The sequence below is a fragment of the Chelonia mydas genome, chromosome 3, assembly GCF_015237465.2.
Source record: "Chelonia mydas isolate rCheMyd1 chromosome 3, rCheMyd1.pri.v2, whole genome shotgun sequence".
Lineage (NCBI taxonomy): Eukaryota > Metazoa > Chordata > Testudines > Cheloniidae > Chelonia > Chelonia mydas.
Genome location: NC_057851.1, coordinates 115662468 through 115781145, shown reverse-complemented (window position 1 = coordinate 115781145; position 118678 = coordinate 115662468). Strand labels below are relative to the sequence as shown.

General features: G+C 40.9%; 1 protein-coding gene across 2 annotated transcripts; it reads right to left on the bottom strand.

Annotated features, from left to right (window-relative positions):
• Positions 1-23020: 23020 nt before the first annotated feature.
• SNX9 (sorting nexin 9) lies at positions 23021-117255 on the bottom strand. Of its 2 annotated transcripts, XM_043544257.1 has the most exons (19): positions 116877-117082; positions 82947-83033; positions 79039-79113; positions 78027-78149; positions 67526-67609; positions 62921-63095; positions 60098-60251; positions 55505-55589; positions 53628-53753; positions 53108-53225; positions 50201-50331; positions 48403-48506; positions 44989-45092; positions 42109-42186; positions 34375-34451; positions 32380-32469; positions 31038-31152; positions 29606-29697; positions 23021-24930 (listed from the first exon to the last, which is right to left on the bottom strand). In XM_043544257.1, exons 1-19 carry the CDS (start codon positions 116886-116888, stop codon positions 24883-24885), a joined length of 1878 nt encoding a protein of 625 aa, XP_043400192.1. In that variant the 5' UTR covers positions 116889-117082; the 3' UTR covers positions 23021-24882. The 2 variants fall into 2 exon arrangements, with proteins under 2 accessions (XP_043400192.1, XP_037750981.1); XM_037895053.2 differs by lacking the exon at positions 67526-67609 and having other exon boundaries at positions 116877-117255.
• Positions 117256-118678: the final 1423 nt, after the last annotated feature.

The following is a 118678-nucleotide window of genomic DNA, read 5'->3' as shown; positions in this document are numbered from 1 at the left end:
ATACAGACTAACACGGCTGTTACTCTGAAACCTTTACCATTGAGAACTTGGGATGGTCCTGTCTGCACTGGTGGAAGTCAAGCTCCCGCCTGCCTAAATTTTTCAAGAGAGACAAGGTGGGTGAGGTAAAATATTTTTATTTTTAGTTGGTCCAATAAAATCTTGTCTTTCTAATATCCTGGGACCAACACCGCTACTATGCTGCAAACAACAATGGTAAATTTTCCCATGCAGTTTTGTTGTATTGCTTCTCACTTCCTGTTCTAAACAGCTGTGTAGCCTTATTAAACAGCTCCCGTATTTTTCTCCAGAAATGGCTGCAGTTCAGTGGTCAGGTGACTTATATTTATGTAAGTAGATACTAGAATTCTTTGCACACTCAAAGTGAATGCCAGCTCTGACCCCTAGTTTGTAAAATGCTTTGGGCTGAAAGATGCTATATACATGTATGTTATTTTATAATTAATAATTCTCTTGTTTCTTCTAACAATGTGCAGGAATAGAACTTGGCAAAAAAATTAAGATGAAACTTTTTTTGGAGAAAAATGCAGATTCGGTGACAATGAACTGTTTTTTGCAAATTTGTTGATTTTGCAAAATTGTTCATTTGGAAAACAAATTTGTTTCAAAAGTTCCTTTGATTTATTAAAAAGTTTGAAATCTACAGTTTTATTCAGCCCAAAATGTGTGTGTGGTTTTGTTTTTACTTTTCAGTTTCCCAAAAATTTTGATTGATTCAAAATAACTTTTTAAAGAACTTTTTAAAATTGCCAGTTACTAAAAAAAAAATCCATTATTTGCCCAGCTTTATCCAGGAACCTCCTTCGCTTTCTAGTAGTGCAGTGTTCCTCCCATATTTCCTTATTGAGTCATTAAAAGAAAGCTGCCAGATTTTCCCAGAATGCAATAATACAAACAGATAGCAAGGCAGGTGTGGGTGGATATGCAAATATGCAAACACAGCTTTGCTGGCTGTGTGGAAACAAACAGAACTAGGTTACTTAACCTCAGTTGAGGTGACTGTGCTTCTAACCAGTTACAAAACAATTGTGGCTATAGTTGTAGTGTGGATGAACCCCAACTTAAGTATTCAGGGAAACAATGAAACGCAAAATGCTGCCTATTATTTGCTTTTTATTAATGCCTGGGGACATTAGTCAAGACTCCATTGTGCTAGTCCCTTTATGGACACACAGTGTAAATACAGTCTCATGGAGTTCAACTTCAACAAACTTCAAAAAGAAGAAATCTGTTTATAGAACTCTAAGGCCATATCTACTCTACCATTTTTATCAGTAAAATTTATGGTGCTCAGGGGTGTGAAAAAAACCACACCCCTGAATAGCATAAATTTCACCAGCATAAGTGGTAGTGTGCACAGCATGATGTTGGAAGGAGAGCTTCTCCTGCAGACATAGGGCATGGCTACACTTGCAGATGTAGAGCGCTTTGAGTTAAACCCGTCTTCGTAGAGCACAGTAGGGAAAGCGCTGCAGTCTGTCCACACTGACAGCTGCAAGCGTGCTGACATGGCCACATCTGCAGTGGCATAAAGAGCGGTGCATTATGGGCAGCTATCCCACAGAGCACATCTTCCCATTCTGGCACTGTGGCTTGTGGGAAGGGGGGGGCATTCTGGGTCCTGTCCTAACACCCCGTGATGCATCGGTTCGCATCCCAGCAATCCCTGTGCTTCCGTCCACATTTGGCACCATCTTTCAACGTTTTTTGTACTGCGCGCTCTGTCTTCCCTTTCGGTCTGCGGGAATGGAGCCTGAACTGCTGAGGAGTATGTTGATGAGTCTCGCCAGCATGTCACGTTTGGCAGTCGAGTTACTCCTTAAGATCTAAACTGATAGTGAGTCGATATCATGATCGGAGCCCTCAAGTAACACACATGACAAGAGTTTGCTTGTGGCATTCACAGACATGCTCACCACCGTGGAACGCCGCTTTTGGGCTCGGGAAACAAGCACTGAGTGGTGGGATCACATCATCATGCACGTCTGGGATACGAGCAGTGGCTGCAGAACTTTCGGATGAGAAAAGCCACTTTCATGGGACTGTGTGAGGAGCTCACCCCTACCCTGCAGCACAAGGACACGAGATTGAGAGCTCTCCTGACGGTGGAGAAGTGGGTGGCTATTGTAATCTGGAAGGTGGTAAATCCAGACAGCTACCGATCGGTCGCTAATCAGTTTGGAGTGGGAAAGTTGACCATTGGAATTGTGTTGATGCAAGTTTGCAGGGCCATTAATCGCATCCTGCTCAGAAGAACCACGACTCTGGGTAACATGTATGACATTGTGGATGGCTTTGCGCAAATGGGTTTCCCTAACTGCAGAGGGGCGATAGATGGCACACACATTCCAATTCTGGCACCAGCCCTCCTAGCCTCAGAATACGTTAATCGGAAGCGGTATTTTTCTGTGGTTCTCCAGGCACTTGTGGATCACCGTGGGCGTTTCATTGACATTTACGCAGGTTGGCCTGGAAAGGTGCATGACATACACATCTTTCAGAACACTGGCCTGTTCAGGAAGCTGCAAGCCGGAACTTTTTTCCCAGACCAGAAGATCACCATAGGGGAAGTCAAAATGCCCATTGTGAGCCTTGGAGATCCCGCTTACCCTTTAATGCCGTGGCTCATGGAACCCTATACAGGGAGCCTTGACAGCAGCAAGGAGCAGTTCAACAACAGGCTGAGCTGGTGCAGAATGACTGTGGAGTGTGCTTTTGGCCGTTTAAAGGGCCACTGGTGCTCTCTGTATGGGAAGCTGGACCTGGCCAATGACAACATCCCTGTGGCTATATCTGTGTGCTGTACCTGCCATAACATTTGTGAAGGGAAGAGTGAACGATTCACTCAGGCACGGAACTCGGAGGTTCAACACCTGGAGGCTGAGTTTGAACAGCCAGAGAGCAGGGCGATTAGAGGGGCCCAGCGTGGGGCTGCAAGGATTAGGGTTGCCTTGAGGGAGCAATTTGAGGCTGAAAGCCACCAGTAATCTCTGGTGCCCTGCATGGGAGTGAAGTGCAGAGATTCCAGTGTTAGTAGGAATCTGTATTTGCTACGCTGACTTGCAGTGCCTGTTTCTTTCCTGGGCTAAGGTATCTTTTACTTTATGGAATAATAAAAAATGTTTTCAAAGCCAAAAAATCCATTTATTGAAAAGAAACACAACTGCTTGGGAAACAGAAAGGGCCAGGGGGCGGGGGCGGGAAAGGTACAATCACAGATTTGCATATGTCCTGTTATCATACTCAGCCTTCCTGTCTGGAGTGCTGTGCAATGAGTGCTGCACTTCAGGGTGGCTGTACTGCATGGTGATGGGGGTTGAGTGCAGCGGGTAAGAGTCGTAGTTTTCAGGGCTGGGTGGTGAAGCTGCAGGTGTTGGAGGCAGCTGGTGGCGATAAGAACCCAGATGTTGGTGAAAGTGGGTTGGAGGTGACATGGGGGCACAAGGGAAAGAGTTTTAGGACAAGGGGGGTGGGGGTGGCGTGGGCACAGTAGTGCTCTGCCTGCATGGCTACGAGTGCCTGGATAGAGTCCACTTGGTGCTCCATGATTCTTAGCAGCCGATCTGTGCTTTGCTGCAGGAGCTCCACACTTTTGTGCCGGCATTCCTCATTTTGCTGGCGGATCCTCCTTTCACTGTCCCACCACTCCTGCACTTTTTGATTTTCATTACTTGAATGATGCATTACTTCATGCAACATGTCTTCCTTGCTTCTATGTGGCCTCTTTCTGATTCTTCGGAGTCTTTTGGCCGGTGATAACACAGATGGCTGAGATCTCAAGGTTGCATTTGTAAAGGCAAAATGTGACACTTAACAGAGGCAGCATTGTTCACACCAGACGGAGCAATGATTCCCCTGTACTTAAGGGCAAGCACAGTCTACACAATAGCATAATTTGCCCATCCCAAAGCGAGCGCACCTAACCCACGGGAGGCCCAAAATGGGAGTAAGCACAGGGTCAAGCGTGACTGATTGTTTCACAGCTGTACTGTCCTCTGGGTTTCTGTGCCTTGGGGAGAGCCAACAGTGGCAGGGGGCCTCTACACTGAACACTGTACCCACATTTTCCATGGGAGTTCGTCCTGGAAGATATCTCACTGCTGAGGGTGACCTGGGAATCAAGGGAGGGTCTTCTACTGCAATGCGGTTTCCGCCCTGGCCCATATGCAGCTTGCCTTTGTGCAGCAATGGTCCCCCCACCCCTCACTGCACAGTGGCGCAGACAAATTAGCCTGACTGAGACAAGGACCACAGTGGCTCTCCCGAGAAACCTGCGCAAGCGCATTGCCCAAGTTCTGGATGAGACCTTTGAAGAGATCATGGAGGCCGATTACTGCGATGTGAGAGAGCACATCAGCGCCCTATTCCGCATCTAGGCATACATGCAGCCCTAATCTTCCTCGCTCCAAGAGTCCACACTGAATAACTTCCTTCCCAAAATAATAGCCGCTTACTGGGAACCTCCTCTGGTGTTTGTCCTTCCCCAAGCACCGGCCGCCATTTGTTAAGGCGGTTTTATGATGTTAATGGGAGAGAGCTCTCCTTTTGGGATAAAACAGCTACACGAGCACTCTTACAGTGGTGCAGCTGCATTGATACAATTATGCCGCTGTAAGGTCTCTAGTGTACACATGGCCCAACCTGAGCAATGTAGTTATACCAGTATAGGTCTTTAGTGTAGATCAGACTTTAGTAGCAATAGTTAAAAGAAAAAGACAAAAAAAAAATCACATTTAAGTTTATGCGGCCCCTTCAAGAAAGAAAATGGTAATGGGATCTGGTGGAAACAGTAGGTTTCAGTGTTAAATTTGGCATTGTGTCTGGATTAGGATTCTTGGGACAGTATGTAGGATTAGGTGAATGAGTGAAAGCTAACCTATAGGAAGTCACTCAAATTAAATGCTTTGTGGGGTATGTCAGTGACCAGGATGAGAGGATATACAAGTGCAGCTCAAAGTTTGTTTTCACTGGATGTAAGAAATGCACTGAATAGTATGAACATTTCACATCCTAAACAGAACAGGGACATTTTTCTTACCATGGGTTTTTTGTAGGGAGACAGGCAGGCCAAGAATCTATTTCCATCTTTGTCATCTTTCCCCATGATCTTTTTTCCCTAGTTATGATTAAGTGGCAGCAGTCTTGCGTGTGGGATCAGAGTTGCCTAATAATTCAGTATCCTAGATGATGAGGGAAGGTTGATTTATAGGTAACATACTCTTTTGTAAATCTGGTGCTGTCTCATTCACTTATGTATAAATGTGTCTGTTGCCTTCAAGGAATGATTGCTAGAGCATCCTATTCTCATGATTAAACTCTTCCCATACATCATTAGGAGTGTACTGTCACTTGGAGGACAATGACATGTCAGAGATTCAATAGTACCTGTGCTTGTAATTCATTTGTACTTGCAATTTGCAGTAGAAAACAGTGACATGAAGACACCAGTCAGGATTATTAACAGAGAGCTCAATGTCTGAATTGTTAAAGAAAATACTTGCTTGGCATAGGACTGGGGTGTTAACAATACATTTTCTTTTAAGCACAACAAATCAGGTTCAGAGAACAAAATGTAAAAGCAGAGGCAGGTGAAGATGGAGTATTGGAAACAATTTAGCTGTGCAATACAGTTGAGCATGGTGTATAAATCTGTTTTTATGGGAGTCTTACTTCATGTTTTGGAAAGGCATTAGTTTCTTTAAGGGAGCTCACGTTCTGAGCAGTTCTCCATTAACACATTCTCTCACTTGATGGATACTTTGTTCGTGGGTGGGATGGCATGTTTTTTTTTGGTCGTTGAAAAAGTAGTATGTCCTTCAAATAGATTTTGTGTTCAAAGGCAACTACAGTGGAATCTTACATTGCTAAGAAAGCAACTAGCATAAGCTGCTTAATAGAGAAAAGTGCTGAAGAAAGCTGGACAGTTTGTTAAAATATATATTGGAACCGTTTGCAAAGGTTTACTTTTTTTTATTTTTAGGGTACAAAATCAGAATATCTGAATAACACAAACCTTGTCTTATGCACTGTATGTAAATCCATTTTTCATGTAATGTAATGAAAACACTGAGGTATGAAGTTTGCCTTGTAATTGACATTCTGACACCAGCTATCTTTGACTGTGGCCCAGTTTGTATATGGGTATTGTAGCACATGACTGGGTTCCATATTCAAGGGAAATGTTCCCCATCTTAGAAATGCTCCCTTTCCCTCATCCCAAAGTGTCCATTCTCATCCATGCCACATCATCCCTGCTCCTCAATGCCTTATTCTTCTCGGTTCATCTTCCATTCTTGGTGGTCTTCTTTTCTTCAACCTTCCCTTATAGACAGCTCCCCTCCTTCCACCTCAGTCCACTTATGTTGGCTCTTCTTCAGCCCCTTTGTGTGGTTCTCCATCATTCCTCCTTCCCCTGGCAGTTACCCCCACCCACCCTCTTTTCACCATCGTTTACCAGCACCCTTGCTAGCTACGAGGGAATAGATGTAGAGAGCATCACCAGCTAGGTGGCAGCTTCAGGTGTAACTGGCACAGAGGGAATCTCAGGCTGAGAGAGAACAGATGAGCAATTTTACAGGAGTGTCTCTCTCTCATCCGTGTGTGTGTGTGTGTGTGAGAGAGAGCGCTTTCTTTAGCTCCTTTTAACAAACTGTTTAAACACATTTAAAAAATAATAATCTTTGCATGCTTTTAAAAACACAGTTCACCCTCCCCGTCCCTGTTTACTCACCTGTGTTTCCAAATCAGTTTTGCTGCAGACAGGTTTGGACTGTGTTTCAACAGGATTTTAAACACAGTTCTTCAGCTACTGTGGGCAATGCCGCTATTATCTCAGCTGAAAAACCAATGGGTGTTTAAAGCAAAGCTGCCCAAGAGAAACTGTAATTTACAGTACGTGTTCCTCTGGGTCATTCTTCACTTTGGTTCAGATTTCCATACCCCTTCACTGTGCACCTCTGAAGCACCCTGTGCATTATAATGACTCCCACCCTGTAGCAGCAGAGGTTCATCAGGATCTGTTGCAGAGCCACTGGAGACAAAACAGCCAATTAAAACAGTCAAGCTTGCTGGTCTTCATGCATACATTGCTTTGTAGGTATATCAGAAAGCTTATGAGAGGCCCAGAAATGGAACAGCAGCAGTGCAGGAATTAGCAGAGTTAGAGAGAGCCTGGGGGCTCATGCTGGAATAGTAGGGAGCCTTGGTTAGCATTCTGGTGGGCTGGCGTGGCAGAGCTGTGTGAGTGCCACATCCTGGACTAACAGTACTAGTATTGTAATGCTGCCGGGCCATGAGCCTTGACCATCTGTATATGCGCTATTAAATAGCCTTTGCTAACACAAAAAAAGATGCTTTAATGTTTAAAATAAAAATTGCAAACTAGATTGTAGTTTGCATCAAGCTTTACTCAGTTAGGAGTAGTGACAATTCTTTTGAACTTTGAAATTAAACATCAGTGATCAAGTGCTGGAGCATTTCCTAGAAGGGGTTTATGGCCATATGATTAAGAATTCCACCAGAAAACCTGTGTGCCCACAATATCACTGAAATGTTTTCCTTTTCCCAGAACTTTTGCCTTTAGTCAGCTGGGGAGGAAATGAGGCAGAACAGCTGTTCCTGAATAGGACATTGCAAGAGAATGAATAACCAGACTGCCAATACACAAAACTATGTATCTTAATTTTCTCGGCTAAAGAAACTGACCAAAATTTTACTCTGAAAGTAGCTGTATTTAAAAAAATGAAACCTCTTCTGAAATATATTAATGTGCAATGAAAGTGAGGAAAAGTCATTTCTTTTCCGTCTGGTTACAGTTGTTTTAGTTGTGCACAGGACTTTCTGTGCAGAAAATATCTGTTACTTTGTTATAGTTGCAGTCTAATACAGTTTGATCTAGGTCACTGCTTCTCAAATCTTCTAGGTTGATAATCCCTCATTTGAAGTCAGTGGTCACAATCATCTTACATTTGCTATAAAAGTAAGAGTAAAAAATGTTTATAGTGCTAAAGCTGTATAGTGTGCGTGCATGCCCATTTCAAGAGACTGACAGAGCATACTTGATCTTGCAAGGTAAAGGTGAGCTGTCTGGGTGGGGAACAAGATTTTCTTTACTTTTGATTATGACAACATTTTCAGCTCTTCATGACCACCCCCGCCCCTGCTTTTTGTGAACCCCTGAGGGATCACAACCCACTGTTTGAGAAACACTGATCTAGGTAATTCATATTAATACTGCACTTCGCTCAAATAACTTTTGTGGATAGCAAAACAGGGTGAGGCCCAGTTCAATAAGGTACTTAAGAAGGTGCCTAACTTCAAGCACATGAGTAGTCCCACTGACTACATTTTTGAATCAGGGCCTAAAGGCCCAATTCTGCAGGCTGTTGATGGTCTACTCATGTGAATAAGCACTTAAGGTTCAGTTGCTAAAGATGGTTGGGTTGGAAGCCATTTGGCTCCAGAGTCAGACTGGCTTAGAGGCCTGTCTGGTTCCAGATTCAAGTACTGGATCTGTGGTTTATCTGTTTTTGGATGCAAGCTTGGAGCTTTTACCAGAAATGACTATGATATGCTCTGGTAGAATGCTAGCTATTTGATACCATTACTAATAAGAAATACTGCCATTGTAGTTTTTCTCTTTCACCTCTTTGTCCATATATTTTTAACTCTGTGTGTACAGTACTTGAGAGGGAGAAGCAGGCTCACTCCCCTCACAGATGCAGCCCTTTTCCTATTAAAAGACTATTTTCAGTAACAGCAGCTGTTTTAAAACTTGCCTTTCTTCATCCCAAAATTATGTGCAGATGAGCTGGCATTAGCCAGACTTTGTTTATTTAGGCAGTAATAGTGAATGGATAACCAGATTTTGTTGTTTGTTTGAATATCCAGACTGGCATGTTTATAATTAGCTGTAGGTGTGCCTGTTATGTTCAAAGGACTTGGAAGCCACAGGGGTAGAGAGTGAGGAGAATTTTTTCCACTGCTTCGTGCCTAGTTTCCCAAAGCACTCTAAAGAAAAAACTAAATACTTAGCTCCAAGTGAAATAGAATCACCAGCTTTAAAGTGAATTGCTTGATCTTCACACACAAAGACACAGTATTTAAATTGGCACTTTTATTGAATGGGGCTCTTTTTCTGATAGACCGTGAACACCCCTAGTACAAAAAGGCAGGTGCAGTAGTGTCTAATGGATTGCCCCAGTGGTGGTGGTTGGAGGTGGTCATTTTTTTTTTTCTCCATGAACCAACCAATCAGAAGAAAATTCTAAGAGAAGATTGTGCCAGAATTCTCCATTATGGGTTTTGCACTTTCCTCGGTAGCATCTGTTACTTACCGTTATCAGAGATGGGATATTGGACTAGATGGACCATTGGCCTGATGCACTATAGCAATTCCTCCACTCCTGGGTTAAACTACTGAATTTCCATATTTTGGGAAGTAGAGACACATTTACTGACTGTTCAGAATCTGCACGTTGCCCTGACAATTAAGGTACCTTTGCTAGCTAAGCAGCCAGAGAAAGGTGCAGTCTGGAAAATGTCAAGAGTAGTGCAGGAAGCAGATTACAATGCAAAGAACTAATCAAAAGAAGTAGTTAACTTTTTTTTTTTTAAAACTATCTTTCAGCCTTGACAACTCATGGATATATTTTTAAAAAAAAGAGAGAGAGAAGAAAAAGAGTAGTGAGGGTGCAGCGGGAGTAAAGTCAAAGCAAGATATCCTACAGAGGCAGAATTTTTGTGATGCAGTAAGGTTTAGTTCTTGAGAAAATGTTTGCCTCAGATTCTTCCAGATATGCTTCGGAAATAAATCTTAATTATACAGGTATCCTGTATTGCCCTATAATAGACCATGCAGAACTCGCATCGCAAAGACGGAACAGATAAGTCCTTAAAGAGACATTTAAAATTGAGTGGGATGGGAATGAAGCTCTCATTCTTCACATAAATAGCTCCCATTTATGTTCATTTATTTAAAGCCCATTGAGTTATAGTCTCCTCTCCAAGTGAGTGTGCATTCAGAGAATATCTCCCACTGAGCTTCAGTGAATCAAGATTAGTGGATGTGATTCAAGAAAATCAAGAGGAGAATGAACCCTTTTAAGTGAAAGAGACATTTTCAATGCTGGCTTTCTATTTACTTTACTGTTGTAGTATTTTTTTGGTTGTATTTTCTTCTTATAGCTGATCGTATACTGTGTGTGCTCAAATATACACGCATGATTTATGGGGTCTGATTTTTAAAAAGTAGAGTCTCACTTCATGTACACATTTTTTCTTGCACACTTACAGCTCGCCTGCAGTAAATTTGGGGATTTTTGTGGACGGGTGGCTAGCTGGCCATCTATCTAGTCACATACATTCTGTGCAAAAATCCCTTGTAGATGCATATGCAGAAGATGTGTGCTCAAAATAGTAGATGCTGACATGCACTATTAAAATCAACCCTTAAGTCAATAGATTTATAGAGAGAAGGACTAAACTTCAAAAGGACCAGGCTTAATGCCAAGGAATGCATGAGCTCAGTGCTTATATTTATTTTTTGGAGGATACAGAAAAAGAATTCCTCTTTGCTGGAGCACTTTGGCCATGAGTCTTATTGGGAAGAAGAAGGGGAGGGGGGAAACCCACAATATTTTCAATTACTTTAACTTAAATTCAGAAGGATCCCACTGTGCTTTAAAACCAGTTTATATACAGCATTATAGGCAGTACTGATAAGCACTACTGTGTGGTGGAATACAACAGCTAACTACCAATAGCAACATTCTACACTGTACAGGGCAGGAATCTGCATACACCTATGAACTAGGTGCCATTATTTCCCACTACCCATGTACTATGTATATGACCCACTGCCTCATTTCTTATAAAAAGTGCCATGGAATCTTTATGGATTGCTATGTCCAGGACTTAAAAGCTATATCTTACCTGACAGATGGAATTTCCAACTACTACCATTAATATCATGATGAACTAATGGAGACAGATATTGCAATCCCATGATATCTTTGGGGACCAAATTGTATTAAGTTTGTGTATCACCAGATGTATGCAACTTCATGGTGGGTGGGTTGCCACAACTCCTCCAGGAACTAAAAACAGTTGTGATTGTGTGATTTAAGGTGAATCAGATAAGTTGTAACCCTCCAAAGAGGTACTACCCCCTGGGGAAGCTTGCACGTACTGGTTAAAATGAGTTTTTCCAGGGATAAAAGACAAAAAAAGGGCTTTTGGCAGAAAAAGGCTGCATTTAAACTGACTCAGGGACTCCTTTTTGATCCCACAAATAGGCAAGACTTTTTGGTTTGGCAGGAGCCCCCTGGCATGGTGGAAGGGTTGGAAAGACTTTGGTCTCACAACACTGATGGGTAACTCCTGGCATGTTTAGGGTATGATTAAATCTAGGTATTGTTTTTATTATGTTTTCTCTGGAATGCTTTTTCCTTAAGAATTAATGTGCTTGCTTAAAAGGAGCTGTGTGTTAACTTGTAACTGCTGGCAGTATGCTGCTCATAGCTAGGGGCTCTACCAAATTCACAGTCCATTTTGATCAATTTCATGGCCACAGGATTTTAAAAATCATAAATTTCATGATTTCAGCTATTTAAATCTGAAATTTCATGGTGGTGTAGGTGTAGGGGTCCTGACCCAAAAAGGAGCTGTGTATGTGGGCAGGTCACACGATTATTGCGGAGTATTGTGGTACTGCTACCCTTACTTCTGCAATGCTGCTGGCAGCGGCACTGCCTTCAGAGCTGGGCAGCAGGAGGGAGGCAGCTGCTGGCTGGGAGATGAACTCTGAAGGCAGAGCCATTGCCAGCAGCAGCACAGAAGTAAGGGTGGCATAGTATGGTATTGCCACCCTTACTTCTGCACTGCTGCCTGCAGAGCTGGGCCCTCAGTCAGCAGCTGCCACTCTCCGGCCACCCAGCTCTGAAGTCAGTGCAGAGGTAAAGGTGGCAATACTGCGACCCCCCCCCCCCCAAAATAACCCTTTGACCCCGCTGCAACTCTCTTTTGGGTCAGGACCCCCAATTTGAGAAATGCTGGTCTCCCCCCATGAAATCTGTATAGTATACGGAAAAAGAATACAAAAGACCAGATTTCATGATCCATGATGCATTTTTCATGGCCATGAATTTGGTAGGGCCCTAGTCATAGCCCTCAGAGAGAAAGCAAGGCACAGGTGCTGGCCTTTAGGCAGACTGGTTTGCTAGGGACATCACAGTGTAAGGCAGGGAGCTGTGCCGCCTTGAAACCCCTGGTCAGAAGTGACTGGGACAAGGGTCCCTGCCCAGAGACAGGTCTCCAGCTCTCACCCATCTAGGCACTCCTGCAGTGGACCACAGAGGCAGGGGGAGATACAGGTTCAGTTACCTTGAAACTGTGAGACCAACCCAGAGGGAAGATTGCTTTGGACTGGGGATTCAGTATGTAGCAATCAGTGCTATCATACACAGTTACTTTCTTTTGTTGTTAAATGTCAATATTTATTTTTCCAGTTTACCTGTGGCCAATACAACGTACACATTGGTTTTAAATTCAAGTTGGACCTGTTTTTCTGGTTTCCTTTTTACATAGTGATTCAATACGGTACTTCTGCCTCTTCCCAACTTACAGAGCCCTCACCATGGACTTGACATGCAGGAGTTTCTGTAAACCCAGTGGCAGGGAGAGAACAGGGCAGAGTTATAGGTCTTCATTTACATTAGTGGGCACAGGGTGGGGAGAAGAGAGTATATCAGCTTAAAAGATGCTGTTTAAATACTGACTGTAGTAATTAGCTGCTATTTCTGTACATTTGGAAGAAGCTTATAAAATGGATGCTGAACTATAACAATTTAGATCTGAGGTGATCCCACCTCTGAACAATGGTATAAAAGCTAACTACTTCTACTCAGTGGTTTGAAGTGACACATGGGGCCAGACCCTCAGTGGGTATAAATCAGTGTAGTAAGTCAAGCTACTCCAGGTTATACCAGCTGAGGACTGTTGTATTAATTTAGATGGAGTGAATGGGCCAAAGGTGTTAACATAACTCAGTCACTATCCAGCATTAAAAAAGGTTCAGGGCTTGGTATAGAGACCTCAGCCTGCTTAATACCTGGCGCAAACACCATTAAAAATCGTTTTAATCTTTTATTAAAGATAAAGAAAAGGAAAATCAGTTACAGCATTTGAAATGTATTGAATAAGGCTTTTGTTTAAAAACCATCCCTTGTTCCCTTTCCCTTGAGCTGGCAAGTTTTTAAGGGGAGAAAACCCCTTGTTTGACAGTCTTAGCACCTTCCATCTTTGATACCATCTAAGTTTCCTTTTGTGTGTGTGTGGGGGGGGGGGGGGAGGTGTTACTTGAAATGGCCTGGACTCCGCAATGTTCCCTCTAATTTTTTACGTCCATGTGCAGAATGAATTTTGCTATGTGCACCAATATGGAGGTGATGTGTGGCAGAGGTGGTGGGGTGGGGGTGAGGGCTCTGGCTGGGGTGCAGGCTTTGGGGTGGGACTGGGGATGAGGGTTTGTGGTGTGGGAGGGAGCTCAGGGCTGGGGCAGAGGGTTGGGGTAAAGGGGTGAGGGCTCCGGCTGGGGGTGAGGGGTCTGGGGTGGGGCCAGAGATGAAGGGTTTGGGGTGCAGGCTGCCCCAGGGCTGCAGGGGGGTGGGGGAAGGACTCTCCCCAGCCCTCTCTTGCCACAGCAGCCCATGGCCGGGGGAGAGGCACCCCTCCCTGCCTGCGCAGCCCTTGATAGCCTGCTGCACGGCCATGCAACTTAGAGGGAACTTAGACCTAGAGCTGTTCTTGTTGCTTATTTTGTTTTGTTTGAAGTCTGATCCCATTTCATCTCAGGTGGTGGTTGGGATTCAGCTGGAGCCAGCAGAGGTGGTGCTGTTTTATCTGGGTCCTTGTCTCTGGTTAGGACATCTCTCAGGATTAGGATGCAGAAGGTCTGGGGTCCCACTGAGGTGACAACCACAATGGTGAAGCTCGCTCCAGTAGCCAATTTTTCTCCCCAAAGTCTCTTTCTTTAAGGACCCACTAAGGGAATGGTGGATAGAATATCCCATCCCCTCATTCATGTGCCTGCCAGTTAGATCTAGTTTCCCACATACAAATTTTGGCTCACTGATTTGATCCCATACTTTTCTTGTTTCCCAGGCGTGATCTTAACAGTCCTTGAGTTATGTCAGTCAGCCCTTTTGTTTGGATTAGTTGAGTCCGTCTCCATTTTGTACCTTTTCCCATCAACATTTGTTATTATGGGTTACTGTGACATCTTATGAGCTTTCACATACCCTTTTACAGTTGAGCTCACAATTAGGGTAAATATTTAGGCCCAGTTATCACTGCAGGACTTGGCCCGTAAATCAGAATGATGTGGACTGAATTAGCCATATAAATGAAAAGGAGGGGTCAAATTACACTATAGCTATTAAACTTAATTGAATCTATAAGGAGATGTACATGGTGAAATCAGAGGCATGTGGCAGAGTGAAATTAACATAAATGAACAAGAACAAGTTAAAACCACAGAGCTATAGAAAACAATGTTAACTACGTCAATACGGCTTATTTTAAAGAGCTGTCCAGTTATCCTGAGTGCAGAAAAAGGGAGGAGAGGAGTGGATGAGAACAGAGGACAGAGGATGACAGAGGAAATACTGTATTTTTATACTATTTTTATATTATTTTATTATTATTATATTTGAACAACCAATTTGGCTTGTTAGAATATTTCTGGCACACCAGTTACTCATACTGCACATAGTGTGATTTAAGTGTAGATACGCTTTTCATTCTGCTCACTAGCCAAGTTTAGTATTTGGCTGTTTTATTGTATTACAGATGGGTTTTTCTATTTCACTAAAGTGTCCCAAAATCTTACTGTTAAAATAGTGGCTAATATTTTCGAAACCCTTCATGTAGCTACAAGTAACACAAACTTTCAGGGTTCCCATTTTGGGAGATAAGGATGTTTCTAGATCCAGAAGTGCGTTCTAGTCCCACATCTGAGTTCAGAAGGTTTCACTACATTGTTTCTATAGTACACATGTGTCATACCAGTATGGTTCTACCAGGACTATCCTATGTAGGAGGTAGAAAGGCCTGCATGAGTCTGTCCTATGGCTGTTGATGATACTACGTGTAACAAAAGAAAAAAGTTGAGTCCCTGTGGGTAGGTGCCTGGAGGAATGTGTCTGTTTTTCCATTGAAGGGTGTAAAGAATTTAGAATTTGGTTCAAGAGAACATGAGATCCGTGCTGTAAAAAGAGCTGTGTAGGTCTTGCTTTGTAGACCTTGGCCTCTGAGCACCTGGCCAAGCCAGAATACTCACATTGTGATTTTTCACATGCTAGTGTCTGTCAGCCTGGGCTGCGAGACTCACTCCTAGCAGCTGTGCAGACATACCTTAAGAGGCAGCCATGGGGAATGGGTGCGGGGCCCTAAGGTGGCTTTAAGCTACCTTTTTGTCCTCCTGATCCTGGACTGTGTTGGGGCCTCCAGCATAAATCACATAGCTCTGGAGGCTTGTCTGTTATGGCAGCCTCCCAGGTATGCTCTTGTGGCCACAGCGGTGCCCAGAATCTCTTCACTGTTGTATGCTGTAACTCTAACCTGACAACTCTCCGTCATGACCGGGATACGGACATTCATGCCTAATGGTAGGAGCAGGAGTCATACCTGTGATTAGAACAGAAGTCAGTAGCTGTAGATGCCAGAGCCAAGGGTGCTAAGAGTTGGAGCCCCCGTTCAGATTTGGGTTACCTGAAGTGAGGAAAGGCAGGAGCAGGGCTGGGACCAAGGTGGGCACAGGAGCTATCACAGCCTTGAGCAAATGCTTTAAGCAGCTGGTGAACTGTTCCTGGTGGGCTTAAGAGCCCGTCTGCTGACTCTTCCAACCAATCAAGCAGTGCAACCAGTCAGGCGCCCTGCTGCAGCTCAGCTGTGCTCGTGAGGTTACCAGGATGCCACCTTTGCTGCAGGCCCTGATTGCTGACAAGCATGCCACCTACACAAGGGTTTGCAAGGAGGCCCTCAGAGGGAGCCCTTATGGCTTTCTCCACAGTGCCAACGGTGGGAGATTCCTCCCCAAACCAGCTGTGGGTCTTTTAGGGCCCTTTATGAGGCTCCAGACTTTTTACCTAGCATAAAATGCCAGGAGTGGGGTTGAGGATCTCACCTGAACTTTTTAAGTTTTCCTAACTGTAACTGATCTGCCCACAGTGACAGAGCGGTCCCTTTCCTGAGGGATTACAACTAACAAAGGCACATCTACACATTCTACCAAATGTGAATAGGTAGCTTCAATTGCGCCCTTTAATATGAAATAGCTAATATTAACCTGCATTGAATTTCAGCTGTCCTATTGTTGCTTACGTGGCCAATCCTTGACATACTATTAGTAACCTCTTTCTGTGCTGAAAATTGGCCATTGACTGCCCCATTCCTTTCCTTTATTAAACAGTTTTTAATTGATGGGCTGGAACTCAAACCATAGTTACCAAATTTCCTTGCAGCCTCTTGTTAGGGAAGTTGTTACTTAAAATCCTTGGAAAGTGTAAACAAATTTTATCTCCTTTTTTAAATAATCTTTTTCAAAGAATTCAGAATGATGAGAGAGGCATGACTGGCCCATACACACTCCCTATTAGTCTGAACATATTGTACACATTTAGGTACTTTAAGTGTCTTTTAAGCAGTCTCACAAGTACTGATCCTGGTCTGGGGGATGGACACCTTATTGATCTGTAATTCCTATGGTCACCTTCCATGTCTTTTTAAAAGATGGGTGCAATGATGGTGACGCTCCTCTCTTCCTGTAGCGTAGCTGTGTTAAATAATAAATTGTGCACATCTTTGGTAGGAGTTCAGTAACTTCTTCCTTTAGCCCTTTCAGAACTTTGGAATGTATACCATCCGGTTCTGATGATTTATTATAATTCACTTGGAAGGGCCCAAAAACTAGGGTAAATCAGTTCCATGTGGAAAGGCGAGGCTAATAGATCCTGCCTTCAGAAGCAGTTTCAGGATAGTTAATCCACAGAGTATTCCCTGTCCTTATTTAGAGGAGTAAAACAAATAAAAGAAAGTAGTTCTTCACTCAGTGCACAGTCAACCTGTGGAACTACTTGCCTGAGGAGGTTGTGAAGGCTAGGACTATAACAGGGTTTAAAAGAGAACTGGATAAATTCCTGAAGGTGAAGTCCATTAATGGCTATTAGCCAGGATGGGTAAGGAATGGTGTCCCTAGCCTCTGTTTTTCAGAGGGTGGAGATGGATGGCAGGAGAGAGATCACTAGGTCATTACCTGTTCAGTTCACTCCCTCTGGGGCACCTGGCATTGGCCACTGTCGGTAGACAGGATACTGGGCTGGATGGACCTTTGGTCTGACCCAGTATGGCCATTCTTATGTTCTCATGAGTAACTAAAATCCTTTAATAAAGGTGAGATTTTACTGATAAAATAACATGTTCACTAATTACAGAGAAACTAGTATAAAAGACAGCCCTTATTGAGCAACCTTTAGCTTAAGAAGCAGCCCTAAGCATGCTGAGAATAGTTAATGGATTTATAGATTTTTAAAGGCAAAAGGGACCATTATGATCATAACATAGGCCAGAGAATTTTACCAGTTGATTCCTTGTAACTTGTGGTTCAGCCAGAGCTTAGAAAGTCCTACTCCACTTTGATGAAGGGTCACCCCAATGAAACAGCAGATCTGTGTCAATCTCTTGAGTGGTCTCTTAAGACTGGTTTCACTGTGTTCAGGGAATGACCAAGACAAAAAATGGGAGCCTAAAGTTGTCTCTAATTCTGTATTTAGGGGCCTAAATAAGTGACTTGTGTCATGAAGTCTGAGCACCCGGTAGCGCCTGTTGACATCAAGGCTCCCATTTAAAAATATCTTGGGCCAAGCCTTCTTTTCTGATGCCAGTTTGTACTTTAACGTGGTGAAGAAGGGAAGTGAGAGAATAGAAGATGGGATAGGAAGAAGTCTTTAGTTGTTCCTCACAAATGTAGGAGTACATTTATCCTCAGATCACTTCTCTGAGAGTTAAATCCATCTAATCGAAGTGCAATGCTCCAACATCACAGTGTATGGTACTAGGAGACGGCAGTGTTTTAGCTTTCAGCATTTCCTCTGCATTCTTCAAAAGGTTTCCATGCAATCTCAGGGGACTCATATGATCTCGCTAACTCCTGGGGCTTCACTACATTGAGCTGCTGTATCTCGCATTTCAGAAGTGGCGTCTCCTGGTCCAATATTGCTTAGTACCTTTCACTCCCTCTGATTAGTGCTCTGCATGAGGTAAAACTGGGATCATAGACTGTTTCAAAGCAGTATTGGCAACACTCCCAGAACATGAGAAGGAAACAAAGAAGGGGGTAGGAAGACACTGGGGAATGGGATGATGAGCTAAAGGAGACTGAAGAACAGAGAAGAGTGTAAATCTAGGAAGAGGCAAGAGAAGAGAACAGGAAAAAATGCCCCTGGTTTTAAAATACAGGGCTGATATTTCCTAGATAGCAGTGTGAGAGGTGCATTAAAATGGCTTAGGTGGACAAAGATAATAGACAAAGGTGGGAGTTCAGCATCTCCCCCCTGCCCCCCCCACACCTCTAGTTAAATAAAAGGGGGGGGGGGTAGCTAAAAGAAATAGCCTTGCAGCAAACAGGCAGGGGACAAGGGTTAGGTGTCATTTTACAGACAATACAGAAAAAAGCACCCCTCATCAACTGTGCCACCCTTCCTTGTACTGAGTAGCACCACTGAAGTCAGCGAGAATGACACTTCTACAACCTATCTTGAAGGATGACCGAACACACTCACAAATCTTGGGAGACAGGCCAGTCCTTGCCTACAGACAGCCCCCCAACCTGAAGTGAATACTCACCAGCAACCACATACCACACAACAGAACCACTAACCCAGGAACCTATCCTTGCAACAAAGCCCGTTGCCAACTGTGCCCACATATCTATTCAGGGGACACCATCACAGGGCCTAATCACATCAGCCACACTATCAGAGGCTCGTTCACCTGCACATCCACCAATGTGATATATGCCATCATGTGCCAGCAATGCCCCTCTGCCATGTACATTGGTCAAACTGGACAGTCTCTACGTAAAAGAATAAATGGACACAAATCAGATGTCAAGAATTATAACATTCAAAAACCAGTCAGAGAACACTTCAATCTCTCTGGTCACTCGATTTCTGATCTCAAAGTGACTATCCTTCAACAAAAAAACTTCGAAAACAGACTCTAACGAGAGACTGCTGAATTGGAATTAATTTGCAAATTGTATACAATTAACTTAGGCTTGAATAGAGACTGGGAATGGTTGAGTTATTATAAAAAGTAATCTCTTTCCCCTTGTTTATTCCTCCCCCACCCCCCCCACACACCCACACTGTTCCTCTGACGTTCTTGTTAAACCCTGGATTTGTGCTGGAAATGACCCACCTTGATTATCATACACATTGTAAGGAGAGTGATCACTTTAGATAAGCTATTACCAGCAGGAGAGTAGGGTGGGGGGAGAGAAAACCTTTTGTAGTGATAAACACCCATTTTTTCATGCTTTGTGTGTATAAAAACATCTTCTGTATTTTCCACAGTATGCATCCGATGAAGTAAGCTGTAGCTCACGAAAGCTTATGCTCAAATAAATTGGTTAGTCTCTAAGGTGCCACAAGTACTCCTTTTCTTTTTGCGAATACAGACTAACACGGCTGTTACTCTGAAACTTCCTTACAGAGTAGTATGCTTCTGTGTCAGTAAGAGCAGCAGATGGGGAAATGAGTGCTTTATGGTCAAATCACTTGCAGATTGAAAAGTCTGATCTAACTCCAGTTCTGGATTGCTCTCTGCAAGGCCTGGCGTGTTTTCACAGAATGTCAGCATGTTTTTTTCGCAATCCTGGTCCTGTCTTTATTCACAAATTGTAAAAAAAAAAAACCTCATCTAACACAGCTGTAGCACTAACACAACATAAACAAGTCAGGCAGGAACTTGGATGGACAGCCAGCCACCTGGGAATAAAAAGTGCCTTTCTACGCTTTCATTGTTCTGGGTGCAGGACCTCTACCCTCCCCAGAAGCCCTTTTTCATCTCAATGAACTGCCCTCCCATTTGCTTTCAGCACTAGCTTTATAAGGGCATGGCTATACTTGCAGATGTAGCGTACTTTGAGTTAAACCAGCCTTCGGAGAGCGCAGTAGGGAAAGCGCTGCAGTCTGTCCACACTGACAGCTGCAAGCGCGCTGGCGTGGCCACATTTGTGGCACTTGCAGCGGCATTGGGAGCCGTGCATTATGGGCGGCTATCTCAGCATGCAAGTGGCTGCAATGTGCTTTTCAAGGGGGGAGCGTGGAGTGTGTAGTATAGATGGGGGGGAAAGAGAGTGGGTTTTTGAGAGCATGTCAGCATGTTGTCTTGTAAGTTCAGACAGCAGCAGACCCTCCCCCCGCCTCGCTCTCTCACATACACAGCATGCCACACTAATGGTTGCTTTGTCTCAGAGGAGATAAGCAGCCAGCTGTCAGAAACGGAGCTTTCAACGGGCATTCCTACAGCCGATTCCAAACAATGACAAGAGCAGCCACTTGACTTAAGGGGATTATGGGACATTTCTGGAGGCTGATCAGAGCGCAGTAAAGCAACACCTCTTCCACACTAGTGCCGTGGCGCTCCAGCGAGGGTGCAGCAAACGTTATTCCACTCGCCGAGGTGGAGTACCAGCAGCGCTGTAGCCGCAGAGTCAAAGCGCTCTATGTGCCTTGCCAGTGTGGATGGGTAGTGAGCTAGTGCGCCCGGGGCGCCCTTATTGCACTGTAACTCACAAGTGTAGCCAAGGCCTTAGTCACAATCTGCTTACAGCTGTCTCTAGCTCCATTAGCTTTAGTGGAATAACTCACGCTTTACACCAGTATAGAATCAGAGCTAAAGCTTTTATATTTATATTGGATGTTTATTTTCAAGTACAGCAGCTCCTTGATGGCAGACTGCAAGATGATCTCTCCTGTGATTGTGAAGCTTACAGTCATGCTGTTTTCTCTGCCAGAGCTAAGAGTAAGTTTATAATCAGCATCTAGAAAGGAAATAGCAATAACTGTCTTCCTGTGTAAAGTTTATCTCCTGCTAAATAAGAACACATTCTTATTTACCATGGAAGCAGTTCTCCATTTCCATCTCCTCTTTTGGTTTGTACATCTAGACATGAAAACAGGTTAAAGTAAGTGATTCCATCAGGTCTTGGCCCCTGAAGGTCAGATGAGGTCAGTGCTCACATGAGAGGATTCTTTGGTGCTGCAGAAAGCAGTGAGGATTCAGCAGTGGCACCCCTTTACCTGAGTCAGTGCTGAACCAGGCCCCTGGAATGGCATGTAGGGGGTTCTCTGTATTACACCTCACCAAAGAACAGCACTTGCAGCCAAAGTCTTGTGGGATGAGCTGTAGTATAGGTGTCCTAGCCATGTTCCACTTCTAGTAACTATCGTAGGCTCTGCCAATCTAGAGTCCTAGCCCCTTTCATTTGCCATTGTGCAGCATGAAAGTTTTTCCTTCTCTCTAGAACAGTCAGTATGGCTCAGTGGAGTCTACCCTGGAAAACAAGAATAATTTTAAAGGGTGTCTAGGACTAAGTCCCTGCAGTTTCAATTGCTTATGGTGAAATTCTTCACTTCCTGGACACAGCTGTTTTGCACTGTTAAATAGCTGGCATGTTCTACTTCCTAGATTACTGCATTTTGATGGTGGAAGAAGTGATCCCTACCCAGTCCTTATTTCCCTTTGAAGTCAGAAGTAAGCCTATTAACACTTAAGTACGGAGTTGCTTTATGGCAGGTGGGGGAGAAGTTCCCATCAATAGTATTTTTTTCCTTTAGAATTGTGATGTCATTGCAGACAAAGAAATTATGCAGCTACTGTTCTCCAAGGAACCATTTGTACATTTATGTTCATATTTTTGCTATACTAGCACTTGGAGAAAGGGGGACTACCCAAATCACTGCACAGGATAGCATTTGTTAACCAACCTGGCATTAAATCTAACTCCTAAAAGGTGCTAAATGTTTTAGGAAGTGGCTTCAAAATTTGACACACATGGAGCTGTCATTGTTTGATAGGATGCATAATTTATTAATTATAGGAAAACATAATATGCCAAGAAATGCATTTCCAAGGCATTTTGGAACTTCCGTGGGTATCATTCAGCCTCATCCTACTACATAAAATGTGCAGTGATTGCACAGCAGTGTACTCTTCTCACATTTTATTGATTATAGGTGGGCATGGTGAGTGTTAGTGCTACAGCTAGGAAAGTCTTGCATTGCTGTGCTCTCCCTGATGCTAACTGAATGATCCCCTCACTTCCCATTTAACTAATTAAGCCAAGAACCTCCCAACATTTTCATTCAGTAGACCACTTCCTTCTCATGGACCCACCTTCCTCTAGCAATACCAACGTACTGCTTGATTGTTTTTTTTAACTCACAGGCAGCAGAACTGAGCAGTCGGGTATTTGCCTTCTCTCCTACATTCTTTATGGAAGAAGTGAGGATGCTTTTTCATTCCTCTGCTGGCCAGGTTGCATAACCTGATGAAGCAAAGCAATGTAGGACACATTTGCACCTCAAACTACATCTTCAACTTAAGAAGCTGTATGATCTTCTCAAGAAAACAGTCTTATGGGTATACATAAATATATATTAGTCTAAGGAATTTATTTTCTAGGACTTAAACAGATTTGCTTGTTTTAAATAGTTTTATATGTCTGACATAGGTGTTACAAACACAGCTTCCCCACACTGGAAATGCACACATTATGCTTAGATTCCCAAACCATCTCCACTAACAGATGCACAACCTGCAACTTGTGCATCAGGGTCAGCTCAAAGCTTGGTAAAAGAATTCCCCCCAGCTAAGAACCAGTTACAAAGAACTTTCATCACAGAAAAATGAATATACAAAGGCTGAAAAAATGTTAGTTTGAAAAGGTGCTTTCAGAATTTACTGTACACGTCGTAACAATTTATTTTATAAGTTGCTTCTACATGCAGGAAAGATCTTACATTTGGTGTAAAACATTTATACACATTCTTTACAATTTGTACATATATTTAAATGGCTGTATCAAATACTGCTCTATGGAATTTGGAAGAAAACTAAATTGAGGGAAAACAAAGTATTTATAAAATATGAACAAAACCTGTGCTACTAAAGAGCATCTGGACTCAGGCTTAGTGATTTTTTGTTTTCATGTTATTCAGGCAGATCCAGATTTTTCTTTTATTGTAAAAATATTTCACAAAAATAACAGCAATACACAACATAGTAAGGCAACAATAGAATCAGCAGAATGTACCCGTCACTTATCATGGCTTTGTGGGTAAAATAAATTATTCCTTAAGTTGTTTATATTTGAGGGAAGATTCTAGCAAAAGCTGCAGTTTGGCATCCTGGCTTGCTTGTGGCATTAAGTGAAATACTGGATGGTAACTATCAGAAGTTTGCCTAAAGTGTAGTTGTTTAGTGGCACTTCGTTAGTAAAGACAATAACTGTGCCATTCATGTGCGGTGAACACCATACCTCATTTGCACCTACAGTATTATTTTTAATAACTTATTTGCCACACATCCTGGATTTTATTCAACACCTCAGAGGTCATGCTTCAGTTTGCACTAGAATTTTTCCCCCCCCCCCCTCTTCCTTTTAGTGGCTGTGGATTCATTTTTTTTAAGCTGAATGGGAGCCAGTAGCATGTTGTACTACTGTGTGAAAACCTGAGTTGGGTAGTAATCTGGGGACTCCTGTCACTTGGGGTCAGAAGTGACTGGAAGTGTCATCTCTGCAGATACTCTGACTTCTGTATGGCAAAGGGGAAGATGATGGCCAGGACACAGCACTAAGTACCCTATTAGAGGTAGCCCATGGCTGAATAATATTTAATGGAGTCAGACTGCTGGTGTGAAAGAATATTTTTCCAGTTTCCTGGAATGGCTCTTTCCTTGGTTAATGTCTCTTCTTTGCACAGTGCATGGCCAGGAAGGGAGGGAGAGCCCAACGCACACAAGCTCTAAGGCTTTGTTCCACAAGAACGGAATATTAAGTAATTATGGAAAAAAGTGAACAATTTGCCAGCCATCATGTTATGGAGACTGTGCTGGAAGTACATGTTGGAAAGCATAACCGTATAGAGCAAAATGATCACCGAACAAAACAATCTTAAGAGATTATCTTGAGTGTGCAACTGAAACATACACAAACTTTACATAACTGCTGAAAGGAATTCCAACAAAAGGCTGAATGGTATATAAGGAAAATAAAAAATATAAAAACCATCTTTTTCAGGCTTATTCACTTTTTTTAAATGAAAAAAATACCTCATGATCTGACACTAGTCAAGAGTAAACTGGAAGAAATTATGACAAACCATGAATCTGTTTGTAATCCATGGAAATGCAGACTAGTTTTACAATTTCGAGCCCTACAACTGAGAGCACTTGCTAGCAAGAGACAGCTTTTGTTTAAAAGATAGATATGGAGGAAGAGTGTTCAAGATAAATATATACCTAAATAACTGGTGCATTTAGACTGAAGAAGTAAACATCAAATTATTTCCACTCTTTTTGCAATTCAGATTTTGTTTTTTTGGCTGGCAAAGACTAATGCGGAGAACAGTAAACATCTTAAACTATTAACTGTTTTTTTGCAATTCAGATTTTTTTCCTTTTGGTGTGGTGTTTTTTGGTTTCTTGGATGGCAAACACTAAAACTTTTTAGTCGCATTGCCCCCAAATCAGAAAAGCACTTCGGAGTTGTTCTTCATTATCCATCCCAGTTTATTTCTACATCACCGGAAAGCGGCCAAGTGCCTGCCTCAGTTTTTGTGCAATCTGGAACAAACAAAAAGAACACATGAATAGCATGACTACTTTACATATTTACATTACATAGCTTTCATGCTCATCTTAGAGCTCTCTGCCAAGAAAATTTCAGTTGATTCATTCCTCAAATATTAAATGTTCAACTTAGAAAAACAGTATTAGTGGATGGAGTGCTTTCCTACCCCAGTTAACGATTCTATGTATTTATAGTGTTCATGAAAGAGATCGGATTGACAGCTCTGGACTCTCCATACCTCTAGCTAGTGACAGAACACAAGATGGCCAGTGCAAGGTTCCTACACTGTTGTACCAATGTGCCTTAGCCCTGACTTGGAGGGACACTGGCAAGAGGTTCGATAATTCTTAAGGCCCATTCGGTGCTTTTCTGCAGAGACCCCATAGTTGCCAATTAGCGCAATTTGATGGGATGCTCCAAACCATAACAGTGTATTGTTTCTTCAGTATTTGGACAATTGTCATTTGCTCAGGCAGTGATGCAACTTTGTTTAAATTAAAAAAAAAATCTCACCCGTTAAAGCTTAACTCTTTAGGCTAAGAAGGTCTTGAGTTCCTGCCAGCAAATGTGGATGCAACTTACATTACTACTTGGTGGATGGGAATTCTTGAACTAATATCAAAAAGGGGGACACACACATAAACCCATTCATGCTTGGATTTAACACACTGGCTAGGTGTGATCTGTCATGCACACTGGGTGGTTTTTCCAAACACACACACACACACACACACGACCGTAATGTCTGGACAATAATTTTAATCAGTTAGGTGTTTCTGAGGGGGTCACTTAGCTGCCAGTTACTATTTTACTCAAGAACATACCATTATTGCATGTTCTCATGTGTTATTCATAGTATTAATAGTTAGTCTGGCCACTTGCCATTAAACTCGTAGGACCCAATTCTCATTTACGCTAAAGCTATTTTACACCAGCCTGGCAGTATGGGGTGGGGGGTGGCGCTTAATTTGCAGTTTTGGCCACATCACCCTGGAGAGAGCAGGGGTAATGCTAACTACACATATCCCTGAGCCTGCTGGGGCAGCTGCACCAGAGAGTGAAATCACCTTGCTGGCAGATAGGGGATCATTATCACTACCTTTCTCTCTGTGATTCTGTCAGACAGCTGTTAAATCTGGTAGCACTACCTACTGAAGTTGCCCAACACTGTAAGACCCTGTTTTTCAGTTGTATGCCGAACTTTAACCACTTGGGCTGAAATTTCCCAGGCTGGGTTTCTGTCACAGGCTGAATCTTTTTGAAAATTTCAGTGAAAATGGTTTAGCGATTTCTAGGAATGAGCTGACATAAAAATACATTGTTATGCACATGTTAAAAAATTCTAGCAACCTTTTCTTTTAAGAGCTCATGCTTTGGAATGGAGACTTAAAATTAGGCAGTGTTTGGTGTTTTGTATCAGGAATGGGCCTTTTGCTGTCCCCATGAAAATCCAACCAAATTTGGTAAAACTAAGCCTTTGAAGTTGCAGTTCACGCATGCCCACTAGACATGTAAAAGTTTAACAGCTAAACTCTCTGAAGATTCAGTCCTCAATGTGTATGTTCAATCCCTCCTATCTCCTAGTGCTCCCCTGACTGCATCACCATCCTTACAGGGCAACTGAGCTTGCTCCAGCCATCAGGGCAAAATCTGTAATAGCTGCTCCTCTGGCCCAGACACCAGAACAGAGCAGGGAGCTGGTCTCTTGTGCTCCCAATGATGACCCTACTGGCACCCAGGCAACAGGGAGGAGGAAGTGGTCTGATATGAATACAGAGGGGGGAAAAGCTGGACTGGGGGAAGGAAAGTAGGACAGTAATAGTTTAGGACAAAGAGTCTCGGAAAACTGGGCTGGCGGGGAGGAGAGAAACTCTGACTGGGGGATGGGAAGAGGCTGGGAGATGGTGTGGAAATCATGGGGGGCAAAGCCAGGAACCAGTTGGCAGGGGAGTGGTCTCTAAAATCAGATTCGGAGATAGGGGAGACAGACTGTAAACCAATAGGCGGAGGAGGGGCAGAGGAAAAGGAAGACAGATTTGACAAGCAGATAGGGTGCAGACTCAGATGAGGGAAATGGGCAGTGGGGAGAAGACAGATCTGATGAGGAGCCTGGGCAGGAGGCTGAGTGGGACTGGGAGCTGGGAGGGGGTGGGGACAGGAGAAAGGAACTGGGACTGTCTGGGCAAGGAGACTGGGACTAGGACAAGCAGACTGGGAAGACAGGGAAAATGGGCCTGGAACAAGAAGCCCGAAGAATGGAGACTGGGACTGGATAGGCAAGAAGAATAGGATTGGGACAAGGAGTCAGGGGTGTGGAACAGGCAGAAGAATGTTCCACTAAAACACTCCCCCTTCAGAGCCTGAAGAGAAACCCAGGTTTCTTGAGACTAACCATTCTTCTACTGTCAGGAAATATCCATGAAATCCACTGGCAAAGTGCGTTTCTCTTCACCTTTTAGTGCTGGTCTCCACGGAAAATGACAATTTATTACTGCTATTAGTTACTCCATTAGTTCAAGTGGCAATAGTCTATGTGCTGTGAATATAAAAGGCTCCTATTCTACTGATGACTCATGGGAGGGGGGGGTCAATAAGATGCCACATGACGAAATTTCTGTCTTATCAGTTTGTATTTTGAAAAACCCTAATAAATTATGTACAAATACTACATCAGATTTGTTAAGTGAAGCATTCAAAAGTTAGAAAAAGCCAGAATTAAGGTCGCCTGTGCAAACTTAGCAAGACCTTTTGTGCGTATGCATCATTGTACAGTCTTTGATTACATGATCACATACTAGTTTTTCCCACAGGATCCTACCTCCCATTCAGTGCACTGGATGGATGGTACTCACTGAATGAGCAACTATTCAATATTTAGTTTTTTTCCTTGTTGGTCAATGTATGTTTCTAGGACTTATTTACTGCACACTAGTCAAACACTAATTAATCTATTTTCACAATGTCTGTGTGTGATGAGCGAGGGGTATTATTCCCATTTACAGACAGAAAGATGAGACACAGAGAGATGAAGGTCAAAAGTAGCCACAAATTTTAGGTACTCTATTTGAGATGCCTTGGACTTGATTTTTCAGAGTAGTTAGCATAATATAGCACTTTATACATTCAAAGCATAGCTCCCAATGACTTCAGTTGAGCACCATAGAAAGGTCCATGAGGCAAGTCTGCCTTCACAACAGGGTTTGAAGAGCGTGCAGTATATAAGGCGCGTGGCCCCATACTGAACAATAAAGAGAAAAAATTTACTCCTGAGGGAATTCTGCACCAAAAAAATATTCCACGCACAATATTTTACAATTCTGCAAAATTCTGTATATTTGTCAAAACACCACCATTTTCAAATTTGCTGACAAATATTTTGAAATAAATTACCAAAATAATTGAAAATGGTGTGATTATATTGTGTTATTTTGACAAATAAAATATGCAGAATCTTGCAGAAATTTAAATTTTTCAGTGCAGAATTCCCTCAAAAGTACCAGGGTTCTGTGTGGTGCAGTCTGGGTGTGGGCAGCCCAGTGGGCCGTCTGGGTGCAGGGGGGAATCTGGGTGCACAGGGGCTTGGTGTGAGGTTCTGGGTGCAGGGGGAATGAGACTCTGCCGGGGGGGGGGGAGGGCACGAGGTGAAGGTGGTTAGGGCTCAGTGGGGCGGGGACTGGGACTTGGTGGGGTTGGGGTTCGGGTTCAGGGTGTAGCTAATTGGGGCTCAGTGGGGTGGGGGGGTCTGGGGTCTCCTGATGCAGGGGATGAGGCTCAGTGGGGTTGGGGAAGGAGTTCTGGGTGCAGGGAACTCCTGAAATGGAGGGAGCTTGGTGTGGGTGTTCCAGGTGCATGGGTGGGGAGAGGGGTCACTGTACAGGGAGCTTCCCTGCCACCCCCACTCTGCACCTGGAACTCTCCCCCCGAGCCTCACCCCCACACAGGCACATCCTCCCCCCACGGTGCAGAGCTTCCATCAGCCAGGGGAAGTTTCTGGGGCTTGATCTGACCCAGCTCTGGCTGCTCCATGCAGGGAAGGAGGAGGTGCAACTCCATCTCCATCTTCCTCCTCCTCCTCCTCCCCCCCACCCCTCCAGCTGGGACTAAGATCCCTGGGTGGCCAGGACATCACCAGACCCCTCTTCCCCGAGCTGCTTGAACAGACGTGTCTGAGCTGCCATGAAGGGTGAGTGAGCACTGGTGCAGGTTCTCTTTGCTTCCCCACAGAAACCATTTCCTGCAAGGAAGCAAAGGGATTCTGCAGGGGGCAATTTTCTGCTGCATTGCAGTTGCGCAGAATTTCCCCAGGAGTAAAAATATCAAAGAGCTGTTCATTAAGTGAGCATAAGCATTTCCTAACTTCCAGTGCTTGACTTAGCAGCTTTAATAATGTTATTTTAAAGAAGTCAATCTGAGTGTAATATATTATACGTTAAGTTCCATGTGCTGCAAAGTTTTGGTTTTGGAAGTCTCTACAGAAAACGTTCTTTCAGTTCATCCTTTGTCCCTGTACTTTTTTGTTAAATTAAATGTAAAATTGCCTTTCAAGCAACTGCTTTCAAAGAGATGTGCACATGCAGAATGATTAATACACAGCTAATGTTTCTGACAGATAAAATAAGTGGCCTCACAGCATGCACTAGAAACCAGTATTGATATGCTGCAGCTTACCGTTTCATAAAACTGTGCCTGCTGTTCCAGGTAGAGGCGGATCACGTTATTGTAGTCATAAATCCGGTTACTGTGGAAATGATTCATCTCCGCTGTAGTCAAAACACAGGATACAAATTAATTTAGAAAAATGCTCATCAACAAGAGCAGTTTCATTAGTTCAGATTAGTTACTGTGTTAATTAGGAGTGCAGCCTTTTTTTTTTTTTTTTTTAAACTCAATTCAGCACCAAACGCAGTCAGTGCAATTACTCTGGGAATACTATTACTTTGCACTTTTGTAGTATCTTTTCTCCATGGAGCTTACATTACTTTACAAACAAATTAAGTCACACAATAGGGATTCATCAGTCACTGAAATGCAGCCACGTTTGGTGTCAATCAACAGTTATATAATAGTACACAGCAACAGAGTTTACTAAATGAAATAAAAAGGATATTATATCCAATTTAAAAATTGTAGGCAAAAATGGGATTACTTAAACTGGAATTTGGCAAGGATGTTGGGGTTAACATCCACACTCTTATGAAAAGGGAAAAGCAGTAATTTTTATTAATTAGTGCAAAGATTGCTGCTGTCAAGCGCTGTCACCCAATACTGTATGGAAACATTGGTTCATTGACTCTGAGGAAAGAGCATCACTTACTGAATCCTCAACATCTTGAATTGCAGCATCTTGGTCTCTCATTCAAATACTGACCCAGCCTGCCTACTTAACTTGCAAGATCTGAGAGAATCACAGAATTTAGCAGTTTGGCTTGTGGCTAGGTATGGAAGTAATTCTATGGAACACAATCAATACCCAGCAGATAAGATCTACCCTCAAGAAACAATCAATGGCCTTCATTAGTTTTATATCCTGATTCAGGCAAGCACTTAAAAGATTTTGTTTGGGCTGGAAAGTTTTCCGAGTACAGCTCTCTCCCAATAAAGGACTCCAGCTACTCCTGTTCTTTGAAACTAAAATGTACTTGAACCAACTCTAAAACTTTGGCTGTAAAAAACAAGCACTTTGGTACGAAGTAAAATACCATTTGCTTTTTTTCAGACTCGAATTCTCAATAGCAATGGCAGCTGGGGATATTACCTAGAAGTAAATTCTACTAGCAAACCTCCTAGGGAGGCAGCATTGCCTAGTGGCTAGAGTCCTGGACTGAGACTCAGGAGGCCTGGATCCTACTCCTGACTCTGCCACTACCTGCTGATGACCTTGGGCAAGTCACTGTCCCATTGTACCTCAGTTTACCCATCTGTAAAATGTGAATGTGCTGACCTAATTTGTAAAACTCTTTGAGATCTATGGATGAAAAGTGCTACATAAGAGCTAAATATTCTTATTCCTAGTGCAGCACAGGATTTCCCTTTAAAATTTTCCTCTTAACTAGTCTTTCAAAGTCTGTAACATTGTCACTGAACTTCAAATTTGTTTTACCTTGTAATGCATAAGCCATGGTGCTTACACGCTTCACCATGTTCTGCTTATCCTGTGGTGTTATTTTACTGGTTGCGACTAATTTATCGCTTTCCTTCACTTTTTCTATTGCTCCCTGTTAAGACCAAAATGCAGGATGATTAAAACAATAATCAATTAAAGGTTATCATATTAGCTTAAAACAGGGGTTCTCAAACTGGGGGTCAGGACTCCTCAGGGGGTTGCAAGATTATTACATATTAGCCCCCACCCCAAACCTTGCTTTGCCGCAAACATTTAGAATTGTGTTAAATGTATTAAGAAGTGTTTTTAATTTATGGGGGGGGGGGGGTTGCACTCAGAGGCTTGCTATGTGAAAGGGGTCACCAGTATAAAAGTTTGAGAACCATCGGCTTAAAACAAGAACTCGACAGACCCATAGCATGTGTACAAATCTGATTTTGCCTTTCAGTACTTTCCCCCAAAATGTGTTGTTTAATTTTAGATATCTTCTGATTATGCCAGTGGGGGGAAATGCCAGAAGACATGAGCACTGATTACAAGCACACTGAAACAGGGTTTGATACACAAAAGTTAACAATCATATTTATAGGAGGGGATAATAGGCCAAGCTTCCAAAATATAATGGAGTTCTAGATGGACCATATCTAAACACTTACAGCTTCCAAATGCTTCTAGGACCTATTATCTATTCATCCAAGATTTGTGCAATGTAAACTGCTTCAAGAGAACTTATTTCCCAAAAGGACCCATTTACTATCAGTGACTTAATGACGTTTATGTAGCCTTTGACTAGTAGGAATATTTAGTCATTTGTACTTTATTTGTGGGAGAATTAAGGTGTGCCTGGCAAATCAGCTACTTAGAATGAGCCCCTTTTTTGTGCTCATACAATTCTTTATACTATAATTTTTTCTGTATTAATATTGGTCTATTCTTATATCAGATGGTCACATTAGCTTCATTAGTTGTATAAAGGTAAAGGACATTACGAGCCTCCACCAGTATATACTACTTTTAAGGTTGAATAAATGCTGATGAAAAGCTAGAAATTTCATGATTATTGCTAAAAGAACAATAGTTTTGAAAAAGGCCTTCAAAAAAAAAAATCCCCTCCTCCCCTGAGAATTTCTCATTTGCAAAGATTCCGTTGCTATCTTCCTACAGGTTTCCAGCAATACGGACATTAGGAGTATGGGCAAATTAAATATCTGAGTGCAGGACAAGCAAAGTATTGATTTTACACATGCACATCCCTCCCTTTTACTCCCCACTATGCCCCCAACTTCATCTATCCTGTGAACTCCTCTCCCATCCTTACCCCACCCCCAAAAACAGTTACCTTGTGAGCTCCTATAATGTCAGGGAAGCAACCAAGAAATCCCTTGTATTCATGATTAGTTTCCATCAGAAAATGGAGATCTTTCCTTGGCTAATAAAGAGAATTCAGCAATTATTAAGAAAGAAATATTTATGTCATATTAATGTCAGAATTTAATAGAAAGTTACACATATTGAACAAGAGCTGTAAGGCCAAAAAAATATCCAGAGGCAAAAGAAAAAAAAATTATAACATGAGAAAAAGGTTATTGTATTTAAAATTCGCTGCCACCCAATGTAAAGATAACTAGTTCTAGATAAAGACAAGAATTTATGGATTTTAAACACACTTTAATGTCCAGTCTTTAGCTGGAATACATGTAAAGGCAGTGAAGATTGTCCCATTATTTTTAATATATAAGGCTATATCAGGGAACAGAAGTTCGGGGGCCTCAGTGAACATAAAATCAATAGGGTAAACACTCAATGCCACTTTTAAAAAGCTTGTGTTCCATATTTTACTTAAATTATTGTAGCTAGTAATCTCAAGGTTCCACTGAAGAGTTTTTCCAACCACAGCAGTGACAAAACAAATCATTATCCACAAATACAGTGCAGATAAATGTACCCAACCAGCTATTACTTTCAAAAAGTTAAGGTGTTTTAAAAAAACAAATCACTTCCTAATGTAACGATGGATTTGAAAATAACTTTGGACTCTGGAGATTAAGCATTACATGAACAGTCAGCAGGTCCTAAACAAAGCCAAATTTAAGGCCTGAACACTGAGGCAGGTACAGGATCCATTTTTTAAAATTAGGGACTTAAAAGTTAAACCCAATGAAGTAATGAGACAAAACAATACATATGAGGGGCAGCATGATCTAGACCCAAGCCACTGTCCATACTAAGAAAGTTTTTGAAAAATTTCCCATCATTGCTTAATGGCATTAGTAACAGTGGGAGACCTAGTAGACAGCCTGTGCTGACACCACAAAGTCGCATTTAATCAGTTGTGGAGATAATCAATTTGATCTATTGAAGGCCAAGATGTCTGATACAAAGGAGATCCTTTTCTAGCATCATTCTTTCAGCTGACATAGAGAAGAGAAATAATTTATAATGCAAGTTATTTCTCCTGGGGGAATTCTGTGCCAATGCGCAATGCAGAATTTAATGTTGAGTGTGGAGAATTTGGTTTCCCCCGCAGAAGTGGGCTGCAGTGCTGCTAGCTGCCACTAGGGGATGGTGGACCTGGCAGAGCCCAGCTTGTACATCGAAGATGCTGTGTGTGTGTTTGGGGGGGGGGGGAGAGGGGAGAGAAAGGGAGGGAGGGAGCTAGAGGGTTCCTAGCAGCTGCAGTTCCCAGCATGCCCCGAGGGACGGAGATGGCAGTGTGCAGGGAAACTCCATGCAAGCCTGGGACCAAGCATCAGGCTGTTTCTCCCTCTGGATCCCTGGGCTCTGTGGGGGGAGGGGTTTCTGGTATCTGGGCAGGGAGGGGCCCTGTAGCTGGGCTCGGCGGGGGGCAGGGGGGAGAAGGGGACAGAGAAACAAACTGGGTTGTCATAGGAGTTTCTTTAACTCTCTCTCTCCCCCCCCCCCGCCCAAGGAGTGTGGAGAGAGAGAGTGAGTGTGAGTGTGTGAGTGTGAGTGTGTGAGTGTGAGTTGTTTCAGACCTACTTGCTGACAGGTATTTTGAAATAATTACCAAAATAACTGAAACCGGTGTGATTATGTGGTGATATTATTTTGACAAATAAAATTTGCAGAATTTTAAAATATTATCCACAGAAATTTTTCATTTTTTTTTTGCGCAGAATGTCTCCAGGAGTAAAGTTATTAAAAAACTTAAATTATAAGGCAATTTTGAAATATTGATTTTCTTATGGATGTAAAAATGTATTAAGTAACTCTGCAAGAAAGTCAGAGCAGAAGGAAAACGTGATCAAATCCCATTGTATGTTGTCGTGTAATGTATATTGGATTGACTTGCATTCTATTAGAGTTTTTATACCTGTTCTGCCACCAGACTGGCAATTTCTTCATACGTTTTTCCCGCTTCTGTTATTGCTTCATTGAGATCAGATTCTCCTAAAAATATATTTCAAATTAAGGTGGAGTAACAAATTCACAAATACAGTTGCTGAATAAACAAATGGATTTCAAAATCAGGCTAGTTTTGAGTAATGAAAGCCTGTGCGCTGCTGTAGTTATTATATATTTACAAAAAATATACAAAAGAGAAAGGGAGCAAACATTGTTCAATTCTGGTATACTGGTATCATTAGCGAGGGGATGGCTTTTAAATTACTAACATGATAAAAAGGCATATTTACATATTCGGCATTCACCTTGCACAAGTTAACTACAGTGACCGGCGCTTTGTGTTTAACATTTTTATTAATATTTAATATTTTTAATATTTAATATAACACCTATTTTTAAAATATTTAATTACTGCATTTATAAGGAAGGATAGGGATTGTCAGAGGGTAAGATAAGCCGACTAAAGCAGGGGAAGAACCTGTGTAGACACATTTTATTAAAATTAGGAGAACAAAAAAACCAAAACCCTACAGTTAAAAAGATGTGTCTCGCAGTTAATAAATATAATGACTTTTCTTTGATGGTCTAACTAGCAGTATTGCTAATCCCAAGCATTCAAAAGTAATGAATCAGGCCCCGGAAAATCATGAGATTTCCAAAAAAAACCCCCAAAACACAAAACAAAAAAACCCACCCTACACATTTTGGGTTATTTCTTCTTTGCCATCTGGTTTCTAAGCCTTTAGGATACACTTCAGTCACATTTTCAAACTTTGCTCTTCAACCATGAGGACTAGAGACTTGTTTTTAAAATAAAGGTTGAGATTCTCACGATTGCATGCCTCCCGGAACTGGGGCTTTAAGAAAAATACCAAATACTGTATGAGCTGGTAACACTCAGAGCACTACGCAGAACAAAGAGTAATAACCATGAAATTCTTCTTAAGGCATTTTTGAGTCTTCCCAAAGAATGATTGTAATGATTTTCCATCCTGGCCTTAGCTTGTTCAAGTCTTCTTGGCCAACGGAGAGTTATGAAAATGAGCTGGTGGAGCATATCTGGCAGGCTACCAGTAAGCATTATATAAGAGCAACTGCACACTATCCCCTTCTCATGAAAAGGGATCCCAACTATCTCCTTTTTTTTGGCCTGACAAATGGTTTGACAGTATTATTATGGATACAAATACATTGAATATAGGGGTATTTCTCCATTTTCTGAAGATCTTATTTACTAAAGACAGAACCTATTATTAATAGCAAGGGCTTAATGTTTGGCAACTGAAGAGATGCACCAGAATAAAACTAATTTATGAGTCATATTTTTACTAAAAGAACCAATTTGAAATTTAGCAGCTGCTTTGTCTCACCTGTGTGAACTGATCAGTGTTAAGAAGAGGGAGAGATATTAAAGTCAGGGTATGTCCTAAAGGAGGAGAGGAAATAAAGGAAGACAGAGTGGCAATCAGATCCAATGTTCAGACTGTTTCATTAGCGTGATTTCAGAAACTGGAGAGCTCCCAGATGTGCACTGCTATAAGCTGCAGAACTTGAGTAATATCTGAATTTCTGGACTTTGATAAGAATGGTGTCTGAAAAATGTTTCTCTTTCTCCAATGTTTTAAAAATGTTTAGTCATGCCATTTTCTGCCTGCCTGGAGTTCTGAAATAATTTTGAAGGTAGATACCTTCACAATAAAAGACTTCAAGATATGTAATTCAGAGGAGATCCCTTCAGAGGCTTGAACTACAGGGAAAATTTTCAAGGACTGCAATTTCCTAGTTTTGCAATTCCATAACTGCACGGGGGAATCTTTCTGAACATAAAGACAAGCTGCTGTTTAGGTACCTTTCTCCTGGGCTATATTTGAGACAGAATGGAGCACTGGTTGAATTAGAAAAGGAAGTTCTGGGTCGTGCTTCTAATGAGGGCGGGGGGGGGGGGGGGAGAGAGAGAAGAGTATCACAAGTTGATTGGCTTTTCAGAACGCTAACATTTGCCCCTTCCCATCTTAGCAAGGGAGGGTATATGCATGTGTATTTCTGATTGGGTGGGCAAGGTTATCAAGGACTGCTCCTCACTTTCCTCTTCCTTGTCCATAATGCATCCAAGAAACCTTCATGGATTGGAGCTGGGGAGAGTGGAGCAGAGCATAGCACAGCTATAGGGTGGTGATAGGGCATCCCAACCCACCTCTTTAGAGAGGAATCAGGGTGTGGAAGATGGCAAGGTACAAGTGGTGTCAGAAGGGGTTCCACAGGCTACCATCAGCAGAGGGCATGAGGTCTTGCCTCTATCCCAACCAAGCTGGTTCACATGATCCTTTCAGTGATAGGAAAGCACAAAATACAAGGGAGAAGGAAATGTTTTTATTCCTTGTGCAAAATTAAGCAAATGTTTGGAGGCCCCCATAGCACTCAGTGATAGAGGAAAAGCTCATTTCAGGGGAAAGGAGGGTGATCCTCAAGTCCAAGGCAGGACCAGGAGATAGATATGGCAATGTTACAAAAATCCCCATCTCCATTAAATTAGATACACTGGTTTATTCCAATAGGGCAGACAGGTCAGATGTTAATGGGCAAGTTTTTAATCCCTCATTCTGGGAGAGAGTTCACATTTGGGCCAAGAAATTAAAGCCAAATTGGGGGCTGGACCACGTGGTTAGGGCCAAACACAAACAAGAATTTGTAGCTGAAGTTGGTGGGAAAGTAGGAGGAGTTCCAATGCCAAATCTTTGGTTATTCCCTTTACAGGTGGGGCCTCACAGGAATACTGTTTTATTCATCAAGGCTCCTTAGTGAATCTTCTATTGTGCTTGGTCTGCTACTCCTCATTAAATGCTTTTATGTGCAAGGTTAAAATAAATGTGGCCGGGGTGCTCAACTGACAAAGGGTGAATTAGGGGTGAATCTGCCTGAGGGTAGAACTAAGACTTTAGTCTGTGTGATTTTTCAGATTAAGGGTTGTTATTACTCAGATATGGCCCTGCCCAGGAGCTGTCCATATCACACCCAGCTTTTGAACGGTTTTGTATAATGCGGGAATGAGCTGTTATTTGTGCAGTGTGTTTACCCCAACTGATTACTATTTGAAGCTTCCTGTTCACTAAAGGAGATATGGGCCAGGTGAGTGTGTCCAGCTACATGGAACCTTTCAGCAGATGGCAGGATGTTTGGGGTTCCCTTTAACCATAAAGGAAAGAGAAAAGGATTCACATGCAACAACTGACATATTTAGCATAGAATTAGACATAGCAGAAGGGATCCCTCCTCCCTGGGGATAATTAGAGGGCTTATGGGTATTGATTCAGGGAACTAAAAGTTCTTAAAAGCAGCAAACCCACTAAAGAACAGTTACAGATGATCCTAAGGGATCCAAATTTGACTGTAAGGTGGAAATGCCCAGCAGGGCATTCTGTGAAAACCTAGTAGCTGCCCCCACAGGTGTTAAACAGCCCTTGTTTGTCACTGTAACAAACAAGATATGAGAGGAGGGTGGGGCAGGAGAAATGGGGGGGAATTCCTGAAGGAGTTCAATATAGTGTCATATTAGCAAGCCAACTGGAGATACATAGATACATTTGGTGTTAACTCAGGTTTTACATTATCAAGAGGATTGATGTATTCAAAAGTGGCCTAAGGGGTGACTTGAAATGGGTGTACACATTAGCTGCCAGTTAGTAAAGTCTGTGCAGCTAATGCAGAGGTTATACGCCTGTGTGTTGCACTGTTATTAAATATCTTTTCACCACAAGACAAATTCTTTGTATTGATACTGGTTTTGCCAATGCTCTCAATTTCAGAAGGGCAGATTCTGGTAACTAATGCTGTTTGCCAGTCAAAACTGGTTACCAACACCCTGTTCTCTGTGGAACCATAGCTACTGACAGCCTTAAACACTGGCAGAGAACTCCATTGACTCAAAGACATTCTAGGTTTTCACGGCAGGTTTCATTGAGTTCCGAGTTAGGAAAGGCATCCGCTCAGGATTGGCCCATTGCCAAAAACTCCTGGTGGTGAGATAAGTGGTGTGACTAGTGCACCACAGGTTGGCAGCATCCACCATGGGGCCAGTCCGTTTGTTGCTAGCTGACAGGATTTGCAGAATAATGTGGGGAGTTTTATTAGGGAAACTTGCCCAGGGTGAGAGGACCCAGCATGCAGGTCAGGCACCCCCATAGCCACTCAGATTTGGTTTAGTTAGGGCCTTGCCTATACTTTGCCATTGTAGAGGGAAAGCCGTTTTATTTAAGCCTCCTTTCCTTTACACCGAAGAATGCCACAAGTACTGCAGTGTTGTCCCTGTGCCACGGGAGTACTCTGGAACTGGCTGGTGCATGGCTCAGACAAGGGTCTGTGTTCCTATAGCAGCGATTCCCAAAATAGATCAGACAGCACACAGGATCATGTTAAAGGAACACCTGGATGAATGGGTGTATCGAGTGAAAACTTGGAGGGTGTGCTTGCCTCTGCATATGCATGAGGCAGGCTTTGTGCATGCGTATTTGGGCGTGTTAGTGAACTACAAGATCTCAATTTGCTGTATGATCAGAAAGAGATTCTTACCTGGGGCTCAATAAAGTAAATTCAGCACATACTCTCTTTAGGATTGGTGCAGCCTCCATGGGCATGGATTTTTGGATGTTTCAGGCTATTGAAGGTAAGACGTTAGAGAGCCTATGTCTACGCGATGGAGGAGTCAGCAGAGCAAGTAGGGAGCATATGTTAAATCCTGTTTCTCATTTTTAGGGGAAATCAGAATTAATGTAGCTCTCTGGATTAGTGGGTACTCAATGGTACACTGGCTTGATAAGCAAGTGGTTACATCAGCAGACTGGTCTCAGCTGGGCTTCAGAGCCAAAGGTCTCTATACCCGCTTGGCAAGAGCAGCATGTTATGGGACATTCCTGTCTCTCTTTCTTGCACTGATCTGTGGACATTTCACATTGCCTAGCATGCCGATAGTCCATTAGGGAAGACTTATCTTAGTACTTGCACCAGGCTCAATTCGAAAATTAACAGTCAGTGGGATTTAGGGTGGATTACATAGCTATGGCCAAGGACCAGGTTGGTCTGGTCAGAAACACTCACAAGGCAGATGTGTCAGAGCTGGCAGACATGCACAAATAGATTTGATCAGGAGAACCATGAAACAAGAAGCTGCCAGTCTTTCTGCCTCTTTTGGATCTGTGATGATGGTCAAAGAGAGCAGGAATGATGTCCCTTAACCATGGAGGGAAAAGAGTCCACTTATCTGATAAAGGATCCAGTATGTGGTTGAGCTATCAAAAAGAAAGACCAGGTTTGACAAGAGTTAGCTGCCAGACAGTTGGGGGGTAGGGGGAAGAATGCAACCAAACAATTTGCTGGCATCTCTGTAAATGGCTGCCAGGGGAGAGCTCTGAGGATAAACAGGAGTAGGGGACCCAGGAAGGACTGGTGGACTCCACAAGCCTGTGGGGTGAGACGAGGTGTTAAGTCTTCACATACTCATCTATCCTATCATTCCTCTTCACAGGGGGGAGGGTGATGGATTCAGCACTGGGCTGACTCATGAATTGAGTGGTGGAGGGTTGGGTAAGGGAGCCAATTCTGATTCTTCGGCTATACAGCGTGAAGCCATTTAACCAACTTTGTGGATGGGAGGGGAAGTGTCTCAGCAACCCCTTTAATATTAAAGTTAAAGTTAAAGCAGCAGCCTGCTGCTTTAAATCCATTCATGTGTCTATGTCCTCATTCTTCTGCATGTCCAGTCAATCACAGAATAACAGCATCCAAACCAGACATCACATGAGATTGCACACTAACAGCAGACAGCTGAATGACTAGTAGTGAAGAAGAGATTTAAAGCAATTTGTGTACTCCACTTGTTCGGTCTTTTTTTTTTTTTTTTTTTGAGAAGTGAATTTTGAAGCGAAGAATCCCATATACTTAATTTAAGGAAAACAGACTGTTGTACCAGGTGTATTAAGTAGTAAAATATACGGGATCAGGACAGAGGATAATCAACTGGAAGGAAGCAATTTCTCTTAGCAAGACACTAGGGTGCAACCAGGTATGCCTAAGGGAGTAGCAAAGGGAAATATCCCTGCCTACTTCCCAATTACCATGGTCTCTATTTTCCATACCATTCAAAGATGCTGAAAATCAAATGACCAGGTTCCTTCGTAAGGCTGATCTGCAAGTTTGCATCCTAGCTTTTAAAGCCACATTCTTTGTTTTCCCTTTACCCTGGTAAAAGAATGTGTGTTATAATTACCAAAGTAACGTTTCAGTCTCTTCCCAAAGATTCATGCTACAGGTTTTGTTTGGCTCCAGCCCGAATTTGTATGCAGAGCACTTTACATATTTAAGGTCTACGTCAAGTATGGTACAGAAGAACATAAAAATACAGGACATACACCCACAGCAAAGAAGCTAATTTCAAATCACAAGTTAAAATGGAATCAGAGTTAAGAGGCAGAGTTTATAGAAGGATACGAAGCAAGGAACTAATTAGTAGTAACCAAGCAGAAAATCCCAGTTGGAATAAGTTACTAAATCAAAGGTCTAAAAAAATTCAGAATGTCTGTAAAATGCCAGTTAATAAAGTGATCTGAAAGAAAAGTAATAGTTTTAAAACTCAGTGAGAACATTCTAGGTTAAAAAAACCCCAATCTTTAGGTTCATTTTGGGATGAAATCTGAGACAGATTCCAATTTTGGTCTGAGAATTTGGGAGGAAGAAGGGGCACACAGGAGAGTGACCCAATGAGGTTCTTCATCATGTTGAAGAATTTTTTCTGCACATTGCTTGCAGAAACACTAGCAGAATTTGAGTGACTATATTTAATGTAGCCAGCAATTCTGCTCCTGTCCTGTGGAAAGAAACGGGGAGTAGAAGCACTGTGCTAATAAATGTGTATTATGAAATACAGATTTGATCTCTGATGATTCTAAACAGCAAGTTACGTATGTATAATGAACAAGCAAACTGGAAACCTCAAAATGTGATCATCAGCCTAGTAGAAATGTGCCAAAGTGGAATTTAAGTTTGGCCCAAAATATGGATACTCTTTTAGGATAATGCATAAAACACTCCCAACAAAAAGAAGTGCCCACTGATTAGTTTTCATCTTACGCCTCTTTCCCTCCTCCTCACTACGACCCAACATGACAGTCTCCATTTATTAATTGTGTAGATAGGGCTCTTTGAAGAAAAAAAAAAATCAAAGTGTCTCCAAACCAGGTGAACATAATCCAGTTAATTACAAAAAATGGTTTTAAAATGTCACCCTATACTTTTGTGATGACCGATGTTTTTATATCCACACATTTCTTCAGTAACGTAACACACAAGTATTGGTCATAAAAGACATGCTTCAGTAGATTGTCAGTTAGATCAATGACAATGTTACACATTAGTATTAGATCAGACTGCCACTGTAAATACCTCAAGTTAAACAAAAATTATTGTAAGATATGTTCGGATCTGAATTCTCATTTGCATTCCTTTTGTAAACATGTCATGCCATTTGAAACTTTAAGATATGGGTACTCAGTCAATACAAATAGATAAGGAAAATGTTGCTTATACTGAGATTTAAAAATTAAAAGGTCCCAAAATAATATAACATTTTGACAGCAAAATGTTGTATAACAGGACACTTTAGACATAATATTTCTTAAGATGAAAGAACAGTGCAAATGAATATATAAAGTACCTTGGTAACCACTGGTGCCGAAAACCAGTGCCAGACTCTGTAAGGCTTTTCCTATCTTCTGATATTCCTTAGGTAATGCTGAAGAAAAAAAATAAGTAAAAACGTAAATACTGTTTTACACTTTCACTGAATTATACAGCATTTCTGGTACAAAACAGCTATTCAATATTAAACATTTATTTTTGGGGAAAATATTCTAGAAGTCCACCGTAAGTCATATGTATGTATTACCTTTTATGAATCTTTAATTAAAAAGATAAAATACTGTCTTAATTTAGTCCTATAGTTAGCTCAAAGAGATGCAATAGTATTCGTACAAAGGGTAGTATTGCACATCCATACCTGAATAATTAGCCATTCCAAACTCATGAAGATAAAAACCTTATTTCACTTATTTTAAAATATAACTGTGTGTAAGTACATATTTTAAAAATCACACACCAAATAAGGATCTGTCTCTGTGTATACAATCTATGTATCTGTCTCCATGTATATAATGAACATGACATATTGTGCATGTGTATGTCTATATCTCTCTCAATATCATATACAGGTTACACACACACACCCCACTCCTACTCCCCTCCCACCCCACCCCCCACTTTTCTAAGAACACTTTGCCATTGCATCTTGAGGAAAGAACTGAAAAGGTCACCATATGTGTCCATACTTGTTTATCTAAAGCAACAAATGTGTTTAAAAAGCTTGATTCAGGTGAAATGTCCCCTACCATGGAAACTTAAAAGCATTCCTTCATTTCTTCTGTGAAGAAACCAGAATATTTTGTGTTTAAATGAACCCCAAAACTGGGGAGGGCGTCACCTTATTCTAAATTCATATTCATACAACCTATACAAATGCATTCCAGGAGTACAGAGAGTTTTTTTTCTTAAGTGAGCCTTTTAAAAATAAATTTGTTTCAGTGATATATCCTTGACCTGCAGTTAGTAACATGAAGACACAACCTTTTATACTAAGAAATTGTATTAGCTGCAATGTTAAAGGTCTTCATAATATTCTTAAAAAAAGAAAAGAAAAAAGAACCCTCTTAAAAAGATAGCTATCAAGGTTTCAAAATTTAATACTTAAAGTAGGAACTAACAACATTGCATACAATTATAAGGCTAACAAAATGCACTTGTATGTGTATTATACAATTTGGTGTTCTATTATGTCTACACAGCCATGCATGCACAAATTATTTCTTCACAATGAGGTTACAATTGCTGTGGTTTATGGCTGAATTTTTAAAATTATAAACAGCATGCATAATTCATATACTATAGACTCAAAGGCTTGATGTAATCTCTGAAATGAAAATAATTTTTTGCTTGTATGAGCTGTCCATTATAGAAAGAGTCAGAAGTTGAGATATGTTTGCTTTTTCATTTTTGTTTTTAATTATCTGTATTTGGAGAAGTGTATTGTGTGGATAAAAGAGGAACTAAGTAGTTTTCAATTGCTCTGACATTTTAGTGTTCAGATCAAGGTAAATGCCTTTTTACACCATACAGTGGGTCTCTCTATTAGTATCTTTAGAATACCTTCGTTAGTAGAATTCTTGCTAAGAATTATTTGATGCATCACGTTTTAATTTTTGTTTCTTGGGACTGGCATTTCCTATGCATTGTGTACCATTCACAGTACTATCCCTCTGTATGCCCCATTAATCCAACACTCCATCCTCAATTTTCTTCAGTGTGCCAAGGCATTGCCATTCAGTTTTGAGACCTATGCAATCCCCAGCAATGGCAGTGTGAATTTATGACAAAGTGGCCACTCCAACAAAGAAAATTTGTATTTCCAATATTTCCTTTTACCACCATGTGTCATTTTAAATATGTTATGAAAGTGAATATATAAAAAAGAAGGACTAAAGGGATAGCCAAGAACTTTTGGATAAGCTGGATTCAGATATCTAGGGATCCCTGAAATTCCAACTCCTGTGGCACTCCAACCCTGCAAGAATGGAGCTGCACTGCACTCAAGCAAAAAGAGGAGACGGGGACTGCTAAAACAACAAAAGAACAGGGCATGGAGACAGAACCAGGAACTTCTGTTCCATGCCTTGTCTCCTCTTCCATCCAAGATACTGAAGGAGGAGGGAAAAAAAAGGCAGCGGTTTGTGTGTTTTAGTTTATGCAGTTCCTGAATTCTATAGATATTAAGTTTCTTCTTCAGTGCAACTGGTGGGGATATAATGGACATTTGGTTAACCGGAATTTCACTGCAATGGAAAAATATTAACTATATTCCACTATTGTTGTAATAATTTCTGTTCATAAATATTAAAACATTTTCTCAGCTGGCCACTTATTAGTTTATTATTATATTGTTTTATATTGCAGTAACAATAGACCAGGACTCCATTGTATTAGGTCCCTGCCCCATATTTTTGTAGTAAACAAGGAATCCAAAGTAGTTGTCTTTTGAGTATAATAAGATTAACTATAGTAATAAGCATTCTGGAGCTTTAAAATAATAGTTTTTATCTGGAAATAATCATGTTAAGATGTAGTTATTGTTGAGAGCATATATTAATAATTTAGGGTAAAATACAATACAGAGATGTTGCAATTATGTCCAAACCAAGTGTTATAAACTCAGGAAATTTAGTTAAGGTGTAGTAACATTGGAGTCGGGGAAGGAGGGGAAAAGGGAAAGAACATAATGTGCTTTTAAGGTGCTATCTTTTTTAGCATTGTATGCCTTACTAGTAATTTTCAGTGTATGGTTTCATCATAACCTAGGATGTTCTCAAATTCAGTAGACTTAAATACATTTCAAATTTAAATAATAAATACACAAATATATCTAAATAGCAATAAAAAAGCAAGGCAGAGAGGACTTAAACTTGTAAAGTTTCCAAGTGACACTTACGTCCAGTACAACGCTTCCAGTGTTCTTGTCCCACTGTCAGCAACTCTTTAACTCCATCATCCATGGATTTAGTAAATCTGCCTACTGCATCACATTTCTGTTCTCTGTGGAATAAGGGCAATCCCATTACAGACAGATACAGAGTTGTTCCAATTTGCTACAATTGGCATTTAAACTGATGCAATGGACTTTTGAACAACTACATGACTATTATAAATAATAACTTTTACAACGCCCAAGAGTGTGTTAAGCATCTCACAGAACTAGTAAAAGAGTGGGGTGAAATCCTGGCCCCCCAAAGTCAATGGCAATTTTGCCACTGACTTCAGCGGGGCCAGAATTTCACTCCAGGTCCTTTGCCTGATGCTTCGTTATACTTTCCATCCTTTAAAAGGAGTCTGCTACTGGATTATCATTCTTGCTGTGGATCCTTATGAATAAGGCAAGGTTTACATAGCTAATCCAAAACATTATCCTTTATGGCAGTCTCGCATATAAAGGATATATGATCATTGCTGTTTTGTATTTTAAATTTTGTGAAGAAAATGTACCCCTAGTGCACTAGCTATACATTTTTTAAAAATATAAATGTGAAGAATTAAAACAATGGAAGTCTGATTTCTTAAAATGATGGTACACACAAAAACAGCAGCTATATCCGATACTCACACCAGACCAGTCTACAAAGAGTGAATCTGATATGCAAATCAGCGTCAAAACTAGACTACCTCTTCAGGGAGAATACAAATATAGTCTCAACCTGAAGATGACTAAATGATTTAGGATAAAGAGCTGCTGATATCTCATGGAAGAAATGCAAATATTTTGTGCTCAAAAACAATCTGCCTGGATTCCAATTTATGTATTTCTCTTTCATTTTACTAAGGATATCTGCATTAAAATATCCATACTTATTTATATAGCACTGTACACACAGGAATGCGCTGAGCAATTAACAGAGTAGCTCTATAAATGTCCTAACATTTTCATTAAAATTTTTCCCAACTATACCATGTTTTATCTAGTGCCCACGAGACCATTATGATGTAATTATCATCATCTCTATTTTACACAGAGCAAGAGGTTAAGTGACTTGGTCAAAATCACAGACTGGGTCATTGGAAGAGCTGAGACTAGATCTCAAAGGTTCCTAGATCCCAGCTTTGGGCTTAGGTTACTAGACGTTTCTCCCTGAAATGTCGATTCTTTGTTTGCAATATCCCAACTTGTAACTGGGGAAGTTTCTGTGACTTTAAACAGGAAAAACAATGAAACAGCGTAACTCTTAAAAAGCCTAGATCCTATTTTCATGCAAAGTTCCAAACACTGAAGAATGCGATAACAAAAAATAAGGCCCGCATTCCAAAAAAAAAAAAGTTACCCTGTTTATGTGCCACCCAATTAATTATAATAGGACTACATGTGAGAATGAGAATAGGTATAGAAGTAATTGTTTCAAGAATTAGGCCACATGTTTTTAGGATCCTCAGTGAAAGGTGATCTAAATGATTTGGACTTCACTTAATGGGAAGACTGACTTACAATATAATAATGAAAATAAAATATGCAGAAATGAAGTGTCAATACTTTTACCTTGGACAGGAGACTAAACCAACAGAGAAAGATATATATTTACATCCCTATGGACTCTACTGAAAAAAATGTTGAAATTAGGATAAATATAAAGTGAGATTTAACCCATATGCCATGAGTGTGTGATCTGACTCCCTTCCAGGAAATAAATGTTCAGAAGACTTAAGTCTTGTCTAAACACAAAAGTTGTACTGATTTAACTTACAAATAAGTAATATAGGTTTAAGTTATAAGTGCAAGCCCCTTATGTGGGCAATTAAGTTGGTTTAAGAGTACTTTAGATTGAATTAGTTTAAAATAGATGCCTTGTTGATTGGCAGATTTTCTACCATGGTGTCTGTTGAGAGAGATTAATAGGGTAGAATGGTTGAGAAAAGAATGGCTAATGAAAAAATCAGAGTGGTAAGCCCCAGAATAAATACATTTTTTGTTAAGTATTTTTGAAGTTGCCCTATAACCACCTACTTTCTTCTATTAAAGGAGATAATTCACAGAAATATTATGAATTAAGGCATACAAACCTACTATTTTTTATTCCCATTATTAAAAGATATATTATGAATGGCATGTACATAGATTGAGACTTGCACTTCAAACAAAAACAAATAATAAGCTTCCTAACTTAGAGGCCCTAACACCTTACAGCCTCATCATTTCTCTTTCCTGACAGATGAGAAATGTTATGCCTCTTGATAATATTTTTAGAAACCAATTCTCCTGGAGCTTTATCATCACATCATTCTCTCATGCACACACGAAATCTATTTAGTACCAAGGGTTTTTGTACCACATTGATACCACAGTATTTAAGCACATAATTAAGGTTGACGATTAACAACTGATTTTGAAATGGAAGAGACCTAGAAGTCCATTTCTCTGCTAGGGCAGGACTGTTTCCTTGAATATAGATGGAGTAATAGCTATGTACCACAATGACGTTGCTTTACCCACAAAATACTCAGCATAGGCCTCATATGGGAGATGGCAAGCAAATCATACATATCTCCTCATTTGTCTTTCTAAAACAAGATTATGGGAATTAAAGACAGGAACTGCAAAGCAAATCCAATTTATCACCCTAAGGTTAGCTAAGAGAAGTCTGTGTGTGTGCGCGCGCGCGCACATTCCTTTACACTTATATAGAATTTGCCCAATTTTTTATATAACTTTTTTAAAAAGTTTTTAAAAGTCTGATAATTTAAGTCACTCTTCCCTCATTTGTAATAGATTTCTGCAGGTCCCTCCCATCAGAACGCTTTGCTGAATGAATTAAACATTATCTTTTCCATTTTATGCACAGGATTGTTTGTCTTGTTTGACAGGACTGTCTACCTCACATTAAATTTTTTTGGATACATTTAGTTGCTTTGGAATGATTCAGAACTGCCACAATAAAGAACAAAACAGACCATTTAACTGCCATGCTTGCAGGCTTCTGCGCTAATATTCTGCCAGTGCTCATCAACTCCGATTCAAGTTAGTTGCAAAAAAGTTCTTTTAGGATCTGCCTTCAATCTGGTCTTCGATCCTGCATGTGCAGATCTCTGTGCAATATCCTTTTATTGTGTCAGAGTTCTAACAGATTTGGAAAGGTCTCCACCAAATCTTAAATTAAGATCACTTTATGAGAAAGCTACCATTTTTCAGTTTCACCTCAGTGACCTACTGCCAGAAGCCCTTTGATGCCACCAGTATGTGTACTCATGCAAGCTTAAATTTGTGTTATATGGATAGTTCTGTAGTTTTCCATCAGGAGATAACATTTTGTAATATGACTGCTGACATGTAGTATCAGTGCAAGAGAAGGGAGTGCCACCTTACATTTCTATCATGTCCAAGTCAGGAGCTTCTGGTTCCATAGTTGAAAAGATCATTACTCCCACAATCTCATCTTTTTCTGCCTTCCTCTTCCCAGTTTTCCATTCCTTGGCAAAAGAACAATGGGACAATGCATACTGTGCAGTGTAATCATCACTATTTACCCATAGTAGAGTAACATATATCCTAAGCAATGAATGCAACTTCAATGGGAGTTTTGCCAATTCTTCTATAGGGACAGAATTGCAATTTTTTTTAAAAAATGCATTTCATTTTCTATATCATAGCACTAAGTTGAAAATGTGAATTATACATTGTGCAATACATAAGTATATACACAACACAAACTACTTATCAAATAACCGAATTACAAAAGAAAAATTATGCACATATCTAAATTGTTACATTTTAAAAATTATACTCCACTTATATACACACACACACAGCAATGTGTGATATCTTTGGATTGTCATCATCCAATTGGTTAAAGGACCGAGCAACTTAATTTTTTTACTATAATTTTCCCAGCTGGTCATATTTGTTTAAATAAAAGCAGCAGCAGCAGGCAGAGATTTGACAACTGCCACTGTAAAATGCTTAGTTGGAATTATTTTTTTAAATCCTAGATATGTTGCAGCATCAGTTCTCTGTATTTCATGTCACTAGTCAGAAGAATGCCAATAGCCAGCCACACAGGTTTTAGCAACAGAAACTGCTGACAAGCTAAAAGGACAACTGCATGACCCTATCTTAGCTAACAGAACAGTTTCTGGATACATGTACACTCTACACATGCACTCCATTTTGCCTTTATTGCTCATGAATACTTTAAATTAAAAAAAAATTCTTCTTTAAAAAAAGGATGCCAGTTATGTAGGCCTAGCAGTCAACATATAACCAGATTGGTACTAGTTCTGGAGCTTAGCAAATGGGCTACCCTCAAGAGAAAAAGAAACAAAATGAGAAGGGACAAGGGAACTGAAGAAGCAAGCTTATGTTCTATGTATATTTGGTCCAACCTCAGTGCAGGGGACTGGACTAGATGACCTCTGAAGCTCCGTTCTAGCCTTACATTTCTATGATTCTATCATCATGCCACAGATTTGCCTGATCTTGTTACCATCAGGGTCAACCCCTTTTTCTATCTTTTTTAATGCAGTACTACAACCATATACCTCTAAGCTCTGCTGCAAAATGAATGGTTTCTGGCAGCAGAACAGTACAGATCACTAGGACCGCACTGACTGATGAGTCAACCAACGATAAATGAGTTCAGCAGAGTCAGATCTGATCAAGTCCAACAGCCACAGAAATCTTTGGAAGGGCACATTAGTTTATTTTGTTAAAGAAAGCAAAAATTCCCTTGGGTTGTCTTTTTTTCACCCATTTTTAGATAACTGCTACTATTAGAGTTTTGCTCATTCTATTTTTCTCTTCCAGAAATATCACTAACTGGAGATACAATGTGTGAGAGGAGTGAAGGGGGAGGGAGAATTAGAAATTGTTATTCTGCTAATTCTGAAAAAAATCTACCTTAGAATACCTATCTGTTAGGACAGATGGCAATAAAATTTCATTAGGCAAACCTATTCCTCTTCTAAGCAATGAACCAAGTCTACCAAACACATGGCAATTTACAGATTGTCAATTGCCCACTGGGGGGCAGACAGAAATCAAAACATTCATTATCTGTAGGCTACAAAATTTAACATCGCTCTCCTGTGCAAAGTGAGCTCATCAGTCCAAGTCCCTTTCTTTCATCTCTCTTTTCTGACTGTAACAAGGCTGAATTTTTTCCTACCTTCTCATCCCGGAAATTGAGGAACTGCTGAAAAACTTCGCTTTCTGAAACAACCGGATGACGACACATCCTGGTCATCCAACCCTGCAGCCTCTCCATGCGCATTTTGATAAATTCTTCTTCAAAGCGCCCTGCAATATACTGAATAATAACTACTACATTTCTGCTTTAGCAACATCCACACGTATCTTTAAAATAAAAACAGGCTCTTTTCACCTAAATTTGGTGGAGTGCGAAATGGCTACCTTTATGTAATTTCTGTAGCTTGGAAAATTAGAACTGTAGAGTAATAGGCATCAGCTGTTGGTGAGTAGGATTGTTATTTTTAAATAATGGCCAAGACACATTTCAGAGAGTTCTCTTGTTTTGTCTGATTTTGAAACAGAAAAGGATAATGGCACGTCATTTTTATGTTTTCCAGAGAACATAGTTAATTAGTTGACCCAAGACACAGAATTTACAGGCGTGCTCAAATTGCAGGCCTTTGATTAATGCAATCTATTCAGTTCTTCAGTCAAGAAGATAACAGAAACAGATATGAATTTCTGAAGAAAGTGTAAAAACAAGATGGAGTAGCATTTATTTGTTAAATATGTCATGTTTATAATGCTTTTGAAAGGTCCAACATCCATCAAGTTCATACAAGGAAGGCAGTTGCACAAAAGACAACACCCACCGCCACCACCAAATAAATACCTTTTCACTTCTTCAAAATGTATAAATATTGTATCCACCAACATACCAAGATGTTTTCCCCCACAAACTAGAAAAGATGAAGCTCAAAGAATAGCAAAGTTTGGCATTTATGAAGTGCCAGCTCTTTGTAACTACAGAGATATTTAGCACATATCATTGAAACTATTACATTTTAAAAGTACGTAACTGATGAAACACTATTTATAGAGAGTAATTTCTGCCATTGTGTATTGATAATTACCTTTGTTTTGTTAAAATTAAAAAGACAATATCATTTTATAGTTAAAATTGGAAAAAACAAACCTCATTTCATTTGATGAGTCCAACATAGTACACAATAGTATACATTTGAAAAGGTTAAGGCATTGTTACAGCATACTAACCGCTCTGATCCACATAGCAATGTAGATAACAGTCCTTGAAGGAGTACACTTTTAAAAAAATATCTATATAAACTTGACACAGTTGCTATGGCAGCAGCTTAAAACCCCCACAGAAAACTCAAGTGGTGAGATACAAACACGGAGCAGAGCTGGCAATACTAACTGATAGACATGCACAGAACTATTCAAAACAATAGGAAACTACATCCACACTTAATGGCATCTAGTCAATTAACAGAATAATTTAAGACTAAAGGATGAGAAAACATATTCCATAACTATAACTTGCTTTATCATGCAGCTGCACTAAAGCTGCAGTAGCGTCTGAGTCAGTGTACGGAGACATGAATGGTAACCTATTTGGAACCTTTGCAAATCATATCCATAATCCATAGCAGCCAGCAAAAACAGAATTCCTGTTATAGTTCTTATCTAAACAAAAGTAATAGTCAGCTGGCACAGTAGCAGGCTTTCCACAGACTAACGTCTAGAATAGCTTTTTTTCTGTCCAGCCGTCCTCTGAAAGAAGCCTCCTGAGCATGCTGAAAGATATTTACCATTTTAAAAGAAAGTTTTATTTAAACTAATTTCTAAAGGAAATAAATACCCTTTTCTTGGCACAAATCGAGAAAATCACCCTTGCTCACAGAATACCAAAGACAAAAGGTTAACTGAGATGCCAGATTCTCTTTTGAGTCTTTTATGATCCAATTACAATGAAAGCTAGACACACATCAGGTCTTCTGGGTTCTTTTTAGTTCATGTGCACGTGTTTAAATAAAAATACTGGTGCAATTCTAAGCATAAGGCTAGCTAAGCAAAAACAAAATCACTTCCTCACTTTTCAATTTCCTCGGCATTTATCCCAGCATTTGCATCAATGCTCAACTTTCTTCACACACTGAGAGGCTGTTGCATTTTCAGAGGTACAGAGAGCCACATGGTTGGCTGCATGCCTGCGTGTGTGTTTGTTGCTTTTTTTAAAAAAAAGACTGCGTAAGAGTCTCACCAGAAAAAAAAGGAAGCAGCAGCGTTAATTAAATATAAACAGAAATTACATGTTTTCTTCCAGCATAGGTCTCCACTTTCCACTAAATGCACAATTCACTGCACTTGTTAACAAATACATTCCTGGTTAATGTGCCACAGAATTCTACCAAAAGGCACAGATTCTGAGATTACACATGACTATGACGACTGAGCTGCTGAGACCACTGACGGTCCGGTCCAATCCAATATCCATTGAAATCAAGGCTCCCATTGATTTCAAAAGGGTTCGTGTCAAGCCGTTATTGTTTAGTAGCACTAATCAGGGCAGAGGGTTAAATAAATAGAAAACACTTTTCATGTGACCTTTTTTGGCAAGTGTGAAATTAAACTATTAAAAACCCCATATGTAACATTTTACTTATGAACAGAAAAGCAACGGTATACCCTCTGTCTGAGGGTCCTGCCTCTCCCCCACACCAATTTTCACTTTTATTATTTTTCTCTTTCCAACTGAAAGGCCCCTGTGTCATGATAATGCTCTCTCTGAATCATGGCACTCCCAAAACTGTCCACGGGGTTGTTTCAGAACGATGAGACCTTCTCCACTACCAAGACTGAGCACGCTCCCTCCGTAGTGCTTAGTTGTCCAGCCAGTGGCAAAAGGATCAAATCTGAGTTTTGAACAGATCTTGACATATGCCATGAGTTAGACTGTCATCAAGCCACCATGACCAAAAGAATTAATTATTCTGAACACTTTTCAAAACCATTGAGAAATAAGGAGAAGGTCACTATCAGGTGAGATTTTTTTCTTTGAGTTCACAGCTGGAATATTTACCTGTGACTTGCTTGTCAGGAAGAGACGGGATTGGAATGGCAAATCCAAATTTAACCAGGAGACGCTCATATAACCAATCAAAGTGTTTATATCTGTGGTTGACAGATCGATTAGTGTTCTGTGGAACAGGCAAAAAAAATTCTGACTTTTGATGGATCTTTTAAAAAACTGAAGTAAAGTCACAACAAATGGTTAATGTGACTGACTAGCTCAAGTAAAGCTTTAGCACAAAGTCTCAAAATAGTTACTATTTAAATACAGGTTTCAGAGGGGTCACCATGTTAGTCTGTATCAGCAAAAACAATGAGGAGTCCTTGTGGCACCTTAGAGACTAACAAATTTATTTGGGCATAAGCTTTCGTGGGCTGAAACCCATAGCACAGTTACCAATTGGGAAAAAGTGTAACTTTTCCTTAAACTATCTGCTATTATTTACTGTCATAGCTCCCCCTCCCCCCGCACTCCCCATCTTCCCAACTTTACACACTGAATGGAAGTCCGGTGTCACACACACACTTACAGTACATGTTAGCTGATATTCAATGTAGCTCTTCAAGCCATACATTTTGGAACCTTTTTTGGGATCTGCCACCACACAGTCAAACGTAGAGGTAGGATAAACCCACATAGGACCATAATCTCCAACCTGCAAATAGTTTCAAAAATATTAATTTTATAAATGTAAAAACAGACCATCCTTAACAAGAAAGCAATTAAAACGTGTGTTGGACATTCTAAGCATCCAGGGACTATACTGATATTTGAGGGTGCTCAGCAGCTTGCAGGAGGCATTCAGGGCTATTTGAAGCATGGCCCTTAGATTCTTGCAGAGTCCACTACCTCTCATTTATAAATCTAATCAGAGGTACATAACGTAACTGAAATGGCTTTTAGAAATATTGTTTAAAATTTTGAATAGCATAAGGTTTTTCTTGTAGCAAACAATGTACCTGTATTAGAATAGCTGATAATGAACAAAGGCTACAACTGGAAGATGTTGCCCTTGATGACTTTTCACCAGAAACTCCCAACTCTCTCCACTGAGTAATTTGCAGGTCTTTTGATCTTCTAAACCGTCATGTAAGTATTCCCACTGTATTTGATGGCAATAGTTGCACGAGTGAGGGTTTGCAGACTGGGCTTTATGTTACCTATATGTTAGACCCATTTACATATTGCTGCTTACAATGTATTCTGCTTGGTTGTGCATTACCGGGGGAGGGGGGGGGAACGATCTAAGTTACATGAATAACGTAGCTGAAGTCGACATACTTAGATCGACTTACCATGGTATCTTCACCGTGGTGAGTCGACTGCTGCCGCTCCCCCATCGACTCTGCCTGCGTCTCTCGCGGCGCTGGAGTACAGGAGTCGACGGGAGAGCGCTTGGGGATCGATTTATTGCATCGAGTCTAGATGCAATAAATCGATCCCCGCCCACCGATCCAGCAGGTAGTGAAAAAATACCCTCATTCTCACCAGGGTAGACTCTCCTCAGCCTACCCCCAGCACTCAGCTCACTCATCAGAGTCCTACTACCACCCCTCACATCGGCATGGGGACAGGGGATATTAAAAGGGGGGAGGACCTCAGCCCACAATGTCTCCCCCATCTCATCTGTACAAGGCCCATCAGCAAAATCCCACGTCTTTTACTTCTGGGAACTGTTCCTTTTATTTAACCTTTTAACTGCCCTGGAAACTAGGTGTAAATTGCAGTAAACTAACATGCCTACCAAGTACTACCACGAATTAACAAATCCTATTCCTAATTAACCTAGTTGTCCCTCCACAATGCTGTGAGGAAGGCGAAAAACTCCCAAGGCATATACCATTTTGGTCTCTTCGGGGAGAAAAAATTCCTTCCTGATCCCAGAACAGGTGATCAGTCAGACCCACAGTATCCTCAAAACACATCTCCAAAGCTATCAGTAAGGGGTCAGAGGATGGGCTGCAGGAACAGAGCAAGAGGCGGCTCCACATGGCGCAGGCTAGGGTATAAATTAATGAAAGGGGAGGGTGAGGAACCAATCAGCACCCTTCCTCCCTTCAGATGGCCAATGAATGGCTAGATACTCTGGAGGGGAAGGGACAACCTCTGCATCCTATTAGTGGGTGCTCTTCTCCCCATTTAGCTGGGGCTGTCCCAATCACCAATGGCCCCATCAAGTTTCCCACTAGTTGAAGCAGGTGGGTGGCATTGGAGATTCTCAACACTTGGCAGGATCACGCCCTAACTGCACAGTCTCCCCAAATAAAATAATATACATAAAAAACAATGTCTGCAGTACACGAGGCATTAGGTTCTAAGCTTTTACTTATATTAGTGTCCCTCAGAAGTCCCTCTTTTAGCCTCAACATGTCTTAAAAATAATTCGGATGAGGAAAAAAAACTTACAATTATGGGAATTTTCTCTTTGGGTTTTACTAGCTGCTTTGCCAACAGATACTGTTCCATTCCAGGTTTTGCAAATCCAGGGAATCTAATCAAAGAAATAAAGTGACTGAATTTCTTTTTCATAATCCCTTCTTTGACAGGTTCACAATTTCCTGCCATGTTTTTAAAAACTCATTAATCCTGATGGGCTAAGGAGAGGTGATAGCCTAATTACACTAAATGAAATCTGTGCTAATCACAGATTGCTCTGATGGCTAATTATTCACTGGAAAAAAACCCAGTAAAGCTTCAGCTATTGAGTAATCATCTTTATTCATGAAAGTACAGGATACTAAGCTGGTTTCTGATTGGCTGAACTGCACAATAGGTCTGGTACTCAAAGCCAATCAGAATAAGTATGACAGTGGAATAATTAGCAGCAACTGCCATTCTATTACATCATCACTCATCAGCTAAAATGATTTGAATTCACATCAGTTTCATCTGATAAACAGTAATAACGATTTACTATGAACGACAATGTTATAATTTTATCTAGTAGTTCTGGACATGACATAAGTGTGACACTCATGTTTTATCCACTAACCAGAATTAATAAGTGAAGCTATCGTGCCCTCAGATCAAAGTTTACATTACAAAAACTAACCAGGGGAGTCCAATTTCCTCAGTCTTTTCAATGAAATGACTGGACCAAAAACAGTTAGCCCCTTGAAGTGCTGCTAAGCAGCTGCTGTTTGCATGGAGCAACAACACGGATGAAGTGTGATTTAAATTAATTTGCAGTGCCCCTAAAATAGGGGGCTTTGTTGGTGGTGATGCTGGATTTTTAAATAAGTTGTAGTATACAACAGTGAAATAACATCATTGTAAAAGGTTACAGAGTAGCAGCCGTGTTAGTCTGTATCCACAAAAAGAAAAGGAGTACTTGTGGCACCTTAGAGACTAACCAATTAATTTGAGCATAAGCTTTCGTGAGCTACAGCTCACTTCATCGGATGCATCCTTATGCTCAAATAAATTGGTTAGTCTCTAAGGTGCCACAAGTACTCCTTTTCTTTTATCATTGTAAAAGAACACTGTCACAGGACTGGACCAAAGTACCTCCTGCTTTGAAAAGCCATTGCGTCTGCATTACCTAGTCATTAGTTTCCCAAAAATGCAGTGCTTGTACTACTAGCTACATAGCAGGGGCCATTATCCTGCGTCCGTTTTCTATTCCACTGACATTCAACTGTAACTACGTAACAGCTACTCAAAGCCAGTGATAGAAGCTTATCTACTTATACCTATTTATTATTCCGGGGGTAATGTTCTATTTGATCTTAGGTGAGATTTCATCCTGTTTTAAAATGTGGACTAACTTTAAATGGGTAAGGTAAATAAAATTAGACTTCCTGTAATAACAGGCCTGATTCTCCAACACACATTCATGCAAGTATTCATTCATTAAAGTCAGTAAAACTACTTGCTTGAGCAAAGATTATTCACATGAAGGGTTGTAGATTTAAGCTCAGTATTTTCAAAAAGGTACAAATCCAAAGAATCAAAACAGTTATTCAACATAAACTATCCCTCTTGCAGTACAGTGACAAAGGCCCCAATCCTACCAATGTTTATACATGTGCATAGCTTTATGCACATGAGCAGGCTCACTGAAATCAATGGGACTTCTCATATGAGGAACATTAATTTTGTATTTGCCAGATTGGGACCTTTGTCACTGATTGCAGAAGTCTTATGCTCAATCTGATTTACTTTAAATAACCATTCTGGTTATAGCTATAAGGAATAATGGATAAATATAATAAAGAAAAACGTGACCAAATCTAAGTCCAAAAAGAATGAAGTGACCAGTGAAGGAACTGTGTCTGAAAGCCAGACACTGTACTTACATTACTTAAAAAAACACCGTAAAAAACTCTCTATTCTAACTTATCTATTATGAACATGTAAAGAAAATCAAGAGCTAGCAAGAGACAATTATTCTTTTTCTATTAGAGAATGATGCTGCCATTTGGTCAAACTGCCTTATAAAGTTTTGGTTATTAGCCTAAAGTTAAAGGAAGCTAGTCTTATTTAGATTCAAAACCAAATTAAAAAAGGAGAGTATCACAGATGTGCAGTGCTCATTGCTAAAGTGAATGACTCTCAAATACGCATGATAGCATAGACCCAAACAGAGATATGGAAATGATGAGTAACTTTGTATTAAAAAAAGACCTTTCAAAGGGATGAGAACATTAAAACATACTATTAATTTACATTTAAAAATATTTACTATTCAAGCATTTTGCATTTTCCCTGGACCTTTTTTTTGTTAATTACATCAGGAAAGATCTTTGGAAAGCTTAAAAATAAACAAAAAAATCAATCAGGCTTCAGACTAGTTAAAGTACTGACTTGCAGAGCAATGCAGCAGAACCACACAAGTTTGGACTGGAGAGTCTTTTCCCATGTACATCAATGGGTATTAAAAAGCTATTAAGTAATAATTAGTTTGAACATGTTCCTACATTTTTAAAATTTAGTATTTCTTCTTTGAGGATCAGGAGACAGTTTTTTTTATTAAAACAACAACAACGCACTCAAGCCTCTGCATTACACAAGAGTTATAAGAGCTTTGTTGTTGCCGCTGTTCCCAAGGAAATGACATCAGGATGCTGAGAACAAAATAAAATGTTTTAAACTAATAAGTTAAAAAAAATCCCTTGTGACACAGAAAATAGGTTAAAGGATAATGCAACATCCATTTCTACATTAACAGGAGTGATAACTGAAAGCTAAGCAGCCACAATTCTACAAGTGTCTTTTTTGCCTCTTCCCCAGCGCCATGTAGGGTGTCTACACTGTAATGAAATCCCAAGGTTCGAACTCAGGCTCAAGCCTAACCCTCCTTCAGTCTACATACAAATCATGCTGACCCTAGGGTGACTAGATAGCAAGTGTGAAAAATTGGGATGGGGCGGGGGGTAATAAGTGCCTATATAAGAAAAAGCCCTGAATATCGGGAATGTTCCTATAAAAATTGGGACATCTGGTCACCCTAGGCCCAGGGTCCCAGGAACCAACAGGGGTTCTAACCCTTGGCTTACATTGCAGTGTTGACACATCCTTAGACTTTAAAACCTGTAATGTGTTAATATCTTTCAAAAGTTTTAAAATTAAGATATTTAAAGACTGTTTAAAAAATTGAGATCTGTGCAAACTTAGACTAGATTTTCTTTTTCCTCCCACGTTTAAACCACAAAGGCCATGGCACAGCTGAAAGGGGTTATTAAATTATGACACGATGCCAAGCTAAATTCTGCTCCCAGTTATTCTGGTATCAATTTGGCACATCTCCACTGGAGTCAATAGAGTTGCACCAATTACTGATATATTCTATTGACTCCACTGAAGTTAAACCAGTGCCAATTTGGCATAACTGGGAACAAAATCTGGCTCACTCTATTGAAGGCTGCAGGGCTGAACCCCAGTAGTTTCTGTTAAGCATGGATGGGGAGGGGAAAAGATCTTTCAAAAGAAGGCGGGGAAGGGAATTCTGTGCTCTTGAAAACAAGTTCAGAGAGTTGTACAGTGTAATTGATTGTACTTGATTTCACACCTTAACCAGAAAAAACTAACAGAGGGGGATCGCAAGGCTCAGAAGATTATGGGGTAATACAGCCTTTCAGGTCTAGGTTGTTAAAGCTGGCCCCTATATCAGCAACAACTGATGGCCATGCAGCAGACAGCATAGAATGAGTTTCTAGTTTCACTCTGGTTCCTAATGAACCAGTTCTGCAATATCGCCACAACTGGAACCCTTGTTGAGTTGGCAGTTGTCACAGCAGTTGCAAAGACTGTACTACCTCTATCCCTGGAGGTAGTCTTTTCAGATCAGAGTTGGAGTACAATAAGACGACACTCTGGAGCACCATGCACAGTCAATCCTGTTCCGTGGATAAGAGACCTCACCTGCCAAGATCACTAAATACACAACTAAATGCCACTAAATTAAAAGACGTAAGGTATGTCTACATTACAAGCACTATACTGACACAGCTGTGACACTGCAGCTGCACCACTGTAGCATTTGTAGTGCAGACACTTGCTACAGTGATGCAAAGGGTATTTCCATCACTGGTAAATTCATCCCCTCAAGAGGCAGTAGCTTAGTTGATGGAAGAATTCTTCTGTCAACCCAGCTTATCTATGTCCCTCAGGGGTCACACCCCTGAACGACAGAGTTAAGTCAACCAAAGTTTTAGGGGTAGACTAGGCCTTAAGTTTAGAAAGGCAATAAGTATCCTGGAAACTCATGAGTTAATTGGCTACAAACAACACACCAGAGACACATGCCTATGTCATGTGTTGTCAGGTAGCCTCTATCTTTCTCTACATGCTCCTGCTGTGAAACGATAATGCTGAATTTGTCACATCTCCACATCAACCCCTTACACTGCACATTTAAGTGGAAGGACAAAATGAATCATGTGCAGGGGGCAGAGAGGAGAATTCCTATTCAAATAAACTTTTACAATTTTAACTCTGCCCCAATATTTAATTTCTTCTAATCTCTAACATTGTTTTTCCCAGTTTGTTGATCATTACTTGTTAAGTGGTAATTTCATGGCAGCTGTACGAGTATTTCCACGCTGTGGGCCCCCTGCCTCAGAAGACTCACTCTCCTTATAGCCAAGGTAAGATGGTGCCGTTGATTTTGGGTCATCCCAGTCATCATCCCAATCGTCGTCATCAGCAGCCGCTGAAGGAGCGGGAGAAGGGTAAAGAGATAGAAAAAAAGGTATTACTAACTTTGCTGAGCCAAAGACTGCTCTCCCCCGCCCGCCCGCCCCCACAATATTCCAACGAAAAAACAAAGAACTAATTCAGCCCAATGTTTTTTGGCTCCTCATTTAAAATGTATCCCCAAAAACCTAGACATCCAAATAAAACAGTACAAATCTATTAAATAGATTGCTTTAATGCACCAATATTTTCTTTAAATGGGCACTTAATTGACACTTTCCCAGTTAATATGTCCCAAATATAAATCTCTCTCTTCACACAGACTTCCAGTGTTAAAAAGACTAGAAAGTTATTTGAAATACTCGCTGCAATGCTTTAAAATAGAGGGCTTATATTACTGGCCATGCCTTGGCAGAAACAGGAACACACAGATTTAAAGTTTTATGTTGCCCACAAAGTTCAAGCTATGTGAGCTGAACAACATGTCTAAGATTCTGTTCTTAACACTCATGGCTCTCACCTGCTAATTTTTCATGCAGTTCTGAAAGGGTGCACTGATGTAGATCATTGCCATTTTATAGGAAATATTTTAGGAGTCCACCACTTTTCTCCATAGAATTAGAATCATAGGACTGGAAGGACCTTGATACATCATCTTAGCCAGTCCCCTGCACTAAGGCAGGACTAAGTATTATCTATTCTAGACCATACCTGACAGGTGTTTGTCTAACCTGTTCTTAACAACCTCCAATTACAGATATTCCACAACCTCCCTTGGTAATTTGTTCCAGTGCTTAACTACCATGCAGTTAAGAAGTTCTTCCTAATGTCTAACCTAAATCTCCCTTGCTGCAACTGAAGCCTCATTGCTTCTTGTCCTATCCTCAGTGGAGAAAGAGAACAAGTTATCATCCTTCTCTTTATAACAACCTTTTACATACTTGAAGACTTATCACATTCCCCCTTCAGTCCTCTCTTCTCCAGACTACACACACTCATTTTTTCAATCTTTTCTTGTAGTTCATGCTTTCTAGACATTTACTCGTTTTTGCTGCTCTCCTCTAGAGATTCTCCCATTTGTCCACATCATTCCAAAACTGTGGTGCCCACAACTGGACACAGTACTCCAGTTGAGACCTTAGGGTTTAGTAGAGTGGAAGAATGACTTCTTGGGTCTTGCTTACAACAATCCTGCTAATACATCCCAGAATGATGGTCACTTTTTTTTTTGCAACAGTATTACATTGACTCCTCATATTTAGTTTGTGATCCACTATAACCCCCAGATCTTTTTCTCCAGTCCTCCTTCCTAGACAGTCATTTCCCATTTTGTATATGTGATACTGATTATTCCTTCTTACGTGTAGTACTGTGCTTTTGTCCTTATTGAATTTCATCCTATTTCAGACCATTTCTCCAGTCTGTCCAGATCATTTTGAATGATCATTTTGAATTTTAATCCTATCCTCCAAAGCACTTGCAACCCCTCCCAACTTGGTATAGTCCACAAACTTTAAGTGTACTCTCCATGCCATTATCCAAATAATGTATGAAGATATTTAATAGAACTGAACCCAGGACAGATCCCTGCGGAGATCCGCCTCCCCCCATATGCCCTTCCAGCTGAACTGTGAATCATTGACGACTACTTTCGGAGTAAAGTTTTCCAACCAGTTGTGCACCCACCTTAGAGAATGTTCCTCTAGGCTACATTTACCAGTTTGCTTATGAGGTGGTCATGTGAGAGAGTACCAAAACCCTTACTATGGTCAAGATATGTCATATCTACTGCTTCCCCCCATTCACAAGGCTTTTTACCCTGTCAAAGAATGATATTAGGTTGGTTTGACGTGATTTGTTCTGCACAAATCCACGTTGATGTGTTATCACCTTATCTTCTTATAGGTGCTTACAAATGGATTGTTTTATTTGCGCCATTATCTTTCCAGGTACCGAAATTAAGATGACTGGTCTATAATTCCCTGTGTTGTCCTTATTCCCATTTTATAGATGGGTACTATATTTTCCCCTTTTCCAGTTCTCCGGGATCTCTCCTGCCCTCCACGAGTTCTCAATATAATCACTAATGACTCAGAAATCTCTTCAGCCAGTTCCTTAAGTATTGTAGGATGTATTTCATCAGACTCTGCCAACTTAAAGACACCTAACTAACTTGTTCTTTCCCTATTTTAGCCTCAGACCCTACCTCATTTACACTGATGTTCATTATGTTAGTGAGTATTAGATGGGTAGCCATGTTAGTCTGTATCCGCAAAAACAACGAGGAGTCCAGTGGCACCATAAAGACTAACATTTATTTGGGCATGAGCTTTCATGGGTAAAAAAACCCACTTAGCAGATGCATGGAGTGAAAAATTTTCACTCCATGCATCTGCTATGTTATGTTGTTATGTTAGTGGTCCCATCACTGCTAACCTTTCTGGTGGAAACAGAAAAAACGGTATTTAACACTTTGGTCATTGCAACATTTTCTGCAATTGTCTTTCCCTCATCATTGAGTAATGTGCCTACCCTGTCCTACCATGTGAACGGTTTGCTATGTTTATAAACTTTTCATGGTATAGAAAAGGGACACTACTGTACAGGTGATCCTCATTTATACCAACATTCTGGTCCAGATTATTGAGAGACTGAACAAATCATTCATGGGAGCTTTTAGCTGACCTGGGCCTTGATAGGCCTGTGGGTGCCCAAATTGTGCTGCTCCCTCCCAGTTGTTTGAAGTGGTATTTTTCTGCCCCGCTGCACTTTCAGGTTTGGTTGCCCAGCCATCACCAGAATTCGCATTGTCCACATTTCCTGATTTCCAGTTTGACCAGGGGTCATGGGCATTGTTGACCTACAACATATAAATAAAAAAGAAAAATAATTTTAAAAAGCTGCTGAAGAAACACAAGGGGAAATGTATCCTAAATCTTCACCATCAGTAGAGAGAGCAAAATTCCTTAAATTAAAAAAAAAAAGGACTACAAGTTTTCTGTGTTCAGCACTTGGCAATGACTTCGTAACCCAACCAAGGCAAATCTCAAATGCTCATATACTACAGGTCTGAGGACCATATAAATATCTGGATGGATTATGATTAACTTTCCACTGATAGTGACATTGGGACATCACTGAAAACAGTATTGCTTTAATCACTTAAAGCTAAGTCAATAAATTATCGGTTCTAACAATTTTCTAAAGCACTTTTATCCACAGCAGTTATCTGCAGTTGCCCTGAAAGTATGTGCAGATCAAAGAAAAATCCAAGTCTTGACATTTTTATGTGAAGTTTTATTCCATCAACTCCTGTATGGGTGTTTGCTACCTTTATTTCACTAAACCAATGATCAAATATTTAAAAGCTGAACAATACAAATTTTCCTCTGCATTTTGTACTTTAATAAAATAGGTAAATGTTTACTTGTGTGCAAAGAAGAGCACTCTACCAGAGATATTACATTTAAAGGGCAAAAAACAACCTGACAGTCATGTTTATTTTCTGGCAAAGAGAAAAACAAGACAATTCAGAATTAGTCCGGAGATCCTTGCATTTTGCATAGACTCTGCAAAGCAGTGAATGCAACACTTCTGTCACATAGTAGCATCCCAACTGGGCAATCCCGAGCAATGAATTTCTATCACACTACAATACTGACTACCTACAGCATTCTACCCTAGCAAATGGTGTAAGATTTCATTAAGATCTCCATTACAAAACACTGTCAACTTCTTCCTGGCCACCCACCCCTACTGCAGAGTTTTTCACATGATCATAACTTTATATTTAAACACTCATATACACTTTTCTCTCCCCACCCGACCCCTTTTTTTCCCCCAGCTGAAGTCTTCCATGCTTGGTCACAGCTTAAAAGTAAGTTTCTTCTTGTGCAAAGGTCTGAGCAAAATCTGCTTCACTGTTTGAGTTATGAGAGGTTGAAATATTATCTCAAGCATGGAAAGAATACAAAAGACTATTTTTTGTCCACAAATATATATCAGAACAGCTGAACTTTAGAATTTGAAACTTTTCAGACATCTAATCCCGAGGATTTATGTGCAGGCCAGTTTGGATAGGGATTCTGGAAAGATTTTTAAAACTTGTATGAGGCTCTCATTCATCACAACTTCACTAGTTAGCCTGGTACTTTTTCATCTGAGATTTCAAATGATGACTCCAATAGCTGCATTGGTGGGGGGCGGGGGGGAATCACAGCCTGTCTGAGGATGGGATGAATGCATATGTATGGGGATGTTAATTGTTTAAATTCTCCTCCAAGTGCAGCCATACTGGACCATTAAGGAGGGATAACTGAAAATGACTGATGGTATAACATGGGAAATATATCCTCCCCCCGTCTTCTTTTGGCAGTTTTAAGTCTATGTTCATCCATGACTATTTCAATGATATGTGCTTATCTGGGTCTTTGATAGGGGAAAAAAGATTTGTGAGTTACAGCTGAACAGAAAATTGATTAAAATAATTACTTTTCTAAGTTTTAATCCTCAAATCTCATGCATGGAGGAAATTCAGCCTGCAGCCATGGAGTCCTTTTAGACTGCTCAATGTTACTGGATGCCAAAATAGCCGTGTTAATAAAACTGCTCACTTTCAAGATTGCACCCCATCCTATCCAACACAGAGCTGGCGATGGTGGTGATCCACACATTCATGACATGCCAACTTCATTAACTGCAACTCATACATATGAACAAGCCACACACCCTAAAGCTCCAGCTGGCACAAAATGCAGTAGCCCATCTACTTAGCAGCACAGATGGCTGTGAACACCTCAACCCAGTGCTCTGAGCTCTGCACTGGCTCCATCAATTAATGCACACAGTCTAGTTAAAGAGCTCTGCTTTGATATTCAAACCCTCCATTAGAACTGTGAATAGTTATAGTATCTAGGATATCACCTCTTCCCCTCAACCAGCACCTCCCAGAACACCTAACATCCACCAGAACAAAGAAACAGTCTATCAACACAGGGAGGCTTACAAGTGCAGGAGATTGAAAGGAATTGGACCTAGACTGTGGAACTCATTCCCACAAAAGCCAAGAATGACCATGGAGCTCACCACTTTCAGGACTGAATGTAGAACTCAGTTATTGGCTTTAGCTTTCCCTAAAAATTTCTTCACATACACACACCCCGTCTACACTAGGGAACCATTGCAATACTTGGGAGGTTCTCAGAACCTCCGAGGATGGGGGCCATGTAAATACCTACTTTCCAGAGAGAGGCACACACATTTAAATAAAATTTCTGCAAATGTCGGATGATGAAACCAGACCTCAAATCAATTGGGATCAATTTGCATACAAGGTAACCAGCTAAGAATTTATCTGGGGGGGAAAATGTGCCTCTTAGGAGGATTGGATACTTGCGATGGAAGGCCTTTGAGCCAGAAAAAGTGAAATCTATTTGCCTCCATGCCAGGCCAGCATCATGCAGAGAGCTGGATCTGGGGCTCTTCTGAGGTTATAAGCTTTTTCTCGCCTGTCAAGGTTCCTTCCCCACTCTGAACTCTAGGATACAGATGTGGGGACCTACATGAAAAACCCCCTAAGCTTATTTTTACCAGCTTAGGTTAAAACTTCCCCAAGGTACAAACTATTTTACCTTTTGCCCCTGGACTTTATTGCTGCCACACTAAGCATCTAACAAATAAATATAACAGGGAAAGAGCCCACTTGGAAACGTCTTTGCCCCCAAAATCCCCCCAAGTCCTACACCCCCTATCCTGGGCAAGGCTGGATAAAAAGCCTCACCAATTTGCACAGGTGAACACAGACTCAAACCCTTGGATCTTAAGAACAATGAAAAAGCAATCAGGTTCTTAAAAGAAGAATTTTAATAGAAGTAAAAGAATCACCTCTGTAAAATCAGGATGGTAAATACCTTACAGGGTAATCAGATTCAAAACATAGAGAATCCCTCTAGGGAGAACCTTAAGTTACAAAAAGACACAAAAACAGGAATATATATTCCATTCAGCACAACTTATTTTATCATCCATTTAAACAAAACAGAATCTAACGCATCTCTAACTAGATTGCTTACTGACTTTTTACAGGAGTTCCGACCTGCATTCCTGCTCTGGTCCGGCAAAAGACAACCCAGACAGAGGGAACCCTTTGTTCCCCCCCCCAGCTTTGAAAGTATCTTGTCTCCTCATTGGTCATTTTGGTCAGGTGCCAGCGAGGTTGTCTTAGCTTCTTAACCCTTTACAGGTGAAAGGGTTTTTCCTCTGGCCAGGAGGGATTTAAACGTGTTTACCCTTCCTTTTATATTTATGACATGGCCAATGAGGACTTTCAAACCCACAGACACAATTGATCTGAGAAGAATTGTCTTGGGGAAACTGCTACGTTACTGGGGTCCTCCTGTTCCTGTTTGGCCCTAATTTGAAACATTGTTGCTCTCATTCAAACTAAGGGAAATCATCTGTAATTTGTGGAATCTGAATTTGTTCTTGCATCTTTGGTTATTTGGTACATGCATAGGCAGGGATGGACACAGTCCAGGCACAATGGAGCATCTGAGATGCTGACTAAAAAGGGAGTGCATATACTGGGACCAATAATTTGGGGAAACCAGCCACCAAGAGATTTTATGTATGCAGCACCTAGGAAAGAACTGCTTGCACAATACTCATTTGCTTGTACACTGCTCAGCTGATTGACAGTGATCAGCTCAGTAGTGGGAAGACTGACAGAAGGGAGAGTAAAGAACCCAGTGAGTGGATGGCACAGGAAATCTAACCTCTGATGCAAAACAGTGAGGAAAGAAAAATAGAGTGGCCTACTAAAAAGGATGAGGATGAGGAGCAGAGACAAGCTCAGGTAGATCTGAAAAGTGACACACTCAGAGGGCTAGAAAGAGGTGAGAACGCAGGAGGAAAAAGCTGAGTTGACTCCTGTGAGGGAATGGGACTGGCTACCGAGATTCTGACCCCTTGTCTCAGGCTACAGGTTCCCTCCTGAGAGCTTCCTTCCTTTATTTATTTGATGGAAAGTCTTCTGGGAAGACAGACAGAAGTGGCAGAGTATGCTTGCTTCCAGCATGAGCAGGAAAAGGACGGATAGGATGGGAACTGAGCTAGTCCAGTGCAGGATAGAATTCCTTCTGTTCTGCTGCCACTTCCTTGTCCGTGGAGTTATACAGATTCATGTAATGGTGAAGATGAAAAGAAAAATTGCGGGGGCCGGGGGGAGGGAAGGGATCCAGTATTTTTACATGGTAATAAAGGATTGGGGGTGGAGGTGGTTTTGGTTTTTACCTGTCTTGTAGGATGAGTTGAAGGTGGTGACTGGCTAAGGTTTTCCAGATTACCAGTCTGAGCAACAGGTGCAAAAGAGTCCACCTTAAAATAAGAAGTGCTCAGTGAACAAGAAAAACAAAAGCAGGAGGGAAGAAGAGACTGCATATCAGTTTTCAATACAATGCAGCAAACTCATTTCTGCAGTGAGGCAGATCAGTGCAACTCATGCATGCCACAAACCTCACAGCATCACAAACATGCATGGCATGCAAGGCAAAACACTTTTATACAAGGCTAGTGTGACTATCATGGCTGCCAGGTTCTAAGCATTCTTTATATACCTGGCAAAGTTCCAGATCACAATGGCACGTTACAGAAAACGAAAAGGCAAGGGTAAAACCCCACAACAACAAAAGCATGCAATCAGCATAAGCTGCTGAATATTCGTTGTTTTAGGAAGAAGTCCACTTAAGTTTCCAGTCTTAAGACTGCTTTGTATTTGTTCCATTCTAACAAATCTGCAAATGGAGCTTAGAGTTGTGCAACCATTTTGTAAAGGGGAATTGAAAGACAGCAGTGTTTACAGTGGAAAGCCACAATGAAAGATCTGGTGAAGAGCCAAAGAACCCATGCCTATCTCACACTCTGCTGAGAGCTGACACTTTGCTTTCTAGAACTTCAATGTATATGCCAAAGTATCATTGGTGGTTCTGCTCTCAGAGGTCAGATACACCAACCTGGACCACGTTAAAGAGAACTCTGAGAAAAGAGCATCTTTTGTATGTCAGGGTGGAATCATTCATTTTCTAAAGAAATATTTCATGAATTTCTATTTATTTAGTTGTGTGATCATGTAATAACTCACTTAATGCATATGTGAAGAGGCAAAGTTAAGGTTCTCTTTGGAATTTTCTGACTTTTGAACAACTACTATTTCAACCCTTATTGCTACATTATAGTCTAATGCGCATATTATAATTACCAATATTGTACGTATGACGTCTTTATACACTCACATTTATGCAAAGTTAAGCTTGAGAAGCTAAGGTAGCAAAAATTAGTACACTTCACAAGGTACAGTCCCTATAATTGTGTTAACTCTTCCACACTGGACAACCTGTCTATTTCGTGGTGACATTCAATCAAAAGGAACATTTCATGGTAACTAACTGTTTAACAGAAACTACTACATGTGGGCAATAAATATGGATTAACATTGCTGTAGGACTCTTCACTCTGCCATACTGCACATATGCAATATTTTCAAAGGGGGGAGGGATTAACGGTGTTGTGAAGTGTGTGAATTAATGCTTTAGGCCCTAATCCTGCAATAGCTCCACATGGACAGATTCTTACACTGAGCAATGTGTAGGATCAAGGGCACTGTGTTATTTTCTGAAGTGCATACCATGAAATATACAGTATCTACATAAGTATCAGGGAACATCAAAAGTTTAAAATTACAGTACATGGAAGAAAAAAACCAACCAACCACACCACCACCCACACAGTATATGCAAAATGGTAAAGTTTTTACAGTGACATTAATTTCATTCTGAGAATTTCCTTCTACATTATTCATTTATCAACCTTTACCCGAAACACAAAAGGGCAGACTCAGCTGGTGTTCTCATGACTCCACTGCCTGCAATTTTCACTAGCTGAGGATCTGCCCCAAAAACATTTTGGATGAAATGTGTTTAATTTTTCACAGGGGCTAGGACAGAATGTCTTTGTAAGATAAAGGGGAGTGGAAAGAGGAAGGGTTCCAGAAATCCTTCGAGCATCCAGGCAATAAATGAAGTCTGAACTTCATCAAACAGTATCAGTGCAAAGTTCTCGGACGTACATTCAGACATTGACACAGTTCTTAAGAAACCATATTACTAACTAGGAGTAACTGTGCACGGGTATCATTCCTGTAAGAACTGCAGAGTACAGATAAGACAACTGGCTCTTCCATGGAACTAGCAGTAGGACTCCGGCAGCTCCTCTGACCCCTCCACTGAACATGCAAAAGAGTCTAAGCACTGTGGAACCGCTTCCTTTGTCCCCATTGAGAGTTCAGATGCTGGCCAAATCCTTCCTTCCACTATATGGACAGATCAGAGTTCCCCCAACTGCAAACCTTCTCCCAGCTCCTAATACACAATATGTAATTTATGCCAAATTGGAACAAAATTAGCTATTTTTATCCCAAGGCAAATTATCAAATTATACAGTTGTGTTTGCACACACGAACACATAACTAACTGCTATTCACTTTCAAAGATACAAGATCTTTTCCTAAATTTGCCTTGATTCGCATTCCTCACTGAGGCCAGTTGTCATGCCAAGTTTGAGTTATGTTATACAAGTGACAAATTTCCTATTGTTAAAAAAAATAGCTTGTATTTTTGTATTTCCCTCCACCTCCACATCCCCTTCCCACACACTCATAACTCAAAACCAGACAATACTATTTAGCTCAAACTTTCTTTGAACAATGTATGGAAAGAGTCATTCCAAGATTTTTTATTTACTTATTTATTTTTTTAAAAAGAGGAAACCGTGCCTGCCAGGAGATACTGGTGGAGAATGGAAGAGAGTCTTAAACTTCCAATTCACAAACAGCTGAACTTGCAGTATACATATTTTAATCAGGAACTAGAGAGCCATACAGTCATTTTGGGACAGAAATAATTTTGCCTCTCATCAGAGAAGTGGTGTCAAGAAAATGGAAGCAAAACTAATCTAAAAAGCACAACTTATCTAAATACTCCTCATTACCAACATACAGCTGAATGCTTGATACTCTAAAGTCACTGCCACATTGCAGAGCTTTTCCCTCAGTGACAGCTGGTGATCAGCTTATGCCCTGAAACACAAAGAAGGATAGCCTTTAAGTTTTAACCAGCAGTAGCTAGCAAGCAAGCTTATAAATCTTAGTCATACTATGTTTCTAGCTTTTATTTAAGGTAAAATCCTGCTAGCCACTAAAAATATTCCAAGCAAAAAAACACTATTTTTGTCCTTTTTTTGGTCTTTTTTTTAAAAAAAAGGTATATAACAAAGACCATAGAGTTGCTACCATATGTGGAGACATACCCATTATGGCTTCCTTTTTTTGGTAGCCACACATACTATGGTCTATCATGCATATTGATAACTTAGAGATGCATTTATTGGTTTTACCAAGATTGCTCATAACTATAGATATGGCCTAACCTGAACAATAAATACACGTCTTGCTAAGGATGTTTGGCCCAACTGGTTTGTAATTTCGTTAATACGCATGTACAGTGGTCTTATTTCAAAAGTTAAGTACCTCAGTGTTTTTTCCCCCTCAAAATACAAAAAACAAATAGCACACTCATTTATTTACATTCTTTAAAAAAAGTTAAGGTGCATAAATGCACAACAAGCATCTCAATCCCATAACTGTTCAGTGAGATGCAAAGAGATCTTATATTCAGTACCAGTTTTCCACCTGACGAACTCTGCTGTTAGAATACAAACACTAAAATTGGGAAACGTTCATTAGAATTGTTGGCAGACCCTTGATTACAGTAACATTACTATTCATCACCAAAAGGAAAAATTCATAAGGATTACTTAACAGAGCCAACCAGAATGAAATATAAACACTTATATTTCAAGCATGCATTCTGAAAGATCAACAGGATCCTACGAAGCAGGCATTACCTTTTCAGAAAAAATGGGAAGATCATACTGATAGTTTTTTGTATTCTAACGAAATATTGACCTAAAACAATAATGAAGTCCACATTTTTTAAATCTACTAACAACCGGACATGACAATTGGCCCCAGATCTGACAACATAATTCCTTGCAAATAAATGAGTATCAATCAATCAGTTGCGTAAGACAAACTATCTTGAATAAATAAAGTACAGTATTTACATAACAGGAAATCCATTGTGGTTACAGTTCCTGGAAGTGACTCAAAAATCAAAGCTGAAGAAAATTCCATTGTTTTTGTTTCAGTATACAAGGGAAAGTATGGCGGGTGTGAAGACCACCAAGTTTCTAATCTCTCTCGAACATACTTTTCAAGATCTGGTTTAGCGTGCACCAATTTAGCTACCTCTTTTAAATAATGTTATTTTAAATTTTGTGTTAACGAGTACCAATAGTTTTCACATAAAATATTGAAGCGATTTATGTAATTCTGAAGCCTTTCCAAGAAGATTAGCAGATACAATGCATTTGTCCATTAGGACTGATCCACCTAGTGGTCTAAAACTAGTGTATCTGCACTGCCACTTGGGGCAAAACCCCAGTGATTTCTGGCCCCCTCTAGGGCTGCAGGTGCTGAAGAGTGTTGGGCAGACACTCACTGAAGTACTATGCAACAACCACGATCTTGGGCACTTAAAAGGTTATCATCTTGAAACCTAGTTAATTAAAGAAAAACAAAGCTAGTTAAAAGGAGTTTGATATAATATCTGCCCACAGCCTCCTGCCAATTGTTGTAGTTTTACAATCACATTTTCCTATTTCTAATGACTTTTTCCTCTCCGCTCCTGCTGAGTGGTACCTCCCCACATACACACACGAGAACAAAAGGGGAAACTGTCCAGATAGAGGAAACAATGAAACAGACTACAAAAAGTACTGTCTAATGCACAAAGTAACCACTGAAAAAAAGTGTTTTCTTCTCTCTAATCTTTCAGTTACAGTAATCATTGGTGTTATTGATCATATGGTAAAAGTTTTCAGTCAGATGTGTAACTTAAACTGACAGAGTCCCTTTAAGAAGCTGTGCAGTTGGGGATCTTGTCCAATCTGCCACTGGATGGCCAGTGGTTAGAGAGACTGGTGAAGGAAAGAAGGACGGGAGAATTGTCAGGGCTCCATGCAGAACTTCCTTCTTTACTTCTCATCACCAGAAAGTACACTTGTCTGTGAAGTTTTATCACTTTAAATCTGCGGCACACCTAGGATGGGACCACGCACTGTTCGATTTGAATACTTCAGTCTGTTAAAGCACATCTAGATGAAGGGCTTTAAAAACCCACCTGCCTGGTCATTTTGGGTAAGTAGGCAAAAGGTTCCCGGCAAGTGATCAGAGCGGGGTAAGCTGAGGTAGACACTTTTGTCTTCCTGTGTCTCTCAGCATCACCAAACTCAACAGCTCCAAAATGAGTCAGCCATCAAACAAACCAAAAAATTAAAGATCAAGAGTTAAAAAAAAAAAAAACACATCGAAATCTTTTTGTTTTCCTTCTGGTTTTTGAGCTTTTAGACTGCATCTGACTCACATTTTCAAGCATTTCTCTGCAAACATGGGAGCTAGAAATTTTTTTTTTTTTTAATTGAAAACAGATTCTCATGCAAGTCAACTGACTTCCAGAGCTAAGGCTTTAAAGAAAAACAAATACCATGATGCATTCATAAAATCATGAGTTGGCAACAGTGGTGTGAGGAAAGCACCAAGTGGTTCTGGGCACTAAAGGTCTCCTCTGGAGGTGATGACAGGAAGGAATGGAATAATAGCTTAGGCAGTGCTAATTCTTTTTTTAGGAGGGTGTAAAGCAGCTGAAGACACTACTGTTGTCACAGGATGTGGAAAGACAGACAGGGGAGCAGAGCAGGTGCTGAGTTGCTGTTCTTTTCATGGGATGGGAGGTGGGGAGAAAATACAGAGTACTACAGGTCTCTTTAATCTAGTGGAGAAAAGCAAAACAAGAACTAATAGCTGGAAGCTGAAGCCAAACAAAGTCAAAGTAAAAATCAAGTGCAAATTTATAAAAAAGTGAGAGGGATTAGCTACGAGAACTAACTACCAAGGGAAATGACTGATTTTTTATCTCAGTGTGTACAAATCAAGACTGGATGCCTTTCTGGAAGATATGCTTGAATCAGGTTGGGCTCAGTAATGGGGTAACTAGGTACAATTTAATAGTCTATGATATATAGGAAGTCAGACTAGATGATCTAATTGTCCTTTCTGGCCTTAAATTCTATAAATCTCTGAAAGAGGAACTCCAAGGCTATAGACACTTTTAATAATCTGAGGTCCTAGATAGTGGACAATGTTACAAAAAAAGGCAAGTTCTTTGAAGCATTTCCCTCTTCCCATTAGCATACTCTAAAACTAAATCTTGCATGGGTTTGGCTGATCTCAGAGGTCCTCAGAAAGGAACGTCCAGTTACACTCTCAGTAGGAGGAGAACGGTGGCCGAATGTGCGTTTGGCAGACTGAAATGCCGCCGGCACAGTTTACAGAACAATTTGGATGCCAGTGTCATCAGTGCTGTCTGCATTATTGTGGCTTGCTGTGCTCCACATGATCTTTGTGAATCCAAAAGGGGAGCCATTTTCTCCCAAATGTACCTCTGACAGTAATGGACTGCTGAACTGGCACACTCAGCCAGAAAGTGCACCTGTCACAGCTGGAGCAGGATGCACCCAGGCAACAGAATCAGGGAGCTTTGTTCACCCACATTATGGACTTGCATGGCTGAATGGAAGAGGAAGAATAGTATGTTTATGTATTTGCACATCTCTTTTTACTGTAACTAAAGTACTCGCTGTACACTACGAATGGGGTGTTTGTGTGATTGTCATGAATTGTCAATTGTGGATGTGATGATCGCTTATACAACATGGAAGGGAGAGGCAGTGGTTTTTATGATATGAATTCTGGGTTTTCATTATGGATTGATCTGAACAGATGTACTGAGAAATTGTTTGGATACAACTTCCTCATTGCACCTTACGATGTTTATCTTTATGCTTCGAAATGTACATCATACGATGTGATGCAATGATAGTAATAAACTTTTAAAATAAAATAAAAGCCTTTATTTGTGAACATGGCTATACTACCAAAAAAGAGATATTAATAAGCCTCTGCTTAACTTGCAATATTGCAGATTCCACAATATTATGCTTCCACTACGATTCTGACAATGGGAGCCCTGGGCGGCTGCTCTCAGGCTCAGGTCCCCACTCTCAGCCCTGAGCTGCTGACAGCAGAAACACGGAAAAGTAATAGTGGACTTTTATTATTTACAATAAAAAGGTCCATTATTACTTTTCTGCAATTTTCCATGGCTTGTCCGCAACTTAGTTGCAATTTTTTGACAATCATCCTGCAATTCAAGTAGGGCCTTACACATTAAAGCATTGCTAGACAGGCAAGCTACCATTATAACATGAAAACACCAGTAATAAACCAACACCAAAACTAGTAATAAAATAAAGTCCATAGCACAACAGTTTCATAAGCCAAGGCAAAATGTGGTATGCAGGGTCCGTTAGAACAACAGCGGGGACAGTTACTCCATTTCTGACAATGTCTTTTAATGGGAATAGTGCCTCTGCCGCATCCAAGAAGGTAGACTCCCACTTAGCAGAAAATCCTGGCATCAGAACCTTTTCCAGTGCAGCCCACGTTGTCATCTATGAATCAGCTTCTGTGGTCCACAAAGGCCTGTATATCAATGGAGTAACACCCTTTGTGATTAATGTACTCATGTGCTCCTTCAGGAAGGCAAACTATGGGCACATGAGTCCCCTCAGTGGCCTCACCACAGTCTGGAAACCCCATTCTCTCAAAACAAGCAATTACTTCAGGGATATTGTTTATGCCCACCACCTCTGGGCAAATCACACATCCAATTGCCTCAAAAACCTCAGTCTCCACTTTATTGACGGTTGACTATCCAACACCAAACTGGTTAGCAACGGTAATAATCTGGGGTAGCCAGCTTCCAGACAGTTATAGCAACTCACTTCAGAACCTTCATAGTCGCCCTCGGGTGTGTGTTGTGATGCTGGAGGATCAAGGTAAGCTACTCACAAAACTCCAGAAACATAGCTTTCTTCATATGAGAGTTCTGGAGCCACTGTTGGTCATCCAATGTCTGCATGACGATGTGATGCCACCAGACTGTGCTCGTGGTCATGCTCTAGAAGCCATCTACACAGGGAGCATCAGTAGCTATACCAACAGTTGTGAGCAGCATCAGCTAGTTTGAGTCTGCCACGTCTGTATCATCTTCCTCCGACAGGTGCCTTTGGTAGGACAGAAAATGCCACCAAAACGTACACTAGCATCTCATGGATGTTCTCCTCCACATTGCTGGCTCCAGTTGCTAGGTGTGCACAGACCCAAAAGACGGCTTGGCAGGACACATCGGCAGGCTACAACAAACTTCCTATAAAGTACCAGTCAAGTTTTCCCAGTGCCCCCAGAACCAACGACTAGAACAGCTACAGCTGGGGATGGCACTAGGAAGCCAGAGATAGGCTGGATTGACTCAGGTCTGTGTAGTGTAGCGTAGACAGGACTCTCACCCATGCTCGGACAAGTCCAGAAATTCTAAACCAAGGATGAATATTCAGTGTAGATGCTCAAGCCCGCGCTCACAAACACTGAGAATGCAGGCTCGAGTCCAACAGATTCTGGGCTTATGCTGAAGTGTAGACATACCCGATGGCTTCACATAGAAGTTGAAAATGCTGGGGAGACCAATACATATTACAAAGCAAAAGAACAACTGCATTCACTCTCATGGGCAAAACACTAGTACATAGAGTTGTAAAAGATCTCCATCCATTTTACACAGTCTTGCAGTGCAAATAAATAAAGTACATTCAGAAAACTACCAGCTGTTTTTGGAGAGTTCCATGAATTGGATGTGCCTCTACAACTGTTTTGATAAGAAAGCTATTTTCTTTCCAACATGTGAGACCTTTGCACTGCACTGCACTGCTGGAAAGAATCATGTATTTGGCTGTTGACCTCTGGACTTCAAAAAATTGAATTACCACCGAGATTTCGACATGTGAAAGGATACAGTTTGTAGATCCATATGAGATTACCAGATATACATTAGCCAGGTACCTAAAATTTACTAGCCAAAGGCTAATCAAATGATGAGGGGGATATGCCCCACTTGTAAGGTCGAGGACAGTGCCCAGGTAAGAAGATCAGCCCCTCCCCCTTCAACTGCTGCAAATGATGCTGCTGAATGCAGTCCTTTAGTTCTGTCTCTATGACTTGGGCTCCTAAGTGCTGTGGTAATACACAATAATAATAATAACAACAACAACGTTGACCTCCAGATAGCAGTAGCCCAATAAATTGGAAACTCCACCCACTCTGGCTGTGGAAAGGATCTTACTCTTTTCATTCTCCATACACCCTGAGAGCCTCCTGACTTTGGAAAGGAAGGGAACTAATAGCTGGCCCCCTCTTCCCACCTCTCCCTCCCCACATCCTGAGAAATCTTCCCACAAATAACTCCATAATCCCTGTTCATAGTTTTTCCATGCAGCAGATGAGTGAAATCAACAGGACTAATGTCAGTTTCACTGAGGTCCAGAGGATTATGAAAAGCAGCAGTGAAACTGAGCAGGGTCTTATGAGTTTCACTCTGCCACTAACAGCAGAAGCACAGTCATCTGTCCACAGACTCAGGAAGACAGCTCTGCAGTGGTTCACTTATGGAGGGTTATTTTGCAGCCATAAGAGACGGTTTAAACTCCCCACTCACCAGATAGTTTCCTACTCACAAAATGGCACGCTGCTGAGTCCTAAACTGACCTGCTATAAAGTCATGGTAAACTAACAGCAAATACCAGATCCAGACGTGCCAAGTAAAAAGAAAACCTTTATTGCTGAGTGCTGAAAAGTTATTTTGATAAAAATGTATAATATTTCTACAATGTCAAACTTGCATGGTACTCTACAGAAAAGTAGAACAGCAGGTAGAGTTCTTTTATACAGGTCAGAATATCAGATCTTAGAAGCTGCAATTCTACAAGCAGATGCTGCTAATAACCAAAATTAGTGGAGGTGTACATTCTGACAAGATCAAGGTACAAAAGAGGAAAATATAGGTAGGAGGTTTAGTTTAGTTCATAGATTTCTATGATTTTGCTTTATGCAGGAAAAGAACAAAAATTAGAAATAAGAAAATAAGCAATTATTTATGTTAGAATTATGCTAGCTTTTCCAGGAGCAGCTTTTCTAAAATTACACAATATGAACAAATGAGCTGTTTTTTTTAATCTTCAGCAAAATTTTAGATACTTCCATCACAATTGCCTTTTCCATGCTTTTTGTGAGGACTTACAGTAGAAACTCAGTTACGAACGCCAGAGTTACGAACTGACCAGGCAACCCCACACCTCATTTGGAATGGGAAGTACACAATCAGGCAGCAGCAGAGACAGAAAAAAAAAAGAAAAAGAAAATACAGTACACTATTGTGTTAAATGTAAACTACTAAAAAAATAAAAGGGAAAGTAGCATTTTTCTTCTGCATAGTAAAGTTTCAAAGCTATATTAAGTCAATGTTCTGTTGTAAACTTCTGAAAGAACAACCATAACAATTTGTTCAGAGTTATGAACATTTCAGAGTTACAAACAACCGTCATTCCCAATGTGTTCGTAACTGAGGTTTTACTGTACCAATATAGTACAGTGCAATTTAAGAGCATAAGTAGTATTGTCAATAGAGCCTATTATGCTTACAGTGCCAAAAAGAAACCGACGATGTACCTGGTTATTGTTTTTAGCAGCTGAGTTGATCTGAGCTGTACTTGAAGAGAGGGAATCAAAAAAGGCTTGGTCAGCTACTGAATTGCCACAAGGAAATCCATCTTTTGCACCTTCCGTTAGAATCTGAAAATGGACAAAGCTGTTTTAAGACATCTGTCATTCTTATAGGAAATAAGTTACATTGTTTTATGTGCTGTTGTTACTTCAATTGTTCTCAGGGTCACTAGAACTACTGAAATTAAAGGATTTTAAAAATGAATTGATAGAATTCCATCTTTAACCGCAGACAATAGAATCAGCTCCAAACTAACAATCCAGAGCATTGTGTACACTTCCTGCATTCAATGATTTATCAAATTTGGGTATTAACAGCAAGTATGGCCCACTGTTTTATGGGAACTGGAAGAGGACAGGAAGAAGTCTATTGTTGTATGGCCATGTTAGTTGCATCACTAGATAATTTGTGGAAAAAAAGCCTACACCAGAATCAGATTTTTTTTTTTTTTTTTTTTAATAAATCAATCCTCATTCTTGTACTTGTTCAATTATTCTGGAACAGGATGTGAGTATTATTTTTGGTTCTCTTGTGAACTACCAGTGACATTAACATTTTACAGATTAAACAATCTCCACTACGTACAACTTCTCCTTTCTCTAAAGGAGATACAGTACACTAGGCAGCACTGAAAAGTCAGCATTTACCAGAAGTTACTATATCCCCTCTCTATACTTAGAATAGGCAGTAAACATGATATGATCACTTGACTTTTTTTTTTAAAATAGTAATTGTATATGGTATTCAGATACGTGTTTACTCTGACCTTCTAAACTATTAATACAAAATGATTTGTAGTGGAACTAAGTACTGCCATCTTTCATCACGGCTTCAGTCTAGAGAATTAAATGAAGGTTTCCAATATTAAAATAAATAAATAAATAAAATAAAAGCACGGAATCTGCTTTAGCTCTGCTTTACCAAGTATTTCTGTATTGTTATATTGTGGTCTCTTACTTCAACATAATCTGTTGGAACAAGTCCCCTCTCTCCTTTGCTGTTTTTTCCTTCCAACCAACCTCCACCTATGTCCTGAAAGAAATAAAAATAAGCATTATACAAATATTTTCTCTAGATTAAAGCATACTTCAGCATCTACTATAGTTTTGTAGTTGATACTTGAAAATAGGATTTGAGAGAAAGATATGACTGAGACCTTGGGCAAATTCATTTAAACCTTCCAGAGCATCAATTTTCTCATTATAAGAGGAAGATAATATTGACCAGGCCTCCCTCACATAGATGTTGTGAATTTTAACTGTTTTCAAAATTGTAGGAAATTATTAAAAAACTAAGTTAACAGAACATTAGCTAGCTTGCAAAGTCAAAAGAACGTGAAAAATTTAGGTTGCGCACACAACCTTAATTCATCCCCCTTGTGCACATGCATGGTGATACAAGACTTAAATTACATGATCACATACTGTTCGTACAGTACCACTGCCTCATTCAACACACAGGATAGACAATGCTCAGGGAATGAATCAGAATTGCATAGACAATGAGGCTGTTTGTAGGATCTCCACCTCATTTGCTGCAGATGTTGGAACTGAATGGAGGCAGAGAACTGCAGGAAGAGTAAGGATTGTCTCATGCATTATGGCAGGTGAATGCCATACCAAAGAACTCAGAAAATAGTCCCTCCCACCCTTTTTCTTGTCTGTCTAGTTTGTAAGCTCTTAGAGATAGAAACTGTTTCTCGCTAAGCATTTGTACAGTGCCTAAGACCGGGGGAGAGGTGGGGGTGTGTGTGTGCGCTAGATCTCAGTGGAGCCACTCCACACTAGCATAATATATATGCTAAAGAACAACAAGATACTTAAGGCTTTGCAGCCTTCATAAAAGAAATTGACCAGGGTTGATAGCAGGACAACATGACCTGGAATAAACTGGGCCTATTAGAAATCGAAGCGTCTCTCAACCACCGGTTGTACAATGAGCTGATTCATATATGCTAAATTAGGCCTGTGTATGCTAAAGAATCTCTGTTGACCTTCAAATTTCTGAATCTCAACTGTTTTAATATATATTCATTTTCAGCATATTAAGTGAAAAAAACAAAACCAAATAAAGTTTATATGCAGATAAATGGTGATTTATATTGATGACAAATCTTCAATTACATCTGACTGAAGGGAAATTTATATATAAACAAAGGCCCAGTTAACACTCCCTGAAACAGTTTTTGAAGGTTTTTGTTTGTTTGAATGATCTGATAATATTTACACACAGGATGTCTGGTCAATGTGAACCAAGCTAAGCCACTGAATAAGCAGTTTCCTGAAGTTCTAAAAAGTCTTGCACTATCTTTTGAAAACACTTACTGTTGCTGCTCTCCAGCACCCTATTCTTCACCAGGGCCCTAACTCTGCAAAGCATTTAAGCAAGTGCTTGAAATTAAGTACATAGTAGTTCCAATGACTTCAATAGGAATTATAATTTGCTGAAGTGCTTTGATGAACCAGAACTCAAAACTTAAGGCCACCTTTGATTGGTGCACAAGACAGGTGCTTGGACATTAAGGGTATGTTTACATTGCAATGTAAGCCCTGAGTTAGTGGGACTCGAGTCAGCTGACCGGTGTTAGGGAACCCTGGCCTGGAGGTCTACATCAGGGGTGGCCAACCTGAGCCTGAGAAGGAGACAGAATTTACCAATATACATTGCCAAAGAGCCACAGTAATACGTCAGCAGTCCCCCATCAGCTCCCCCCCTGCTCCCAGCACCTCCCACCCACCAGCAGCCCTGCCAATCAGCGCCTCCCCTTCCCTCCCCATCAGCTGTTCTGTGGCATGCACGAGGCTCTGGGGGGGAGAGGAAGGAGCGAGTGCATGGCAGGCTCAGGGGAGGGGGTGGGAAGGGGTGGAATGGGGGCAGGGCCTGTGGCAGAGCCAGGGGTTGAGCAGTGAGCACCCCCCGGCACATTGGAAAGTTGGCGCCTGTAGCTCCAGCCCCGGAGTTGGTACCTATACAAGGAGCTGCATATTAACTTCTGAAAAGCCACATGTGGCTCTGGAGCCACAGGTTGACCACCTCATCTACATGGTATTTTAAACCTAGGTAAAGGCTTTTCTAACCTATGCTCGAACCTAGGGCTCTGGCGTCCACACTGCACCGTAGACCTGAGTCAAAGTAACCATATCCCAGAGTCCCTAATGCCCACCCCCACACCTGGCTACTCTAGCCCTAGGACCATGGTGCACTGTGGGAAAACTGTACTGCCTATTCTGCACGTTATCGTCAGGAAGAAGCTTGCTTTATAAAAGTCATGATCGGTTTGCTCTCCATTGCAAACCCAGGGGGCTCTCTGATAGCGCGCTTGCAGCTCGGTGATCAGAAGAGAATGGGTTAACACTGACCTGAGCTGCTGCCTTTTGCAAAGAGGGGGTGGCTTCCATTTTTAACAGAGTAAATTGCAGATTGTTGAGAGAGAGAGAGAGAGAGAGAGAGAGTGTGTGTGTGTGGGGGGGGGGGGGGGGGGGGGGACTAAGGAAGTTGGCTCATGGAACTGTGGGATACTGCTGGCTGACTCCCAGGACTTAAGTCAAGCAAGGCTGCATCTACACCACAAAGCAACAGGGCTCGTACCCTGGGGGGTCCCAGCTTAACTCGAGCTCAGACCCTCTAGGGGCCTGGACCCCAAGTTCGAGCCCTGGGTTAGCGCAATTAAAGTCTAGACATAAGGGGGGTTAGACTTGAGCCCAGACCCAAGCACAGGCTTACACTGCAGTGTAGACATACTCTAACTTTTTACTCTTAGCCTATAACCTGAACACTTCAGTATCCCAAAAGAAAAGGTTTTCTATAAAACCTGATAGAGATGTTCTCATTACTTTTTATGGATGCCAAATTTCAATCAAAGTGTTTGTACAGAAGCAAAATCTATTCCTACAGAGTTTCAACAACCCATTATAGAGATTTACTATGAGACTATGGACTAACAACAATGGCCTAACAGCAAAAGAATAGTCTTTCACCAGCCAAGATGAGTGAAATATAAAAACATAAAAATACATACAGCATAAATAGTAAAGTGTGAATTAAAAATATTAATATTTTTGCAAGTGTTACCAGTAATTCTGGTAGAGAAGATTTAAAAATTTTCCTAAAATCTGACTGATATTTAGTTAGGAGTAAAATTGTTGATTCTGCAAAGACTTACACTTGTAGAGAGCCTCATACCACTTGAATAGTCCCATTAAAGTTAATGGAACTACTCAGAGGGCACAAAGTTTTGCATAAAGCTTAAGCTTTTACAAGATCAGAGCCTTAATATTCTCTCCCACTCCATGAACACTACCCTAACAATAAACGGATCAATTAGAAACAGAAGTTTTGCTGTGTTAAAGCCTGCATAAATTGGTGTCTTTGCATTTGGACAACATTTAGATTTGAATGTGAAAAATGTTTTAAGTTGAAATTCATCAGTATTTTAGAATGACCATTTAGATACAAACAATAATCAATGCAAAAAGAGACTACATAAAAATGCTGAGTAACTACCTCAACCCAAAAAAGACAATAAATTCAGATTTAATGGTGTCACTATCATTAGCATGTTCTTGTGACAAGGCACTAAAGTACAGATGGTACAAGAGGACAATACTGATCAGAGACCACTAACATGCCTAGGTACAGAGGAGTAAAGTCATGCCTAATTGTGCTCTGAGCTTGCTTTTATTAATTTAAATTTACCATTACTGGAATAATCTTTTGCATTTAATTTATTTGCCTTTACCCTAGAAGGAGGAAGGGAGACTGTGCAAGAGCTTTCCCATTAGATGCCACTCAGCCTCTCTTTTCAGCACAAACCCCTAGAAGTAGGTCAGTGCATTGTAGCCTGGTTTCCATTTGATTTCTCTTACCGGATTGGTAATTATGATGATCTCCCCTTCATTAACTGTCAGCTCATTGTTTCCAGGTTCAGCAGCAAAGTCATACATCACCCGAGCCTATGGGCAGAAAGAATCTATTTAAATATTCAGCATTCACACTGGAAAATATCAGCAGAACTTCATGATTCATAACCAGTAAGAGAAATGGTTGGGTGGGAGGAAAGAAGGGCGTGGGCCGAGCAACACAAATGACATATCACACAAATCTTAATACAATGTGCATTTGAACTTGACAATGTCAATGCCAAAATCTGCTTCCAGCAAAAACTTTAAAATGCATCCAAAAACAAAGCCACCCCCACAAATCAGGATCTGTGATATATCCCACAAATCAGGATCCGTGATATACAGCTTTCTGCAAAAGGCAAACAGCAATTATCTAATTCTACAGCCAAAGCATTATATCTCAGCAAGCAGCCAAATGAACCACTGTCTGCAGCATGCAGGACCTATTGGTAGAACTAAAGTGAGAGCCCATACTCTGATTTTTAGCAGATCTTCTTTCAGTGCTAGAGGCAGAAGAAAATCAGTTCCCCGAATGTGCTATTCTGTAGGAAACACTTCTACTCTGACTCATGTAGGACGACTGTTTTATGAAGTGAGCATTTCCAAAAGAGGATACAGAAGTCATTCATCTGAAGTTCTTACATGTTCAGGTAATCACAGCTATACATAAAGCAACATGAAACTAGATAATCTTACAATTCATTTATTGTGATTGTTCCTCTTGTAAATTAAAGGAAATAAATACTGAACAATACGAGTTTTAACTTAAATAGAATACACATCCCCAAAGTATGTAGACAGTGCTTACCCATTAGCCTTTACCTAACTGTAGTTCAACTTGGTTTTTTACAAATTAACCTAAGTTACAATTTTAGTAATACACAAACATTTTCTGATGAGAGAGTTAAGGTTGGTCTGTACATATCAAGCACAACCACAAAAGCATAGAAATGAAAAGTTAGATTGAGTTTAAAGTTAACTGACAGTACCACCCCTCTGCTCCACCAGAGAGGGACACCTCACCACTGGAGCTACCATTAATCACACCAAAACCTGAATTCTACCACCTCTAGGGATGTCAGCCTTCAGACAACTCTTCCACAAACTTACCACCACCACACGAGACCAACCAAGATAGCTCACAAAAAAAAAATCTCACTAGGTACACATTTTTGGCCCTTTACAGTCTTTTTAAGGCAAAAAAATTGTAAAACTCCAAATTAACTTTTTAAAGGCAGTTTTTAATTGCTTAGAACTCGGAAGCCAATTAATAGGATTTGAAAATACTGAAAATTACAGTTTTACTTACATTATGTGCCAAAATTTGGAGCAAATAAAACTGTATTTTGCATAAAGAAGGGGAGTTATTAATCCATTTTTACTGCAAAATAGAACGCAATATTAACTATAGCATTGCACTGGTTCTGCCATAATGCTGAATAAGGAAATGTTATATTTTTATAAAATGCTTCAAGTTGGACCCAAAAATGTATTGCTAGCTATTCTATCCACACAGGATCATAACAATGTAAGGCTAGAAAGGATCTCAGGAAGTCATCAAGTTCAGCCCCCCTGTACTGAGGCAGGACCACATAAACCTAGACCATTCCTGACAGGGGTTTGTTCAACCTGTCCTTTAAAACCTCTAATGATGGGGATACCACAACCTCCCTTGGAAGCGTATTCCAGATCTTAACTACCCTTGTAGTTAGAAAGTTCTTCCTCATAGCTAACCTAAATCCCCCTTGGTGCAAAGTAAGCCAATTACTTTAATAGCCCTTAACATATTTGAAGACACATTATCGTTACAGTCATACAGAACTCCACCTATATTACTACTTTCATTTTCTTCCATCAAATTCCCTTTCCTGAATCTTTACTCTACATTTAAGGCAGAAATATAAAAATAAATCAAATCTCATTTTTCTCTAACTTTTGAAACAGATGTTGAGATAATTTGAGGACACCTCCTCATCCCCGTAACATCTTGAAGGAGGTTTTAGATCAAAATTTTAGCCTACATTTATACATATTCCATATATACGGACATATTTGACATATTTAATCCTTATCCCCACCAAAAGTACCAATATTTATTTACCATCCCCAACTTCTCTTCACCCCTACCAACCTCCCATTCCTCCCCCACAAAAACAAACCCAACAGGAAAAAAGCCACCACAATCCACACTAAACCAAAAAGCTGTCATTTATAAAACACTCCCTCTCTCTACCTATGGTGCTCATAGGGGTGCACAGATAATTAAAGTACGATTTGCTCCGGTGGATGTCACTGTAGAAGTGCCAAGCAGCAGTAAACACAGAATACTAAAACATATTTAATTTAGAAGGTCCAAATTAGTACTGTTAACTGTCAGTGTCATGTCATACCTCAGCTGTTTAAAAAATTGTAGCCATGTACAAAAGCCTTTTCCTGTGGAACTGAAACAAAACAGGAAAATAAAGTTAAAAAAAATCCTAGGTGGCTGGTGTGCTGAGATCATGGCCTGTCATGCTGACCAGTAGTGTCTTTGTTTCCTTGTACTCCCTTGTTGGTCTGTCTGTATCCATTTGTTGTCTCTGGTCTTATACTTAGATGCTAAGCTCTTTGGAGGCAGGGACTATCTTTTTGTTCTCTGTTTGTACAGCACCTAGCACAGTGGGACCCTGGCCCATGACAGGCTCCTAGGTACTATGAAAATATAAATGAAATATAATAATCAGTCCATTTCCAAGAGGAAATATTCTTTTTGCAACTAGCAAGTTATTCATGCAGCAGCTTCCAGTTTTATTTGTGTCATAAGAACGGCCATACTGGGTCAGACCAATGGTCCATCTACTCAGTATCCTGTCTTCTGACATTGGCCAGAGCCAGATGCTTCAAAGGGGGTGAATGGAACAGAGCAATTTATTGAGTGATTCATCTCCTGTCATCCAGTCCCAGGTTCTAGCAGTCAGAGGTTTAATATCTTGTGTGTAGGAATTTATTTAATGGAAAGAGAAATCAGTCTTTTAAAAAAAGATAAAAATGGAGTAATGAAAGTTTTTGGATGCCTAAAGTATTCTTCTATGCCAGGTTCCTAAAATGTGTAGGAAGAGAACAGTTCCACTTCTGTGAGCCTGAAGTCCACAGCAGGGGAGCAGTAGTAACACAAAACTTGTCCCTATGAATGTTTCTTCTCCTGTAAACAATGTATTGTCTTTATAGAGATTCTATCCTATTCCTCCCATTCTTACAAGTTTAACAGTAACAAATGTGTAACATGCAAAATATAAGCTTTGTTATTCCTAGAAAATCACATACATCAAACTGTATGAACACTGCCATATACTGGGAGAGAAGAATTTATGCCTTGTCTTCATTGCTATAAAAAGGTGTTGGGTATTTTTTTGCTTGTTTGTTTTTACTGCAGGGTAATTAACATATGACATAACCCAAGGTTAAAAAAATAAAAAAAATAAAATAAAACAGCAATAAAACTAGGTACGGTCAGCCCTATAACTCCACCTACAGTTGACCTCACTTAGTTTTACCTCAACCCCCCTTCAAGACTTCACTTTACTTTTACCTTCTGGAAAAACTAAATACCTTGTCTTTCACTGTGTTTTTTAGTCTTGGGATAGCTCATGTGTTTGTTATCCTGAGGTAAAAAGTGCACCATTTAGCAGTGAAGACAAGACCTCAGAATAGGCTAGTGTAAACATGTTATACAAAAGTGACGCTCTTCATTAGGAAATGAGAACAAGTCAACTTGAGCTTTGCCTCATGGCATCTCCTGATAGCCAATTACAGATCTGAATAAATAGATGATGTTTTGTTTTTTTGTTAGGATACGTCTACACTGAAATAAAACCGCTGTGGCTGGCCCAGGTCAGCCGATTCGGGCTCAAGCTGTGGGTCTATACAATTGCAGTGTAAAGGTTTGGGCTTGGGCTGGAACCCAGGCTCTAAGATCCATGCAGGTGGAGAGCGCTTTTAGAAATTACATCCCTATTGAGCGCATTACCCCACCATGTAGACAAACCCTAAGGCTGCACAATATGACTCCAAACAGAAAGCAGAGGACGGGAGAGCAAGAGAGCACCAGCACAGAATACTGGTGTAACACATGGCTTTGTGGTCATTATGGAGGCATGCTAGCATCCCCTCAGATTTTGCTCTCATATCCAACCTCAATTTGAAGATTCATTTTAGCGGTAAAATTTCTCATGGTTAGCGTCAGTACACATAGAAATGTTTCTGTAAAGTCTAAAATAAAATATAAATTAGTGTTTTAAGTAGTTACACTTAGAGAGAAGCAAAAATGGGAAAACAAAAAACATCATATGGATTTGAACCTAATCCTATGTCTACATAACATGAAGATTACATCAAGCTATTAAATACTCTTCTGCTTTAATCAAGTACACCATTCTTAAGAAATCATGTGTTCTGGGCAAATTTGATACTTACTACACACTACGGGGAAATTTTCCCCTATGAATGGAGATTTTCAGCACATCCAGATTATGTTTTGCAAGCCTAACTTAGATGCAAGTGATGCAATGTATAGCCAGAAATGCAGGCGTTAGTAAAGATGTATATAAGGAAAAAGATTTGCTGTGTAATTTTAGATTTGTGATGTACCCTGCATCCACTCCCTGTTTGATCCTGGCCAGCTTGGGCACAGTGTTTCTGTATGCCAAATAAAAGGTAACTGAGTGACAAACTCCAGAGTCAAACTGCGTTTTTTGTAACTGAGTGGAAGAGGGTCTCAGGGGAGCCCAACAAAAAAAGTGTAACAATTCAACTGTTACAGGAACTTCTAGGCACTCAAACATTTGCTTAATGGATTCAGAGAAGGACTGGCCATAATATAAAATCAATAAGTGATTCCTGAATTAGTCCCCAAATTAATCCAATTAAATTTAACCACAAGCTGTATATTTATCATATGCAATATATAGTTAACCATACACAACACTAACAGAAATTCTTCAAGTAACCCATTCCTTTGGGGGAGGGAATTTTCCTTAATTTTACCCACTCTTCCTAATTATCACCCCTCTGTACTATCCTAAGTGCCTCTCCCTCCTTGATATTTACATTGTTCATCCATCTGTGTAAACTGTTATGTTGGCCCTTAGCTGTCACTTGGACACAGAGACAAGGTGAGTGAGGCAGTATCCTTCCCTGGACCAGCTTCTGTCGATGAGAGAGACACTTTCGAGCTTACACAGAGCTGTTCTTCAAGTCTGGGAAACATACTCAGAGGAAGCAAGCTGTAGCTCACGAAAGCTTATGCTCAAATAAATTTGTTAGTCTCTAAGGTGCCACAAGTCCTCCTTTTCTTTATACTCAGAAGCTATGTCTACACTGCAATTAAAACCCATGGCTGGCGCGTGCCTGTTGAATCGGGCTCACAGAGCTTAGGCTAAGGGGCTGTTTAATTGTGGTGTAGACTTTCAGGCATGGGCTGGAGCTCAGGCTCTAGGACCCTGAGAGGGTCCCAGAGCTTGGGCTGCAGCCCAAGTATCTACATCACAATTAGAACACCCCCTTAGCCTGACCCCCTGCAAGCCCAAGCAAGCTGGCATGTGCCAGCCACAAGTTTTTAATTGCAGTGTAGACTTACCCAAAGGGTCACAGCTAAATGCAAGGCACAACAGATTGTTTAGCGTAAGTAGTTAACACACCTTTCAACTGACCATCCTTTTCTTTCTGAGGCCACATCTATGCTAAGGGCATTACAGTAGCCTCAGAACGGGAGGGACCTGCCGCCCACCCAAAGGATACTGACCAAACCCCAAAGGACTCCAAAGAGTAAAGAGGACACCTGAAGGAGAGAATTGTCTGCACATGTTCATTGTTTTTCCATCGGTCTGTAAATCTCTTGTGCTTTCTGGGAAGAGAAGAGGGGGAAAGAAAGGAGGGAGAGAGCATTTAAGACGTTTCTTTGCAAAGCCTGTGTGTTCCTTACTTTATCTGCCATGTATCCCCAAAGGGTTAAATGATACACCAGAGTGCCCATGAGGCTGGAGCTCTGGAGAGAGTATGTATAAACTTCTGGGGAAACTTAGGGAGGTTCAGAATTGGTCTTCAGACCTTAGGGCAGCTAGGCTGCAGGGTCCCACCATTTCACAGAGGGGTGCCAAACAGAGAGAGTCTTTCCCCGGGGACAGGTTTCAGAGTGGTAGCCGTGTTAGTCGTATCAGCCAAAAAACCCGAGGAGTACTTGTGGCACCTTCGAGACTAACATTTATTTGGGCATAAACTTTCGTGGGCTAAAACCCACTGCATGCATCCGATGAAGTGGGTTAAGCCCACTTCTGGGTTTTAGCCCACGAAAGCTTATACCCAAATAAATTTGTTAGTCTCGAAGGTGCCACAAGTACTCCTCAGTTTTTTCCCCAGGGAGTGTACCTGAGAGGCCAGAACTAGAGACTATGTCTGGATGCTGCTCAGATCCACTGGTGTTACGAACATGTGGGGTCGAAACATTGGGTTCCATACAGCAGACTGGTGACAGTCCACTAGGGAAACTCAGCCAGGGCTGTAACAGCAATATTAAGCATTTTTAGAATGCATGTTATGTTCTGAATCCCTAATAATGAATTTGACAAAGCCAACATAAAACACAACTTTGATTTTCACCACACACACACACCCCGTTAAAAAGCAAGAGTGAGCAACAATACATTTTCAAACGCAAATGGTGTTTGCGTGTTATGGGCTATTTCAACCAACTTCTTCAAATTCAAATTCCTTTACATACAATCTATGTATCCTCCCCCCCTCCTCAACTTGTATCATTGGATTCACTTCTTGCATCTTGAATTAACTTAGACTGCAAATAAAGCTGGACAGAAGACAAATTCCTTTTGGCAAAGCATTTTGAGATTTCAAAATAAGAACGAAACCAACAAATTTCAAAATTCTCTGCAACAGAAAATTTTAAAAAATTTGTTTCAACTCAATCAAAATGTTATGATTTTGACTTTTTTCATTTTATCTTATAATACATTTAAAAATTCAAAATGAAGTAATTTCAAAACAAAAAACCCTAACTGTTTCATTATAAAAACGTCTACATAGGATGTCTTGATGTTGCTGGAATTTTTTCCCCTGATATTATTTCCAGTTTTTTTCCAAAATGAAGTTGCTGTGAAATCCAAACCATTTCATAAAGTGTTTCAATTTCAACAGAACCACACTTTCCAATGGAAAACGGTTCATCCTGTCAAAATTTTCCAACCAAATCCAACTGCAAGCTCTTCAGGCCAGTTACCAGAGACCTTCCTACGTGTTAGTATGGGGTCTAGCACAATGGGACCTAATCCTGATTTGGGATCTATTGGGTACCACAATAAAAAAAAAAAAAAAAAAAAAACCACCACCAATTATTCTGCAGCACAGCATCATCACTAGACTTTATTCATTCCAATCAGGAGATATCAACCTAAACTGTATTTGGAAAAAAAAATACTGGAGTACCCTTTCCTCATTTACAGGCATGTCAAATTGTAGTATGAAATTGATGTCATTTTCAGAAATTCTGAATATCACCACCAGTTTTGCTTGGTATACCTATAATGTAGTAATAAGATAGCGCACTAGGTCTTTTATTGGTGTGACTGATATGAACATATTTAACCTGTAAAGCATTTTGAGGTCCTTCAAAATGAAAACCATGATACAGAAATAAAAGTTATTAATCTTCTGCTTGTATATAGTAGTATGACTTTTTAATCCATATTTTGATTTCTACATACCCACAAGTATTTTAGAACTAGACAGACTTTCTCCTGCAAAATTATAAATTAGCAGCAAGATGTAAAAATATAACTGAAATCAAACACATGTGGGCAGATCTGAGGCTACAGAACCACAACTGAGGCTATGGCTACACTACAGAGCTTGCCACTGTGCCCCGGTAGCGCTGTTAGTGCAGATACTCTAAGCCAACAGGGGAGAACTCTCTGGTCAACTTAATTACTCACCTCCGGCAAGCAGTAGTAACTATGTCGGCGGGAGAAGCTCTCCCACCAACATAGCGCTGTCCACACCGGCGCTTAGATCGGTGTAATTTACATCACTCTGGGAGAGTGGCTTATTCACAACCCAACATAAATGGTAGTGTGTACATAACCTGAGTATCTCAAAGCTTATGGTTTCAACACAAATGTTAAGGGAAGTTGATTAGTGATTTTTGAAACATCTAAAATTTTTAGTGCAAGCTTGTAAACTATTAGAATGTATTACAAGAAAATCATCCAGGAGTTTTGCAAACATCACCCTGAAGCTCTAGGATCATCTGTCCTTTGTCTCAGATTATAGATTTAACAGGCAGTGAAACAAGAGAACATTTTCTTTTGTACATTAAGTACCTTCAAGTCTTTTGCACAGAAATATGGATAAGGAACTTTTGACAAGAATGATTCACATGACAGTTAAACACATTTCATCAGAGTCTACAGTATTATTTTCTCTTCTTACACCTATGCAAACTCTGTTTCCAAAAGGCAAGATTTTGGACAACTTCCATCTTAATGGTTCACTATACATATCCTAACTTTTGCCATCAAGCTATGTAAAAATGGATTCATTTTATTTTTTAAAAGTTAGTGTGTTAGTTTTCTACCCAATACACTACAGTGGTCTAACAGGGATTAAGTATGAAGGACTAACAATTGAGCGGCAGACAATTGAGAACAATTCCCAAAATGATCACTTTTTAATTGCAGATGCATAGACCTAATCTAGCCAGGCTCCTGCCAGCAGATTTGAGAGACTGGGCTCTCAGCTCCCCACACTGGTGAGGGCACACACCACTGACCCAAGGAGGGTAGTGTGGACATGCACCACCACAGTAATTACTGCAGCAGCTGTAAGTCGACCTATATTAGGTTGACTTAGGTTTGTAGTGCAGACATACCCCCAGGGTATGTCCACACAGGCAAGTTTCTGGGCCACAAGTTATACCACTTTTATTAAAAAGCTGGAATTAAACCGCTGTTGTGTGTCCACACTGTGCTCCTTGTGACGCTGGAGCGCATCCACATTAGCGGCTCTTGCAATGACAAAGACAGCAGTGCATTGTGGTAACTATCCCACTGTGCAACTGGCCACAGGGTGCTTTGGGAAGGGTTTGCAATACCTCATGGGGCAGGCACACGATGCAGGTTTCCCAATCCCATTGTTCCATGGGCATCCTACTCCATTGCCAGCTGCTTTTCAACTGAAGTGGGGCGAATGTGTGACAGGGTGTGTGTGTGTGTGTGTGTGTGTGTGTGTGTGTGTGTGTGTGTGTGTGTGTGTGTGTGTGTGTGTGTGTGTGTGGAATGGGGGAGAGAGACAGTGTTTGGGGGCCAGAGTGTGTGTCAGCATGCTGTCTTGTAAGTTCAGACAGCGACAGGAAGCAACTAGTCCTGAGGCAGAGGGAAACCCTGACATCAGCCCCGCCTCCCTCCCTGGGCTCTCTGCACAGCACTCTCTCTCACTCTCCCACCCCCACACACCCCTGTGTTCAACAGCACGAGCATTCCACATTAATGGTTTGCTTTGTGTCCCAGAGCAGATCTGCACAGCATGCAAACGCTGTCAGAAACTACAGGGCAGAAAGCAATCAAGTGTCTACACTGGCAGTAGAGCTCTGGAGCCTCTGCGCAAATACCCTTACGACTCTCGTCAAAGTGGTTTTTTGCAGCGCTGCAACTGAGGAGTTTCTGCACACAAAGTGGCTTGGCAGCATGTTCAGGTCTGCCGTTTGAGCACAAAAAGTTGTCTACACTGGCAAGTTTCTGCGCAGTAAGGCAAGCCCTCAGTCTTCCCACTCTGCGGTTTTTAAAGGCTAGCCTCAATAACTTGGCTTTTTTGTCCTACATTTTGGGATTTTTACATTCTCCAAATGAAGAATGTTGGAGAAAACTGGCTTCCTCTAGGATGCAGTTACTCTTTGTTCTCCCCAGGTAAGAGCCGCTCACATGCCGATAGTCCTTAACAATAGGCTACTTTTCCTTGTCTAGGAAGGACTTGCTTAAAGACTGGTCAGCAATGGTGGATACACAGACCTAGAGGCATTCCATGATACAGCAATCATCATAGTAACCGTCTCTTAATATCAGCTAGAATTCATAGGTTGTACAGACAGATTACCCAAATTATTAGGGGGTAGCCGTGTTAGTCTGTATCCACAAAAACAACTGGGAGTCCGGTGGCACCTTAAAGACTAACAGATTTATTTGGGCATAAGCTTTCGTTGGTAAAAAACCCACTTCTTCAGATGCATGGAGTGAAAATTACAGAAGCAGGCATTATTACACTGACACATGAAGAGAAGGGAGTTACCTCACAAGTGGAGAACCAGTGTTGACAGGGCCAATTCGATTAGGGTGGATGTAGTCCAAAAATTGATGAGGAGGTGTCAATTCTAGGAGAGACAAAGCTGCTTTTGTAGTGAGCCAGCCACTCCCAGTCCCCATTCAAGCCCAAATTCATGGTGTTAAATTTGCAAATGAATTTTAGTTCTGCAGTTTCTCTTTGAAATCTGTTTCTGAAGTTTTTTTGTTGAAGGATGGCTACTTTTAAATCTGTTATAGAATGTCCAGGAAGACTGAAGTGTTCTCCTACTGGCTTTTGTATGTTACCATTCCTGATGTCCAATTTGTGTCCATTTATTCTTTTACATAGAGACTGTCTGGTTTGGCCAACGTACATGGCAGAGGGGCACTGCCGGCACATGATGGCATATATAATATTAGTAGATGTGCAGGTGAATGAGTCTCTGATGGTGTGGCTGATGTGGTTGGGTCCTCTGATGGTGTCGCTAGAATAGCTATGGGGACAGAGTAGGCAACGAGCTTTGTAACAGGGATTGCTTCCTTTGTAACAGGGATTGCTTCCTGGTCTGTGGTGTGTAGTTCCTGGTGAGTATTTGCTTCAGGTTGGGGGGCTGTCTGTAAGCGAGGACTGGCCTGCCTCCTAAGGTCTGTGAGAGTGAAGGATCATTTTCCAGGATAGGTTGTAGATCGTTGATGATGTGCTGGAGAGGTTTTAACTGGGGGCTGTATGTGATGGCCAGTGGTGTTCTGTTATTTTCCTTGTTGGACCTGTCCTGTAGTAGGTGACTTCTGGGTACCCATCTCGCTCTGTCAATCTGTTTCCTCACTTCCCCAGGTGCGTATTGTAATTTTAAGAATGCTTGATAAAGATCTTGTAGGTGTTTGTCTCTGTCTGAGGGATTGGAGCAAATTTGGTTGCATCTTAGGGCTTGGGGAGACGGGTACCCAGAAGTCACCTACTACAGGACACTTCAATCTTCCTGGACAAAAGCAGCTTTGCCTCTCCTGGAATTGACACATCCGATGAAGTGGGTTTTAGCCCACGAAAGCTTATGCCCAAATAAATTTGTTAGTCTCTAAGGTGTCACAAGTACTCCTCAATCTTTTTGCTGATACAGACTAACACGGCTACCACTCTGAAACCTTTAAAAGTCTGGTGTTACAAAACAGTATGCACTAATCTAAGGCAGACAGCAAGGAGTGTAGTTAAAGATATGTTGTAGAACAATAACTGATCAATGGTATTTTTCACATTAAAACCAGACCATATGGAAGGAAATGGGTTCATCTGTTTCAACCATCTGTTAGAGGTTAGAAAACTGATACCACCAAGAAAGCAGTTAGTTCCTCCAGGAGAGATGGCAATGATTGTTTAAGGTCTTAGAGTTACTTTGAACTGAAACAGTGTTATTGTCATGAAATTCCTATAGTCAGTGCTGGCCTTTATTTTGCAGTCAGTTCTTGAGTGGAGTGGAAGAACTCCTGAGCCTTAGAGCTGAGCTCTTCCCAAAGAGCTTGTAAGCAGCTTTTCTGTCACTTGTTACTGCCCGTTTCATTAGTTCTGATTTTGCACACAGACTCAGCTCTCTCATTGCAAGCAATATCCCAAGGTAGTAGATGGCCTGGGCCATGGGTAAGATTGTAGGAGCAGGATTTTATATTTGTACTATAAGAATTAATGTATGATTTGAACATCCTGCCAGCCACCCTTTTTGAATAGCAGAAAGGAATGACCCTCTGGGACATTGGTAGAAACGCATCTGACAGACTGCCAGTGTCTATACTGATGTTAAGGCAGGGACAGACCAGAACAATCCTTATGACTGATTATGGTCACCCTTTCGTTTTAGGATAAGTTCTAATGTCTACTATGGTTTCCTATATGTATTATAAATTAGGCACTCTAGTTAAATATACATTTCTTTGTTTTAAGGTTTAGTAAGTAAGAGACAGGATCTTGTATTGTGTCTATGTTAATGAGATTAGAGGAATGTTGAAGGCCCGGGCCACAATGTGAACTGTTTTGATTACAAGATTTAGTAAGGTTTAATTTACAATGCCTTTCTTGCTCAACTGCTGTATACCTTTGAAGGTCTCTGTAAAAGACTATTTGTGTGAATGAGGAATGTATGCATCAGGAAGAGATAAGGTGTGAAGGCCACTGTTATAGCCAGATGGTCAAGGAAGGAGTGAAGAGACTTAACGACACCAGAAAACCATCAACAAGCATCCATAATGAAGGAAGGGCAGATTGGAGGACCCTGAGGTGGAGGCTGCCCCCCTAAAGACAAAACAATTGATTAAATCAAAACCAGGACAGGATGACCCTCTCAGAGGTGTTTTGGAATGTTAACATCAAAAGATGACACCAATTAAGGAGTAACCGGTCACAAACTGACACAGCAAAACCCATAGACTTCAACAGAGAAAAAAGACTATAAGAACAGGGTGCTTGGCCATGGGGCTTTGGGTTCAACTTGCCATAATTCCAGGAGCATCGGATCGCGACCGACAGAGCCCGGCTCCCCTCTGTGACGAATCTGGCTGGCCACTAGATTGATCCAGACTCTGGATGGTAACATCAACTGGCAGAGAGAGGGGGTGAGTGTGAGTGTGAAACTGAAAAGCATATGCTAACTGCTGTATTCTCAATAAATGCGGCTTATTGCCTTTTTCCCTGAAAAAGATCCTGTGTGCTTCTTATAAGCATAACAAGATTTTGGAATTTTGTAGAAAATCCATTTTAAACTTTCAGAGGAAAGGGTAATGAAAGGGCTTTGGCCCTCTCAAAGAATTCAATTAACTGTAACATAACCAGATGCTAGAGGTGATGACAAATTTACAAATGCAAATAATAATACATATACAGATAACCTGAAAAGCATTTTCCAATAGGCCAAGTAATATGGGAGCCCTTGAAACTGACAACTCAGGTTAACAGTTCATCTAGATCTCTCTCCCCTTAATTTTTTTATTCATTTTGAATTATACAAGACTGGGTTTTATTATATTTTCTAAACATCTTGTACAGTTCCTAGATAGAGGAGGTAGGAGAAAAGAGCAGAAATGAAAGGGAAGAGCAGCTTTAAAAGACCCCCAAAATTAAAAAAATATAAATAATTATATTTGTTTATCTAACACGTTTCAGACAAACGTCTCAAAGCACTTCACAAACATTCATCTTCACAATGCCCATGAGAAGCAAGAAGGAATCCATCTAGTTGGGCACTTTAAAAAAAATCATTACCATTTTATGATATATATCAAGTGGGTAAACAAAGTCAAACAGGTTAAAACCACAATTCAGCAAAGCATGAGTATGTTAGAAGCCCAACTAGAAAGAGAACCTTTGAATCCTGTCACAGCAGTTCTCACTCTTTAAAATACGTATTCTACCAATCACACTGGTATTATTTTGAAAATCTTTGTTTTGTGAGCATTAAAAGCTTTTGCAGCCAAGTTTCATGTAGAACGCACATTAGCAAGTCAAAAATAAGCAAATTCCCATCAAGAGCCGAGTATATAACCTTTACATTCTATGTATGTTTTTCTTAATCACGATATCCACATTGATATAAATGTTCAGAAATAACTAGTGCCTCATTTACACTAGATTACACAGAAACTTAGGTTTTGTAGTAAAGACACAATTTTAAAATTGTGGTCACATTATAAAAGAGAGATAACATTGTATATGCATTATATTAAGAGCAGTTAAAAATGCAACTAAATTGAAATAAAAATTAAAGTTAGTGCTCACTTCTATTTAAAACTGAATTTATAAATATTAAAGCAATAAATTCTCAAAATGTGTTGCTTTGTTTTTAGAAAATGAGTCACAGAATTCATATGTGGTTCTAAGACAAACAACAGAAATGGAACTCAGAGGAACAGGGTTTTAAACTCAAGAGAATTAGTAAAGTAGGGTCCAGTGGGAATAAATTCTAAGAGAAAAGGAATTTCAGGAGTGCTGGCAGTTTCTCAAAGAAAATATTTAAGGCACAACAGCAAACTATCCCAATATGAAGGAAAGATAGGAAAAATAGCAAGAGGCCAATATGGCTCCATCAGGAGCTCTTTAATGACTTGAAAATCAAAAAGAAATCCTACAAAAAGTGGAAACAAAGACAAATTGCTAAGGAGGGCTACAAAAGAACAGGAAGAGACATAAAAGTCTAAGAAGAGGTTCTATAAATACATTAGGAACAAGAGAAAGACAAAGGAAAGTGTAAGTCCACTATTTGGCAGGGAAAGGGAGCTAATAATTAAGGCATTAATTAAGGCTGAGGTGCTTAATGCCTATTTTGCTTGAGTATTCACTAAAAAAGTTAATTGTGACCAGATGCTTAACACAATTCATATTAACATGGGAAAAGAAACACAAGCCAAAACAGAGAAAGAACAGGTTAAAGAATTTTTAATTAAATTAGATATATTCAAGACAACAGAGCCTGACAAAATTCATCCTAGGGTACTTAAATGAACTACCTGAAGCACTCTCAGCACCTTTTAGCCATTATCTTCAAGAACTAAGAGAGTACTGGTGAAGTCCTGGACGATTGGAGAAAGGAGAACCTATTTCCCTTTTTAAAGATAAAGAGGACCCGAGGAATTAAAGATCAGTGAGTCTCACTGATACCTGGAAAGCTATTGGAACAAATTATTAAACAACCAATTTGTGAGCACCTAGAGCAGTGGTGGGCAACCTGTGGCCCATCAGGGTAATCCGCTGGTGGGCCGCAAGACACTGTTTACATTGACCATCCACAGGAACGGCCGCCCGCAGCTCCCAGTGGCCACGGCTCGCCGTTCCTGGCCAATGGGAGCTGCAGGAAGTGGCGTGGGCCACAGGGACGTGCTGGAACAGCGAACTGCGGCCACTGGGAGCTGCGGGCGGCCATGCCTGCAGACGATCAATGTAAACACTATCTTGCGGCCTGCCAGCGGATTACCCTGACGGGCTGCAGGTTGCCCACCACTGACCTAGAGGATAATAAGCAATAGTCAACGTGGATTTGTCAAGAACAAATCATGCTAAATCAACCTAGTTTCCTTCTTTGGCATGGTTATTGACCTAGTGTATGGGGAGAAGCAGTAGATGGGATTCATCCAGATTTCACTAAAGCTTTTGACGCAGTCTTTTATGACACTCTCATTAGCAAATAAGGGAAATATAGTCTAGATGAAATTACTATAAAGCAGGTGCACAAAAAGTAATCAGTTTAATCTGCAGCAAGGGAGATTCAAGTTAGATATTAGGAAAAGAATTCTAATTAAGGAAATATAATTGGTTAATATAATTAAGTTCTGGAACAGGTTTCTAAGGGAGCTTGTGGAATCCCGGTCACTGGAGGTTTTTAAGAAAAGGCTGGACAAACACCTGTCACATAGGTTTAGGTATACTTTGTCTTGCCTCAGCACAAGAGGATGGACTAGATGACCCTTCAAGGTCCCTTCCAACCCTACATTTCTCTGATTCTATCGTAAGACCCCCACGTGGTATCAGGCAGGAACTGAAGAAGTTTGGCTGCCTATAAATTTCTAAACAAAAGTGTGCAGCATACTTTAATTATGTCTGTCAAAACATCTCAATAATGAAGAATTTGACTTTTGCATCTCAAGGATTACAGTAGTTATTGTAGAATCTAAGTGTGGATAGTTTGGTATAAAAAATGTTAGCAGTTTTGCAAGACTACAGAAGAGGTGACATAATATGCTGGGATTTTTAATAAAAAAAGTATCAGTCTAGTGAATATCAGTATTAAGAAAAAAACACACATATAATGCTAGATGGTTATAAGCAAAAAGCTAGTCTGTCTTTGCAGTCCTAGATTCTACCACTATCCCAAAAAGCATACTGTTAACTTTTAGGGCTGGATCCTCAAGTGACAAACTGGCATTGCTCTACTGTAGTCAACAGAACTACACTAGTTTACCCGAGGGATGTCTACACTACCATTTTTCTTCAAATTTCCTATTGCTGCAGCTCCACCAGTGGTAACAATGCCAGAAGCAACAATGTGGATAGGCCATGAGCGTTTTATTCACTGTGTCCTCCAGACCAGCTCTGAGCAGGGCAAGATGAAATGCCCCACACTGGCTCTCCCATTGTTGCTATTACTGATGGAGCTATGACACTAGGAAATTTGAAGAAGAATGCTAGTGTGAACACAGCTAGAGTGAATATAGCATAGAAAAAAGACAGGAAGAATCTAATTTCATGAAGAAATGGTAACATTACGAAATCCCTGCACCCAGACACATATGCCCTTTTCCAAAACCAGCCTGAGAGAAACAAGTGACAGGTCTGGTCTACCTACAGAGTTAGACTGATGCAAGGCAGCTTATGTCGACCTAACTATAGAAGTAACTTACATTTCGCTCCCCATCGATGTAACTGCCCAGCTACACTATCTTAACTCCACCTCCTTGAGCAGAGTAGAGCCAACATCAATGTAGTAGGTCAATGCAATGGCAGTGTAGACACTGCATGACTTATGTTGACTGTTACTGATTTTCAGTAGCCTTCCCACAATGCCCCACACTGACAGTACAATTAATACCAGTGTTCCACGTAAGGACGCGCACCACCAGCACAAGTAGCAAGATGTAGACATGCATAAGCTACGTAATTACTGTGGCATCTGTATGCCAATGTAAGGTTGACTTAATTTTATAGTCTAGACAAGCGCACAGAAAAAGGTGAGAGCAAGGGAAAGAACTCAAGAGGGAAGACAGAAAGGCCCCTCCCCTTCTCTTAACATTCCCCTAGAGAATAGCACCTAGGGAGTTCTAAAGAGAGTAATACAGTGTTTGGAGAACTGCTGGTTGGAATGTTAGGTTCTGAAAATTCCATGGCAGTTGTAGCAGCTGAAATGAGAGATGACAGACAGCTTGAGGAAGAAAGCACTGAGGATGAATTCCAGCATCAAGCTTCCTACTTTACTCTCCCAGAGCAAACCCATGAGATGCAGGGTGGGAGGGTAGAATGTGGTTGGATGGAAATGATAAAGTTTAAAACATACTTTTTCAAAATGTGACGGAACAATGTATCACATTTATACACTTAATATTTATACCGCTGCATACACCAGTAGCTATTCACCTGTCATATTCTTTTAGGGAGTGTATGGGAAAGGAGACCCATGGCTTCTACAGCAGTATATCAACAAGATCATACACCAGAATGGTTGCATCTGCTCAACACATACAAACAATATTTGCATAAAACCAAGTTGAAAATCTAATTAAACTGAAATCTCCTTTCAAGATGGATTTACATTTTAGGGTGATCTGAGTGACAACTAACAGTGATTTTTTTTAAAATGTGATGAATTTTTACTTAATGTCACTTTTATATTAGATTTTTCTTTAAAAACTATTTTCCTGTAAGATTGTCAAAATTATATGCTCCTTCAAAACATGTTTTAAAATACTTTCACCAGTTCTTAATTTTAAAACATGCTGATGTGTTATTTACTCAGATATACTATTCCACCACTACTCCTTCAATAGAAATCATTATATTTATATGCCATTATGTGAACAATATTTTCTTCCATCTGTAATTGATGGATTCATGTGTAACTCATGCTACTCTAATAACTTTAGAGTCGTGTCTAAGTTCGTCATTTGGCAAGCATCTGAAAGGCCTTCCCTCTTTATGACTCATCTTCGATTCTGTGGATTATAATTCATCAGTGGGTGATGAACCAATCAAAACAGAACGTTGTTAAATAGTTAAATACAAATACGTATATTAAGGGTTCTACTAATACTGATAAAAAGCCAGGGAACAGATGTGAGTCATTCTATCCTGCTAGTAGATGATGAAGTTCTGATGAGAGAATATTCTTTTCCAGAGTGTTGTGTCTAAATATTGTAGACAGAGGTTTTTAAAATATATATATATTAACGTTGGATTCTACATATATTGTGTTATTCTAACCATTGTTTCAGAAATTTAGTAAGAACCCCTTAAATGCATTCGGCGTTCAAACTATTTAATCTGCACTGATACAGATTCTAAAATGGCTGCTGAAACACACATTTCAAAAAGCCTTGGTAGAGTATGAGGCAGTGCTAAGGCCCTAGCTGATGCCACTGGCATCTTGCTGATTAAAATTAGATTACATTATCAAAACACTATATCTATATTTGGACTTTTTTAAATAAGGGAAATTACTTGACAGCTTTTCAAAATGATAAATACGGCCTTATCTATACTGACTAAGTTATAAAACAGCAACTTATTTTCTTCAGGTTTCAGAGTAACAGCCGTGTTAGTCTGTATTCGCAAAAAGAAAAGGAGTACTTGTGGCAGCTTAGAGACTAACCAATTTATTTGAGCATAAGCTTTCGTGAGCTACAGCTCACTTCATCGGATGCATACTGTGGAAAGTGTAGAAGATCTTTTTATACACACAAAGCATGAAAAAATACCTCCTCCCACCCCACCAGCAGGAGAGTGGGGTGGGAGGAGGTATTTTTTCATGCTTTGTGTGTATAAAAAGATCTTCTACACTTTCCACAGTATGCATCCGATGAAGTGAGCTGTAGCTCACGAAAGCTTATGCTCAAATAAATTGGTTAGTCTCTAAGGTGCCACAAGTACTCCTTTTCTTATTTTCTTCACTTTCCTTTGGAAAAAAACTCTCCAAGTTGATCTTCAGCTCTTTGATGTAGCAGGCTGCCTAAAGAAGGACTTTATTTTAAATGCTCTGCAGTGACACTTTTAAAGTTAATATTTGTTCAAGAAGTAAAAAACTGTATTTGTGATTACAAGCTAGCCTCCAGCCACTTCAAGGAAGCCTCTTGAGGATTTTGAGAGGCACACACACATCCACACACTCCCCACCTGCAGGACTGAAAGGAAAGGAGATGAAATTCCATTCCTCCACAAAACTGAACTGCTAGCAAATATTAATTAGAGAGTTCTTGGTATAAGCTCATTTGTTGAGATACCAGAATCGAGTGTGGGGATGGTAGAGGGTACAATTCGATATAAAAAGCTGATGGCAATGTACTTGACAATAACCCCTATAAATAGAGACAAGGATAGCTGTTCTCTAGTTGTAAGAAATTGTCAAATTATTTCGAAGGGCACTAGAGAAGACTGGAGACTTCTGTAACCATAGTGCAACCAATCTCAGTTTACACTGGCTTCTGGTATACAGCAGGTAGAGTTCTTGAACCTAACCTACAATTATTTTCTTGTAGTGAATATCAGGTACAAAGTAGCAATTGCCGAAAGCCAACTTCAACACACACTTTGCCATTTATAATTGGAAGTGTTTAGCCTGAGGGCTTGATTAGGAACTTACCCACGAATCTGGGTGGATTGAAAAAAAATAAAATTTGATTTTATTTAAATCAAGTTTTTTTAATCAAATGTTTTATTTAAATTAAATATTTTTATTTCAAAAATCAACCTATTAAAACTAATTTTTATATTAAGACAATCTATATTAAGGCCTATTAATCTAGATTATTAATAATATTAATCTATATTAATTTTATAATCAATTAAAACAATTCAATATTACTTTTTAATTTAATCAGTACATGTTTGCTGTCAAATTTTAAAGAAAGTTCAACCACTGAATTGGTGGAAGTCCCTGGCTAAGCACCTGGAGCCAGTGTTTGCTGAAGTGCTAAACCAGCTTTCGACAGCAGTAAGCTTCTTCTGCAGGTGCAGAGAGAATACTTTCTTCATTTCAGTCTATTGAACTAGTTCATTTCAAAGACTAGTTCATTCAAAATTGAGAAATTAACTGGGAGTTGGGAAAAAGAAGGAAACCTTGTTTTCCTCTCCAAGCTATGAATAAAACTGAGGTGTGAGAGGAGGAGATCTGGCTAATTCTAAAATCCTGAAGGACACAGTGACTAGAAACAATCAGCTCAATTCATGTCATTTATTTAATAAATCAGTTACTCTTACATGAAACACATGTTTTGATACTCTACAGGTTAGCAATAGGCACACTCCAAGCCTCGAGCCCACCAAGCTTCAACCTGTAATATACAGCCACTGGTCCCCTGCACGCTCACATTATCCAGAGATTCACTCCTTCCAGAGAAACAGTATAACCTAGCTCACCAGGTTTACCACAGATCACTGTTCTTGCAGGTATGTTTACAGTGAAATCAAGTGTCAGTTTATTTAACAAGGAATAGAGATTCAAGTAAAAGTATTGGAAACAAATGGTAAAATGTAAAATAAAATCATAACATGCTTTCTAGAGTCTAGACTTAATTAACAAGATACTATCCTGTCTAACCAAGTACTCCTCATGCAAAACCCTGAAGCATTTTACAGCTAGTTTCGCTGTGACCCTTTTTTTCCATGAGAAATATGCTGTTTGTCTCCTCAGTGAAAGAGCCAGTGTGTTGCTTGTTACCCCAAGATATATGAAAAGAATCCTTTGTCTTTATTCATAAACAGGGACACACACACACACCCCTCCCCATTGTTTGTTTCATCCTATAGATTTCCTTTCTTGTAGATTTTGCAATCTCTTATTTTGCTGGTGGTTCATGCAAATAGGCATACATTGTGAGGCAAATGATACGCAAAATGACCAGACACAGAGATAGGAGTCTGTTACCTTGGAAATATTCCTTTCAGGCAGGGAGTATGTCTAGGATGACCAGACAGCAAATGTGAAAAATCAGGACAGGGGGTGAGGGGTAATAAGAGCCTATATAAGAAAAAGACCCAAAAATCGGTACTGTCCCTATAAAATCGGGACATCTGGTCACCCTAAGTATGTCACCACCTGGAGATCTGCCTTAATGCCAAGGCGACAAGAACACAGTTTTCAGTATAGATATACAACTCCTTAAAGATTATCCTTCCATATACGTCGCAATGACTATGAAGAGCAGTGGGCTACTGGTTCTCAGTAGAGCCCTCACATGACAACTTTCGGTGAACTATCATGCATATATCTGATCCAGGTGATTCCGGTAAAGCCCCATGCACTCCTTGTGCCCTTTGTCAATTGGCACCAAGGGATCCTTGGATCACACCCTCCAGTTGTACACACTCTGGCTTAATCATTTGGAAAAAAGAATAAGTAGGTGTGCAAAATTTCTATTAAATAAATTGAAGACAAAGAAATGACAGAGTAATTCAAGCTCATGGATAAATGGCTGATGTTGGTCCATAAAGACAAAGTAATAAAATAAAGGATAGCGAAAACTTCTAAAAGGTCACATACATACAGATCTAGGATTATATTGAATAGAACTAAATATTGTGCACTGCTCCTAGTAGTTGCTTAATAGCAAAGAACTGTAAATAAATACAATTTTTTTTTTTACTATTAAATATCAAGTCATCCAACTTACACTAGTCAAGTAACAAAGCCTCATTTCAGATAACGTACTCAAATGTTGTGGCTTTATTACATCATTACTTGGCAAAAGCCAACAGGCTTAAACTAGTATTTCATTTCACTTTGAAGGCCTGCTCTCGTAGTCATAGCAATTGAGAATTCAGTCTGTCTTGTATATGTTAACAGCAGCTAATAGAAAATATTAGCAATTTTTAACCACTGCATCTGGCAAAGCATACTGCTATACCTGTGCTATCCTTTACTTAAATTTTAGGACAAAACAACTTAATAGTTTAAGACAGTAGAATGAACAGATGTGCCTTTTCAAGCAAAAACAGCTTCAGAAGGCAGGTGGGAACTAAGCTGGTGGACCAATTTCAAAGGGAAATGCTACTTTTCACCTGTTGCAGTCAGTCGTTCTCAAAATATTTCAGGAGTGGCTGGACTTCTTGAAACATCAACTGTTACTTAAATACTGAACTCTTTCAAAGGATTTTTTAAAGGATTTTTTTTAAGTGACATTTAAAATTTAAGGTAACATATCAGAATAGCAATATGTTCATTTCTGAGCAACTGGGACACATCTTCAGTGGCTGAAGAACTGGCATCAATCCTCAGCACGCCTGAGCCACACACATATAGCTAAGAATAATGTGGCTCGCTGCTTAATTCTTGCACAGGTACACTATTTTTTTTTTTTTTTTTAGTGACTATTATGAAGATCTCTGGTTCTTACGCAAGCAAGACTCAAATTCTACACCAAAAGCTGTTAGTTGTTATTGTATAACCAGATAATGGCATAGAGAGTACACTTATAAAGTTTGCGGATGATACGAAGCTGGGAGAGATTGCAAGTGCTTTGGAGGATTAGATTAAAATTCAAAATGATCTGGACAAACTGGAGAAATGGTCTGAAGTAAACAGGACAAAATTCAATAAGGACAAATGCAAAGTACTCCACTTATGAAGGAACAATGGGAAATGGCTGCCTAGGAAGGCGTACTGCAGAAAGGGATCTGGGGGTCATAGTGGATCACAAGCTAAATATGAGTGAACAGTGTAACACTGGTGCAAAAAAAGCAGACATTCTGGGATGTATTAGCAGGAGTGTTGTAAGCAAGACACGAGAAGCAATTCTTCTGCTCTACTCCACATTGATTAGGCCTCAACTGGAATAGTTCTGGGCGCCACATTTCAGGGAAGATCTGGACAAATTGGAGGAAGTCCATAGAAGAGCAACAAAAATGATTAAAGGTTTAGAAAACATGACCTCTGAGGGAATATTGAAAAAATTGGGTTTGTTTAGACTGGAGACTGAGAGGGGACATGATAATCTTTTCCAAGTACATAAAAGGTTGTTACAGAGAGAAGAGAGAAAAATTGTTCTCCTTAACCTGAGGATAGAACAAGAAGCAATGGTTTTAAATTGCAGCAAGGGAAGTTTAGGTTGGACATTAGGAAAAACTTCCTGTCAGGCTAGTTAAGCACTGGAATAAATTGCTTACAGAGGTTGTGGAATCTCCATCATTGGAGATTTTAAACTGTAAGGATGGTCTAAATCATGGGTGGGCAAACTTTTTGGCCTGAGGGCCACATCTGGGAATAGAAATTGTATGGTGGGCCATGAACGCTCACAAAATTGGGGTTGGTATGTGGGAGGGGGTAAGGGCTCGGGTTGGGGGTGCAGGCTCTGAGGTGGGGCTGGGGATGAGGAGTTTGGGATGTAGGAGGGTGCTCTGGGATGGGACCGAGGGGGTTGGAGGGGGATGAGGGCTGGGGCAGTGGGTTGGGGCATGGGGAGAGGCTCAGGGGTGCAAGCTCCAAGCAGCACTTACCTCAAGCAGCTCCCAGAAGAAGTGGCATGTCCCTTCTCCAGCTCCTACACTGAGGCACGACTAGGCAGCGCTGCACGCTGCCCCATCTGCAGATACTGTCCCTGCAGGTACCGCCCCTGCAGCTCCCATTGGAGTGCTGGAGGGGGCCATTGGAGTGCGTAGGAGCCAGAGCAGGGCCATGCCGCAGCTTCCGGGAGCCGCATGGAGCGGTCCCCGACCCTGCGCCCTGGCTGGAGTGCCAGAGCAGGGCCGAGCCACGCAGTGTGGCCCCCGACCCTGCGCCCCGGCTGGAGTGCCAGAGTGGGGCAAGCTCCAAACCCTGCTCCCCAGTGGAAGCTCACAGCCCAGCTTAAAATGGCTCACAGGCCATAGTTTGCCCACCCCTGCTCCAGGCAGCAGAAATTTCTCAGAATACCTGTAAGTAACAAATCTGTTGAGTAAGAGGTGCCATTTTTACATAGTCACTTTTCAAAGCAGAAGAGCTCTATAACTGCACATACTATGTTTTGGTCACAGATTTTAATCAAAAGAGAGGCCAGTGTGTGCTCTCTTTAGTCATTTTAGTCCCAACTCCCCTTTTACCACTGCCCTTCCCACAGAAGCAGCTGTCTTGCTTCTGACTCTCCCTAGAGGGCCTCATTCAAGTCTCACTGCTTTAACAACAGGGTTGCCCCTTTCTGCCCCAGTACTGAGTTTTTCTACCTGGGAAACCCCTAGTACAAGGCTGCTCACTGAGATTGCAAGGCCTGGAAAGGTGGACCCTAGCACTTCCCTCCTTTTGAGCAGCTGCACTGCAGTACAAAGGAACCACAGAGCTTCAGTTTTGGGGAAGCTTCATGGCCTATGTTATACAGAAGCTCAGATTAGATGATCACAATGGTCCCTTCTGGCCTACGAATCAATGAACCTGCCAGACAAAGGAAAGCTCTTCAACTCACACAATAATGACTCTTTGGATCAGGAGCAGATTTACCATGAAACCAACCACAGGGGCCCCCAATGACAGGGAGGCCCCAAAACACAGAACAAATATCTGACAACCTTTCCCCAAGACCCGCCCAGCAGCGCAGCAGGGCTCAAGCAGGCAGGCTGTCTGCATGCTGTGGCCAGTGGCCCCACGCCACTCCCGAAAGCAGCTGGCTGCTGGCACATCTCTGCACGCTCCCTGCCCACTCTGCCTCCCTCCCTATGCTCCGCTTTGCTCCCAGAAGCGGCCGGCATGTCCCTGCAGCTCTGGGGGGTGCCTCCGCACACTACGCCCGCCCCAAGCGCAGGCTCCGCAGCTCCCATTGGCTGGGAACTGAGGCCAATGGGAACTGCAGGGGCAGTGCCTGCAGCCAGCAGTGCAGGGAGATCCTCTGGGCCCCTCCCCCCGCCGCCTAGGATCCGCTGCCAGAGGGTGGAGTGTGCCGGTCGCTGTGGGAGCCGTGCCACCCAAGGTAAGCACTGCCCCCAACCCCCTTCCCCAGCCCAGAGCCCGCACCCAAACTTCCTCACAGAGCCCCCCCCCACAACCCCTCCTGCACCCCAACCCCCTACCCCAATCAAGGTACCTCACTTTATTTTCATTTACTTCCCATTACTTATAATATAGGAGGAGGAGGAGGAAGAAAAAAAGAATGAGAAAAGCAGGGGGGGAGATAAGTGAGAATGTTCTTTTTCTTGGCTGATTGGGGGGGGGGGGGGGAGGCATGGCGAAAATGAAGCTGCGCACAGGGCCCCACTAACTCTAAATCCACCACTGCTTTTGGGTGCAATTACTATATGGAAACTTCAACTCTTTCTATAGGGAGTTTCATTCTTGGTGCTTATAAATCATGGATCCCCCCATCATAGGCAAGCCATAACAATCCATTACTTTGGGCTGGACTTCAAAGTGGAAGAGGACTCTGGTGTTAATGCCTGCTTCCTACACTGGGGAAATTTATTATTTACAAAGCCCAAACATAGGGAGACTGCTTTTGGAGCTGGTGAGGCAAGAATATGGGCAAGTCTAACTTAGGCTCTAATATAGAGTAAGCATATATTTAGTGTGTTAAAAACATCTGTTTTTCTCCAGTAGCACATTAGCTTTATTTGTTGGGGTACTGTATACACATTTTATTTTGTTTATGTTGGCAGGGTTTAATACCCGAAGATAGAAAAACATGAGCCAAGATTTCTGCCACTTACAAAATGAAAAGAATTTTTTTAAATTATGAAGCTTAGTGCCTCAATAGTCCAAAGCAATCTTACCATCTATGTTTTGGAATATACTTGTAAAATGAGCGGTTTTATTTTTAACTGTGACACACTAAATATTCACAACTAGTCAAATAATTTGCTTAAACAGTTCTAGTTCTCTAAATTTCATGGTATTTTATATTGTGGAAAGCTGTTCAAAGCAACAAGTTAGTCCCATTGCTTTACAACACTGTAACCTATTATGTCACCTGTTCATGAGGTGACAATTCCAATAGGACTAAAGTTGGAATAGCTTATAAAAATAAGGCACGAAGGAACCAGCATATTTAACAATACAGTTCTCACAGTAGTTTGACAAATTTCAGAGGTGATGGCTTCCATCCCTTTGTAATTAAGATCAATTACACAACTTCCTGTCACAACAAAATTGTTTCTGGTCAGATAAAAGTCACGTAAACAAAAGAAATCTACCTATGTATATCTTGTAATTTTAAATAAGATTTTCAAAAGACCATTAAATTAGATATTTTAACAGACTGGCAGACAATTCACAGATAGAAAAGGAGAACTTGTGGCACCTTAGAGACTAACAAATTTATTTGAGCATAAGCTTTCGTGAGCTGCAGCTCGCTTCATCGGATGCATGCCACGAAAGCTTATGCTCAAATAAATTTGTTAGTCTTTAAGGTGCCACAAATACTCCTTTTCTTTTTGCGGATACAGACTAACACGGCTACTACTCTGAAAATTCACAGATAGAAATCTATTGAACAACTCATAAGATGTACTACAATTCGTCTTAAAAAAACACAATGGTCTTGAGGTAAGCCATGTAATTGGTAAAGCAAAAACAAAGGCACAAGTTAAAAGGGCTTTTATTTATTTTTTCCAGAAATTAAATCAGTATATGGAGAGACTAGAAATGAATTTTATCTGGTTACAAACATTTAATAATGTTAAGAATCAAGTTTTCAAACAAGATGAAATCTACATAGGTAAGACTTCTCCTCCCCTTTAGCTATTGTAAACAGGAGATTTTTTAAATAATGATATGCTCTGGAGAAATGATGTTCTGATGACTCAATCTCTAGATGGTAAAAATAACCTAGAAATACTGAGTCATATAGGCAGCAGCAGCATCTGAGCAAATCATCATACAGGACCCAATCTTTTCTTCCATGTACGTCAACTGGAGTTTTGCTAATGACTTCAATGACAATAAGATCAGGTCCATTAAAAAACAAAAGCAACAACGAAAACAAACTCATGTTGGCAATCGCCAAAATGTGAGGGAACCCACGTATCCGTTGACTGCAGGAAGTTTATGAAGATTATAAACAAAAACAGCTAGAAATAAATTAAGAAAGCAGTGGGTCATGCACTTGAGGCATGACACCAAACTAACTTATTTTTATATGGCCCTGTTTAAGTCCACATTTGTTTTTCTCATTCTATGGGTGGATTGTGGTTTTTTAGGGTAAATTTGCATTACCAAGCATTCTTACCCAATAAATCTTCTTCCTGCTTGACATTTTTATTGCTGTTAACATCTTGGCATTTGTTTTCTTTTGGCCTAATCCTGCAAATCCTTACTCACATTAGTAAACCCACTGATTTCAATTGACTACTTGTTGAATAAGGGTGCACAGGAGCAAGCCCTTTGTTTGTAAATACAGTTTACAGCATAGCGATCTCATTTCTTGTATTACGTGTTGCTTCACTGAACTCCCAAAGGGTGGAGAGTGCTGAAAGAAGCAGGAAATGGTTTGTATAACTCCCTTCCAACTAACAATGCTATTAAGACAATTCATATTTTGTTAAATACTCCTCCATAAGAAATCAATTTCAATAGCTAAGATGGTCTTTAAAAGGTTTAATTTTTTCTGCACAAAGGAGCAGACAGTTTTAGAACACTTAATTTAGTTCATTTGTTAGAGATGCCTCTCAGTTTTGGTTTGAATTAATCTCAGCAAAACCAAAGGGGAGTTCACTTCTGCACACAAGACAGCAAAGAGAACTAGTTCTGCTTTGGTTTGTCACTAAGAATACAGCTGAGAACACTTCAAAACTTACCCATTTCAGCAAACGTAGCAGTGAAAAAGACTAAAACTGAAAGGAAATTAAGGCATTAGAATTTTAAAAAAATAAGGGTGCAGATAGGGAGCATAAAGCTTTACTTCTAAATTTTGGAGACCCTCTCTCTGTCCTCCTTAAAAGTGCATTTATTTTGTTTGCAAATATTAAAAACATGCCAGTTAACACTTTTTTCTAAGAACCAAAATGTACTATGTGTCCTAAAAAGTTTCTTCCTAAAACACCTCAACATATGAAAAAAAGGCCCAATCCTGCAAACAGATCCACTCACGTGGATCCTTAGCCCACAGAGTCCCATTGACTAAAATGGGACTCCATGCTGGGGTAAAGATCTACCTGTATAGATCTCCCTGAGGAATAGGGCCCCAAACTGGCAACTAAGGATCTGATCCTGCAAAACAAGTGTCTTTGCTCATGCAAGTAGTGCCATTTACCCATTGACTCCAATGGGACCAACAGAATCAGTCAGGCTGATTGATTTCAAAAGTTAAAATCCAGATCTTACATTAGTACCACAAAAGCACAGTGTACTTGACATAACTGGATCCTCTTATTATAGTCTTTATTTTTCCTGCTGGAAGAGTGACTTAGCAAATTCCAAACTAGACCTCCCAAGGAAAGGAATTATCTATTAAATAATATATGTCTCTAAAAATATGTTGAGCCTGAGATCACATTCTTTAGAAGTCAGCATACAGCTCCTTGGTGTTTCCAGCACCCCACAACTGAATGAAGCTTAAATGTGACAAATGACATAATAAAAATGAAATTACAACATTGCAAATAACGAGAAAAACGGTTGGGTCAGTTACCTCCAAGAAATCAAGTAGGCAATGCAGAAAGAATCTAACCCGGGGCGGGCAAACTTTTTGGCCTAAGGGCCATATTGGGTTTCTGAAATTGTATGGAGGACCGGTTAGGGGAGGCTGTGCCTCCCGAAACAGACAGGTGTGGCTTGGCCCCCACCCCCTATCCGACCCCCCCGCTTCTCGCCCCCTGACGGCCCCCCTGGGACTCCTTCCTCTTCCAACCCCCCTGTCGACCCCCCTGGGACTCCTGCCCCATCCACCGCCCGCCCCGCTCCCTGTGCCCTGACCGCCCCCAGACCCGCCACCTCCCCATCCAACCCCTCCTCTCATTCCTGACTGTCCCCCTGGGACCCCTGCCCCATCCAACCACCCCTTCTCCCTGTCCTGCCCAGAATCCCTGCCCCGCCTGCCCCCTGCTGTCCCATCCAATGCCCCCCTCTCCTTCCTGACTGCCCCCCCGGGACTCCTGCCCCCATTCAACCCCCTGTTCCCCGCCCTCTGACCGCCCTGAACCCTACTCACACCCTCGCCCCCTGAACACCACCCCAAACTCCCCTGCCCTCTATCAACCCCCCCTGCTTCCTGCCCCCTTACCGCGCTGTCTGGAGTACCGGTGGCTGGCGGCGCTACAGCTGTGCCACCCAGAGCATCAGGACAGGCAGCCGCGCTGCCCAGCTGGAGCCAGCCACGCCACCGCGCAGCACAGAGCACCGGGTCAGGCCACCCAGAGCATTGCGCCAGTGGCGCAGTGAGCTGAGGCTGCAGGCGCCGGGGGAAAGCAGGAGAGGGGCCGGGGGCTAGCCTTCCGAGCCAGGAGCTCAGGGGCCAGTTCCCTGGATGTGGCCCACGAGATGTAGTTTGCCCACCTCTGATCTAAAGTGTCTTTTCTGAAAGGGTACCACAGAAGCAAACCTAGTGTTTTTCGCTTGTATAGAAATAAGCTTTACAAGTATTAATTTAGCCTCCCTGCACATCTGTGAATTAGGGAAGTGTTCTCCCTCCATTTATACATAGGAGAACTGAGGAACGGAGAAGTTATAAACATTTTCTAAAATGTCCACTAATTTTGGATGCCTCAGACGTTAAGTACCCGCTCTGATATACCTGGGAGCCTGATTTTCAGAGGTGCTAAGTAACCATCTGTTCCATTTAAGTCAATGAAAGGTGCTGGCCCTCAGAACTTAATGGAAATCAAGATCTACTGATCTCAAGTTAAGAATCCAAAAACTGGGGAACCCAAAAATCAGTGAACAATTCTGAAAATGTTGGCCTATATGACTTGCCCAAAGTCAGAAAGAAAATCCACAGCTGAGTCAGGAATACCCCAGTCCTCTATCAGTATTGCATCCCAACACTGGGCCATAGCTCCTCCCTTTAAATAGGTTACTCAGTTTGTAAGGATGCTTAAAAGGTCACAGCCACAAAATGCGGATTTTTTTTTACTCTCCTCCTGTATTTCCTATTATTTCAGTAGGAAGCTGGCAATTGCTTGAGGGGGCTCAGAGGAGAGCCACAAAAATGATAAATGGATTGGAAAACAAGCCTTATCGAGAAAGACTCAAGGAGCTCCATACAGTATATTTCGCACATCAAAGACAATGTCAAGGGATAATTTGATCACAGTTTAAGTACCCACCGGGGAAAAGAAATTTGGTAATACAGGGCTCCTCGATCTAGCAGACTAAGGTATAACAAGATCTAATGGTTGGAAGTTAAAGCTAGACAGTTCAGACTCAAATTTTTTAAGAGTGAGGGTACTTATCCATTAGAATAACTTCAAGGGTTGTGGTCGATTTTCCATCACTGGAAATCTTTAAATCAATATTGGATGTTTTTCTAAAAGATATGCTCTAACTCAAACAAGAATTAATTCAGGGAAGTCCTGTTGCCTGTGTTATGCAGGTGGTCAGACTAGCTGATCACAATGGTCTCTTCTGGCCTTTGAATCTATGTATACAGTGGTTAAAATGTTATTAAACTAGGAGAAATAAATATCCAAGGTCAACAACCCGAGTCTAGGATTATGTTCTGCAGATTTTTGCATGTGCATTTCCAACATTTGACATGTTTCTCATTGGAGTCAGCTATTTCAGAAGGGTTGGGATTAAAAATAATAAATACAATCCTATTTCATTTATATGGTAAATTATTATTTAGCTAACTTTCTGAACACTGGGTATTGAAATTCAAACAGTCTTCTTGCAACAACCATTAAAAAGAAAAATATAATAGGTCAATTGCTTCTACATTTGTTCGTCTCTAAGGTGCCACAAGTACTCCTTTTCTTTTTGCTTCTACAAGGATCACAGCTGACAATTAAACAAGTTTACCAAATTTAACCCTAAATAGCTGTATCTCATATGCATGCCATACAACAAAAACTTAATAGTTTGGCACCACTCTAATAGAAACTTAACTTACCAGTATAGCAAAACAAAAAAACCAAGTCTTTAATTTGCAAATACTGAAGGTTAAAATCAGGAAGTAATATGCAACAGTTTTCCCAAAAATTAAGAAATAAAGAATGAAAAATAATTGCTGCTCTTCTACCCACAATATAATTTTAGTTAAATCAGGGATAGCATAATCTGTCTTTAGTTTCTGAACAAGTTATAAACTGGGGAGCTATTTAAAGAAAAACAGAGTGTTCAAGTCTCCACATTTATACAAGTAAATTACTCTTCTTTCCAGGCACAGAATCAACAGTAGTCCTTCATATCCTCCTTTCAATACAGTGCAGGTCCTATTCCACATTGAAATAGGCACCATTTGAAGTGATTACCGCAATTGCAGAAGTACATATATGCCAAAAGTAATGCAGTTTTCCAACTACCACAAGTAATAGAAGTGTTCTGGTGTGTCCATGCACACACACACACACACACACTTATTGCAAATTAGTTCAAACTAACAATATTAAATCCAAGCCAAATCCAACATCAACATTCTAAACCTCTGATGCATATACACTCCAATTTTAGGTATAACGGTAAAATTTTCAAACCACCTATCTGACTTGGGATTTAGGCTTCTTATCTAAAGAGTAATGTGCATCTATTTATACAATACTGTTAATGCACTAAATTGGATATATACAAGATACAGAATTTGTCAAATATTAAGTCATCCAGAATCATATACTATCACTATTCTGTATGGACAGGGTCTACTAATAACAAAATTGAACTTTTTAAGCTGCAGAACTAGTTTATGGAACCAGTTGTATCCCAAAAGCATTGTTTCCAATATTGTGACACGTCACAATAAGTACATTTGGCCTTTAAAAGGTTAAGAAAATAAAAAACTACTAGTCAGACAACACACCTTTTAATGAAAACAGCATAATCTTTTATATTCAGCTAAGTTAGCAAATAAATACTGTAGATTACTTAGACTGGTTTCAGATATGCAAAGTCCAATTACTACATTAGTTTTCTAATAATGTTCAGAAAGAAAGCAAAATAATTTAGTCTCATACTTTTTAGAAACCAAATACACTACTACAAATCAAAATCAGACCGTAGAACTCCTAACACTGCTAATTCACATGCTACAAAAATCACATGGCAGCAGGAAAACAGTTTTTTAATATGATCTACAAAAAACAGAACATTATTCAGAAGATTATATAAAACAAATATGCATCAGTTCTTTGAAGAGCAACTGTGGAATACATGTGGCCTTTTCCAATCTATTAGTGGTACTCTTGTTTTATAAAGTGGAACACACACACGCGCATCACTAGAAGAGAATAAATGAATTTATCCCACTGCAATCAAACTGACTGGAAAAGACACCTTTTATATTTGGCCATTATCAGGTGTATAAACCTACTATGCTATATACAGAAAACAAGCAATACTTCCAGGCAAATATACATAACCACAGACAAGGCAGAGTTCCATTGAGCAACTGAATCTTGTGTCTGATCTTTTTGTAATGTAAGTCATTGTATCAAATACTAAGGCTATGTCTACACTTAACGTGCTGCAGCTGCACCACTGCAGTGCTTCTTGTCTAAACCAAGTCTTAGGTCACCTTAACTATGTCTCTCTCGGGATCTGAACACCCCAAGTAATGTAGCTAGACTTAAATCTCAGGTGTAGGCCAGACCTAAGAACACAGTCATTTTCCTTCCTGCTTGAATGCCGAGTACTGTATAGAAAAACACAGAACAAAACGCAAAGTTGAATGACATTGAAATGTCTAGAGTTTGGTTCCGTAAGGACTTTTTCAAGGGCGCTGACCAGTCACAACTGCCACTAAAGTCAACAAGAGCTGCAAGGCGTTCAGCAACTCTGAAAAGCCAAGGCCCAGGTTTTTTGCTTGCACAGCTGTGAAATTAAAGGGACAACCTAAGGTACTTCAGCCCCCAAACATTTATTTCTTTGTTTTACAAAACCTAACATGAACAGAAATGTCTCCATGCCACTGCTTTGAAATTTCAATGAACATTATGGGGAGTGTTTTTAAATCCAAGCACAATGTTCCCAACTAAATCATGCCACTATTGCCCATATCAGGACTCGGGAGAACCAAAGAGAAACAAGACGCAAAAGTGAAACTGACCAATCTATCATCCCCGTCCGGGCAGGGTAAAATGCCCATGCCCACATGACAAATAGCGACACACATTTTAATTCTTCCAGCTATTATTAGCAGCACAGATTCGGAAGCTGCGGTTGAGTGTATCCGGCGGGGAGGGGGGCTGTTTAAACGAGGTGCCGCTGGATTTTGTAACTCAGGGGGTCCCCTCTGATCTGCGGGTTACAAGACACCCGGGCACTGTGCCCCTGGCCTGACGTTGGGGGCGGCTGAGACCATCTTGCAGCATGTGGGGTCAGGCGAAACACCACAAAGAGCGGGGGGGGGGGGGGAGGGGGAGGACACTTTCCCCTGTAAAACTTTGTGACGCTGGAAATGCCTTTCCCTCCTGCCTGGCCCAGGGACGCTGGCCCGAAGGTGGGTCTAGGGCCCAAGCGAGGCACAATCACACGGGCCCCGGGGGCGAGGGGGGGGGGGTCTCCGGGATCCCCCGGCCCTGGCGGTTACACGGGGGGGCGGCCGCCGAGCCCAGCCCCGAGGTGTCGGGGGTTCATCCCCACAACGCCCCGGGGGCTGCCCCAGCCCCTTCCTCGCTGGCCCCTGGGCCTGGCCCTGGCGCAGAGAAACACCAGCCTCCCCCCACCCCAACCGCGGGTCTCCTGGGACTCGCCCCCGACGGGGGGGCCGGGGGGGGCGCCCGACCCCGCTCCCCTCCCCGCGGCTCCGGGCACTAACCCGGCCCGGGCCGGGCCCCGCGGCAGCCCCTCACCTTGGTGGCCATGGTGCTGCTGGCGCGGGGTTCCCGCCGCGCGCCTCCCCTGCCCCGCGACGGGCCCGGCTCTGCTGCTGCTGCTGCTGCTGCTGGGCCGCGGCCGCTCCGAGCCGCCCAGTCACAAGTCCCGCCACCGCCCCCTCCGGCTGCCGGGGCTGTTCGGCTGCTCAGCAGAAACCCGCTGCGCTGGGCGGGCCGGAGCTAATGTAGCACCAGGGCAGCGGCCAGGCTGTGTCCCGGCCCCTCCCCGCTCGCTTCTCTCCTTCCTCTCCTCCTGCTCGCTTCCCCCTCTTGCCCCTTCTCGCTCCCTGTCCACCCACCCCCGCTTCGTCCGCAACCCACATTTCTTCCCCCAGCTACCCCGCACCCCCCACACACCCTGTTGTTTGCACTGTTTAGCCCTTGTTTCTTTGTGAGGATAGATTACTGGAATCAGAAAGGCGGTGAGCCGCATTTTGCTCACTTACATAGGTGTAAATTCGGAGTGACTCCGGATTTACACTGGCATACTTGATGACAGAATCTGGCCCTGAATATTCAGACTTGCTTCAGCTCGCCTCGCCCATTTGCTGGAAGACTAGGTCCTTTGGGTGATTAACATTCTTAGGTTTCAGAGTAGCAGCCCTGTTAGTCTGTATTCGCAAAAAGAAAAGGAGTACTTGTGGCACCTTAGAGACTAACCAATTTATTTGAGCATAAGTTTTCATGAGCTACAGCTCACTTCATCCGATGCATTCAGTGGAAAATAACATTCTTAGGCAGTTTGTACAATCTCTCTAGCCATTTAAAATCTCGCTTTTTGGGGAGGAGGGGTCAGCATCCTCATTCAACTTCTTTTTGCTTCAGCCATTAATGTACTGGAGGGATCTCCACTGGTAGATTCACTTGACGCTGCTGGCATATTTACCTTCCTACCAAAAAAATACCACTAATGCAAAAGTGAATGCATTTGTAATCAACCATTCCCACTGACAAATATTTCTTTAAAATGCAAACAAAACAACATTTGACTGTCTGTCTGTTGTTGGGGGGGGGGGTTGGGGGGGGTTGCTTTTTCTATGAAAATATCTTCCATTCAGTCTTGGAACAGTAATTTCAGAAAACTGGACCTCAAGGAAATGAATCTACTATCACATCAAGTTTCCTCTATTACTGTCTTTTGATGTGTAATTCATTTGTGATCTGTGTGTCATCTGGGCCTCAGCAAGCTGATAGTATTACAGTTACACACAAAAGACCTTAGTGCTTAGAGGTACATCTCCATAGCCCTCAGCAGCAAGCCTCCTAGCCAAGGGCCACAGACTTGGGGTTGCAGAAAGCACATTAAACATAGCTGTGTAGATGTTAGGGCTGCAGTTCTGGCTCTGAAGCTAAGGGAGGGAGGTGGACTTCAGAACCCAAGCCACAATGTCTACACGGCTATTTTGAGCGTGGTAGTGTGAGCTTAAGTCTTTTGACCCAGGTTGGGTGTCTCGCTGCCGCAAGCTGTCCGGATATACCCCCAGTATCTCAGTCATGGACTAGGACCCCATTGTGCTACAGGCTGTACAAATTAAGAACAAAAAAGATAGACTACCCTCTTTGGGGCGGGGACTAAGACCTGATCTACACCTAAAATGTAGGTTGACCTAGCTATGTTGCTTGGGTGCAGAAAATTCAAGCCCCTGAGAGACATAGGCGAGCAGACCTAAGCCCTAGTACAGATACCTCTAGGTCAACGGAAGAATTCTTCTGTCAACCTAGCTACCATCTTTCAGAGCAATTGATTTACTGCGGCAATGGAAAATCCCCTTCCATCG

Coding starts and splice junctions, on each gene's coding strand:
- SNX9 (XM_043544257.1), bottom strand. Junction 53,226..53,627: donor AATATCAGCTAACATGTACT/GTAAGTGTGTGT, acceptor CCTGTTCCACAG/AACACTAATCGATCTGTCAA. Junction 31,153..32,379: donor ACATTATAGGAGCTCACAAG/GTAACTGTTTTT, acceptor TGGTCTTAACAG/GGAGCAATAGAAAAAGTGAA.